Below are 116,553 nucleotides of genomic sequence, written 5' to 3'. Positions count from 1 at the left end.
CCACTTTCTCTAGATCAGATATCTAATGTGAAATTGAAAGCAGTCATTGAAAACTAAATTAAAATAAAAACACCATAAAAAAATGTATACAAATAAAATATTAAATATGTATAATCTCTTCTCAAAATTATTTAAATACTACAGGTAAATTGATATAACTGATTGATATAAGGGAAAATATATTATACGTATAGTTTTTTTTTGGCATCAGGTTTTTGAGTTAATTAAATGTATATGTTATTGCACGTAGCATTCCTACAATATTATGTAAATTAAGATGCCATCTTAAGTTGTCATCAAAAATAATCCCTAAGTACCTTATTCTTGAGACTTCTTTAATACGTTTGCAAGTGTGTAGTATTTCGTTCACATTTGTAAAAGTTTTATTTATGGAAAAAATCATAAACATTGTTCTATCATCATTTAATATTAAATGTTTCTCCTTAAGGCATTTATGAACTTCATTCATACCAATTTTATTGTGGCTTTAGAATGAGCTCCTTCCCACAATTTGTCCGTGAAAAGTAGACACGTATCATTAGCGTATGAAACTACCCGTCTATCCAAATTTAGATAACATAACGAGTTTATGTATAAAATAAATAAAATCGGAACCAGAACACTGCCTTGAGGAACAACATATTCAATAAAATGATCTTGGCTTATAACATTATATATTTTGATTCTTTGTTTTCTATTTGTTAGATAACTACGAAACCAATTTAGACCAATGGTCATTTATTCCAAAACTAGGTAATATTTGTAGTAGAGTTTCATGATTTACTGTACCAAAGGCTTTAGCTAGATCCAAAAAAATAGCTATTACTTTGCTTCCATTATCTAGTTCATTATATATAAACTGTGACGTACTATAAAGGGCGTCATCAGTACCTAGGCCAGCCGACAGGTCTAAAGCAAAATTGATTTTTGGATAACAGTTGATTTTCCTCCAAAAAAGTAATTAACCTAGCTTTAATTATTTTCTCTAAAATTTTGGAAAAATTTATCAGCAAGGATATAGGCCTATAATTGTTTATATTTTACAATCCCCACCCTTTAAAAGAGTCTTAACTACCGCAACTTTGTTGTGTACTTAAGTTATAAATGTAAGCTAGTGGATTAACTAGCAAATAAATGATATGTTTTAATATTTTAGTTGTTACTCTGTCAAAGCCAGCCGCAGTGACATCTTTAAAGTAATCGACAATTTTTAGAATATCTGAGTTCTCAATCTTTTTAATAAATAAATTGTCGAAAGAAAATGTATTATTAACATTTGAAAATTCTTAGTTCCACACATTAGCAGAGTTCTCAGCTAGTTATTTCCTATGTTAATAAAAATTTATTACAACACCAACTTAGTTTGGCATTTTAAGTAACGCATTTTTTTACGAGTTTTTTTTATTCAATATGGAGAATTGGAGAATCATATAACACCCCCAAAACGTAATTAATTAGCTGTGTTTTTATGAATTGCCGTATTCACATTGCCGAGTTGTGGGAATGGCACTATGGTGGGAGAAAATTCGGTACGTCAGTATCGATGCGCGGTTTACGTATAGACTCCGTGGGCTGGAGTATAGATATAAATTAGTGATGGGAACAATCGAGAGATTCACTCGAAAAAATCTCTCGGTCAATTTAGTATTTCATTAGACTCACTACTCAGTACTCAGTAATCAGTTACTCGACACTCAATACAACTCACGTTATTTAATACTTACTAGTTAGTTGTTACTACTCGTTAGACTATTAGCTATTACAATTAATTACTAATAAATACTAGTAATACTATTACCTATTTTACATTTTATTAAATAAATATAGAAACGTGTACAACAACATGGGTATAATTAGTTTTTAAATATTATAAATTTATAGATCTTAATTATATAATTGTAAAAATGTATAATGTTATTTTTAATTCATAAAGTAATAAAAAAAAAACACGATTTTTAATAAAATTGTATTTATTATTTTTATTTAAAATATCTGTACAGGTACTAAAGTATTTCAATGGAATAAAAAAAAAAAATTGTACGACTTGTAAAACTATTTAATTTGTACCAGAATTTAAAACAAATTTAAATTGCTATTTAAAAAGATTATATTATAATCTAAATTTTTTGTCGAGAGTCTGTTTCGACGGTCATTTGTTATCTGACCAGTTTTAGAAAAGACTCGTTCAGATGGAACCGACGTTGCGGGAACACATAAATATTTCATGCTTATTTTATATAACTCGGGAAATGTTAATTTATATTTTTTCCAAAACTAATGGATTTTTGGTCCTTTCCAAATGGGGCATTTCCAAATATTGGCACATCATCAATGTAACCATTACACTTGGCGTAGCTGTAGTTTTCACTTGTGCTAATTTTGTATCAAAATGTTGCCACAATGAGCTACTTTGATCTTGAATACTAGTATCATCACATGGTATAGTTACATTATTGATTAGATCGTTAGTATTTTCTGAGATCATCGCACACAACTCTTCTTCTATCCATTTTTGCACTCGATCAGCATTTTCTATTAAACCAAAAGCAGTTTTTTTTTAATCTTGGGTCGATAAATGTTGATTTTGAACTTGTTTTATCACCTTCAAATGATCCAAAACGTCTAGATATTGAATTTGATAATGCAGTTTTTAATAATTGTCCAGAATTGGTTTTTGGTTTGATATTTCCAAGTATAAAAAGTAGGCCCCGTATTAGTGGTATAACCATTGATAATGTCGGATATTTTTCGCCAGATCTGTTGTCATGCTTTCGAAGGGTTTTAAAAGTGGTATACAGTCTTCTATAAGTTCCCATTCTACGGCAGTCAAACCGTTTGGTGCACGCGGATGTGACGTTATAGCAGCGGACAAAGGAGCCTTAATTTGAAGAAGTCTTTCCATTAAGATTAATTTGGAGTTCCACCTCGTAGACACATCTTGTTTTACTTTTAACTAAGGTAGACCCATTTGGTTTTGGTACATTTTTAATTTCTCAGTTGCAAAAGTACTATGTTTGAAATGTCCTACAATTATTTTGCATGTTTGTAATACTTGACTAAGTTCACTATTGTTGTTTATGGCTTCATTTACACTTAAATTTAGCGTATGTGCCACACAAGGATGATGGTGTTTATAAAGGTGTTGGTTAATAGCGTTTTTAATATTTGCTCCGTTATCGGACACAATAGTGACAATTTTATTATTTATTTCCCATTCATCGAAAATTAGTCTAAGTGAAGCAGCAATATTCTCCCCAGTATGTGAATCATGTAGGTACTTCCCTTGTTGCAAGAACTGGCGAGTATAAAATATCATCGAATATGAAATGACATGTAACTGTAATATAGGCCTTATTAGAGTCGGATGTCCACATATCTGTAGTAACTGATACATTGAGAACAGTTCTTAACATACCCTTTAATTTTGAAACTATAACGTCATATTCAGTAGGTAATAATTTTGTCGATAACAACTTTCTACTCGGAGGAGTATATAGAGGCTGTAAAATTTTTGTGTATTCTTTAAAACCGATATTGTCTACGATAGATAGAGGCTGATAATCAGAAACAATCATAAAAACTAACGCCTTATCTATTGCTTTATTGTCAGCGTCACTAAGTTCATTTTTTTTTGCCGAACCATATAACCTAAGTTGGCGTTGACGTTTTACCGAAGGCTCTAAAAATTGTTTTGATGTTGTTAAAGTGTTAGGTAAAGAAGAAAAAATTGATGAAGATGACGAGGCCGTTAAATTGTTGACAGTTTGTAATTCGGAATCTGGATCTTCCTCATTTACAATTGCTGTATTTAAAGTCAATGGGTGTTTTCGTTTCAAATGATCTATATAATATAGATAAATAAAAAACATATTGTTATGACAAGTATTATATATTTTTAATGACGAGATTAAAATTAAAGTTTTAATACGTTTTAATATGTTTTAATAAGTTTTAAAATTAATGAATTTTAGATTTTTAGTAAAGCAATTATTGGTTTACAATAATTTATATGTATTTTTAATTGTTCTTAATTTTATTTGTACCACTTAAAATTCTTAAATCTGTTCTCTTTCTAAATTTATGGTAGAAAAATTTAGTCTGGTAGTATTTCAAATTAAGAAATATTCAAACATTTTTAATATTAAATTGTATTTGCCAAAACACTGATAACTTACCAGTGTTTTGGACAATAAGCACGATAAGTATGAAAATTGAAAACTATTACGACAAGTCCATATTTTTATAAAATTAATTTTAATTTAATTTTATTGTGTATTTGCATGTTGAAATAATAATTAAATTACAAACAACCGAAAAATGCACACATACATTTTATAAGTGGTATACATATGAGGTATACATTTCAAATCATTTCTACAAAATGTTAACGAAGTATTAAATTTTTAGAACAACGCATTTTACCTAAATATATTTTTTACGTATATTTTATTTGATAGAATTTTAATATTTGTCCGATACACAATAGTGATTACTAACCTTCATACTTTGTATTCAAATATTGTAGAAATGTTTTGACTCTGATCATTATACTATATTAGTTTACAATTTATAATTATTAAAATATTCAATTTGAAAATGTACAAATTTAATTAGGAATAAATCTCCAAGAATTCTTGAGAATTTATAAAAGAAAATGTTTTTATAAGTTAATTTGACATTTTTATATTAAATAATATTATAAATATTCATTATTACCTACGTATAATATGACCTAATTTAGTTTAATTTAGATCTAGAATTAAATTAAAACTATTTAATTCAAATGACGGATAATAATATATCTTAAAACGTATATACATATACGATACCTTTTAAGTTCGTTGTATTTCCATAGTACTTAAAATCATTTTGCATTTTTGGCAAACAACATTTTTATTATCTGCATTTTTCTTAAAATGATCCCAGACTACAGAACTCTGCCAATTACCAGGTCGCATTTTTTAAAAAAATAAGTAGAAACTGGTGATCTATATTCTATATGAAAATGCGAAAACCTGCAGAGAACAAAATATAGGGAACTTACTACTTAGACAAATAAATATAATATTTTAAATAAAAAAACCAATAAATCGTATTTATCCAATTAATTATATTAGATACTTACCTACTAAGAATGTGATATTCAATGCAATACAATACAAATATAAGAATATTGTATATACTAATATATACTATATTATACAATATATTATTACATTAGTTTAAAAAAATGTAAATTATACGATGCAGAATGTAGAAACTAGCAACTGGCAGTTGGCACGTGCATATCAGACCAAATGAAGGAAAGAAATGTAAGAAAATAAAAATAAACAATTAATATCCACAATCTAGATAATAGATATTATGTATGTATATAGACATATAGTATATTATTTATATTTTATAGTATCTACATAATATTTTTATTTCGTTATTCAATGCGTATAATATTCTATTATTATAAACGCGTGTACCCATGCCCCATGTATATTGTATGGAATATCTTTATTCATAGACTAATAAATAGTATAGTATGTAATATTTGTATAAAATATAAATATTATAAGTTATAATGTAATATGTTAGTTCTCCTTCTCCGTATTATTTACTGCTAATACTTAATAGTTAATACATGGTGTGTTGTGTTTCATATCGAGATATTAAAAATCATTAAATACCATAAAAAACTGAATAGGAAAAATTATAAATTGATGTACTTAATGAATGATAATGATTTTCAATTATTCTATAATAAATAATTAATAGGTGAGCAAAATTTAATCGAATAGAATAGGTATTAGTAAATATAAATCTTATACTTTATTATAATAAATAATAAATTAATATCCTAGTGATTACTAATTTTAATTCAAGTAATTTATGTTTTAGACATAGTCGATTTAATTTCGAATGAATCACTCGCCGAGTAATTTTTATAATTCGATTATTTCAACTGATTTCGATACCGAGAGAATCACTCGAGAGTTTTCAAAACAATCAAAACAATCTATTAAATCTAACAATCGAGTATTTCGAGTAATTTCTCTCGATTGTTCCCATCACTACAGTACGCATCACGAAAACGTGCGGATGACCGCCGCGCGCCCAGTGGCAATTTCTCGTTGGTGGTGGCCAAACTGTTTCGCGCCAAATATAAAATTTAAAACTCGTATTTTTATATTAATAAATTATGTGTATGTATTTAATGATATTAAAGTCAACAAAAGACAGGGACATTTTTAAAGGTGCAGGTTAGTTGTTTTTTTCAAAACGTATAGTACCCGTCGCGCCAGTGGCGCGCACCTGTGATGGATCAAATATTGAGGCCCACTGGTTTACTGAAAAACCGACACACAGCGCGCTGCGGTCATCCGCACGTTTTCGTGATGCGTACTGTAGTATAAATATAAGGAATATACAGGTGGACGATAGTTAACTCACTGGCTAAGTGATACAATTAAACGCAAAGAGAAAATAGAGTAACTAATTGTCAAAACACGTCCGCACTGAACCAACGTTAGAAGCATGCTACTAATAAATACTCAATGTTAGTAGATACTAATGTCACATTTACGTTTTGTGTTCTGGATAAAGCAGATGGCAGTCGTGGTCAAAAGTTGGATGGTGTGTTCACGTCGGACAGACGGTGGCTGGCGTGTAGTGCGCTTATGACACTGTTGTTCTATTGGACAGTGCGTCGGTGCGCATCGCTGGTAGGCGATTGGACTTGCAGCGACGCCACCTCATGTTCATCGGACGTGGAGTGGATAGTATCCACCGCTAGCGCAGCGCAAGCGATGGTGTCAGTGGCTACAGCCGCCGTGTACCGGCGTTCGAGCACGGCACATCTGCTGAACTATGCGTACAACGTGCTGAGCCGTAACACGAATGAACGTGTGATTGGCGGACGATGGCGGCTGCGGCAGCGTGCGTTCTCCGTGGCTGGCGCGTTTGCCACTGTAGCCGGGGCAGTCGTGTTGGCCAGATCGGTGGCCGTGGTAGTGGCCCGACCAAACAGATTCTCGATCCTCGACGTATTACTGCTGTGCCTACCTGCTGCTACCGTGCCCATTGTTGTCGAGTGCGGGATCGTTTGTGTGTGCACAGCCGCAGAGGACATATGCCATGACGTCGTCCGCCGGTTGCAAAAGATAGCTACAGACGCGGCGCGACCACCAGGTGCCACTCGTCGATGTGGCCGACGGCCACTGCATTGGCAGCTGGAGGCTGCGTGGCGTGATCATTGGCGTGGTTGTCAGCTGGTTGACGGCCTGTCTACGTGTTACGGGCTCGATCTGGCCATAAACTTGACCGCCAGCATGCTGTTCTTCGTCGTTTACGCGTACGTCACGCTCATTTCAATGTACGCGTCATATGCCGCAAATGACCAAGACGGAACTACAGTCCGTGACAACCAAATCGGTGTTATATGCTGGAACATAGCGTTAGCGTGTCAGTTGTCATGCGTCTCGTTCCGAATCGTGTTTATATCGTATCGGGCCGAGAGGATCAAGCAAGTGGTAAGTTATGGATACCGGAGTCAAGGCTCCGCGCCCTCATCACAGTTGGATAGGCTTCGCTTTTATAGAGACAATAAAAAACTCAAGTTTATGGGCAAAAAAAAAATGTATCATTTATATTTTATACATTAAATTGTTGTAATTTTTATTACCTACATATTATATAAAGTGACGTCAAATTAATCAACCGAATTTTAAACGAATTAATTATTTTATTTTAAAAGCTGTCCCAAGAAATAGTCTCCATCTATAGGTATCTATAGTACTTATAGAAAGAGAAATTGATGACTTTAATATTATGGTACCAGCAGCATTTATCATGCACAAATCATAGTTACATTTAGGCCCCGTTCCCCAAAGGTCATACAACCAACTTGTTTAGTCCCCTTAGTGGCAATGACTTTTGAGGGTACATGTAGTGTAGAATTCCCTTTCTCGTCCAAATTGAAATTACTTTGACTCAAACAATAGGTGAGATTTTTTAAAAAAAGGCTGAAACGTTAAACTTATTTAAACTAGTAGCTCTAGACATACTAGTTGCCTCAGGCTTTCTGATGTTTTGTTTCTGTTAAAAAAACCCTCTCCAGCTACTTACTACTCTTACCAGCTACTTCAGTCTTTTCCCATTCTTTCACAATTTTACCATTTTTAATTGCAAACTGATATGCCAATCAGGCGCGGATCCAGTCAGGGTCGGTTGAGGCGACTTCCCCCTCCCCCCACTGGTTGGCTGTTTTATTTAAATTTAATTATTTGTGTTATCCTATGTAAATGTATTGTAATATTATTCTGTCACAAATCGTCGTATTTTATTTTAATAACAGACATTTATAAATTTTTGATAACAATATTATGACCACACTCGTTGAAGGACAACGACCGCCGACTGCCAGCTGACGCGTGTCGGCTGAGCGGCTCATAGGGTTTTATCCTATATTTTCCATATTCGACTGTCAGAAATATATTATCTATATAAATTATTGGTTATCTGTTCTTTGCTATCCGCAGAATAGAAAAATTGTTGTGTTGACTGACGACTGATAGAATTAGAATATAAAGATTAAAGATAATTCTGTCAACAGTGCATACGCATAAACCATTCGCAATTACAAGTGACGCGATATATTATTTTAATTTAGTTGGTGACTTTTGAGTTTTACTGTTATTATTAATTAATTTTAGTTATTTATTGTACAAAAATATAATATCGAATAGAAAAAATGTCGATATTACACAATTTTTTTAAAAGAAACGTATATTGTGGAAAATAATGATCTAAGAACATCTGTGAAAATTAATGATCCAATTGCTGTTGATCCAAGTTCTTTATCTTTAAACTGTGAGTCATCTTTACCAATATCTAAAGAAAAAAATGAATTGAATATGTTTTAAACTCAAAATCTCATATCAATGATTTGATTAAAAAAACAAATTATTGAAAATCACTGGAGACCCACTTAAGAGAAACGACCGTCGATAACGAAAAGCATATGAGTAACATAGGTATTAGTACTATACATAAATAATATTTGTGAGTCGTTAATAAAAATACCAATTGGTTAGGTTAGCGATAGCGTGAATTTCTGAAAAACAGATAAATGAATAAAATAACGTTTCAACGTTTCAATACAACGCGACAGTCTACCGCGTGTCTCATGACCTGTGCGTTATATTCGAGTTCATTGTGTTATAATTTTATTTTTGTCTCAAAGTTGGTTTTGTTTTTTTGTTTGAAATATGGAATATTTTGCGGTTATGATGCGGTACATCAAAATCAAAAATAGTGCCAATTCTTGCAAATTTGCAGGAATGCTCGACAGCATCCTGAGAGACAAATTCATTTCTGGTATGTTAAATGGGCCAGTTTTGGATAGGTTATATGAAGAGGAACACACTAAAATTAGTAATGAAATCTTAGACGTTGCTTTAAAAAGGAAGCCAGCATGAAACAGATAGCAGTCATGGCAGATGTCAAAAAGTTCAAGGTGACCAACGGACATCCAGTGCATAAGAAAGAGTCAAACAGTCAAGGCGGTCATCAACACCGAAACAAGAACAAGCCAAGCAGTTGCTTCACATGTGGTAAAAGTAACCATAGTTATAATATTTGTAGATATAAATCATATAAATGTAAGATTTGCAACACAATAGGGCTGTAGTATGTAAGAAAACAATGGTGAATAACCGTTCTAAACTGACTAAAGTAATGTTTATTTAGAAGCAACAGAAGGTAATAGTGCTTATAGCTCAATAGAAATGTTTAATATCCATGTTAAAAATACAGTAGAACCTATTCTATTTGACGCTAAGATCAATGGTACTATAGTCAATATGGAACTGGACTCTGGTGCTGGAGTATCTATTTTGCTATAGAAAGTGTATATCGATGTAGTTAATACTTGTCCAATCAAATCAACTATAGTAAGATTGAAAATGTACAACAATTTAATAATACAACCAATCGGTGAAATCAATTACAAAATTGAAATCAATAATATTGAGCATGAGGCCAAGTTAGTTATTGTTAAAAGTGAAAATAAACCATTATTGGGCAGAGATTTAATGAAGTTATTTAATATGGAAATAACGAATATCAAAAAGTTTGAGAAACTGAGTGAAAAATATGAAGTTGATAACATAAGACTAAATGAGTTAATAAAAAAAAAACAAACAAATGTTTTTGAACAAAAGTGGGTTATATAAATATGAAAAAATTGGAATCAAAGTAAAGGATAACGTAAGGCCAATATTTTGCTAACCTAGGGTAATGCCTTACTCTTTAAAAATAAAAGTTGATAACGAGTTAGAGAGACTCATTCATGAAGGAGTTATTAAAAAAGTTGAAAATAGTCAATGGGGAACGCCATTAGTTCCAGTACTCCCGATTACAAAGTTACAGTAAATAAACATATTGAAGAGTATAAGCACTGACTACCCAGAATAGAGGAATTATTTAATGCAATAAGGGGAGGTAAACATTTCACAAAATTGGACTTTTTGAATGCATATAATCTAATACTGCACAATGAAGAAACTCAATACCTATTAGTATGGAGTACAAATAATGCTTTTTATACTAACGAAATTTCCATTTGGAACAAAACCTGCCAGCAGCATTTTCCAACACATTGTTAAAAAAGTATTACAAGGATTAAAAGGGGTTATTAACTTCCAAGATGATATAGTAGTTACAGGCGAAACAGATGAAGAACACTTAAGTAATTTAGAAGAAGTTTTCACACCTTTTCAAGCTGGACTAAGATTAAAATTGAGTAAGTGTAACTTTTTTCAGAAACAAATAAAATATTTATTCCGAAGAGTTCAATAACTTCTGTAAGTCAAACAAGATAAAGCATTTAACATCTCCTCCAACGTGGACGTTTCAGAAGCTGATGAGTATTGTGTTCAAAGATTTGAAAAGCGACTGAGTCGTAAGTACGTATTTAAACGATATTATACTACCTTCGAAAAGTTGGGACCTCATGATGCTTAATTTACGCTGGGTGCTAAGCGCGCTTTGCGCCGTCAACCTCACACTGAAACCATCTAAATGCACGTGAATTAGACTATTTGGGTTTCCGCATTTTTGAAGGATCAGTGAAGCCAGGTCGCAAAGTGCATGCGATCGCGAGGTTTCCGCGTCCGCGCGACGTGCACGAGATTCGACGCTTTTTTGGACTATAGTCGGGGACACGAAAAGTGGCGTGTGACCGACGCGATCCAAGCGGTTAAATCGTCTAATGGGTTCTTAACCGGCCAATACTAATTGCCACGCTTTTTTAAAAATATTTTCATATTATTTATAATAATAAAAACCAAAACAACAAAATCGTACTATTAATATAAAAAATTTAATTTAAAAACATCTTATCATTTTATATGCTTATGTTATATATTTACAAATTATTAATTTACAAAATACTATAAACAACATTATATATACAATTTTAATTTACCTAATTAAAGTCGAAATTAGTTACCATATATGTCTTCATCATTATCTGTGTCTTCATCATCACTTGAATCACTATCACCTGTTAATATGGTCAATATAATAGGTTCTAATATGGCATCCCTGTGAACTTCTTTTTCATAGTCTTGCGATTGAATAGTTTCTGCATGTCGTACACATTTCTCCCAGTCTTGTACAGTCACTGAATCTAACGCTTCGTGAGTCAAACGTTCAATGTCTACCATCTTGAAAGCGTTATTTTTTTTGGCAACTTCATTTTTAACTTGAGCCCAAATCAACTCAATAGCGTTATACTGGCAGTGATAGGGAGGAAGTCGTATCACCTCATGACCTCTTTCTAATGCCAACTGATCAAGGAGATACGATTTTTCAAGTGGCATTATATTTTCACCTTCATTTTGAGTTCGGCTAATGTTTCTAGATTACTGTAGGGAATATTTTTATCTTTAAGCCATTTTTGTACATCCGATTTTCTAGAATTACTCTTAGGATAATTTTCAGCCAAGGTCGAATGATATAAAGCGTTATCCATAACAATAATAGAGGGCTCTTCAAGATGATTGAGTAATTCAAGAAACCACTCTTTATACACCTCAGCATTCATTTGACTATGAATATCTTTATCATTAAAAGACATTTTAAAAAATTACAAAATAACAGCACAGTAAATAAATTACTAAAACGCACAGGCAATACAACACTAAATAGTTAACACACGAATGTACCTACTCGTCAACCACTTGCGAGCTACTAAAGGTAGGTACATGCTATGGTATTTCATTGTACATTTAGTATAAAAACAACCCCTCTTTCCCTACACAATGCAAGGGAAAATATCAGCTGGAACAAACCATAGACCTATATAATAGGTCTATGCAACAAACAACCTGAAAGCCATAGAATAAAAACAGTAACCTTATTTTTTTTATGATGTGTACAATGCACAAAATGTTACGCTGCGCGCGCGAAATACGCCACATGCGCCGCATGTTGAGAACCACCGTCCGCATGCCGGGTGTTGGTTGGGGTACAGTCGAGGTCACACGCCACTTTTCGTGTCCCCGACTATAGCTGGCTATTTTAGGCGTTTTACAACCAGATACGAGCAGATCGCCGCTCCCTAACGCGTCTGACCGAGAAGGACGTGCCGTTCGAGTGGTCAGAGTCACAGGAGAACGCATTCGTCACGTTACGCGAAGTTCTATGCAACGAGCTGGTTGTGCGCATGTACGACCCAGGAGCCGCTGTTACACAAGTCCACGTGGACGCTAGAAACCTTGCACTATCAGGTATTTTACTAAAAGGTGAAACACCGACCTCCCTGCACGCGGTATACGCCGTAAGCAAGAAAACGACGGCCGCAGAATCAAAGTACCATTCATCATGACTCGAATTACTCGCTATCATTTGGACACTGAACTATTTACATCCGTTCCTGTTGGGTATTAAATTCACTGTACTTACAGACTGTCAAGCCCTTGTATACTTAAATATACATAAAATCACGAAACCCCATATATCGCGATGGTACGAAATATTGCAAGAGTTCGACTTTGAGATTAAATATCGACCGGGGACACGTATTGCGCACGTCGACGCCCTCAGCCACGTGACTTACGACAGTGTGGAACCAGATGTTTCGGTCGACGTTGAGATTTCGAACAGAATCGAAGTTTTTGTGACCACGACGAAACATGAAGCTACGGACTAGGGCACGCGACACTTGATCGATCTATTGAACGGGATTCGACACATTCCCGCGTAACGAATTGCAAGGTTGACGGTTGTCAAGTGAATGAAGGAGTTTATATAAGGAGTTATATTATAAGGTACATCACGGTCGGCCGCTTCTTGTTGTGCCGAAATCCATGCGCAAGGGCGTGGTTATCGCGGCGCACGACTACGGTGGGCACTTTGCTGTGGATCGCACCGTTGCGCGCATAACCAACGACTATTGGTTCGCCGGTATGAAACGCTATGTCAAGCTATGTAACACATAGTGCGTTGACTGCCTTACAAACAAAAAACCTGCAGGACCAAAACATGGATTTCTTCATCCAATACCACCGGGAAGAAGACCCTTCCAGATCATACATCTGGATCACCTCGGCCCATTCAAAACAAAAACGGCGAAGAACAAGTATCTCCTTGTGTTGGTGGACAATTTGACGAAATACACGCTGTTATATTCGTGCAAAATGACGAACGCCGCTGCAGTACTACGTGTCCTGGATAAGTTCTGTTCAGAACCAGGTATACCGGACCACATAATCACGGATCAAGGAACGTGTTTTACGGCCTACGCGTTCGAAAAGTTCTGTAGCGATTGAGGGATTCACCATACGTTAAACTCTACGCGCCACCCGCAAGCTAACGGGCAAGTGAAGAGGGCGAATCACACAATAGTTTCATTACTTAGTGTCACCGTCAGCGACCACTGTAATTGGGACACGCAATTGCGTTATGTCGAGAACATGCCGAACAAATCAACGAAAAAAACACCGTTCGAAACATTACATGGATACCTGCCACGTTTCCAAAGGGATCCATCATCTACGTTGAGTCTCCTTAAGAACGACTGGCGGGATCCACAAGATATTCAAACTGAGGTACGACAAAACATTATCGACGCCCAACTCGCAATGAAGTTATCCCATGACCGGAAGAGGTACGAGGGCGTGAAATATGAAGTTGGTGAAGTGGTGGTTATGGCGAGACAACCGGTGCCACATTTAACGGCTAAGCTTCAACCAAAATACCGCGTTACACCATTTCAAGTTATGGAAGTGCTGCCGGGCAACACATACCACGTAGCCGACCTCGTGACAGACGGCCGCGAAGTGTACGCGACGACGGCGCATGTCTTGCAACTTAAGTCATGGAAGGTCCTGAAAGACGAGGACGACGACGTCAACCATAGCAGTGTTGAAGATGAGGCCAACGACGGGTAAGGAAGGGCTGAGCCAGCTGCGGTAAACTCGCCAAGTCAAGATGACGTTAGCCAATTGCGCAGTACCCTGGACGTCGACCGCCTAAGTATCTTGACGACTATTTGACATAAAAATAGGAAAAGGAGAGTGAGAGGGAGTATTATTTAATTTCATTTCGTTTGTTTACTAATTATTATATTTGTCTGCTAATTATTATATTTTATACTTGTAAACGAGGTATCTTGCCCGAGGACGGCGGCCCAGCGGTCAGGACGGTCAAATGTTTGCTCCACCAGTGGCAACACTGGCGCGTGCCGGCCGCTCCGGGCTGCTCGACCGTGCGTGGATGAGTACTCGTCCTGTTTTGCGCGAACCGCGGTGTGCGACGTTCGGCACACTAACGATCGGTCCGACGACTGCCGTATTGTTATAATTTATTATTTATCCATGTCGTAAATCAATGTTAATAAAGGTAATCGAATCTCAATTTATATATTTGTTTATAAGTTTATTAAATCTTGACATTATAAATTTAACCTTTCTATCAGTACATAATTGATAACTTTCCAGATGCATGATTGTAATCCAGTCTCATCGCAATTATCAATCTTTCAATATATCTAAACTATCTTGTTCTGTTAAATATAATAAAACATCAGCAAACCAATATCTAATAGACGTTTCGGTAACTGCAACCCTAGATTTGGAAATTAAATCAGTTTTTCGTTTTGCAATGTTTTGATGTCTTTAATTAAACTATACCACTTTTTACTAGGACGTTCATCTGTCATTAGGTTTAATTGACCCCTTTAAGATTTTTTGAATTGAGTCTTTTAATGTTTCTGGATATATTGAAAATCCTACTCTTGCCTTAGCTAATATCCATTTTACAATCCTATTTTCCTCGCTATCTGATTGGAGTACCCAATTTCCGATTCATAGGTACTTTCTTATTTATTTTAGTGCTTAATGTAGACATGGGAATACCCGTTTCTCTGGGTACTTAATTTAATGTTTTTTTTAAATTTTATATAGAAGAAACAGCACTAATCAATTCAGATTGAGTATATTGGAATCGGGAATATGATTTCTTAGGAATCTTCTCAGCAGCATTACAATCACCCATAGTTCTGTTTTAATTAAAATTCTATTAGGTCACTTTATAGGTTATAACAATTTCCAACAATTATTGTATTATATTCAGATGATAAACGAAATTAAGGAAAAATATTTATATAATTTCACTATGTTCATTTAATGGATAAGACAAAATAATATGAATACAATTTAATATAATATAATATAATATATAATGTGTACGCCAAGACAGCTGACGCAGCACATTCCCGAAGGACCACTCGACGAACAGTCGAGACCAAAAAAAAAATTGATTTGGATTGCTTATGTCGCCTTTTATAAATAGGGTAGGCAACTTAATATGCACGACGACAACGATGACCTCAGATTAGGAAAGGGACGTGAGGTGTTGAGGAGAACAAGATTCTAGAGTTTAGTTATTGGGGGGGGGGGGGTCTCCGTAGTCGGTTAGGACAGGTGCAATGACCACGGAGCTCACATGAGTTGGCTAAACCTTAATGACTAAGCTTAAACTATTGAAGTCTTGACGTGGACCCGGACAGCCTGCCCACATTGGAGACACCCGTTGAATGCGGATTCCGAAGACCTGGGCGGCCTCTCACACACTATGGCGAGTGCTGGCGGACTTACGCGGGAGGAGCTGGCACTTGGTGACGGTGAGGCGCACAGTGGGCGTACAAGCCGTCGGATCAGGTGACCCACGGATGGCAATAATATAGTTAAAATATATAAATTTATAACTCACGGTTTGAATGGTAATAATTTGGCCGTTTATTTTAAACAATAATAATGAGCAGGTGCAGTGACGGATTTCAGTAGCGTCGCAAGTAACACCGCAGTAATAATAACAATTTGGTTGATCACAATGATCAGACAGTCCGATTGTACAGATCGAAATTAACAATATATATATAAATGATGCTTGGTGTGTACCAATAAATACGTACACCCGACAAGATTGTAAAGAACACGACGATCACATTAACAAAAAGAACGCTGCAAAAGCGGGACAATAAAAATTTGACGAGAGAACGAAAAACAACAAAACAAAAGTTTATGACAACAAGGGCGTTGGCCGCAATAAAAGATAATAAGAAAAACACAATAACGATTAAGATAATACAACTAAAACAAAGACAATAAATATGGTGATTCTAATAATCAATAATAATAATAATACACAAGGAATATATAATAGGGTGAAGAGATGAGTGGAAGGTGGGACTGACCGATAAGACACTCGTGCCGTCGTGCTCATTAGCATATCGCTGATGGTCATTGTCAGCGCCAACATATAATTTAATATTTAACCCGACTGTACACTATGTAACCACACCTATTCTGTAATTTCAATGTTAATACCTAACTTAGAATACCTTAAAACTGTAAATAACTATTGTATACTTCATATTTGTAGCTAATGACCATAGTTGTCGGGCATTATATTAGATCAATAAAAAAAAAAAAAAATAATAATATGAAATCCAATAATTATCCAATAAAACTTAATATGTAAATATCTTCTTCTTTTGAAATAAAGTAAAAAGAACTAATTTTTTTAAAATGTTATATAATTTATCATATTAATATTATTTAAACTTATTACTTATATCACCATAAAAAGTAAAAAAAAAAATAAGGGTTGGATTAGTTTTGTTGTATAGTTTTAAGTACTCATATATTGCATACATGTTTGTTATTTAAATATTAAATGATATGTAATATGAATTTAAGTATATTACTTAATATACACGTAGACTTGGATAAACATAATTTAAGCAGGTATGGAAAATTATTTTGTCAATTTGAATCAAATAAATGTATATGTTACCGTAAATGCCCGATCACTAGGTAAACCTAGGTTTTACTGTTTGTGCTCAGTAAAAGCTGAAATTCTTAATTTTATTCGGGCTTTTACTAAACACGTGTACAAATTGACTTGGTAAAAGCTGATCAATACACGACACATAACATTTAAGCGATAAGCTGCGTAAAAATTATAATTATACATTATTAAAACAAACTACTGACATTTATTTAAATTCTTTATACAAAATAAAAATCATTTAAAAACAGAATTATTATTTATTTGTTCATAAAAATTAGTAAAATTGGTGGATAGTTAGAAATAATTATTTAAATTTTTAAATTTTTATTTATTTGCACATGTACTATTATGGCACCTGCTATTACATAATACATTTAAATGGCGGAATTTGCATTTTTTAGTTGTACATTTTGAGATCTACAAAAATAAAGAGGTAGATATAGAAACAAAAATAGACAACGATGAAAAAACAATTTTATCAAAGAAAGATAAAAACGAAAAAGTTAATGAAAACATATTACTTGAACGTGCTACTAAAATTAAACAACAACGAGAAGAGTCACTTCAAACTCTGGAAAACTTGCTGCATTAATTAGTCAAACATTGCGAGTGAAAATTCCAGATTTCGACCGATGTAAAATTGATTCTCGCACATTATTAGCTGTAGTTGTTGGAATTATTTACGAAGTATTTTATCGATTAGGATCTTAAGCTGAGGAGATTGAATCAATTATTCACTAGAAATCAATTTACTTTATGCGAAGAAAAATGTATTCCGATATCCGATGTTCCAAATACAATAACAGTCATACGCCAAGCTGTTGCTCAACTTTCACTATCAGGCGGGCAAGGATTTTTGAGGTGTGATTGCCAGGAAAAATGAAAAGTGCAAATGCCGCCAGTTAAATGTATTATGTAATAGCAGGTGCCATAATAGTACATGTGCAAATAAATAAAAATTTAAAAATTTAAATAATTATTTCTAACTATCCACCAATTTTACTAATTTTTATGAACAAATAAATAATAATTCTGTTTTTAAATGATTTTTATTTTGTATAAAGAATTTAAATAAATGTCAGTAATTTGTTTTAATAATGTATAATTAAAATTTTTACGCAGCTTATGGCTTAAATGTTATATGTCGTGTATTGATCAGCTTTTACTAAGTCAATTTTTATATCTTAGGATGTACACAACGTGTTTAGTAAAAGCCCGAATAAAATTAAGAACTTCAGCATTTACTGAGTACAAACAGTAAAACCTAGCACTGGCCCACTGTGCGCCGCCGCAGCGAACGAATAGTTAAAAACGAATTTTAGTTGCATCATTATATGATTTGGATAGTCCTTTAATATTTTTTTATACTTAAATTTTCAATTAAATAAAACTAATGTCCAAGTATCGAAATTAAGGATTATAAGAATGGTCAGATAGTTAATAATTAACATTGTCAATTATTTTTTTTAATGAGCTCCACGATCGTTATTTTCCACAAATATGAATTATTATAAGTAGTTATTTCTAACTCACACATTTCTTTTTTTCTTACAACAAAAGTAAAGATATGTTAATTATATTAGGTAGGTATCTCTGCTTGTTTATGAAGGTATAACTTCATAACAAAATATCATTAATCTTTTTATTCAACAGGCCATCAATTCAGTTCTAATATCATTGAGAACTATACTGAAAAACAACAATTTAGATATGTCGACCATTATGTTGGTAAGTACCTATCTATTATCAGGCTATAAACACTTTATTTTGCATTTGTTTGTATAGAGTAAGTGGAGGCTAACATCTCTAAAGTTGAATGAAAGATAATGGAAATAAATTATAAGTTAATAGGTGCATTAATAGGTACCTAGGTACTAGTTGAAGTACCTAGGAATATAATGAGTGAAATTTTGAAATCAAAATTATAATGTATAAACAAGTTATAACAGATTATGAAAATACAAATATATAGAACTGCATTTGTCATTACAGAAAACTATAGACTTATTGTCAATTTTTTTTTTTAGACTAACAGGTCTGGGCCATTTTCTTTTTAGTCTACGTGACGTGTCAGGGAGGAGGAAAGGTTTGATATGAGGATTTAAGCAGTGTTGTAATTTTATGTGGAATCTATTATATAATTTTTAGGTCATTATATAGGGATTGGTTATTTACGTACAATGGGGAATTGGTTATTATACGGAGAGACATTTATTGGAATGCCCGTATGATTTTCATGTTTGAGTTTTTGGCAACGCCCCAGAAGTGAATTCCATAAGAAGCCAAGGGAAAGAGAGTCAGTTTATAAATAGGTATTTTTTTTTCAAGAGGTAGGTTTGATTTTAATAAGGATTGTAGTTGGTGTATTATCTGGTTAACTAATTTTCTTTTTGTTTTGATACGATGTTTGTTTGGTTTTAGAATTGGAATTATAGTAGATTTCCTCCGGACTGTAGGGTATGCGAAAGTCTCAGAGAAGCATTGTAGGCATAAGTTAGGAATATTATTGGAATTTTTGATAAGTTTTTAAGATTGATTGATTATCATATCGTGTCCTGGAGCTTTATTCTTGGGTAATTTATTGATAATGAATATTATTTCAGAAGGTGAACTGGGAAAGACATCGGAAGCGGTTGATTTTTAATATATTCTATATTAAGGGAATGTTCAATATAATTTATACACATTATCATTGATTATAAATCATGGATTGCTCAGCAGGTGGCTTATTGGTGGCGGCGACTGCTATGACACATGTAGACATGGTATAGAACTGGCGATGTCGGTCGCTGTAAACAGCGCTACAGTATGCATCACGAAAACGTGCGGATGACCGCCGCGCGCCCAGTGGCAATTTCTCGTTGGTGGTGGCCAAACTGTTTCGCGCCAAATATAAAATTTAAAACTCGTATTTTTATATTAATAAATTATGTGTATGTATTTAATGATATTAAAGTCAACAAAAGACAGGGACATTTTTAAAGGTGCAGGTTAGTTGTTTTTTTCAAAACGTATAGTACCCGTCGCGCCAGTGGCGCGCACCTGTGATGGATCAAATATTGAGGCCCACTGGTTTACTGAAAAACCGACACACGCGCTGCGGTCATCCGCACGTTTTCGTGATGCGTACTGTAGTAGTCTCCCCTCTTGTTGTTAGTATTGTAGTTGATCTTTATCGTTATATAGTGAGTTTTTTATAGTGATGGGAATAATCGAATGATAAGTAATCGAAAAAAAAAAAATCGAATAATCGAATGATTAGTAGTCGAAAAAAAAATAATCGAATAATCTAATGATTAATAGTCGAAAAAAATCAAATAATCAAATGAGTAATAAACTAATAACCTAACGATTTCATTCGAATGAATTATTATAAACATTTACAATTTACATTGTTAAAAACCGGTTATAACGCTTGTCGCTTATATAAATAATCGAATGATAATCTATAAGTGAAAATACTGAAATATCAAATATGCAACATTCAAAACTATTTATAGCTTCCGAGTATTGACTAATGTTAGTTATAATTAATATTTTTTGATGTCTTACATGATAGTAACACACGGTAATTCCTAATTTAGTACACATCGACTGGAATCTAAATGTAAAACAAATTAAAATAAACAAACAAATATATTCTTAGTATGGTATGTTATTATTTAATATTTATTATTCAATCGTAAATTTGATAAGCATTGAGTTACACGTTTTTAGTATTGAATTTATGACAACATTCTGCACATTTTGATCCTTTTTTTTAACTTTTTATCGTTTTTCATTTAATGATTATAACTTACGTATAAGCTTATACCTAATGGCACCTAGTAAAAGGTCTATAGTGTGGGAACATTTTAAGAAAACTTGTAAATAGGTAAAAATGTAAAAGAGAATTTAAATACCACGAAAATACTACTAATTTGAAAGGTACTATTATAGAGTTATTAATTTTATTATTTATTAGTTTTTTTTTTTATTATACACATAGTCCAGCTTTAGATATTAAGGTAGTTTTGGGAGGTCATAATTGAAATAACAAATTTTAAATTTTTACAAAATTCGTCAAAAATCACATTTGCCAACTATTATATAGTAAAAAATGTACAAAATGTGCAACTTTTATAGCTGAAGCTTCGTGAATATTTTTTATAATTTTATTAATTTCCTTACATTTTTTTGTTTTACCCAAACAACATTTAAAAAGAATTCATCCAGCACACATTGCACCCGTTTTAAATAATGAAGAAGAATTAGATTTGAATCTATCAGCCGGATCTACTTCATTTTTTAATAATTCCAACAATATACAACAAACTGAACCCTGCTTTCTTTCTGCACCTAAACGTTGTCGCCAATTAAAATTATATGGTTCGACTGAAGGTAACAATTTAACAGATGAAGTAAAAAATTCTATAGACGAAAGTTTAATTAAGATGATTGTTACTGACTACCAACCTCTATCGTTAGTTGAGAACAGTGGGTTTTTAGAATATTCTAAAAAAATGCAACCTTTATATAAGGTTCCTAGTAGGAAAACATTAACTACAAAATTATTGCCAAATGAATACAATAAAATTGTTACAATATTAAAAAAAATGTTGGAGAATGTAGCTAGTTTGTCAATTACAACTGATATATGGACTTCTGACAATAATATAGCTTATTTAACAGTTACTTGTCATTTTATTTTTGATGATGGTCTATATTCACCTGTCTTGGCAACTAGACAAATGTGTGAATCTCATACTGGCGCCAACATAGCTAATTTGCTTTCAGACATTTTAAATGAATGGGGTATTAAAGATAAAATAGTGACTATAATCTCGGACAACGGATCTAATATAAAAAAACGCTATAAATGTACATCTTTGTAAACACCACCACCCATGTGTCGCACACACACTCAATTTAAGTATAAACGAAGCAATTATGTCGAATAAAGATTTCCTGGATGTTTTAAAAAAATGTCGCACATTGGAAGGACATTTTAAACATAGTGTCTTTGCGTCTGAAAAACTAAAAGAACTGCAAACACAAATGGGACTTCATGTACTAAAAGTAATACAAGATATGAGTACGAGATGGAATTCGAGCGTTCACATGTTAGATAGACTTGTACAAATTAAAGCACCTTTGTCGACAGCTATGATATTTATTCCCCGTGCACCAGACCTTTTAACTGCACTAGATTGGGAATTAATAACTGATTGTCTACCTATATTAAAACCATTTGACGTCATGACAGTTGAGTTATCTGGTGAAACATATCCAACACTTTCTTCAGTCATTCCATTAGTAAGGGGCCTTCAACAACTGCTGGAAATGCACTTCAAAAAATTGATAAATCAACCTTTTTAGACCATAGGTTTAAAAAAGCAGGCTTTGGATTAACTGAAAATGCAAATAATACCGAAAAACTGCTTCTAGAAGAACTTTCTTATATATTAAATAATAAACACCAGGAAGATGTAGTGTAACTATCAACGTCGAATCCAACGTATTATAGAAACAATTTGACACGAAAGTGTCTCAGATCAGAAGCACTTTATCTACTGGAATTACAGCTTCACTTATAATACGTCAGTATTTAGAAATGCCATATTTAAATCGTAAGCAAAGTCCACTGGATTTTTGGAAAAAAAACAAAAATACTTTTCCAGAATTGTACATATTGCAAATTAAATATTTGAGTGTTCTCGCAACATCCGTTCCATCAGAACGCGTGTTTTCTAAAGCAGGGCAGATTACCAACGACCGTAGGAATAGACTTCACCCAAACAACTTGGATTTTATCATTTTTTTAAACAGGAACATAAATATTGAATTTTAATTATAAAGTAAATTTGTTATCAGAACTTTCATTCAATTGTAAAGCTAAATCTTTTAAATTGTATTACACAGTACAACATAATAAATTATACAAAATATAATATTGATGTAAATAATTAGTTTTAACTTATTAGTGATTTATATTCTATTGTTAATCTATATTAATAAATAATCAATAAAGTATTCAATTTTAAAAGTATAAGATACTATGTACTATGTAATATCTAATCTACCTGTAAATATTAAATACCTAATAGAGAATAGAGATCATTTTTAATAATACATTTATGTTCATTTGATTATTTCATCATTCGAATAATCAAATGATTAGTTGTTGAAAAAAAATAATCAAATAATCGAATGAACTAATCATCGAATGCATTTTGATTAACATTGCTTTGAACTGGTTTATTATAATGTTTACATTATAAATAATCGAATGATGAATATAACATAATACATAATAAATAATAATAATGTAAATCATTAGTTTTTACTTATTTATATTTTATTGTCAATAAGTATTAAATAATAAAGAATCAATACAGATGATTTTTAAATAACTAATTTATGATTATTCTATCATTCGAATGTTTATGATAAATTAAATCGAATTGATTCGAATGATTTTAAAATTATCGAATTAAATCGATTTTTCTAATAATTGAATGATTCGATTATTTCATTCGATTATTCCCATCACTAGTTTTTTATGCCAATGAAAAGTCACTCAGTGAGAAATCTATGATTTATTTAATCAAAGATATTGTGGTAGGAATGACGGATGGTCGATTTGTCAGGTTATCAATATTGAGTCAAACAAAACGAATCACAATATAATAATCGATTAATAATCCAAACATTTTTCCAAAAGGGCGTTTAGATGCGAGTACAATAAAACATGTTTCTAAGACGCTTCCGTAATATTCGGGAGTTACTTAAATCGGAGCGCGATGCTTTGGCGTTGGCGACGACGTACGTCCGAAAAAAAGGTGAGCTATACTCCGTACCACGAGAGAACGCATACGGCGGCCGACGAAAACTCGTTTTTTTCGCGCATGCCGAATGCATTCTCTTGTGATACGGTGGGGGAAATGTGGCCTCAAAACGATAGAGCGCAATCATTCGGATGCGCGAGCCGTATGCGTTCTTCGTGGTACGGAGTATAGTTCGTCGGTCGACGGTCGCGTTTTGGAGGTAGTGCGCGGAGTATACAATATTAAAAGGGAATACGATTGCACGCGTACCCTTTTGGTTTACGATTGCGCGTGTTAAATACGATTACACGATTGTGCAATGTTGCCAAATTTAATAACACGTTACAAATTCTAAGATAACTAATTGAAAGAAAACATTAATTGGTTGTCGTTTCCATTACGGTCAATACCTATGTAAATATAACCTATGTTTATGGCGTAAAGTAAGTTCATAATAAATCTAAATCTAAATTAATCTACAATAAAAATAATAAACGTGTGGATTCCCAAGCCTGTCAGAGATAATTGCAGTTATATGTACCCATAATTGATTTTTTTTTTTTTTTTATAATTGAATCGATACGGCTGATATTGGTTAGGTTATATGAACTATGATAAAGCTATTGATAAATGCTTTAGATTAAACGCTATTTGATATTTGCGAGATATTAGGATTTTTAACTTGTGATATTTCACATTAATGTTCTTACCTAAAAGTTTGATAATTTAGATAAGTGGACATTCGCAATTAAGATTACTATACTTGAAAAATGATGATTTTGGGAAATGGATCAAAATGTTCTCTGGATTAATTTTTTTACCACCAAATGAAGTTGAGGACGCCTTCGTGGAATTAATTAGTATTTGTCCTGTTCAGGAATATGGAACAATATTTTCTGATTACGTTTTACAAACATTTGTTTCACCCGACAATATATTTCCTCCAGACGTGTAGGCTGGTGAACCATCAATAAATCCTAGGTAAGATAATAATATACTATCTGAATGAAGACATTTTTTTTTCTAACTGAAATTTACATTTTCACTTTTAATTTAAGAACTACAAATGGTCCGGAAAGTTTTCACCGTACTTTTAACGGACAGTTGTATGCGTGTCATCCTGCACTTCCAGTAGTCATTTCTGTTTTAATTCAACCGCAAGCCGAAACGTCCACAAAATTGTATTCGATCGTCCAAAAAGGTTCTATCAATAAAATGGCAAAAAAGATAAGCTACTCAATAATAAAACTATTGGTTTATATAACAATTATAAAAATAATAAGACCCCTAACGAATTAATTATTTATTTAAGTGAACTTAGCCAGCTTTATAAACCTAAGAAATTGTAAAAATAATAGTTTTATTTTTTGACTGTTGATGGTATACATTAATTAACATATTAGGGTATTTTTCATATGACGTATTTAAGATTTGTTCGTGTATTTTATTATTATATTTATTAAATTATTATTAAAAATTCAATTTTTAATACAACCACTAAATTAAATTATGCTTAATTTGGCAACGTCGCATGAAGTTTTACGAGCAATCGTATACATATATCTTACCCAAAATGTATGTTCTATTGTCCCATTAAAACGTGCGCAATCGTATTATGAAAAAGGTAAAATGCGCGCAATCGTATTTTACCGATTAAAAGAGAGGGGCGCACAGCTGGCGGCGGCTAATGCGCTGGTACCGCGGTTTCAATGGTCATTGTTGTGGGTCGCCACAATATTATAGTATATTACCGTCTTATAATATTGAAAATCATTTATATTTTTCAGATCAATTCATTTACATACCAAATTATGAACAAAGAACTTAAAGTTTCAGCATGTGGTTTCTTTTCTGTAAACTTATCATTTTTTCATGCGGTATATACCTATTTATTATATAACATATTTACTGTTCAAGAATATAACCTATTGAGTAATATAGAGAGGTCGTTCCATCAGTAATTACAGGGTACATAATATAAGGGAAAAAAATATATTATGGTACGAAGTACCTACCTGCATAGTCCTTATAGTGTAATTTGGAGTGTTATAGTAATAATTATGAACTAAGATAATATGGACTGGTGGCGACATGATGGGCGGGTGGCAGTGCGCCGTGCGGTCATGTTTTAAAACGTAGTTTCCGTAGAGGGAAATCTTGCAACCGAAGCGATCGTAGTGTTATTTTCATGAACTACCAAGTATCAACTATTCAACTGTGTTCCGTTCGTTCACTGGTCGGCGGGCGCGCGCCGCGCAATGTGCTTGCAGTGGGTTGTATTCTTTTCTGTTATCTATTATTTTTATTTATATTCTCTCGTAAATTCGTAAATAATAATATAAATATTAAATCGTGTTTATTATTTATTATTAGTATTAGTTCATGCTAAATGCTAATACCTATACGGCTATAATACAATATACTTATACAGTTTTACACATATATAAATGATTGTAACCTTATTTATCAAAACATTTTATTTTAACTGTTATATGCCCAGACAGTTTTTCAGTCAGGCCATTTTGGCCGGTGCACACTGGGCTTCTGGGCGTCTTGCGCTTGAAAGTGGCCGTGGGTACTTGATTCTTGTACAAGCATGTACAATTTTAACTTATTGTAAGATGTAACACTTTAAGAGAACAGTTAGTGAATCGTGAATGTTTTGACTGTGTATATAACTAAAATTTAACTATTTAATTAAAAAATATTTTTAATTTTTATAGTCTGATCAGCAATGTTTCAATAAGAAATCGAGAATCTGTGGCTTACAATTTCAAACCATTTAAATATGTTGTATTTATTCATATAATTTGAAAGAGTGTCAATACTTTCAAATAGATAGCGTGTTTCAGTCACTAAATTTCTCCCACTACAGAAATACCGTTGAATAACTTGACCGCAAATATTAACACCGTCGCCAGTCCATACTATCTTAGTTCATGGTAATAATGTAGAGTATTATTCTATGGCATTTGCATAATGAATTATGAATTTTTGAATATTACAGTACAGGACGTAACACATCGCACTTCTACAATATTTTCCAATAAAAGTAATCGCACTGTAAAACTGAAACCATTTGCGCATCTAACGATATTGGAAACAACCTCTAAATATTACTCAATGATACAAATTGACATAATATAATTTAGCTTAAGGCAGTTACGTAATTATGTTTTACCTTTTTGATAACATGATATTGCGAACGATTTTGGCAGATTAAAGAAATATTCTGAAGAAAGAAATTAGATTTATGTCTAAAATTTAAACGATTTTTTGAGCTACATTGTCAATTTATATTTTTAGTTATGACGAAATCCAGAAATTGATTGAAAACATTATAACTAATACCACGGACTAAGATATAACGGGCTTGAAAAAAGCAGCTTATGCCAAGAGGCAAATGCCAGGGGTCGCAATGGTTATCGATGGTTTTATCTTTATAAAACCCAGGCTCAGGTACAAAATTAAAAAAAAAACTCCCGGTAGCGCTAAAAACATTTAACGAACAGTGTTGATGATAAAACCGGAACCATTTTCGAGGCTTCCCCCATCACCCGCCGGCCATTTAATTTCCAGTCAATTATATCTTGGTCCATGGTTTGAACAAATTGAGGATATTACCAGAACCTGGACACTGATAATAAATAACGCGATAAAGATACCCAACATTCAAATAGATGGCGGCCATCTTACCGTTGGTTAATCAGTATTACCATACCAGAAATATTAAATACAATTTTTTCCAATAATGAATAGATAAAACTTGCTTAAAATATTTAGTTTTTAAAATAAGCAATCATATATAATCAGTATACATCAAATACCTACATAATTAAGTAGGTATTCACATTAAATACACGGCGAAAAAAATACACATTTTTATTATATAAAAAATATATTTTATTCAGTTAAAGCTAAAATGCAGATGATGTAGTTTCGAAAGCTAATAGAACACTTGTGTTTGAAGGCAAGCTTGAATAGTGGAGAAAGGTACTGTAGGAATATGGATTAAATATAAGAGAATAGATTGAGACAGCATACTAAAATAAAAATAAATGATAAGAAAGGCAAGAGAGTTAAATCTAATTTGGAGGAAAAAGATAAAGTGGCTAGGTCATTACATGTAATATGATGGATATTGAGCCAAAATAAGAGTATTTAACCTCACTTGCATGGAATAAAGGCAAAAGCTAGTAAAGCACAAGTAAACTTGGCAATTTTTCTGGAAAATAAAACATTAATTAATTTACATTAAAATATTAGCCATGTTAAAATAATTTAATGATACTAATGAGATCACATCACTGCCGTTGGGCTATCTTGTATCCTCCTTTGACCGTGGCTAAATATATAGGTATGATCGCAACTCTGTGATACGCAGGTGTCATGGCCACCACTGGCAGTGAATATTATCACTTCGATTTATTTGCTAACAAAACCATACAAATTATTAATTTCTTGGCCAAACAAATCCAAAAATCACTGCCAGCTGAGATTCCTTTCCATGCTAAAACATGCAATAATTGTAAGTGCGCAAGCCCATAACGAAAATGCGTCTCAATGCGATCATACCTATATATTTAGCCATGGTCTCAATCAAAGCGTCTTTTCCAATCAAACAGTCTGAAAATATAAACATACTGTTGATAATTTGTAAATTATATAAAACAAACAATTATGATTAAATAATTCATGTATTTAATGATCATTATAAAATAATATTTAATTTAAACTATATTTTGTTGCTTCTGTAAGTACATTTTTCTGAGACATTGGCCTCTTTATATTACTCGATACGTTGTATAAAAGTTGGCAGGTAAAAATATTTGCAATAGTGTTATTCAAAAAGGTGTAAACGATAAGGACCATTCGAAATTGTGTTCTACCAATATCATTTTATAATCACATTTTTGTTTCTATTTTTTTAGCTTATACGTTTGGCCACAACATACCTGATTGTTATAATCCAATACAACTCGGAACCTCCGAAACCAGTTTAATGGACGGTACTTGTAAACTAAAACATAACATTTTCTTCAGTCAGCATACCAATACTTATATGAATTTAGATATTCAATAAAGGTATACTAAAACATACACATTTAATATTGATAGTTTAATTAAAATAATGTATTACTCATTAGTCTTGTGAAGTTATTAAAATTAAAAATAACAATAAGTTAAACATTGAAATGTAAAACATTAAAATATAAAAAGTATTTGCACCGCTTAAACTCTTCAAATATATTTCATTTACAACGTCTGAGTATCAATAAATATGTTAAGTCATTGAATATTCAAGCTAATTGGTATACTGGGGTCTAATGTACCTATGTGTGGATAATTAGTAAGAAATCGATGGGTTTATGCGATCCCAGACAACCCATGTTATATGAAAAATCAAGAGAAAGTTGTTTTTAACTAAATGAGTAGACTAGTGTGACAAAGATTTATATAAAGGATATGATTTGGCTAAAGAAAATAAGAAATAATATATTATTATTAAACATGAAGACGAAATAAGTAAAGATAATTTTGACATTGATCTTAAAGGTACAATAAATAAACCAGGTGTCTGATAATTTTAAAAGCCAACCTATCAAAATATTGAAGACTTTTTCGAATTTCATCCTTGTCAACCAAAATACAATATACCCATCAATTTTCAAAAAGCTTATTATTCAGAAAATAATAAACGTATATGGTTATCTTATTCTACTGTGATAAAAAAATTATTTTCACAATTTATATTGCTTATAGGAAAAAAGGAGAGTAAAATACTTTTGTGGAAGGTTCTTCTGATTGGCAACATATTTATTTAAGAATAGGAGAGCATGACAAATCTATGGAGGAATCTCTATATGAGGAATGTATTCTTTACAAATAGACATGATGTCGTCAGACCAGTGCTCTATAATCATAAGATACGTAAATGATAAAGTCTATGAAGGATACATAATAGGATTTAAAAAAAGTACAACGACTTGTCAAGCGTTTGCTGATTTAGTGGTTCAAACATTGCAATCAAAACGTATTTCACTAAATAACAGTATTGGAAATTCAACCGATTGGGCCAGCAATATACAGGAACAATATTCGGGATTTGCTCCATGATTATTAATCACATGACAAAATAAAATATTAAATCATTTTATGTCTTATATACCAGCTATAATGCTATATTGATACGGTACGCAACGGTGACCAGTACAAAGTAGAGGCACCGAAGCGACCTATCTGCACCCTACCAACCGCCACCACGGGCTACGACGGCTAGACACTGTCGATTCTCCCACCTTGCCAAATGGCAAAAAAGGCGGGGCGGGAAGACAAGTTCGCGCTGGACGAGTACCGGCCGCCTGCGGAATTCCTCTCGTTCACCAACCGTCTGACATATAACACGCTGATACAAGTATTTTCATAGTTGTCGTCCGCTGTGAAGCAGACTGCGTTCTTTTTTTTATTTTTGTTATAACCACGGCCGTAGGCACGCCGTTATAAAGTTTCTTTGTTCTTTTGTTTTGTTATTTACATTCTATACAAATAATCACGGTCCTAGCCACGCTGTCTCAATTTGTTTGAAAATAAACGTCCTTCGTGGATATCAGTACACATAACCAATATGTGTTGTTAATTATTTTGTGAACGTGTCACCCACATCCACACCACCACAACTCATTGGTGTATGGTATAAATGTCTTAAGTCAAAAACAACTAGTTTTCAGGAAGATTACACAAAACATTGAAAAATCATTCAAAATCATTGACAATAATGTCTGGGCTGATAATTAATTTAATTAAGTATTCAATGTACCAACTTTTGTATTAACTATTAAGTAGAACTTTAAAATCAATTTTTCATTGTTTTTAAGTGACTTAAGATATTTGGATTTTTATTTTATATGACTTACGCTATATGTATCATTAAGTTTCAACAAGGTATGCTCGAAAATGATTTTGAAGGCATTGAAAATTTGGTTTGTACAAAAGATGAAGACGTGTCAACGAACATAATAAAAACTATAAGTAAGAAACGCACAATTTCATTTTCTGAGGATGACTCTATTGATGATGATTTATTGAAAGATAAATCATACTGTCCCAACTCAGAGACTGAAAGTGTAACCAATTCAGAGCCTATAAATGATAATTTACAACAATTTTATATTCAACCGACACATGATGAGACAGATAAGTCCAATAAAAAAAAGTGGTCTCGGGCTGTTCGAAAAGAAAGAACACTCAAATTACACAGAGGGCTACCTTATGTGAATTCAAGTGGTAATGAAGTGACTGGAAGACAAATGCAGCCTTTAAAATTTTGCAGAAAAAAGTGCAATAAAACATAACCTAACCTAACCTAACCTAACATAATATAATATAAGTTATTACTTATTACCTTTTTAAGTTGATACAATATAATAATAGTTTATACATTTTTACCAATATTGTTTTTTCGTGTGGTAAATTTCAAAACAATTGTCAATGCAAAGCGGCACGTCACAAATTGGACAATAGTATGACGTTTCTTTTTTACAACGATCTAATTTTCCCGTTTTAATTTTTTTTGAGCACACTTTGCACGTTCTACGAGGGTTAGCTTTCTTTGGTGTAGGTGGAATTTTTAGTTTAACAATAAATTGTGGAAAATATAATTGAAAACACTCTAGCTCAGTGGAGTTCTCGCTTACTTCATTTGTAACGTGCTGATTGCCAGTAAATGAATGTGGTTTTGGTTTTGAATTTTTTTGTCGCCATTTCGGAGGAGTCCCTTGTCTTCTGTGACTTACAGAACTATGACCGTGTGCCGTGTCTACGTCATCAACGTAACAATGCCTTAAAAAATTGTCGTCTCCAATGTGTTAATTACAATAATTTAACAAACAAGGACAACGATTTGATATATTTTCAATAACTTTTTTATGTTTTTATTTTTAGATAATTATAATTTACAACGGCACAACGTCAACCAACACAAATGCAGTGTTCATATACGTATTATATACGAATTATTGAACAAAAATACATTTAGAAACATTTACAATGAATTATGATGTTGGACCTGAGCTGTTAGATATTGTTTAATAAGCCATTTGACGTTTTTATTCGTCATTTGAAATTTGAAATATATCTTAAATGTCTGTTGTTTGTAAAAATGTACATGCTTAGATTATATTATTATAATCGTTTACGCACTCCGTCGTTAATAAAAACTGGCCAAAATTATGAAAACAAATAAAATTAAAATAATTCATAAAATGCGTTTAAAAAGATTTCAATGACAGAAATTATTAAAATCAAAAAACTTAACTAAAAAGACATAATAAATCAAATCAAACGATTACGCTTTAGGTTGGGTTAGGTCAACTTTTTATTAGAAAATGTTATATACCAACAATAATTAATTAATTTTATTTAAAATTAGAAACTACCACGCTGGCAATCAAATACACAAACAGCACGGATCTAAGGGTAAAACGTTAAATATGTAAATAGGTATGACGAAAAAAGTTCAAAATAATTATTACTCAAAATGTTATACGGACTTATTATACCATAAGGAAATATATTGATGCACGAATAATCACATAATGCGTTTTTAACTTTTTTCTACCCCGGTTATGGGCGAAATAATGTTCGTACGCACTTTGACCATACATCCTTTTCGAATCGGCGTACGCCAAAATATCAGGATCTCGACTTTAAAAATTCAAAAACCACATAACTATGTAATTTTTTAAGTACAAAAAACACGAAAAATAATAACTCCCGTTTGGTGAAGTTGCCCTAAGTTGAAACATGGCCGAGAAATACTTACTAAAAATTTTCCCTCCCCTTTTTTTTGAATTAAGTATTTATTTATGTTAAATGCACGTGTTCGTCCCTGTCCGTAAGCTGTTTACGAAATCGCGATTGAAAAAACAATTTGCGGCTGCGAAATGGCGGAAAACGCTTTAAGTAATAGGTACGGCACGGGTTTAAACCTAGGATACTAGGATAGACGACGAACCTACGGCAATTTCATTTTATCCATCTATTATAGAAGGTATATTTTCCATTTTTTTTTTCGAATAACAATTTATTTTCTTTTGGTGACGTTGCCTAGCCTATCGTTGCATATTCACTATTGTATATTTGCCTTTTGTTAATTATATCATTGAATTCAAAATTTCACACCATTCATTACAGTAACACACTTGTAACCTTATGTACAGCACAGTGATATACACTTACCAACCTTTTTAAGGAATACAATTTATTGAAGAAAATATTATAGTATTATGGTGTAATCTATTAAGAAACCATGGGACGCCATCTGCCGATTATTCAATTATTATTATAGACCATTACGTATTAAAAACCAAAAATATACTGCTAATTAAAAACACAAGATGGCTCACATTAGGAAACTCTCATTAGATGAACATTCTGAGTTATTATACTATAATATTAAAACGAACTTTTTCAATGTAGTGTGAAAAATAAAAATAATATAATAGCAAAATACATATAAAATTTTTAAAATCATTAAAACAATACTATTAACATTAAAAAGTCATGTAAATAATAAAAAAAAAACTGCTCTCGAACGAGAAGTGAATCATTCAAAGATATAACAGACCACGTTTTATACAACTCACGATAGTATGAGAGTAAGTATCAATTTCTTAATTGAACTTACTCCTATTTTAATTCGCCTATAATCAATTTTTGAAAGCCACCGATTTATGGTGGCTCATAATAATAAAGATAAGTAAATGAACGTCTTATAGGAAATTTTCCAAAAATACGAAAAACGGTCCCCTTCCGGAACACGGTCCCCTGGGCTGGTCCGACGCATATTACTATGTCCCCGAAAGCCGTGTACACTTTTGAACTATGAACGTCTTATAGAGAATTTTCCTGGCTTTCCGAATATATAGGTTTAATGCGTCGCCAGCTTCCGGAACACGGTCGGAAAAATTATAAACGGCACGCCCGCCTGTACCGCGGCTCTACAAAAAAACGGTCCCCTGGGCTGGTCCGACGCATATTACTATGTCCCCGAAAGCCGTGTACACTTTTGAACTATGAACGTCTTATAGAGAATTTTCCTTGTCTTTCCGAATATATAGGTTTAATGCGTCGCCACCTTCCGGAACACGGTCGGAAAAATTATAAACGGCACGCCCGCCTGTACCGCGGCTCTACAAAAAAACGGTCCCCTGGGCTGGTCCGACGCATATTACTATGTCCCCGAAAGCCGTGTACACTTTTGAACTATGAACGTCTTATAGAGAATTTTCCTTGTCTTTCCGAATATATAGGTTTAATGCGTCGCCACCTTCCGGAACACGGTCGGAAAAATTATAAACGGCACGCCCGCCTGTACCGCGGCTCTACAAAAAAACGGTCCCCTGGGCTGGTCCGACGCATATTACTATGTCCCCGAAAGCCGTGTACACTTTTGAACTAACACGGTGCCAGTTATAGAGAATTATGAATTTTATGGCGCCATCTTGTAGTTGACGGTAATACAAATGTTGGGTGCCTTGAATATAATAAAACGCAACTGCGCATACAATGACTGTTATCAATAACTGTCCGAGAATTAGTCCCCTATCTTTGGTCCCCCAACTTCACACTCGTGGTGTTAGCACAGTTGAGAAAAGGTTAGCACAGGGATCGGCAACTGGCGGACCGCGGTCCGGATCCGGACCGCGGAAGGCAAGACTATGGACCCTGTCAAAACATTGTACTTCATCTTCATTATGTTATTTTCTGTAATAGTATTATTATTAATACAGACATTTATTTAATTTAATTTATATTTGTTTGGTTCGACATACATTTGTGAGGCATCGTTTTCAAAAATTAATTTTTTGAAAAACAAATATCGGACAAAATTAACAGACTCTCACCTTGAGGACACATTGCGCATAAGCTGTTCTCCACGAGTTCCCGATTTCAAAAAGCTGGCTAAGGAAAATAAATGCAATTTTTCGCATTAAATAATTTACTATAATAAATATATTTTTTTTCATACTTTTAATTTTGTAATTATTAATATAAATTAATTGTAATAACTGAATAATTATTTTTATTTTTATACTGCTATTTTTATTATATAAAGATTTGAAAAAGATTTTTTTCACTGGACCTCATTGATTTATTATTTTAATCTTTAGGACTCCAATAGAAATTACTTGCCGACCCCTGGGTTAGCAGTTACATTACGGTTTCTTGCTACAGGAGACTTACACTTACTCTTCAATATACGTTTTTGATATCAAAACAACTTATAACGTAGTCAACGTAGTCAACGTATTCGATAACTATTGGTTAACGATGTATTAAACTGTTAAAATTGTTTGAGTTTTAAATAGTATATTTAAAGAAAATTAATTTTAATTTAATATGTATTTTACTTATAGGCCAATATGCTGTGTAGGTACCAGTATAATATGTTTCACTGTTTATTTATTAATTACCTATTTAAAATCTTAAAAGTATTTTAAATTTAGTTGAATTTCTGAATGGATGTTTTATGTGGACATTATATTATGTATATATTAACTATTAAGGATAAACATTTTAAATTTGGTAATTTATTCAATAAAATTAAAAAAAAATTAAATTGAAGGATGGGAAATTGTTTTATTTAATAAATAATTGTTGGATATGGATGATAAGCAAAAAGCATGTTTAGCAATTATATTAGCTTTTTCCGTTCCAAATAAACGAGTTTCAAGAAAACGAAAACGATGGGTGAAACAATGAATTTCCAAACGAAGACAGTACACTCATTTAAAGGCTTGGTTTCCTACAATCACGCATCCGTGATTGCGTGGTGCGCGATTCACGTTGCGTGATCGCGCAAAATATGAAGTATGAAAAACAATAATAGTGTTTTTTAACAATTCACGCACGTGAATTTTGACGCACGGGATTGATGATTCACGCGCGTGAATCACATCCCGGTTGCCTGCAAATCAACATTTGCGTGTCACGCACAGGATGAAAAATCAAATTTAAAAAAAAAATTAGGTGTTTAAAAAATAAAGTGATTTGATTCCTCCAGAATCCAGGGTCCACGGTTGCTACTTGCTAATAATCAGTGGCGTATTTAGGAATTTGTCATGGGGAGGGTCCAGATAATTTTGAGAACACAGAGTCGTGGGAGGGCAAAGCTCCCCTCCAATTACACTTTATTGAATAGATATACAGTAGAACTTCCATATAACGGTCACCGAAGGGACTGAAAATAATGACCGCTATTTAGAGGTGCCCGTCCTACAGAGGTAGGATAACACTAGGATAATACTCGACGGGACCAAAAATTTGACCGTTACATAGAGGTGATCGTTAACGGAAGTTTTACTGTACCATATTTATGAGTACATGTACAATTTTTTAGTTTTTCATTATTTTATATAATATATACCTATTGGCTATTTAGATAAACCTATTTATAAAGATAATATAACAGTTTATAAATGCAGAAACGTGTACAACCATCCAACTATTTTCGTTTAACATAATTGGAAAATATCATCAGCTAGCTCGGTAACTATTGATAGAATATTTTAATATTATCTACCTATAAGGGTATTATAAATCAATGACCACTGGAAACAAATACAAAAGTGGTTAGGTTAGTAGGTTTAGTATCGGAAAAAGTGGTAAAAAAAACAAAACAATTAGTAGTTAGAAAAAAAATAAAATAGAATACTGAATATTAAGTTTATATTATTAGTTACTTTTTTAAATTATTACATTTTTTTACAAATTGTATGTGAAATATTCTTAACTTGTCCTTGTCACTTGTTTTGTCTGCCAACTAACTGATCCAGCTCCACTATTAAAATAATTTTTGAATGATTCACGTACACGAAAAGCTTCATTTGAAGAATTTCCTCCTACGGCATTAAAAGGCATCATGTTTTTCGGAAGTTCCATATTTATATCATTTTCATTAGAATAATTAGTCGAATAATTTGTACGTTCATCTCGTAATAAGTTATGAATAATACAAGCCGCCATCACCAAATCATCAATTGTTTCTGGTAGAATATTGATTGGAGTGAAAAATACTCTGAACGACTGACACAGAATTCCAAAAGTATTTTCAGTAGTTCTTCTAGCTCGACTTAGTCGGTAGTTAAAAATTGCTTTTGTGACATCTGCCTTTGACTGTTCTCGAGGATATGGTCTCATCATATTAGTTGTTAATTTAAATGCTTCGTCCCCCACGAAAACATGAGGTAAAACTATATCTGTAAATGGTAAACACTTAGGCTCTGGAAATGGAAATTCCCCAGATGAAATTAATTTTCCCAGATTTGATTTAGGAAAAATACCAGCGTCGCCTTCTTTCCCGTAGGACCCTATGTCCACAAATAAAAACTTATAATTTGCATCAACTAACGCCAATAGTACAATGGAATTATTTTATAAAGATTGATGTATTTACATTTTTTTCAATAAACATTTAAAAACCACAAAACAATTAAATAGTGAACACAATATAATATACCAACTAATTTTAACTTACCTCAAAGTGACACATAGCTTCTCTTCTGGAGTTATTGGTTTTTTTATACGATTACTTGGTGGCCTTCTAATATCTTCTTTAATATAATTTAGTATATTATTGAATAACTCAAAGGACACTCTTAAATAAGTTTTGAACTTTGATTCATTATCAATTAAACGTCTTTGAATTAAGTTATTGAAGCATCCTTCTCTCTTCCTTTCATTATAAATATCGTCAGTTTCTTCTCTAAAATATAAAGAAAGGAGTAAAAGTTCTTCATCTGCATCATCTTCGATCAAATTGTAGAGTGCCAAGTCCATTTCGTCCATTTCGTCTGACGGTCTGACACCAACTGATCAACTTTTCAATCACGCATAGATGTAGCAAAACACCTGTATCACGCGTCACGAAAGTGTGACCGAGCGATCACGTATCGCGCACCACGCAATCACGGATGCGTGATTGTAGGAAACCAAGCCTTAAATGTCATAAACGAGGTGCAACTTTCAGATCCAAAGGACTTCAATAATTATTTCCGAATGAACATTGACATTTTTTATAATCAACTTTTATGTATGGTAGCACCATTCATTACCAAAATAAATAACAACATGATAGAGAGTATTTCGGCAAATGAAAGACTGGCTGTTACGTTGAGATACCTGGCAACTGGACGAACTTTTGAGGACCTGAAATTTTCCTCAATCATCTCACCAACAACCATAAGTCTAATTGTAATCGAAACATGTCAAGCAATAATAACTGTGCTCAAGAATTATATACAGGTACTTACTTAAATAAAAATAATCTTTTATTATTTTCATAGCACAACATTTTTAAGTTATTACAAATTATATTAAATTAATTATTAAATCCTTTAATATATAAAAAATATTCCAAACATTAACTTGATAAACTTATATTAATAGTCAATAACAAAATAAAAACGAGTACACTTGACATTTATGGCTTTTGTTAAGGTAACTTACTTTTAATTTATGGTGTTATGTGTTTGTTTATAGAATATAGACATTAGATTTCATTGTTGAAAGCAGAAATATAATATGACTGTATTGTGTTTGGTTGTACATTCTGGTCAGATATTGACATAGGTGGTTCAATCCAACTGTGTGAAATAAAAGTTGTTGAAGAACGACTAACATGTTGATGGTTGAGTGCTCAAAGAACTTTCATTTATTTGAATGGAGTTCCTATGCAATATCCCTAGTTGTGCTTCAAATAATATGTCATTAATTTCCTTCTCAGCATATAATCTTTGGTTTGGATCCAAACATTTCAATTTGTTGGTCCAAACTTTGGCCAGATGTAAATCACTGTCTTCTTTTGTATCCTGTTTGGACAAATATCCACAAGCCAAGGAAAGTAATTCATTTTGTTGAGTAACACTTTTAATTGAGGACTTAGGTTTTTTTGATTGAGGTTGAACAAAAGATGCATTTGACTCAACTGACACACTTAAGGGGGCTGGAGCAGGTACAAATTATCACGTAAAACAGGCCAAAAGCTAGACAAAACTGTGGGACTTGGGTTTGACGGATTTTAATTTTGAAAACCAATTGAAAATCTTCAACAACTCTTCTAAAGCATGGCCGTGGAAATTTATCATTATTACAAAAAATAATGGCGTACTTAAATATATAAAATACAAAAATTCTTATTTTTTTAAATTGTCAATATTTTATCGAAGAATTTTTATTAAGAAAATCCCCTCGACCATTCCCTTACTGACATAATGACTAATTAATATCCATTTTCAAAATAAAAATCCGTCTAATCCAACTCCCACAATTTTGTGTAGCTTTTTGGCATTTTTGTCATTTAAATAGTGTGGTGTTTATTTGACAAAATCTATAGCATTGACATGTGCCTGCGAGTGCGGAAATGTATCGGCTCGGCGAATTTGGCGATAGGTACTAATTGAAAATAAGCTGCCATCATATTCCTGGAATATAATGTAAGATAAGAAAACGTGCGCCGGCGGCGGCGGCGGTGGGCACAATATAATAATAATTAATATCGTCTGGCTCAACTGTTTCGATCCGCCACCGGTCGTTGGTACTTATTATTCTACGGGGAGTAAAAGTAATATTCTAATTTTGATTTTCGAATTTCGAATTTCGATTAGTCAGACGTCTGCTCTTGTTTGAAACTAATGTGCAGTCCTTAGTGAGAGATTTTTTTTGTGAAATAAATATTCGACATCTTCGATACTATGGACAGTAAAAATGACTGGCGTTATGGAAAAAAAAATAAAACTCTTTTATCCAAAAGAAAGAAGAACAAAGGAAATATTAACTCCCTAAATAGATTTTAAAAAGTAAGTATAAAATATATTACAAATCTATTGTATTAATTAACTATTGGATGATATTATAATCATACTGAAAATTCTAAATATTAATTCAAAATATATGGTGATATTTGTATTTGGATTTTATATTTGAGTAATTAAATATTGATATAACTCCTGAGATGATGAACATGCTCTAATAATATTAGTTAAAGGACCATCCAACTCAAAAAATTTTCTCAGGCTTAAATTAAAGTACAAACTTTGACGAAAAAAATGATACCACTAAAATTAGTTTGTGACTGTCCGTTCGCTAGTTAAGCGATTGCGCGTGCATTGCGCGTGACGTCACGGATTCGTTCGTCGCGGCGGCGGCCATATACAATACACAGCAATGTTTATCCGTTTTTGGTTTAACGTAAAGTAACTGCTAATAAACTTATATTTTTTCGAATAACCTAACCAAATGTATTTAAGAGTACCTCATAATCTTTCTATTCGTATAATTATATTGAATTTTGGTTTAATATTAATGAAATAATAGCAATTATATTATAATACACCACTGTCATATTATAGTGTCAATTGTCACTAATTACTCATATGAGTACTGCTATGATTTTATTTATAATTATATAAGATTTTATCGATGTTTATTTTTTATAACAATATAGTCTTATTGTCGTATTAAAGTTATAAATATCTTTATGGTTATGATAATAATTAATAATAATGTTATCTTTTATTTCGTATTAGTGTTTAGCTAGTTACTACTAACAACTAGTAAGTACAGTGTCAGTGTGAAATGTGAATGCGGTCCTTTCTAGTTACACGATATAATATTCTAATATATGTAAATTATATAATATTTTTTAATGGCCCTTCAACCATATAATTTCGAACCAACAGTGGATGATCTGGGAACAGATATCCAACCACAAAATGTAAATAATTCATTTTTGGAAATCGACGTTAGTGGACGATCAAAAGTGGCCAACATAAATAATTGGTGTACGTGCGAAAAATGTTGCATTTTTAGTAACGATATTGAGTGTGTTTGTTGTGCCGAATTTGAAAAAGTTACATCTTTACGATCGGGACATAAGTGTATAACAGAGAGTGATTTGTTTAAAAAAATAATTTTAGACGAAGACATACTAAACATTACCCGTCATCAAATTATTCTAAAAACAAAAAACAAATCTAAAAAGAAATTACTCACTATGTCAATTTTATCAAATAGTTCATGGAGGTTCATTTGTTACACACAATATACGCATTGGATTAATTCGTGGTCTTCATTGGGAAAAGGTAATATTATCATACATTTATTATATATATTAAACTGTTTATAAGTAGGTAGTTGATACCTAATAACTAATAAGTAATAACTATATTATAATACCATTGCATAATATAAACTATTTATTTATAAGACTTACTCTTATCAGGTGTACGAGTTGTTATTCCAGCCTGTGTTGTAAAAACTATTAGAGAGAAATACCCAGAAGTGAATGGAGTTTATGTTGGATTCAAAAATGGAAGTAAATTACCCAATTAGATAAACACAATTTATTTGTTATCATTTTAAATAAAGAATGTATTCTAAATTGTAATTGTGTATAAAACATAACAATAAAACAAATGATTGTAAATATACATAATAATTTATACATAGACATGTATAATATTATAAAGTATATGTATACATAATTATAAACATATGATCCTTTAAATATTATTAGATACAATTTTAAAATACATTTAGATGCCAGTATTACATAAATCTCTTTTGTATGGGTATTAAAATAATATTAAAACTAAAAAACATTTTTAGTAATATTTTTTTTTAAAACATTTAAAATCATTTTTGATTATTATCGTTGAAAAATCTGGAATATTTTTTTGATCGCAACTCATTTATATCTGGTTTTGGAGTAGAAATAATATTCTTTGGTACAGGTATTAATTGTTCTTGACTTTGGAAAATTATGTTTTCCTTAGCTTTTTCTTTTATATTTTGCATTATTTCCGCACGCCAATCATTGGTTGTAGATGAATAACGATTTTTAATTGTATAACGCCCCAAGGGTTTAGAGTACACCATTTTGTCCCCAATCATAGTTTTGCCTACGTTACTATTATGATCTAAAATAGCTATAATTGAACGCATATGCATACCACTGTACTTTAAATGAATCCTTTTAGGCATGTATTTTAATCTGACGTTATGATATGATTCTAAACGTCCTGTGTGTACAAAATGTTTGGCATGTTGGAGATCTTTTAGAAAATCTTTTGCCAATAAAATTTTTTTTAGAGCATTGTAGGACTCGCTATCTGGACGTATCCATAATGTATTATTTGTATACTCTTCGCTCAATGTATCATGTTCACATTTTTTTATAATTCCATCTTCTTCCCACTCATGTATATTACTTATGTGTTGAAGAACTGATGAAAATTTTTGTGTAAGTAATGAACCATCCTCTTTACATGTTTTAGATGACCACCATAAATGATTATTTATGCTTGTTTTCCACAGATAAGCATCGGGGTATTTTTTATCCAATATTTTCATTCTTTTCATCAAACTCTTTGATAAATGCCAGATATCAAACTCGTGTTGAATTTCCGGAAATTTAGTGCGAATATCATATCGAATTCCTTTGTGCCTATCAGTTAGGAATAAATCAATTTTACAGCCTTGTTCTACCATTTCTTCGAGTAACATTTCGCAAGCTTTACGTTCTAAATCTCCTTTTACCATTCCTTTTTGGACAAGCTTGAAATCAATAATTTTACTACTATTCAAGTCCATTAATGTATAAATACAATATTTCGCACAAAACCCTGGAGAATCAAATTGTCCATCACCTGCTACCCAAATTTTATCTGAACTCTTTAACTCGTGCAAATTTAATTTTTTATGTTCACTCCATATTGCGTTTATCACAGGTTCTGTATAATTTCGAATTATTTTATCATATGAAGTACGAGAAAAAAATGCAAGTTTTAATGTTTCACAAAAAACTGTCATTTGCGCAAATAAAATACCAGATAGCGTCAAAGATGCACCTATTAAAATATTTCCCTCGGGACGTGTTCCATTTTTATTTTGTGAGCTCCATTGGTATAAATGACCTTCTTCACAAATCGTATTGACCGATAAAAATGCACCTTGGACGAAGTGTTTAAGTTTTATTATTTTACCAGAACATATATTACAAGATTTGAATAAAATTAAAAGACTTTCCCAAAATACTATAAAACATGCATTTGTACTTATATCTATCATACTTTCATTATTTTTAAATTTTACATCTGTATCATCTTCAGAGGAGCTATTTTCATCCGACAAATAGTTGAACGACTTATCATAATCACCTGCACTATCTTGACAACGGTAAATTTCATTACCTATTTCACATTGGATGCCCTTATCATTAACAGTGTCATCATAACTTTGTCTTGAACATACAGAAATCAAACTAGAATTTATATTTATGAAATCGTCATCAACATTTTCGTCATCAAAAACTTCATCATGTACATTTTTTTTTTTTTTTGGTGTGCTAGTTTTTAATAATTCTACGACCATCTCTTTTTCCCTCTTTCTCGAAATTCTTTCCTCTCTATTTGAATTACTAGTAGTTGAAGCGATAGAAATATTTTTTTGAGTACTAAAAATGGTAGGGAAAACTCTGGGTTTTAATCTTACAACTACTTTAGTGTCGGGCATAAGTTTTTCACGTAATAAGTCGGATTCATTAAAATCTTCGTTAGAAAAATGTTTAGAACAAATCATTGATGACTTACCAGGAACAAATTGTTTTCTCTTACAAAAATTAGTCCACTTTAAAAATCGATCTGGCGAGGTTTCTCTACGAGGAAATCTAAAAAAATGAATTTTTCCCGGACCATTATTTTTTGAACTATTGCAATTGCAACCAAATACCGAACACAACATTTTTGTGGCTGCAATAGTAACAATATAATAAAATAAACAATCACAGGACACACCACTATGTCGACAACGTGAGTACAGTATACGAAATGAGAGGTATATTTGTATATTATAATAACAAAATATTATGCCACGATAGATAAAAAAATTATCAGACAATTAATAATAATTATAGCCATTGCCCTACTAGATGTCTAGATATTCATTTATGTCGCCGTCGCTGCAACGTGCTGCGATAAGATTTTATGTTAAAATAGTTAGATAATAATAAGAAAGCCTCACCCATCTCTAATATTAGCTACGAGTTAAAACTATATAGACAGTTTAGGCGTCAGAAATCCGTACACGATGTCACGATCGTCAAAACAATATTACACACGTTTACTGCAGCAGCAGTATGGTAAATTCATAATATAATTTATTTAAATGTTATTTTTGTCTACACTATTAAACCAAAATGTGATATAATTATACGAATGGAAAGATTATGAGGTACTCTTGAATACATTTGATTAGTTCATTCGAAAAAATATAAGTTTATTAGCAGTTACTTTACGTTAAACCAAAAACGGATAAACATTGCCGTGTATTATATATGGCCGCCGCCTCGGCAGACGAATCCGTGACGTCACGCGCAATGTCATAAGTCACAGTAACTAGCGAACGAATAGTCACAAACGAATTTTAGTTGTATCATTATCTTAGTTAGACTCTATTCTATTTATTAGAATAAAAAAATAATTATTGATTTTTTGAGTTGGATGGTCCTTTAATTCAGTTTTAGTATGTATTGATTTTACTATGTTGTGTGTTTTTTTTTTATAAATGAAAATAAAATTTTATTCGATGGGTAAAAAAGCTTCAAAATTTGATACAAGACTTCTAATATATTGTCACAATGGTAGTTAAAAAATATTAAAAATACATAGTCATAATTTTTTTAATAAGTATTGAAAGGTCGAATTTTGACAAAATACGTAAAAATCACGAACATTTTCAATTTATTTTGAGTTAGAAATTCATAAAAATTTTTCTTTTTAAATCTAAGGTTTGAAAATTCTATACGAAATTCTTCATGAGTTTGTCTACTTAGAGTATAGAAAATGTCAATATAAACAGTCAGTGAAAATTGCATGTAACTACGATAATTTTTTAGTCTTACACCGACACCCAAAATCGATTTTTCGTAAAAATTACCGTTTTTCCTTATTTTATTTTTTATTTTTTCTGGCGCTTTTGAAAACTACTGGAAAATTGAGATATTGACCTCTCAAATGCACCAATTATTACTTTAGGACATGTTTTACCTATTTCTCGTATCATGACTAAACAATTGACCTCATTGAATATAAGTACTACCTACATAGTACTATAGTAGTATAAAGTAGGTAGGTACTACGTACGTAATATAAATTTTCATTACAGTGCAATGCAAATGTAATTTAATTTGTAACTTATTTTTTTATTTAAACATTTTTTTGCACAGTATATAACAAATATAACTTCGTTTTTAATAATAATTTAAATTTATTTAATAATGCTTTTTTTTATACTTTTCGCGCATTTTTTAGAGTTTTTAGGTCATAAACGCATTTTTTTAAAAGAGATTTTTTTTATATTTTTAGAGCATTTAAATCTGAGCCCTATTTATTTCTTATACAGACATAGCCTAATAGTAAAATAAATAGGTAAAAATTGGTAATACAAATTGGCCGACAAACCGTCTTCGCTCAGAATTGTTTTAATATACAATGATATTATATCATTGAATTAAAATTGAATACCTTTCACTAAAATAACTAACTTATAACCTACTGTACAGCAGAACTATAGCCACGTATCGACATTTTTTATTCAATCAATATTTTATAAAGTTATAAATTGTTGTAGGTAAATTATATTGGTCAAACGCCATCAACTTCTTCGAATACAACAAATTCACAAATTATACCGGAAGATAATTCCCAAAATAATGTGACATCAGTACTCTTAACTCCTCAAAAACAGCATGAAAATGACGAGTTGTGTAATGATGACCAATGGGCAAAATTAGAGGGCAGACGTATTGTAGATCTCAAACATATTTTTCAATCTTTACAGTCTATACAACACTTGGGATTTGATTGTTCATTTAGAGATTTAGAGTTTGTGAGAGAAAATAGAAAGGGATACTACAGTACATTTCAGTTTAATTGTAAAGTGTGTGGTTTAAAAGAACAAATAGATAGTGAAAATGTTAAAGGCGAAAATGTTAACATTAACATGGCAATAGTAAGTGCTACTGTAAATGCTGGTCAAGGGTACAGCCAACTCGACGAATTTTCTGCAACATTAAATATGCCAAATATGTCCAACCGATTATATCAAGAACTTCATTCGAAAATTTTTATGTATGTTCATGACATAGCTTGGAAAGAAATGGAATTAGCAGGGCAAGAAGAAAAAAGATTAGCGATCGAAAAAAAATGCCCTGCAAGTGCCAAAGATATGACTCCAGAAGAAGGAATAAATAGTAAAAAAATAAAGAGTTGTAAAATATTAGATGACAAATTGCATTTGAAAAGAACAGATAATTACTATTATCAAGTGCAGGGTCAACTTCACATTACTCGCAGAATGTATTCTTATTTTTGTATTTGGACACCGAAAGGTATATAAGATATTTATTTACTAATTTATATAAATTACTTTGTACTACTTAATTATATTTATTATTTTATAGGATTTTTATTCGAGATAATTAAAAGAGACGATAGTTTTTGGAATGAAAAAATGGCAACTCAGCTTACCACATTTTATATGGACTTTCTGTTAAAACAGTTAATAAAAGATGAATATTAAAGTAAAATACTATTATAGTTTTAGTTTTAGAGGTAGGTACATTTATTTAAAAATGTCTTACCAATGATAAAATTACAATAATACCTATATTTAATCTATTGTCTTACAAAAATATAAGTGTAACGAGTTATGAAAGTTTATACCTAATAGATGTATAGAAATTAAATTTTTATAATTATTTTATAGTAATACATAAAATAATTTTATATTTTTTATAACGATAAATATTTTGTAAACCCGTTACTACTACATTGTATTTTATCAGTTTTGTAAACATTAACTAAAAACAATCATATTGTATCCCTACTATAATATGCAAAATCAGTGAATCACTAATTGTAATCACAGATACCTGAAAAGTATCAGAATATAGAATATAGATTCTATATTCTATACTATTATCAGAGTAGGCCGTTAGTTCCGGGAATACGTAATGTGGTCGATATGCGGGCGGTGAGCCGCCCGGTGAAACGAGAACGCGGTTATGAATTTTACGAATTACACACACTAATTATAAGAGGGTGTTCCTTAATTTTTGATTTTAAAATATGTTTGGTCTCACCCCCTAATTTTGTGCCTATATGTATAAAAACGAACTACAAAAAGTTTTGGTTCGATCAGATAAGGTTAACCCGTGCCGACTTGTGATTTAAGTTTGAACTTACTACATTTTTCAATATTTACGAACATTTTCGACATTTTTGTAAATATTTCATTAACCTTTAGAAATATTGATATTTTTAATACTACATATTTTAAAGTAAATTAAATTTGCTATAACTTTTATTTTATTACATTTTTTCATATCTCTAATGGTTCGTGAATTATATTGATTTGACTCTAAAAAAACACGATATCTTTGGAAATACGAGCAACATAGTAACGATTAATTATAATAAACAATGTTATAGAATAATTAATAATTATGTTAATGTTTTATAATATATATTAAAAAAATGAAATATTTTTATCATAAAAAAAAATTCTATAGAATAATGAAAATTAATATTGTTGTTGTAAGGTGCTTTTTTTACAATCTGGATAAATTTTCCGATGTTCTTGTACACATTTTAGTATAAATTGTTTTTGTTCTTCATCTAATGTGAGGGTAGAATTGTATTCTTCCATCAACTTCACGGCTCTCTCTGCAGTATCGTTAACTATTTTTAATGAATTAATAATTTTTTTACCATTTATGTAACTTTCACTAGATTCCCAAAAAGTCGGATCATGTTTTAAGAATCCGTCATAAATGCGTCAATATTTTTTTCTGTAAAAATTATAATATTAAATATAATTAATTGCTTATTTTTTATTTTATGAATTATTGAACGTATTCAATATATTTTTTAAACTTAATGTTTATTTACTTACCAATAAATTTATCATCTATTTGGTTTGGTTTAATTATCAATCGTTTGGCCGGATATTTTGTCGCTTTTTTTTTTAAGGCTTTTACCATCTGACGCTTTACCTCTAGTGGTATAGAATCATCAAAAAAAGATAATGCAGCAGCCTCTTCAGTTAAATACCACAAATGGTTGCATCATTTTTGAATTGATACTCTAGATATTTCTCTATCAAATACTTCATATAATTTCATATCTTTTATAAATTGTAAGTCTTGATTTGGGGACTTATTTGGCAATGGACAAGTAAACCAAGCTTTGACGTAAAATTTAATAATAAAAACACAAATTTCACCGATTGCTTTTTTTGTTAAGTCGGAAATATTGTATTGGCTTCTAAACAAAAATATTTTTAAGCAATAAATTGCTCGTGCCATCCATCGGGCTTGATGCATGGCTCCGGGAGGATGCATTTTAATTTTATTTTCCAAATTACCGTCAATAAAAATAAATATTAACTCCAAAAATTCACGATAATCTCCACGAGGCTGTTTAGTTTCTAATTTACTTTTAACAAAATTCAGAATATCTTCTTTAACATTTTCTAAAGCCACGCCACATGCCTGATCTTCAATTCCGATGTTATATTTGTTAATATCTAATTTATACCATTCTTTTTGAAAATTTTTAAATAATGGAATGGCTGGGCTTGATGTAACTTCTGGTATTTTAATTTCAAAAACAGATCTCAAAATTAGCTCATAAATATGATGCCTACAAGGAAGATATAATAGGTCTTTACCGAGTTTTTGTTCAATTAAAATACATGCTCCATTTAAGCGTCCTGTATTGGAAGCAGTTGTATCAAAACACAATGCCTGAACAATATCACATAATCCCCATTCTTGTAATGCATTACACACAGCTGCAGCCTGTTCTTTGCCTGTCGACCGCTCAAGTTGCGGAACATTTATAACTTGCTCGATATTCGTACTTGTTATCACAATTGGTAGTCGTTCTACAGTTGTATTTCTCATTTTAGTGTCTGGTAATAATTTCCCATCCCAATGTACAACCACGTAATTAGGTGCAGATTCTTTAAATCGTAATTTAATTAGTTCACTGCGCTCGCGACGATATATTTCTCGACACCTATGTATAGAAGTTTGATTTATAACATATTCCTCAACATTAAAATTTAAGGCTTCTAAAGTAGCTTGAAGAACATATACTGCATCCCGTATGCTTAACTGGCACCTATCTAAAGCTCCGGCTAGTTTTGGTGTAATAAAATTAATTTTTCCTCGGCATTTTTTTTTTTCTGGAGGGGGCTCTATTTCTAGTGAAATATTCATCTCTAATTCTGACGAATCACTACTTTCTGGACTCTCATTTTCTGAAGTACTATCAAATTGAATAAAATTTAATGACGAAGTTGAGGGACGATCTTTATTATAATTATCTTTTCTATTTGATTCATTCAACTTTCGTTGAACGTTCTTATTTTCTTTTACTGTTCCTGTAATATCTTTACCTAAGAGACATCCTGGACGCCCGGGCAAACGTTGGTTCAATAAAAATTGTCTATCAACGTCAATTTTTATTAATTTTATAGCATCGGAATGAGCAATATCGAATAATAAATTTAATTTATTTTTAAAATCGTATTCTTTTAATCTATATGACTCACCTACTTTTGTAGAATTTTTTTGGAGACTGCGCCATTCATTATATAATTTAATTAATTTGTCAATGCAATGTTGAATCGCTCGAATAGGAATTCTTGCTTTTTCCCAAAAAATACAACATTCACGCACAGCCAACGCTGCACTTTCCCTAACAACAAGGTTAACAGTTCGCATATTGTAAAAGAATACTGAAAGCATTTGACCGTTTGATGGAAGCTTGGAACCGTGAATTTGTGTCTCTTCAGACCCGATTAAAAATATTTGATAATCACTTCTCAGTTTTTTTGACATTTTTTTATTTATAATAATACAAAAACGGGATCAATTTGAAAGCATACAACGACAAACGACGGTAAATGTTAGATCTTCACTAAACAGCTATTACGATCAAACTAACATTAATAATAAGGTACAATTGTACCAAAATAAGAACCAGACTTATCTTGCTATTAAAACGTAATATCAAAATAATTTACCATACGAATAGGTACTATCTAATCTATTGATATTTAATTTTTATGTACGGAAATATAGAGAAATAATTAGGTGAAAGAGATTAGATTAATACATTATTATTGTGAACATTATACTTGTATTGTGATTGTTATATTACCAGCGATAATATGAAGGCAAAAATACATAAAATAACTTTATAGAAAATTTCATATGGGAGTTTTGTAACAATTATTTTAGCCCGCACAATAATTCATAATTATGAAAAACTACCTAAATTGTGTTTTTTTGGAGTCAAGTCGAAATACTTCACGAACCATTGGAGATATGAAAAAATGTAATAAAATAAAAGTTATAGCAAATTTAATTTACTTTAAAATATGTAATATTAAAAATATCGATATTTCTAAAGGTTAACGAAATATTTATGAAAATGTTAAAAATTTTCGTAAATATTGAAAAATGTAGTAAGTTCAAACTTAAATCACAAGTCGGCACGGGTTAACCTTATCTGATCGAACCAAAACTTTTTGTAGTTCATTTTTATACATATAGGCACAATATTAGGGGGTGAGACCAAACATTTTATGATATTTTTTTCCCATCATCTATAGCTAAGGAACACCCTAAGCTATATATTATTTATATGATATTGCGTTTAGTATGTTATTTTATATTTACGTAAGTTTATTGAGAGTAATAAACCTACCTCAGTAAACACTAATCAGTACAAATACGTCTGTCAATTTGTAAGTGCGTCGTGCGTGTTTCGTGTTTCGTGTGCGATTATTATATTTTATTTAACATTATTCAATATGTCTGTACCAAAAAAAAGAAAAATTTGTGAATTAAATGTTAGTACCTAGTTGTAGTAGCAGAGAACTTCAAAATTCATGGACTGAAGATTATGGTATGGTTAAAAAAGGCGATAAAGCAGTATGTATTTTATGTTCAACCACAATAGTATGTAGAACATCATCTGTTAAACGACATTATGAAACTAATCATAATTTTCTTTTGAAAAAAAACAAAAGAAGAACAAAAATAGTACATTCTACAAGCAATTAAGAACAACAATTTGCAGACAAATACATTAATGAAGTTTGTGGGTAGCAATTCAAATATTGTTGCCGCAAGTTTTGCTGTATCAAATGTTATTGCAAAACGCGGAAAGCCCTTTTGCGATGGAGAATATATTAAAGATTTCAGGTAAAATTAAAAATATTTAACCGTGACATAATAAACAAAAATTTCAAATATTTTCCTAACCTTAAAAAGTATACTTCGGAATTGGAAATTTTCAATAAACCTGATATTACTCATCTTATCCAAGAATATTCAAATATTATTGGGACAGCTATGAATGTGTTCTCTACACGCTTTACTCAGTTTAAAGAATTTGAAGAAACCATGAAAATTATTGTTTATCCAGACACATTGCCACTAGAAAAACTCAACTTAAAAGTGTTAGAATGGTTGAATTTAGATGATTTTGAAATGCAGCTTGTAGATTTTCAGTCGAGTACCATATGGAAAGAAAAATTCGTTATACTGAGAAATGAATTAGAAGAAATTCAGCGTGATGGGGCGGTAGGCGAATCAATCGGTCGTAAACATAGGGGACAAGATTTTGAAAGTGTGGAATGAAATTCCAAAAGATTATTCCACTTTAAAAATAGTAGCATTAGCTGTTTTGTCTATTTTTTCTTCAACTTATTCATGCGAGTCACTATTTTCAGAAATGAATTTTATAAAATCTGATTTAAGAAACCGACTAACTGATGAATGCAGTGCCGCATGTACTTTATTAAAAGTTACTAATTATAAACCAAGTATCAATAAATTGGCATCAAGTGTTCAACAACAAAAATCACATCAAAATAAATAATTAACAAAGCAATATTATTATAATTATTATTATTATTTATTATTATTATGTACCTAAACTAACCTTTTTTTCATTAATTATACAATCGAATTATAATATAACAAAATATAATTTTTTCATGGCACGCTCTAAAAAAAAAAAAGGTAATTTTGGGCACGCAGTGTTTAAAAGGTTTGCCATCCCTGACCTATAGTAATAAAATTACGGTTAATTGAGTTAGGAAAGAAAAGAAATATCGTTTATAAATAATCTAATATATAAAATGCTCGTGTCACAATGTTAGTTTCCATACTCCTCTGAAACGGCTTGGTGATTTTTATGAAATTTTATATGCATATTCAGTAGGTCTGAGAATCAGCCACTATCTATAATCTATTTTTCATACCCCTGTTGACCAGAAAAAATAAAAATAGAAATAATAATAGTGTATTATATATTGATTGCTATTAGTTAATCGGCATGTTTGTAAGTTTGTATTATTATTTTTTGTCAATATATATATATATATAAATGAATGTTTGTGTGTAGATTAGACCTCTGGGAAGAAGATAGGCTAATTTAAAAAGGATTAAATTTGGTTTTTTTTTATTCATCAGATTTTAATACGGTTAGGTTAGGTTAGGATTTTATATTAATTGATTATATTAATCCACCGTAGGTGGAATTAAGTAAAAACGACAAACGTGGTATAACTTTGATACTTTAGAGTTAAATCTTACACTTATGTACAAACAGCACGCGGTCCGCGATCTACCGCAGGTAGATTGCCTACATGATAATATACTGCTGCGAATCAGAATTTTTATTCCGGGCAACAGAAAAGTTAAGATAAATCTAGAACATCATACACCGAATATCAAATAACGCATTGAAGGGTAGGTATTTATAAATATATTTTAAACGATTATGATTTTTTAATAAATATTTTTTACTTAATATATACTAAATAAATATAGAACCATTAAATAAAAAAAATGTAAAAATAAATAATTTTATATGTTATAAATTATTAAATATGTAATTGTATTAAAAGATTGAATTATGAAAAAAATGTTGTAAATGTTTTATAGAATCAACCGGTTAATAGAATCAAAATGACCTGCACCAAAGTGATGACATGAAGTGGAACCCACTGTACATATTTATGATTCATACATTTCGCCTATGCACAAGAATAATGACACAACTCAAAAAACATGAATTTTTAGTTAGCATCAAAAATCAATTCTTTGGAATGTATACTTTCATATAGAATAATGATACAAGACAAAATATTTTAAATGTCCACTAGATCACAGTAGTGCCACTTTTCCATTATCACATATTTGGTATACCGTTTTGTTCAAAAGTGACATCTTATCAGTTATGATCCGGTACTCGTCGATAACACAAACCGTTTATGATGAAAAGTGGCGTTTTTTGAGTTAATACAAAATTATAAATATTTATTTTAAATAATAGTGTCAATAGTGACATATTTTGTGTTGTGACGTTTTTCATTATAAAAGTAAGTTTATTTTTATACTGTTTATGCATTATTTTTAGTTGTAATGATTTTCTTCATATTTTTTTTTATAAATTTCTAAGCTACCTAAGTATAAGATAATTTATAATTGTATAGTATGTGTAGTAAGCAAGTTACTACTTAACAATAAAACAAATTACACAGGTACATAATTCTACTGTACTATAATTTAGATACTGTAATTCGGCATAAATCGGATAATAGAAACGAAGTTAAGGGTTCTTTCTGTATATTACATTTTAATGTCTTGGGTAAGAGACGGTAGATATTAGGAACTCACTGAACCATAATTTGCTCTGTATACGACAGATGTTCAAATATAAAAATATATACTATGTGATTATTTTGATTACAACGCTGTACGCTATACGCGACGATAGTCATTATAAAAATATTAAAATTATATTAAAAAGATTATTTCAAATTTAATACACAGAATTATACTGGAAGTCATAATATGCGTGGGCTGGAACGATGTTCACACCAATCACATCCGTGAGCCGAGATACAGTATCTATAGGCAAGGGGTACGGGGAACTTCATATATAAGGGAGCCCGAATCGGCCTGTTTTCAGACGTGTACTACCACCCATTAGTGCAAGCACCTTCACGCCACTCTGTACGAGCATATTTTGGACTTAGAAAAATTATCAACAATATAATAAAATTCCCAATAAAACAACAACTGTCTTTTATTTATTATCAACCACGACTTCAACATCAAACAAATTGTCTGCGACCTGCATCTATAATATCTTGGCAGCCACTTATCTACTATCAGTACTACGATAGTAGGTACCAAGCTACCGAGAATATTACACTGGCGCAGTCGAAAAAGGAGGTTCAAGGAGTTTCAAGACGAGGCGAGCAGTCGAAGCGGCGGATTTAAATTCCAAAGGCGAGTCTAGCAGTCAAGGCTGCTACATTCAACTTCGGAGATCCAGTACCGACGCAGCGGCTACACCACGTCAGCAGCTCCACGGAGGTAACAGTTGAGGTCTGATCAACCAAGGCGACTCCGGAATCAACGAACAATTCAAGACGGGCCAGCAGACAATCAAGGAAAATGAACACAGCAGTGGCAACAACGTTGTTGTGAGTATATTAATTAAGTGAAGATAGATAATTAAAATTAAAATTGTATAGCTTGAAGTGCACGTCTCACGTTGATACATATATATCAGCGTTTATTTTATACTTGGTGGTGGTGTAAAATATTAGGGAAAAATATTCGAATAAAAATAAATAAAAAAAAAAAAAAATAGGAAACAAGCTTGGGAAGAATTATATACGTATTTTATGATAGACAGCTGTAGACTGATCTAGGATTTTTATGGTAAATAGACGGCAAGGACCGATCTAAGATTTTTTTGTGATAGGCAGCAGGGACTGACCTAAGTATTTTATGGTATTTTGTGATAGGCAGCAGGGACTGACCTGTTTCTTTGTTTGTTTTTTCACTATATCTGCCTCGGCCTGAGCTAGACCTATCGTACTTGCCGCGCAGAGTTTATAATATAACTCTTCACAGGTCAGTCCCTGCTGCCTATCACAAAATACCATAAAATACTTAGGTCAGTCCCTGCTGCCTATCACAAAAAAATCTTAGATCGGTCCTTGCCGTCTATTTACCATAAAAATCCTAGATCAGTCTACAGCTGTCTATCATAAAATACGTATATAATTCTTCCCAAGCTTGTTTCCTATTTTTTTTTTTTTTTTATTTATTTTTATTCGAATATTTTTCCCTAATATTTTACACCACCACCAAGTATAAAATAAACGCTGATATATATGTATCAACGTGAGACGTGCACTTCAAGCTATACAATTTTAATTTTAATTATCTATCTTCACTTAATTAATATACTCACAACAACGTTGTTGCCACTGCTGTGTTCATTTTCCTTGATTGTCTGCTGGCCCGTCTTGAATTGTTCGTTGATTCCGGAGTCGCCTTGGTTGATCAGACCTCAACTGTTACCTCCGTGGAGCTGCTGACGTGGTGTAGCCGCTGCGTCGGTACTGGATCTCCGAAGTTGAATGTAGCAGCCTTGACTGCTAGACTCGCCTTTGGAATTTAAATCCGCCGCTTCGACTGCTCGCCTCGTCTTGAAACTCCTTGAACCTCCTTTTTCGACTGCGCCAGTGTAATATTCTCGGTAGCTTGGTACCTACTATCGTAGTACTGATAGTAGATAAGTGGCTGCCAAGATATTATAGATGCAGGTCGCAGACAATTTGTTTGATGTTGAAGTCGTGGTTGATAATAAATAAAAGACAGTTGTTGTTTTATTGGGAATTTTATTATATTGTTGATAATTTTTCTAAGTCCAAAATATGCTCGTACAGAGTGGCGTGAAGGTGCTTGCACTAATGGGTGGTAGTACACGTCTGAAAACAGGCCGATTCGGGCTCCCTTATATATGAAGTTCCCCGTACCCCTTGCCTATAGATACTGTATCTCGGCTCACGGATGTGATTGGTGTGAACATCGTTCCAGCCCACGCATATTATGACTTCCAGTATAATTCTGTGTATTAAATTTGAAATAATCTTTTTAATATAATTTTAATATTTTTATAATGACTATCGTCGCGTACAGCGTACAGCGTTGTAATCAAAATAATCACATAGTATATATTTTTATATTTGAACATCTGTCGTATACAGAGCAAATTATGGTTCAGTGAGTTCCTAATATCTACCGTCTCTTACCCAAGACATTAAAATGTAATATACAGAAAGAACCCTTAACTTCGTTTCTATTATCCGATTTATGCCGAATTACAGTTTTGTCAAATTGTCTGCGACCTGCATCTATAATATCTTGGCAGCCACTTATCTACTATCAGTACTACGATAGTAGGTACCAAGCTACCGAGAATATTACATATGTAACATTGTTCTTTACTTATTTATAATATTTATACGATGATAAATACAAAGGCTAGTCGAAATAAACTTATACTAAAATTAGCTAGAAAAAAATCTACAATTATTAATCCAAGCTGTTCAACACGGGGACAAAGTACTTGGGAATTGATACATGCTGAAAATGGTAAACAACTTATTAATCTATTATGATTCAAAAATTATTTTTAATGTTTTTTAATTTATTATAGAGTTGTCATATTATTCTGAGACACAAATTGATCTAACGAGCAAAAAAAAAGTCTTAAACTGGCTAGAAAATCAAAGTCAAATTTTAGATAAACAGCCTACTTTAGTCAATAACATAGTTGATAGTTCACAATGTGCACTAAAGTCTGCAGAATATGATTATGAACAAGGTAATAATAGTTAATTATAATATTTTTTTGAAATTTGAAAGTAGGGTTGCTATTATAATCTTATTTTTATTTTAGATAAAGACCCAACTCTTGTCAATATAGTTGATAGTTCACAATGTGCACCAGAGTATATAGATGATTCTGAAGAAGGTAATAATAGTTTATTATAATAATTTTATGAAATTTGAAAGTAGGGTTGCTATTATAATCTTATTTTTATATTAGATAAAGACCCAACTCTTGTCAATATAGTTGATAGTTCACAATGTGCACTAAAGTCTGCAGAATATGATTATGAACAAGGTAATAATAGTTAATTATAATAATTTTTTGAAATTTGAAAGTAGGGTTGCTATTATAATCTTATTTTTATTTTAGATAAAGACCCAACTCTTGTCAATAATATAGTTGATAGTTCACAATGTGCACCAGAGTATATAGATGATTCTGAACAAAGTAAATAATAGTTTTCAACATATTATATTATTAATTTACTGTAATAATTGTTTTGTTTTAATTTTAATTAAAGAGTCATCTTCAGTTAATAAAGATAATAGTTCACAAAGTTCATCATACTTGTTTGATGATTCTGATAAGGATCCGGATTTTAATAGTTCATTGACAAGCAAAAATTCAAGTGATAATTATTCAAGTCAATCAACACACCAAAACATTGAGGATAATGTTCAAAATGCACCAGTTACAACTAAAGGTAAGAAGAGATTAGCTGATCCAACCATATGGAAAAAAGCAATTGCCAAACGTCTCAGAAACACTGTTCAATAATACAATTCATGCTCTAGTAGTAATATTGTGATACCTGCGAAAAAAATAGGACCACCATGTAATAATAAAATATGTAAGCTACAGTGTTCAACAAAAATTAGTGAAGATCAAAGGTTAAAATTGTTTACTGATTATTGGGCATTAGGTGACTTACATAGACAGCGTGAATTTCTATTAAGATCAATGGATACTATTGTTCCTAAATACAGATATGTGAGAGAGGGGAGCAAACGAGGAAATAATCACGCATTTTATTTTACTCTTATAAATAATAAAATTAGAGTATGTAAACAATTTTTTTAATCGACATTAAACATATCAGACCGTCCAATCAGAACAGTGAGCAGTAAAACTGCTGGAGGAATACTTTCAGTTGACTTTCGTGGTAAGCATGGACATCATTTCCACTTAGATGAAAACATTAAAAAATCAGTAAAGGAACACATAGAAACCATACCTCGAATTGAAAGTCACTATTGTCGCCAAGTTTCTACTAGGGAATTTATTGATGGTGCAAAAACTGTGGCCCAACTACACAGAGACTATGTATGTGATTGTAAAAAAAATAATATGCCTTTCGCTAATTATCTGATGTATAATAAAATTTTTAATACTGAGTATAATATTTCATTTTTTTGTCCAAAAAAAGGTCAATGTGAAGATTGTGTTGCTTTTACCAACAGTGATGAAAATGAGAGAGAAATTTTAAAAGAAAAATATGAAAGTCACATTATGGAGAAAGATCTTTCAAGGCAAGAAAAAAAAAAAGATAAAAATAATTTAGAAAACAGTTTATTTGTAGCAGTGTATGACTTACAAGCTGTACTTTCATGTCCTAGAGGAGAAGCTTCTGGATTTTATTACTTGTCTAAATTATCTGTTTATAATTTTACCATTTGTAATTTAAAAGATACCAAAGATGTAAAATGTTATGTTTGGTATGAAGGAGAGGGACAAAGAGGAGTCAATGAAATTGGTACCTGTGTCTTCAAGTATCTACAAGAATTGGAACCAAAAGCTACTGCTGTGGGTAAATCTATTGATGTAGTATTTTATTCAGACAATTGCTGTGGCCAACAGAAAAATCAATTCATGATAGCAATGTATCGTTATGCAATTAAAAAATTAGGATTTATTAATAGCATTACTCATACATTTTTAATCAAAGGACATACCCAGAATGAAGGAGATTCCGTTCATTCAGTAATTGAAAAAAATGTCAGTCGTACTTTGAAAGGAGGTCCAATATATACCCCAGATCAATACTTCACTCTAATTCGAACATCAAAAAAAACTGGACAGCCTTATCAGGTCATTGAGCTAACTCACGAAGACTTCTTTGACATAAAAAGTTTGGAAGCAAACCTAGCTTTTGGAAATCAAAATGTGAAAATTGGAGAATTACGCATAGTTAAATTAGAAAAGCTGTATCCTAACAAAATGTTTTACAAAACTTCCTTTAGTGAAGATGATTTTTCAGAAATTGAAACTAAAAGAATAACAAGAAGAAGTAATGAAAATAATGAAGTTGGCCAGTTATTTTCATTGTATGATTCCAAGTTACCAATAAATGAAAAAAAAGAAAAAAGGATTACTTACTCTATTTGAAAAAAATATAATTCCTAGATACTATTCTACTTTTTATTATAATCTATAGTTAAAACATTGTGATATTATTATTACTAAATTATATTTACCAAGATACAAATCATGTTAATATTAAGTAATAAGTAGGTAATCAAAAGGCTGATAATTAATATTACATTTTATTTCATTTTTATACTTTTAACTATAATCAAAAGGCTGATAATTAATATTTTATTTTGTTTTTATATTATTAACTATAACAGATATTTACTACATTTTTTATTTTTTTGTTATTCATCATTACCTAAGTATAAATAAATAAAAATAAAGTTTCATATTATAAAATAGGTACTTTTGAAATTTATTTTTCTATTTTCCTTACCAAATAATGTTGTATATATTTTCACGAAAAGTGGTACAAGTAAAAATATTTTTTTTATTTTTATGATTTTTAAATATGATAACTATAAATAAAACAGAAAAAAACAAAAGTTTAATTGTTCATCTGCTCAGAATCGTTTTTTATCAAATGCAATTATTGCATTTAATTCGAGTAGGTTCTGTAATAATACACTATCCTGTCCGAGGATCGAAAGGACGATGGGCCAATTTACCAAAATTTTTTATAAAGAAAATTAGGTACCTAACATAAAAATAATAATAATTCAAGAAAGTACCTATAGTAATAACCACAATTTATTAATAAAATGCAAACAATAAAATATTATATACCAAATAATATAAATAAGCAACCACAAACGTATATTATACACTTTTTTTATGAGTCATAATAGTAATAATCACCAAAATATAAAATTAGTTTTTTTTTCGCAGTGAAATGCATGTTTTGATCACCAGTTTCTAAATGACGAAAAGGGACATTGATAATATTATAAGACAACAGTATTGTTAGTTAATAAGCAAATTCAAATATTCTTGGCAAACATCCGAACAGTATCTCGCCATTTTACATTTATTGCAAATTATTTCTACAAAGTTGAAACAATTGTCCCTGTGGCACTAAAAAAAAATAACATCAAAAATATTTTTAATATTAAAATTGCCTTTTAACTTTAAAGTGATCATAAAGTAATACTAATTACTATAATTTTCATATCTTTATATATTTTATAATCTAATATTTGGCCAACTAAACAACATTTCCAGATCTTCATTTTTTCTTCTCTCATATTCACCATTTTGAAGTCAAGTCGGTCCGTGAATTTACCGTAGGATTTTCCTTTCAAAAGTGAGTAGTTTTTATTCGTATCCCTATGTTGTTGAGCACGTTCACATGCATACATTACTATCGTACCTTTGGGTAATAGTCTTGAGCTGAGCATTGTGGTATCACCCGTATTAGACAATACGCGGTAAACCAACTATCGCCTTACCCTCGTATTCTCTAGTTAATGACACTCTCTAAAGTTAATTAGAATGGCACTGTTAACTCGTTGAGGTACGATGGTAGGCGCTTGTCAATTCTTAGTTCGTTCCTATCTAGTTGAAATGACTCAAAGATTACATATACCTTGGCACTATTCACTTTGTATGAGTAAATCTTTAATGTCGATTTTATCTTTTATTGAATTTTCTTGAACTTCGTGTTTTTGTAATTCGCTTAAGGTTTCTTCAATGTCGTCTAATTCTGTGATCCCTTTATAATATTTTGATAATCTAGCCCTTAGATTATCTACGGTTCCTACGCTTTTTAATTGTTTAGATTTGCATAGTTCAATAAGTTCTGATTTTTTATGTGAATAAATATCTGTTAATTTAGTAATTTTCGAACCTAAGGCTATAAGCTCTTCGTCATTCATATCATATTAAGATTTAATTGAATTAAAGAAAAATTTTGTAATAAAAGAAGTTGATTTTTATTAATATATTTATACTTAACAATAATTACTTAATTTTTGGATAATTTAAGAATTAAAATTAAAATATATTTTTTTTTTGAAATAAACTAAATACAATTTTAAAGGGCGAACGAAAATTAAACTAATAAAAATTATTTAAATTATTAAAAAACTAATCTACAATCCTAATATTAATATTTAAGTATATTACAAAACGTTGCTCACCTTGGCGTATATGTGTAGACGCACGGTTAGCAAAATTGTACTCACGGGGCACAAACGTTGTCTTGTCGGTAAGACAAAAATCGAACGCGTATTTGTTAGTTAATCGGTATACACGCACACAATTGCGTTCTGGGTTTCTACTGTACCCAAAACTCTTATAACTGTTATTTTAACTTGTAAAGCACTAAAAATTTGCTCCCGGTTACACTACCAGAAATGTACAATTAGTCGCACTTCACTTGTACAAAAAAAAAAAACGAAAAATTATATATTGGTGTACTCACGAGGTACAAGCGTTGCTTTTTCCGTAGGAAAAATTTATCGAACGCGTATGTGTTACTCACTCGGTATACACACGCATAAAATTGCGTTCTGGGTTACTACTGCACCCCAAAACACACACAAAAAGTATATTTTACTTTAACAGGTAAAAACACTAAACTTGCTCCGGGTTTTACTACCCAAAACGTACACAATTGTCGTACTTCACTTGTACAAAAAAATTGGTGTGCCAAGGGAATTTTTCCCAGACCACATGTAAAAACTGTTGTACTTCTCGTACATAAACACTTCGAAAAAGTAAACGTGCCAAGGTTGAGGTACCAGGGCACACGCACAAAAAAAAAAAAATGTCTCCGCCCGTGAATAAGAACCCCGTTGGGCGCCACTCTGTGGTATCACCCGTATTAGACAATACGCGGTAAACCAACTATCGCCTTACCCTCGTATTCTCTAGTTAATGACACTCTCTAAAGTTAATTAGAATGGCACTGTTAACTCGTTGAGGTACGATGGTAGGCGCTTGTCAATTCTTAGTTCGTTCCTATCTAGTTGAAATGACTCAAAGATTACATATACCTTGGCACTATTCAGTTTAATAAAACTTCATTGACACATAGTACGTATATCCCGGCGCTGTGCCTATAAAAGGTAAGAACGTAAGAATGACTAAAATATTGTTTAACTAGGGTTTTCAGGTCGGAAACACTTTTATTGTATTTAAAACAAACATAAATAAAACACTTAGCAAATTCAGATCGCCTAGCCCGTACTACGATCGGCGTTTCACACGCACGTCGTAGCTACGTCCTCGCCGAATCACTCAGCGACAACGGGGGGCCGTGCCTGCGCGTACGGCGGTGTTATATAGAAAATATTATTGTCGCCTCAGCACATTATTGCTTCGCTGGCCTGACCTATGTCAATAATTTACAATTTGAAATATTCCCACCTATATTACATATATATTAAATAATATTATTTTGACGACTGTCTATAATATACGACAGCATCTTATTCATGGCAAAATATGCCTTATTTGCCCTATTTATTCTCAGTTGGATCTCATTATGTATATTATTTTTTGTGTTTATGACTTATGTTGACCCCAATGTATTTAAATTCATCCACTTATACAAAGGAGTAAGGTCCCACTTCTTGTGCCGTTTTATTAACTGAGCGTCGAGATGAATATTTTATTGTTTCAAAATATGGTATCTCCAGGTACAATATTTAATGAGTAATACAATGTTTTACCAATATACTATCTTCATGGATCACGTATAATTATTGTAGAAAAACATGATTTATTTATTGAGTAATCAACTTTGTGATGGAGTTTTTTCGTGACTAAATATGATAATTTAAATCTAGTTTATCAGTTATTATTTATTGGCATCAATTCATATAACATATTTTGCCACTTTTTTTTCCATTCTAACAATTATAAAATGATTGTACAAATTCATTAGTATTAATATTATACCTACTTCTTTATTATAATAATAAATACAATTACTATAATATGTTATATGGTTTTTGCATGAAAATGTTTACGGCAAAAGTTGATATCTGCATTTTGTTTTTTTATTTAATTATAAATTTATTAATCAACTATTGTATTATATTTTATAAGGATAATTACGACTAAAAATAATGTTAAATTTGCAATGAAAAAAAAAAACATATTTTCTCCAATACTGCAAACCGAAACTCACATTTAGTTACTTTTGATTTTTTAAAAAGTTAAAACCACTAGTCTTGAAAAATAAAAATTTTGCAGATAATCAGCTTCTGTCTCTTTACCACAGAACTATGACTTTTATTAAAGATAAGACTAGATAAAAAGAGCTCTCGCTTAAGCAAGATGGCGTTGTTAATCATAGAATATGACTACGTTATCGAACATAAGCTCACAGCTCACGGATAACCGGACCCTGTATATGTGGACATTCACAGAGAATTCTGGGCACGATTGGGAGTTGCCCAACAAGGGGATCCTCGCATACAAAAGAAAACTATATGAAACTATATGGCTGATATGAAATTCGCAATGGGCTACATTTACTGTTGATTCCCTACAGGATGCAAAATGCAGTGAAAGAGATGCAAACAATATTGGTAATTTTGAAAAATTAAAGACAAAGGCGCTGGTTTAACGTGACTATTCTATTAGCGACGTGAAGAGTAAAATTGTCAAGATAGTAATAATTTTACTAGTTTTACTTGTATACTTCATAATCGAAAGCGGTGCAAGAAAGAGGGATTTCTACATAGTATTACCACATGTTAAGGGCAGCCAGCTCGAGAAATGTTCCAGCTGGCCTGCTCCGCATGCGGAAGCATATTTGTCCGAAAGGAAAATCGAGTTACCTGTGGCAGACGACGAAGGAAGTTTCAGCAGAGTGATGAGCTGCGGCATTCCGCAAGGATCAGTTTTGGGGCTCGACCTGTGGAACCTCCTCTACGACGACCTTGTTATGTTAACTATGCTGACTGTTGGGTACGTCGTTATCAGCAGCGATGACAAGACGTTGTGGGAACTAATGACTGTTCCCCACGTGGCCATTAGTTACCCTGATCGGTTATGCTTGCGTTTGCTCCACGCGTAACCGTCACCGCTGTACTACGTCACCTGTTTACGCGAAGTCGATAGCGCGTATCAGAATATACGAACAACGCCTCCGTCTCTTACCTTCCGGCCGTTAAGGTGTTAACCAAAACCATGATAAAATAACAAGGTATGTCAGCAACTTTGTGTGGCGCACAAGATGGCGGCCGGTGTGCGCCTGTTATCAGTTGTCAATGTTGTCATATTATAAAATATCTAATACTATAAAATCACAAGAAAAACAGCTGATCTATAGGGAATTCATGGAGGATCTCATGGTGGAAAAAATTAAACACCGCTTCGTTTCCCCAGTCCGCCGGACCTATCCCGTCGATTCCCTATAGCGCGACCAATCGCGTACCTTCGCCGCGGCGGCCGCGGTCGGTTTTTAAACGTTTTCGAAAAAATTTTCGTTTTTACGCTGTTTTTCGCCTTTTCTCACCTTTTATCTTTTCTCATCCGTAGTTCGTAGTTCGTAGCGTAATTGGCAGAATTTTTATAGCGTTCGTAGTCCGTTGCTTTTTTGTAATGGGGGTTTGTACGAATATTGAATATCGACATATCCCGCTTGATATTGTTATAACGCATTATATTGCTTAAGAGGACGCCACACGGGCAAACGAAACCATGCAATGACCAAGAGAATGCGCTGTTAGGTGTTTTCGTGATCCGCAAGCACGCGACGTTTAAGCCGCGCCCACTACACACAGCCGTGTAACGACCGACGAATTGCTCGTTCGGGAGCGTTGTTTATTATCTTATGAACGTTCGTCCGTGATGTGTCGAATCGAAATAAAATGCATACACCTAAATTCATTGCCACCATAATATTTTAAATATTCGCTCTTATGCACTAACCATCTTTTAATTAAAGCCACTGTCTGCCCAATTGTATACCTATTTGTATATAACAATATTATGTTGCCAAGAAAATCTAGTTTCTACCGTACCTTTAATTGTAGTACTATTAGTACTAACATTTTAGGTATTCGAGTTGACAATATTTTACACGTACAATAACTTACGATTTACATTTTTTTTGTAAAAATATCAATATAGACATAACTATTATGTATTTAATTTTTATACTTACCCATATTTTCGAATGTATTACCATAAAACCATTGATTATAATACATATTATTATTTATATTATTCTATATTACACTGAGGACGCTAAACCAGCGAAAATACCGTACAAAAACATGCCAATTTTGTTCCAATAATACGGCCAACTGAATGGTTTTAGAGCAAAATACCTTAATTAAAAGTTGTAGAAGAGAGTTATATCGGATGACGTATAAGACTCGATTTTTGATATTTTAATTTTTTATACCAATTATTCGCAAGTAAAAAACTGAAAACGCAAAACGATTTTATCGATTTTGAGAATGAAATATCGAAAATCAAGTCTTATACGTCACTCGGTATAACTCTTCTTACATTTTAATCAGCCATAAATAAACTACTTGAATTGGATTTACAACTTACTGAGTTGCAATCTAAGAAATTAAAAAATAAAAAAAACATTCAACTAGTTTAAATTATATTTAAATAGTTTATTAATTTTTTTTTATAATCATTTTTTTTTTTATGTGGTCTGGTTCTCGAATATCTGATTTCAGCATTCTTTTAGGGAATTGTGGATCAATAATTTCGGGTAATAAAGACTTCATATAAAACCTTAAAGTACAAAATATAATAAAGTATAAAATATAATATATTAATAAAATAGGTAAAATAGATAAATCATTTTATTGACTGCATTCGTGTGAAAGATTATCTAATTACTCAGAGTGTACAAATTATTAAAAAAAAGGACTCACTTTTGTAGCGGTTCAGACATTTTGGAATCCCAAAATGATTGATCAAAGTATATTTCTTCTATACTGGTCCATTTGGCCGTGTATATCACAAAAAAGCATTTTTCTCTTTTAGTAGCGTGTAATTGTCCCATTATTTGGTAGTAATATACGTGATCTTTTTTCAATTTAATTTTTTGCCCTTCAACTTTGCAATATTGTAGCTAAAAATAAAATCAAAATGAAAATGAAAATAACGTTCACACTTCACACAACATAATGTTACGAAGGCTAAAACTCTTACAATCTAACGATATTTAACCGTATACCTTATAAAACTAAATACAAATTTAAGGTACTAAGTAATTATCGACAACATATTGCAAATAAAAATATTATCGCAAAACCAATATATTGCACGTCGCATGAAAAAAATATCATCGGTATAAAATATAGCAGCAATTTAATTATTCTAACATAATATTTTGGTCACGATATTTTACCAGCAATATTTTGTTGGCATACACCCCTAAAATTATAATTAAGCATAATTTGATACTTACAAGTTTACTGTTCACTGCTTCAATGGCATCGTTTGAATCACGAGCAGAATATGGACATTTTATTTCCAATAAATAATGTTCACCAATAAGACCGTCTATAAAATATGTTGAATATTACAAAAAATGTATTAGCAGCCTCCCTATGTTGGGGGTAATTATTCAGATTTATATATTTATTATATTTTAGACTTTTAATTTTTACATTTGTACATTTTTAACTTGTGATTTAATTTTTATTATTTTTAAAATATAAATTATAATTTATTTAACTAATATTTTGGTAGTAAAATAATAATATTGTTCTGTTACCTGGGCTGGCAGCTAGAAATGGAAATTCTGGATCTATAATCAAACCATTCTCATAAACTTTTTCTTTTGACAATTGTTCAAATTTTTGACGACCTAAAGTCTCCATTTCTCTACCATATTGTATCGATTTTGTTTGTAGATTATCAGAAGCATATAAAATATTATGAACTACATTTTTGCAGCTAGTGTTTGGCCGCATTTTACAAATTTGACCAAATCTTGAAGCTGTTAGTCGTATTTTACGTTCGTTGTACCACATTTCACTGCTGCTTTGGTCTCGAGTTTCAAATTCGATTTTTTTTACATCAGCTCGACTTAATTTTTCTAAAAATTTAATTTTTTTGTTTTCCATTTCTTCTGATGAAAAAAATTCTATTAAAGGTTCAGCCAGTCCATAATCTTCGTCTTCTCCTTCCATTTTAGATTTTTTAGCTTTTCTTTTTTCCGGAAATAATTGTCTTCTTTTACTGGTATTAAGTCGTATTCTTTCACTGTTCTTCAAAAACTTTTTTCCAAATATTCCTGTAATAAAATAATTATGTAGCTAACTTATATTAAAGTTATTATTTTATTAAACGTAAATATGCATTTTACCTGGACTACATTTAGTAAATGTTTTATGAATTTGTCTTAAATATTGTTTGGAATTAAATGACACAATGGCAGCTTCTACTCTTGTATTATAATTACCTCTACTACTAAAATTTAATCGTTTTCCGGCAACGTGTTTATTAATAACAGAATTAAACTGTTCACAGATATTAGAAGTCTTATTTTCTAATAAACTTTCCGCATTAGTTACAAGCCTTGAAGCAATGTTCACTATTTCCCTCATCATTCCACTAGTTTCAGCTTCTGGGACTAAATTTAATTGAATTTGTTTTGATCGATCACAAAAATATGACCTACAATTTGAATGATGACCAAGTCTGTGATATGGTGCATTGATTAAATCACTCCTCAGACCTACAATTATATATATTTTAGTCTTTTTATGCAATAAAGAAATTTTGGTAAATTGGTCAACAATAGTACAAAATATTATACACTATATGATATAACAACATACACATTTTAAAATAAATTATTATCCTACTCCAACCAAATTCCAAAATTATTATAAATAGGACATAGGTAGATACCTTTAATTTTTTGTGTTTTGGTAATATTGATTTCTTTTCTCCAATGAAGTGCTGCCATCTGAACATCACTTCTAAATCTCTTAATGTTTGATAATATAAATTTGCGAACACGAAGAGGGTAACTCGAATTTCTAGCTAGTGTTGTTAGTTTTGAAGCATAATTTCTCATAAGATGGTTTTTACACTCAATTTTTCTTATTGTAAAGTTAAAGCCATATGGTCGACTTTCGGCTAACCGCTTAGTGACGCTGCTATCTCCATCACCTTATAATATTAAAACATTATTTATTATTGTAATTATTATCATTATTATTATTAATATAATAAACACGTGAATATTTTTATGGACAGTAATTTCGTTCAAATTCTACGAAATTTGGACGGACCGTCTCCGCTCAAAATTCAAATGTAGCTGATAATTTACCAATTAAACAGTTGTATTTAAGACCATGCATTTCAACGCTGTTGGAAAATCCTTGTAGCACACCATCTGCTTCCATGCAAGTTGAAGCCTTTTTCCAGTTGAGGAAACATGTATGTACAGGTTTTTCTTTATCCTTCATACTTGAAGACTTTTGACAAATTATGCAATATTTATTTCGAATCCCGACAAATAAAACTTTTTGGGTTCTATAACCAATTATTGATGCCTGTAAACAAATACATATATAATAAATAAATCGATTAAATAAATTAATAAAATAAATATATACTATAATATAAATAATAAATACTAAATAGGTTCATTGGATGAACTCAAAATATTTTTCATATATAGGTACTTAGATAATAAGTACGTACCGCGCCTGATAGTGCATCGTACTTGGTTTTATAGCTTCGCTTGGACCATTGCCCGTCCGCGACCACTGTAATAATTGGTATGCCATCCACATCCAAGTTACCAGATTCTATTGCCAATCTCCTTTCTTCTTCACCGGCTTTCTTCATTTCGTCCCAAGCTGTAGCGTGAACTATTTCAGCTACCTCGGTTTGAACACGCAAAAAACCAGTACTCGACAATGCAGGCAAATCAAGAAATCCTGATAGTTCTGCTAACTGTGTATGTCCAATACCTATAGCTTGGCAAGCATTTACCGCAGCATTATTAATATTCATTTCTGAATTATGAATATATTCCGAATGTAGTCTAGTTTTAATATTACACATTTTACACTTAAAAGTAAAAACTGATAGAAATCCATAATTCACTTCTGATTCATATTCCGTGTCAATAAACGAACAACCATAAGGACCACTATGCCGTTTTTTAATTTGTTCTATTATATCAGACATGTTGACAATTCTCCGACCAGTTAACATTCTAAAACAATGAACATTTTTAATGCATTCATTGTATTCAAATTATGATAATAAAAGTTAAATTAATTTTTTACGAGCGTTCGAAGTTGGACATTGGATATTTACACGTCAATGAACAAATTGGCATACGAATTTTTTATTTTTTGCTAATCAAAAACTAATAACCGTAAGTACTAAAAATTAAAAATATTTAGACTAATTTTGAGCAATTTATGGGTATATGGATTTTTCTTATTATATTATATTATATTTCTTTTAAATATGTACCTAAATTGTTTTATTCTTTTTTTTTAATCAATGTCGTTTATATTATTTGTGGATTATTGAAACTTTTAAAATATATTATTATATTCTATATACACAATAACATTTTCAAATACAATTTTTGATTTAACCTTACAGACATACTTACTGAGTATTTGATTTATTTGTGTTAATTGATGATAAGCTATCATCTATTGTGTGAATACTCAAACTATGTTCAGACGCATTGGAATCACTATAAAGTGTAATATATTATAAATAATAATAATAATAAGAGTTAAAAATTAAAATATATATTGTCAACTAAGTAATGAACAAAAATATACAAAAACTTACTTAACTTCATTTGACCATTCAGTTACTTTCGACGATAACGTTATAGGCGTAATCACGTGTTCAATCATAATATCTGCACTATAATTTAGGAAAATAAAAATGTATTGTCTAGCCTAAAAAAAATAATAAGTAGTACCTAAACACTTACTCTTTCTTAGGAATAAAATCTTTGTTCGGTGATTGTATGTATTTAGAGTCAATAATTGGTGAAATATTTAAATCCCTAAAAAAAGTAACGTAATGTACCATGTCGAACCACGGCGTTAAAAAACTTTAAATTCGACCGTTATAAGTAAATGTACGATGGCACAGTGTTGATATTAAAAGTGCGTAAAATCAGAAGGACGTACTTACTTAAATTGTGATAAAATCGGAGCACTCGGAGCAGATTCTACTATATGGACTGTAGACTGCACAAAGGTAGAACCTCCTGGAAGGGAACCATCATATCCTAAATATGGTCCAAAATTGTTGCTTGAAAAAAATAATATCAATTTAGGCACAATACAATTATAAGAAGAACAATTCATAATGTTTGTTGTACCTACCTGACATGTTTTTCTGCAGGTTCGTGTCCAATTAGTTCATCAGAAACAATAGAAACAGAGTTACTATATTTTTTTATTAGTCTGATACGGCTTTTCATAATATTTTTGATAGATTTTTTTTTAGAAATACGGGTTCTTTTTAATTTCTCAAATGTAGGGTTCACATCTGAATAGTTAACCAAGGCAGCGTCATATTCGTTTTTTTTCGTCAATCTAAATACACTTTTATTCACTTTTTCGGATGAAAAGTATTCGACTAGTACGGTGGGATTTTTTTCATTAGGCAATGAACGAGTGCCTGTTGATTGCCATTCAATGCTGTCAGCAGAACTTTGATTGTACCCACACATATACCACAAACCTGATTTTGGCTCCAAGTTATAACACTGTACTACGTCATCATTATTTAAATTTGGTTTTTTAAGTAATTTAATGGCTTCTTTTAAGTTTAAAGCTGAGCGATTTGATAGCAAAAAAATATTTTGCAAAGCCATTTTCATACAATAAAGAAAAAACGAATTTTTTTAAACGGAATAAAACACACGCACGACGCACTTTAACTACTTCTAAACTAAATGAGTAAAATCAATATATTTAGATATATTGTATACAGAACATAAGTAGTCAAATAAAAAATTAACTATAGTTTGATAAAATGCGTTACTCATAATATATTATGTGAATGTTTTTGATTCCTTAATTGGACGATAATTATATATTATAATTATCTACGATATCTTTACGATGAAGATGAAATATCATGCTATAATCATTTTTTAATTATATGTCCAAATATAAGTAATTATATTAATTGATATTTTATTAGATAAAAGTATCTGACAGCCAGAATTGCGTTTGTCATTAGACATTTGGTTATTATCAAACGCATTAAAAAGTTAATAATTTAGAATGCTTAATAAGTATATTATGAAAATAATATACTAATTATAATACAATACAATATTAGTCTATATAATATCAATTATAATATAATAATAATATCATTGTAACAAACAATATTCAATATCCCGCGCGTTATCGAATACATTTTACTGATCAGTACTTCATAGTACACCATCGAATGCAAGCCTTCAAGATAGAATAAACAATTTTTTTGTACGTTATAATACACAGTGTTTCGACAATCCTTTATTTTCCGTGTTTATTTGAATAGTTTCTTATAAACATATAACGCCATTCTACTACTTTAAGTTAAAAGATCAACGGACTTTGGTATTCGACAGCATTCGTCAAGCAAAATTCAAACATTGAAACAGGTAAGAAAATTGATTTTATTTACCAATTTTTTTTTAAAATTCAATTCTTAATTAATTTTGGTACTTCAATCAGAGTTGAGCAAAATATTATCTAGATAATTATTCGAATGAAAAATTAGTCGAATCATTTGTTATTCGAATAATATTGTTTTCAAATTATTCGAATAATTGTAAAATTATAATTATCAAAATAATTTTTTATTCGAATAAAATATTATCAAAATAATCATCTAAATAAAATTGTATTCGAACGATGATGCCAAACTCTGATTTCAATATTAATTGTTATACATGTCGATCCCACAATTGGGGCCTGATTTATAGAAATTGGTGACTCTTTATGTACTTATACCTAGATTTCCTAGGTTTTTCTTTAGAGGTGTTTTTCATAAATAAATTTAATTTTTTACAAGTAAAACAAACAAAGCCAAATATACTGAAAAATATAAAAAGAAAAATGCAACAAATTTTCATATTATTAAATTAAATTTTATGTTTAAAAAAATGTAATCATGACCTTAGTGTTATTGATATTATTGTATTATCATTATTTGTTCATACTTATTACACATGATCTAAATTTACTTTATCTTATTGTTGTAGATATACGATCATAGTACGTCAAATATAATTATTGGACACAGAAGAAAAAAAGTAAAAAAAAAATGGACTTTCAGAAGGTCGTTTATCAAATACTGCTGTTGTTATTTACCATAGAAATTTCTACGACGTTTGGTAACCATGAAGAAGACTTGTTCGAATTAACATCAACCAGCGATAGCCCGGGTTTGCAGTACGAACTCATAGGTAATGGTAGAGCTTGCGGAAGTAGTTGGACAGTAAACACATATATGGATTTAAAATTTTTAAATAACAGTCTTAGAAATATTAGACAAATGTTAAACTCAATTGAACTAATTGCGTTCAAAGACATTTCTATAACTTTGTATCAGTTAAAAAAACACGCGAACAGATTGGAAAACGAGATAGGTTTAATTGTACAAATGGGTAGACATAACAAAAAAGTTAAGCGATCTATTGAGTTTGGGGGTACGGCATTAAAATGGATGTTTGGAGTAGCCGATGCTGACGATGTACGAAGATATGATAGTACGATCGATAAATTAGAAAACAATGAGAAAGATGTTATGCGTATTGTTCATGATCAGATATCTATACTAAAAAGCACAATAATTAATTTTAATGATTCCGTTACATCATTTAATGAAAATAAGAAAATATTTGATGCAAATATGAAAGAAGGCGAGAAAAAAGTGAACGAATTGATTATTGAGATAGCTAAGGAAGACAGAAAAATCATTATTCTGAGTTCGATAACTCTTTTAGAAAACACAATATTTGAATTGGACATGTTTATTAGTAGGTTGCAAAGAGTAATTTCTAACGTACAGAATAATGTAGTAGATGCGTTTATAATAACACCTGACCAATTGCTTTCGGAAATAAAAAATATTCAGAGTATACTCCCGGATGATTTGAAAATCCCTGTTAAATTTGATGAGGATAATATTCAAGAAATATTCAAAATATTAAGTATTGAAATGCACACAATAAATGACAGATTTATTTTTTCTTTAAAATTTCCTCTGTGCCTTATAGAAAATTTCAACGTTTATTACATATTACCTATTTACATTCCAATTAATGAACATGGTCAATTTCTGCATATGACTAAAAATTCTATGTATTTGTTAATGGACAAAATAATGACCAAATATTTTATATGGCCAGATTTAAATAACTGTAAAGTAGTGGATAAAATATTTGTTTGTGGATTTAATGAAATTATACATAATTGTGACACGGACCCCACATGTGTAACAGAATTACTAAAAAATTCTTTAACTAAACCACCTCAATGTGATACTTATATCTCTGAATTCAAAACAGAAATGTGGTATCCCTCATTTTTCAAAAATCATTGGTTTTTCGTATGTGAAAAACCCACTACAATTACTATAATTTGTAATAAACAGTCTTTCACTCAAAAAATTAAAGTTAAAAGTTCTGGAAAGTTATACTTGAAGTCTGGGTGTATTGCTTACACCTCGAAAGGTGTACTAAAAACTGAACAAGTATTAAATCAAACATATTTCTCAATTCCAGTAGACTTATCTCTTACAAATGATTCATGCTGTAATGTATTCAATTTTTCTAATCAGGCCTATCCCAAACCTATCCACTTCGATGAAATAAAAAATATTAAATTTAATAAAGATGCGTTCAATACAATAAATAAACAATTAGACCAACAAGATATGTTAATAAATTCGCTTATTGTAGATAAAACGTATGAATTTATATACACAAACAAATATTTAGTTGTCATAATAATAGTTTTTTTAATATATTTTATAGCAAAATTTTATTTAAATAGGAAAGCAAAACAATTAGCTATAGAAAACATTAATTTAAGTTACAATCCTCCAAGTTCTAAAAATTAATTTAGTAAAGGTTCTTAGTACGTATACCTGATATTATATATTATTATATAATTGTCAAATACCATTCACAACATTTATATTATTTTTTCGGAAGTTAATAATTAGTATGTAGGTATATGTTTATCTTACTTTTTTCTACACTTATATATTGTATAAATGTTCTTGTATAAATATATTTTATTTTATAACATACTTTAATGAAATTGTTCAAATAATCGAATGTATAATCGGATTGAAATGCATCACCTTTATAAATTCAATTTTATTTGTTACTTTTAAAGTAATTACTAATTTGTATAGTTGTGTTGTAAAGATATCTAATACACTAATTATTTTATGATTTGCCTTGGCAATGAGCACCCTCACTTGTTTATTAGATATTAAAAACAAAATTGTATTATTACTATTATGTACCTAAAAATTTTAATATATGTGTCTCATTATATACTATATCGTGTGTTTTTTATTATTACTATTATCTCTATAAAATTGCTACTTGTAAAGTTGGGTAACTGAAACACCCACTTAGGTTGAATTTATATATTTTTGTACATTATATTGGGCTCACTGCCCGTAATAAATAAATAATAATAAAATAATGAGTTTTAGTTTTTATAAATTCTTATATTTTTAACACAATAAATATTATATGTTCTATAGAAATTAGTTTTAAATGTTTTTGAAGAGTTTGTTATGAATATTTTATATAAAATTAGAGGACTCGATTTTCGATATTTCATTTTCAAAATATATAAAATCGTTTTGCATTTTTTGTTTTTTGTTTTCACTTTTTTGATTTGTGAATAATTGGTATAATAAGCTAAAATATCAAAAATCTAGTGCTATACGTTAACAGATTCAACTCTCCTCTTCAACTTTTATAAGAGGTTTTTTGATCTAAACCCAGTCAGTCAGCCGTGTTTTTGGAACTAAAAAATAAGTTTTTACTCACAGCCGCGGATGTCACGGCAATACGGAAATGCAAGGACGGTCACGGGCATCGTAATAAATCGAGCATAATTATACTATGTTTTATTTCACGTAAATAATAATATGAACGTAATAGGTATATATAAAAATAATGCAACGACGTGCGAAGCGCGGACCGCCGATAACAGACCGGTTTTGACCTGCCGGCGGCCGGCGAGTCTGGATGTCGGAGCTAGGAGGGGACAAACGCTGCCGCTAGAAACAAAAGCAGCACATGACGGCCGTAATTAAATTTTTTTTACTGTAAAACATGCCAATTTTGTTCCAATAATACGGCTTACAGAATGGTTTTAGAGCAAAATACCTTAATTAAAAGTTGTAGAGAAGAGTTATATCGGGTGACGTATAAGACTCGATTTTCGATATTTCCTTCTCAAAATCGATAAAATCGTTTTGCGTTTTGACTTTTTTTCACTTTTTTACTTGCGAATAATTGGTATAAACAATTAAAATATCAAAAATCGAGTCTTATACGTCACCCGATATAACTCTCCTCTACAACTTTTAATAAAGGTATTTTGCTCTAAAACCATTCAGTAAGCCGTATTATTGGAACAAAATTGGCATGTTTTTGTACGGTATTTTTGCCCGTGTGGCGTCCTCTTAACGTCAAGTTATAACTAAGGTCATCATTTTATAGTATGGGATATATAAATGTTTTTGATTAAATAAACGTAGGTATATATTGTATACATTTATTATTCAAACATAATAGACACACAGCTTAATTGTTGAAGTTTTGACAGTAATTTGCAACTCAAACTGTGGCTCGATAGGTTAGGCGTAGGTTCCCCAAACGTAGGTGTCTAGGTAGGTCCGAATTCGAATCCGTCATACGCACTTTGGGCGGCGACTATCTATACGAAGTGTATGTTTTTTTTGCATTTTTTTTCACGTTTTTTTTTCTTATAACAAATAATTATTATATATACACTACAGGTACATGTTTATATATATATATGTATGTATTGATTAATATAATATTACGTATCTATATGTTATTTATTTTATTAGGAAGTATAATTGCACATTTTGTATCTTTTATTACCGTCTGTCCGTAACATTAAATGCCCTTTGGACCTTAATTAGTTAAAACTTATCGCTCGGCAGTGGAATGGAGAGGATAACTAAGCTTTGCGGAACCATACCGTGTTATCCAACATCAGGCTACGGCCAACGTTCGAACGAGAAGGTTGTATAATGTATATGCACAGAAAGCTTGGTGATTCTTTTGCACATTTTAATACAGTAAAACCTCGATAAGACGGAATCGCATGGGACCATGATATTTTTCCGTCTTGACGGGGTTCAAAAAATTTAATTGAATAAAATTAAAGATTACATATATATTTATTTTAAACCAGTTGATACATAATACATACAATTTATATTTTTTATTTAATTTTATATTTATACTTATTCATCTATATATTTTATTTATTACGTATTTATTTTCAGCCAGTATACATTAATAAATACATAATTATATTTTTTGAAAAAAATCGGTTATTGATTTTTGCTTTTTATTTTGTAAGGCGTCGCGTTCCACACACTCCTTGGCTCTCGAAATAAAATCCAAAAGCTCACTATTAGATACTGTGAGGGAAAATTTTTGTAGTTCCTCGAGGTAGCAGATAGCAGTTTTGTAATCTTTTACCATATTTTCTGGTTCTTCATATTGGTTTTCGTCGTTGTCTTCGTCTTTTTCACTTTCATTCTCAACCATGGATAAAGCCGAATCATGGGTTTGCTGCGTCTCAAGTTGGTCATCAATGTGCAGAAATGGTTCTTGGTCAAAATCAAGTGCAGCAAAGATATCTTGAATTTCAGTCAGGGCATTCTCATTGGGATTCACGTCCGATCCATCAATCAAGAATCCAGCTTTACGGAAACAATTTTGTACACATTCATTTTTTAAACTATTGCACGATAAAGAAATCCAATTTACAGCATCTAACACAGTTATCGAAGTAGCAAGCTGGTGAACCGAAGTAGAACTATCAATTTTGCACACAAGCGACTGTAACATAAATTTACGATAGTACGACTTAAAGGTGTAAATAACTCCTTGGTCTATCGGTTGAGAAACCGAAGTGGTGTTTGGGGGTAGCATATGAATTTTCACGTTAGACAGTTCAATGTAAGGATGACATGTCGCATTGTCCAAAAATAATAAAATATTTCTGTTCTGTGATCGCATATCTGCATTGAAATATTGCAACCACTGTTCCATTATTTCGGCCGTCATCCAAGCCTTCTTGTTAGATTTCCAAGTCACAGGTAACAAAGCAATATTCATATTCTTAAAACAACGAGGTTTCATGGATTTGCCTATAACAAGAGGTTTCCTTATTTCACCTGCCATGCTCCCACACATTAATACAGTTAACCTATCCTTAGATTTTTTACCACCAACACACGCATCGCCCTTTATTACTAAAGACTTGGTAGGGATCCCTCTAAAAAAAAGACCAGTTTCGTCGGCATTATAAATGTCTTTAGCTTCATACCCTTTAATGAGAACTAAGAGTTTGCGTTTCCAATTTTCAACTGTATCTTGATTTACATCATTTGCTTCTCCATTGATTTGTTTGCAGACGATATTGTGCCGTCGTTTGAACCGGTCAAGCCAACCGTTTGAAGCTTTAAAATCACTGATTCCGAGTTTTTCTGCCAATTTAGTGGCCTCTGTTTGTATAATAGGTTAGGTTAGGTTAGGTGATGGGCAGAGATGGGCAAACTTTTCGACCGACAATTGATGAACCACCTGTATAAATCTCGTTCAACTTGTTCATATCCCACCGACACCACTCTTTTACTTTTACCAGAATTTTTACAACTCACCCACTGCTCCATTAGTTTGTCTTTATTTTTTTTGCCTCATAAACTTGCGTTTTTCCACACTTAAATTTCACCATAAGTTCCTTCACTGAAAGATTCTCATGTTGCTTTAACTCGATTAATTTTATTTTATCCGATAGCGTAAGAGTTGTTTTTTTCGACATTTTAAACGATAGACGGAAAACTCAACGACGTAAACGACACGAACGTAACGATATACGATTTGATACTGAACCAAGCAACTCAGATAATAATATTGTATAGGTAGTGTATACATATCAATTTTATTAGTTTTTAATGTCATCGTACGCGCTCGTATATCGATTATCTATGGGTATCGACAGTACGAAAATAAATTTATTACACGAAAATCGTGTTATATTTCCGTCTTAGCGAGGGTTTTCATCAACTTTCATTACAAAAACGTGTCCGTTTCCGGCTTGGCGAGGTTTCCGTCTTAGCGGGATAAAATTATATGTAATTTGAAACGGGACCAAACAAATATTCCGTAATACCGGGGTTTCCGTCTTACCGAAGTTCCGTTTTACCGAGGTTTTACTGTATTTCTAGACTCCTAACAAGTGCTTTCCTTATTCCGGGTTTTTGTTTTTGGATCAGGCGATTTTTGATACCGGTAAGTACAATTTTGATAGACATAATAATATAAGCATTATTACCTATCCGCGCGTTTGGCAGCGCGTATCGTTAATGGCTGCTTCTGTACACACTGCAAACATTGTACATATAATTTTTACCATGGCGCGTTTCGTTTTTAAAGTTTTTTATATCCACATTCGTACTGGGACTCACTGGTGACTGACACTGTGGTCCACGTTGGCCCGTTAGCCGTTCCGATGAAGCCGTTTGTGTCTTAGGTAAACGCAAATTAACATTGCGTACCTACCCATTCATTCTACATTGTTTCGTGGCTTTAACATTATACGAGCTCGGTATATCGTTTTTTCATTTTTTTAATACTATTAACAATATTAATTTTATAGTATTCTAAAAATAACACTAAACTACCCAAGGTGCATATATCACCACTGATAACATACTGATATCATCATAATAATATTCGAATATTCGATTACAACGACCGAGATGATTTGTTTTTCGTATTTGTGATTTAGTATTCAAGTATTTCATTAGTAATATTATTATATTTTTCTATAACAATGTTTTTATTATATTATTCCATATCATCCAGGCTATTCACGATGGTGAAACTATGTGTCATATGTGGAAACATGGATGGTGACAACGACGTTTCAATGCACAGGTATTTACAATGTCAACCAACATATAACAATAATATAACATAACATGTTATACATCACATTCATCCTTAGAATTCCAACTGATGTGCGTCGTCTTCAGTGGGTGGAATTCGTGGTGAACCAAGGTTTTCCTGTAAACCTAAGCTCAAAGTTGTGTTCGAGGCATTTTATCCCTGGTCATGACTACATAGAAGGAGAGGCACAACGCCGCCGTCTGAGGCACACAGCAATCCCATCTTTGGTGAGTGCATATCATATATCATACATAAATCTCCAAGTATCACAACTCATTCATTTCAAACCCAACATATTAACACTGCATTACAACAAATGTGACATACCTATCCACCTGGCTGTACAGCAATAAATACACTTTGTGATAGATAAACAATAAAAAATAGGCTTACACTACAGCAGGATGATCTATTGACCTCTACAATATTTTATTTCATCCTACTATATTGTTTTTTACCCACATGTTTCTGATGTAACTTATGTAACTCATTTATAAATAAAATGTACGCCTATATACTTACTACCAAAATATGTAATTTTTTGATTAAAAGAGTATACCTACATAACAATATAACAAAATACATTACATTATTATAAATTTCAATTTCTGAATATTGTATTAATGTTATTCAGATGACTTTTTTCACTTAAAAATACCATGTGACGTCATACATTGTAATTTCTATAACCATACTTAACTACTACAATAGTCAATCCACTGTGCTCAGTGGCGGCGTGAACTATTTTATTTTATGAGGCAAGTATAAATGCTCGACCACCACCACCTAAATTTTTTCACACAGACCTGTGGGGGCTTTGCCCCCACACCCCCAATTCACAATTCTACAACAGTAATATACTTTGTCATGTTAATATCAGAAATATAATAAAATTACTTATAATATATTAATAACAATAAATCTTTATTTAAACAATAAATTGTCCCTCAATAAATCTGATGTTGCTGCAAAAGTATCAATGGCCAAATTATGATCTATGTTTATATCTCTTTCACAGTGTAAAATCATCAAACTTTCTAATCGGTCTTCGCTTGCAGTTGATCTCAAATTTACAAATAACAATACTTAATAAAACTTTAAAGTTAAAAGTAACAAAACCGTCAATTCGTCATTACTTCAATACTACGTGCATCCACGATCCACCAGTGTTGCCTACAGCCCAACCAACGAAGGGGAAATATTGTTAATAGATAAATAAAATAATGATGATAAAAATAATGATACAATATTATCTATGATAGTGTTACGTGTTACCATAATATCACCAATATACCGCGTTATTGTACACTATACAACATGTACTATAGGTAATAGTGTATTTCTAGTAAACGTAAGGTTAGTATAATAAAGTAATACTACTAATACTAATTAGTTGACCATATTCCATATGTGGTTTTTAATATCCGTTCCCGGGGGTACCAAGGGGGTACCACCACCTAATTGGTCGTGAGGCAATTGCCTCATGAAACACCCTATCACGCCGCCACTGACTGTGCTCATAATTTAATATAATTTGTTTACTTAGTTGACTTAACTTACACATCATTTTAAATATATTACATAAAACTAAACTCAACAATTATTATATTAAAACATATTAAACATATTAAACAATATACTTATAACACAGTTTTATATGACACAACAACAATTATTTGTCACCATAAACCTTATGTTATTCAACAATTCTCTTTTTTTGTTGTTACGCCTAATGCTTAGAATTATGTATGGTTTGGTACATTCTACAGACTACAAAATGAATAACTATTATGATATTGTGCATTGGAAACAAATATGTAATATAAAATATTGTTGCCATGTTATTGTTTCACAATAAACACAGTATTGTATATTTGGACGGTTTTGGTGAGAAAGGGCATAAGTCATTTTTTGGATAATTTGGGGTTATTAATCAATTTTATAGGATTTTTAACGCCGCGTCGTTTGGTGGCACTGTAATTTTCCTATGTGTTATTGTTATTTTGCTATTTATACGTGCGGTTGGGCACAAGTCAAAACAAAAATAATTTATTTGGTGAGAAAGGGGATAAGTCACTCAAAGCAAAAACTTGTTGTTATATTAATAATATTGTTATTAATGTGATCGACGATCGTTTTCACAGGTAACATAACCAGGTGCAATAAGATGTAAATTCATATTTTTTCGAATTGATATGACATAATTATTATTAGTGTAGTTGTGTAATCATTTTAATTAAATTAATACATATTGATATTTGAGAGAGATGACTTCTAAAAGATCTAAACAACTTCTAACATTGGCAAAAAGTAAGTACTTGTCTATTTTAATAATACAACTAATATTAAAACAAACATATTACTTGTTACTTATTTAAAGTAAATAATGTAATTAATAATAACATTTTGTAGTAAGTAAATCAATTAGCCATCATAGATTGTGGTCAACAGAAAATGTTGGCTAGTTTACATACTTAGCAAGAAATCAAACAGAATTATTAAAGATGTTTATATTACAATTTTTACTATATTATTTAAAGTTATTTAATTTTATTATTACATACTCTGTAGACATTGATTAACTATGAATTTTTATATTCAAATATCTAGATTTTAATGATGCCAAGCAACAGTCAACATCAACCATCACCAAATTAACATTGCGACGCAATTTGATGCATTCATTTAATGTTGCTTTAAATTCTGATATAAATGTAAGATTTTATTTTCTATGAATACTTCTAATTATTATACTTTATGTATAACTAAGTACTTAATCATAATTCAATTTTTTTTTTACTAGGACCAAAATAACCAGCATAACGATTCAAACGACAATATGGAAGTTGAAAATCATACTGATGTCAATGAAATTAGTTGTGTAAATTCAAAAATGAATGTTCAAGTCAGTAAATATTTACAACTATTTAAACTTATAGTAAAACAATTATTTTATTTAATTGTTAAAATATATTAATTAAATTAATAATACATTTTAGAAATGGGTAAATCAGTGTAACTTTTTTGATGCCAACGAACACAAAAATAATAGTGTAAATATGATAACATTAAATGGTGAAGATTTTGAAATAATAGTACAAGAGACACCTGACTATGACAATGATGTTAGTGTAGTATTAGGAACACCAGAGCATGTTTTTGAACCAGGTATTAATTATTTATACTTAGTAGTTGTAATTTATGTACAAATAATTATGAAACTTAATGAATTTAAATTTATAGAAATGTGTCTTCTTTGAAAATCCAAATTTTTCTTCTCTATTAATAATATAAAACTACTTAAGTTTTAAGTACCATTACCAATCTACTTTATTATTAGTTTTATTTATCTTAAAATGTGTTTGAAGATTTATCTAAACTGTTAAATTACTTTTGATTTGTATGTTACCATAATGTTAAGTTAAAATTTATTTTTTGTCCAAAACAGTTAATTTATTTTTCTCCATCTCCCTTACAATACCCTGCCCCCTCCATGCAAAAATAAAAAAACAAAAATTATAAGCTTTAAGACAATTTATTTTTATTAATGAATTTTATAATAATTCTAGTTTTGTGTAACTATATGTAGGTATAATTTACTTAATAATATAATTAATACCTAATAATAATCATTATACACTATAATATATTAATACACACACCTATTAATAAATAATATAATTTACTTAATTATTACTAATTCAATTTACTCTTGACCCTGATAAATATAGTGATTTACATAGGTATATCAAATATTTTATTCTGATTTTATGTCTTAGATTTTGCTATGAATATAGAAAGTGTTGAAAATGTTGAAAGTCTTGGAATAATTGACAATATTGAAAATTATGGTAATGTTGAAAATGTTGAAAGTCTTGGAATAATTGAAAATATTGAAAGTGATGGGAATGTTGAAAATGTTGAAAGTCTTGGAATAATTGAAAATATTGAAAGTGATGGGAATGTTGAAAATGTTAGTCATAGCAGAAAAAATAAAATCAGCAAAAAGGGAGATACCAGACTTTATAGACAAAACAGGAAAGAAAAAAGAAATTGTGGGGAGCAATATGTTACTAATAAAGAAAAGCTAGTTAATGGTCGTGTATCTAGACCTTTAACTGACTGTAGACTAAGATTTAAGACTAAAACTAATTGGGATTTACAACAAACATTGTTCAATATTTACTGGTCGATTATTTATTTATTTATTCGTATGGCTTAACAAATCATTTACAGCAGAATTAACAATAAAATAATAAAATAAAATATAAACGTAAAGCATAATTTAACTAAATTTAGATTAGAAAGGTCTTATAAATATATAATATAATATGACATAACAATGCGTTACAGTTTACAGGTTACAAGTGTACGTCCAGTTCCCTTATCCACTTTACTGCTTCCGGTGTTATCGCGTGGATTCCTTCGATGCCCTGGTTGAATTTCCTTATCTGGCATTCCTTTATTATGTGATTTATGGTTTGTCTATCGTTGCCGCAATCGCATGCTGGGCTGTCTTGGAGTCGCCATTTAAACATCATATCAGCGCAACGGCCATGACCTGTTCGAAGACGATTTAGTACAGACCATTCATGTCTAGGCAGTTCCATACCCATAATTCCTTGATTGGGGTCCATCACCAGATTTTTGTTTTTGATTGGTAAAGTAGAGTTAGTCCATTCATCGCACCAGCACTTTTTGGTTTCAAATCCTGATCTTATTAGGTCTTTAGCTGTCTTCCAAGGCGGTTTCCTTGACTTTAGTCTGAGTGCTGGTATATCTTCTAATCTTTCGGCTAGCAGTGAGTTCCTCCTATCTTCGGCTTTTCTGATAGTATTAATAAGTTTCTGCTTTCTTCGTAGGTCTGGTGGAGCTATATTGGTTAGAACTGGTAGCCATTGTAACTGAGTGGACTTAACCGTGCCGCTAATCACTCTCATTACGCTATGCAATTGTGTGTCAACTTATTTCACGTGTGCACTATTACACCACACTTGGGCACCGTATTCAGCTGCACTGTATGTTAGCGCCAGTGCTGCTGTCCGTAATGTTTTAGCGCTAGCACCCCATCCTGTGCCGGCGAGTTTTTGAATTAAATTGACTCTGGATCGTACTTTCTTTCCAGTTTTGACAAGATGTTCCTTAAATGTGAGCGTACGATCCAGTGTTATTCCCAAGTATTTCGGCGTGAAGTTGTGCTTTAATTGTACTCCTTGGAATGTCACTTTCAACTCTTCTCAAGCCTTTTTGTTGTTTAGGTGAAAAGCACATACTTCAGTCTTGGTAGGGTTTGGTTTTAAACGCCATTTAGAGAAGTATTTGTTCATCGTACTGAGGTCTTCAGTAAGTGCTTTCCCGCCGTCCTCTAAATCAGTGCTTTGATAAGCAATAGCAATATCGTCCGCGTATTGGAACTTAAGCTCTTTCGTAACAGGTAGGTCATGTATATATAAGTTAAATAGAGTCGGGGCAAGTACCGAACCCTGGGGAAGACCATTGAGTACTGTGCGCCAATTGCTTTCCTTATTACCCAAAAATACTTTGAAGCGGCGGTTCGTGAGCATTCTATCTAGGAGTGTGAATAATTTCTTGCATGGGGTGACCTTGGCGAACTTATTCAAAAGACCGTCTCTCCATACTGTGTCATACGCCGCTGACAAATCAATAAACGCTACACTAGTTTTAAATTTCCTTTGGAATCCAGATTCTATTAGAGTTGTTAGCGCTAGAACTTGCTCCTCACATCCTCGGTATTCCCTAAATCCAGCCTGTTCTATTGGTATCACGTCTTCGATATATGGTTGTATACGTTCTAAAATCATTCTTTCTAAGATCTTATACGTAACGCTCAGTAATGATATAGGTCGGTAATCTGCGGCTTCGTGACTTTCTTTCCCGGGTTTTAATAACGCAATCACTTTCGCTCTTTTAAATTGTTTTGGTAGTTTTGCAGTATCTATAATATCATTATAAAACATAGTTAACCAGGTATGAGTTCTCGGACCTGCGAATTTAAAAAACTCAGAATATATCCCATCGAAGCCTGCAGCTTTGTTTATTTTGGTTTTCTTTATTGCGTTGTATACGTCATTTTGTGTAAAAGCAGCGTCCAGTGTTGGATGCGGCATTAGTATTTTCCTGTGATTTCTTAGTTCTGTTTTTATTAATCGTTTATGCTCTTTGTCTACTGAAAGTTTTCCAACGCTTTTTAATCTGGTTGCTACACTATTTGGTCTTAAGGTATGCTGACCTTTCGTGATATTATTTGAGGTGCCTAATTTTTTCATTAGGCTCCATGCTTTATGGCTGGAGTGGGTAAAGTCTAGATTTTCTGTCTTTTCATGCCATCTTTGTTTCCTTATTGAGTTTAAGTTGTTGATTAATTCATCCGCTATGTTATTATCTTTTGACCTTTGAAACTCCGCATACAGTTCATTACACGTTTCGTCCCAGCCTGGGATGAACTGCTTCCTGAAGCCCCTAGGAATGTGCTTTTTCGCTATCATTTTTATCGCTCCCACGAATCGATCGTAACACTCTGCCTTTGCTGGGATCCATTGTATTAGGTGATCTAGTTCCTTGGCGAATTCAGTCCAGTTGGCTTTCCTGAAATTCCATCTTGGTTTTGGGATTGATCTAATTATTGGAATTTTTAGGCCATATTCTAAGACCACCGGTCGATGCTGGCTGTGAGGAAAATCACAGAGAATACGGCGCGATGCCAGTTGTTTACTATCATTTGGAGGTTTCGATATTATGCTTAGATCTGGCGTGTACTCCTTCAGCCACCTTGCTGATCGGAAAGTTCCCTTGTTCTTTATGCTGAAGACAAGTTCCATATTCATTGTGTCTAGCCATTCATATAATATATCTCCGTTTTCAGTTGTCTCCGTTTTTGTTGTTTGGAGGTTTATATACATTCGTTACAGTAATACTGCCTATTTTCGTGGATAGTACTTGGGTGTTTCCTGAGTTGACTTTGTGGACTACCATCGTATCATCGATGTTTTCTTTAACATACGTAGCTATACCATACTGCTTGTGGTGTATCGCTCCAATTACTGTGTATCCTGCGATGTAGCCTCTTTTTTGAAGGTCATTGTCATCTTTCGTGTGCGTTTCTTGCAAGGCAATTACATCTATTCTTTCCTTGTTCATAATTTTAGTCAGAACTTCACACTTCGCTTTAGAAATTCCTTCAATGTTGAAGTGACAGATCCTAAGATCTTCACCAACATTAAGCGTCAAGTGGTCCTTAAAAGGACCGTTTACAGTTGGCATTACTGCCGTTTGCTGATGATGATTTGAAATGCTGGGCATCAGCGCCTGGTGGTGGTATTGATACGTTAATTATTTGCTTAATCTCGTGGATTTTAGCGAATTAACGTATGCAGGGAGGGCTACGAGCAAGCTACCACCTTCCTCCCCTACTGGTCGATGAAATCTTATGATAGGCGGATAACATATATATCTAATCTCATAAGACCAACTAAAAAAGCAGTTACTAGAAAGAGAAGAGACACTCCAGAAAAGCAAAAAAATAGACAAATGACTTATCAATATCATGTTTCAAAGGACAATGAAATGGTTATTATTTGCAAGTTATGTTTCTTAAACATATTTGGTGAAACTCCAAAATTCATTCAAAAAATTTGTACACAAAAACTTTTATCTCCTGCTCAAAAAATGTCTCCAGATAAGAGAGGAAAAAGTACACCAAAAAATAAGAAAAGTCCACAAACTGTTAAATCTATTTTAAATCATATTAATCTGCTTCCATCTTATGAAAGCCATTACTGCAGGAAAGAGACTGTCAAAAAATATTTGCCTCCTTATTTCACTATGCAATTGGCATATGATGATTATAAAAAAACTACAAATGAGTCAGCCAGTCGTTGGTTGTATGAAAAACATTTTAAAAAATCTGGTTTGAAAATAAAAAATCCAAAAAAGGACACTTGTTCCCAATGTGACAGCTTAAATATACAAATTGTCAACAATAGGTGCACAAATGAACAAAAGGCTGAATTGATTATTAAAAGAAGTAAGCACCACGAAGAAGCAGAAGATGCATATGAATCAAAAAGGAAAGACTCTAGTTTAGTAACTGATGATATATGTGTGATAGCATTTGATCTTCAACAATGCCTTCCAACTCCCAACTTGGAATCATCTGTGGCCTTCTACAAAAGACAGTTATGGACATTTAATCTTACAGTACATAATGTTTTAACATCACATGCATATTGTTATATTTGGAATGAAACTATTGCTAAAAGAGGTGCCAACGATATTGGGTCTTGTGTTTTCCATTACTTATCAAATCTACCACCAAATATTTCTCATGTTATAATGTATAGTGACTGCTGTCCAGGCCAAAATAAAAATACTATATTTATGGCTATGTGCTTGGCTTTTTTGGAACAGCAAGACAAAATACAAATTATAGACCACAAATTCATGGTACTAGGGCACACGCGAATGGAGTGCGACTCTGACCATGCACGTATAGAAAAAGCTAAGAAACGTTTCTCTGCTCCTATCAACCATCCTCATGATTGGGCACAATTGATTCGTTATGCTGGGAAAGATAAATTTAGTGTCATTGAAACAGATCAAACTCATTTTCTAGATTTCAATAGCTTATTAAAATCAAAATATCAATTTAAAAAAAAAAATGTTGTTGAGCAGTTGTTTTTGTTCAGAGATGCCAAGTGGTTTAGATATAAAAAGTGTAATAAAGATTTGGTATACTACAAAACTTCATTGAAAGAAGATGCAGTATTTGAATGTTTAAGTTTATCTCGAAGAAATGCTATTTCTAACCCATTACCAACCATACCTAAAGCTTATAATAATGATTTACCTGTAACACTTGAAAAAAAAAGGGATTTACTATCATTATTACAATTCATTCCTGAATTGTATCAAGATTTTTATAAACAATTAAAAACCAAGGAGAATTTAAATGATCCTATTGTGTCGGATGAAGACGACGAGTAAGATATTAATTAGGTACCTAATGTGTTTATCATTTTTTATTAATTGTTTTTATTTCAATTTTCTATAAACTATTATTATTATGTTATGATTATGTTCCTAAAGTAAGGATATCAATAAATCATTAAAGTTTTATTTTTTAATACTCTTAAAATATTAGATAGTTATAAATACCTATTATATGATTATAATGTTACATATTTCACTATAATAAATATTATGTTTTTACTTTTTATCAATTGTTTTACTTTTTATTTAATGTTATTCCTGAAGTAAGGATCTCACTAAGATGTATAAGCTTTATTTTGTAATGTTTTAAGAAATGTTTAAAATAATAATATGTTTTTACTTCTATCTTAATATTATTAACATTTAATATTTTTTTTGTTGGCTATATTTTATTAATGAACTCAACATTTATTTTCCTGAGAAAAGAATTTCTATTGGTTTGTATTCAATTATTTTGAAATATGAGTTAGTAATATTTTAAAATAACTATATATTATTAATTTTCATTTTTTTGTTACTTATGCCCTTTCTCACAAATAGTATTGAAATTTATTTGTGATAAAAGTATTAAGTCAAATGTGATAAAAGACATAAGTCAATATATTTTAAAATATCTAGTGCAACTGGACATAAGTCGTCTATAAACACCTGTTTAATAATTTATACTCATATTTATCATTTTATGTGTGAAAAAGTGCATATAAAAATTATAAAAATAGTTATTGTAAATATAATTACTTCACAGTATAAGTTATTACATTTTTTTTGTCTCCTGGAAAATCGTATAATTTGACTTGTACCCTTTCTCATCAAAACCGTCCATTTGGTTTACTCTAGAATAAACCGTTATTATGATTTTATTATTTTGTTTTTAAAAACATTTAAATTGACCGCCTATGGTTCTATAGGTAATCGGACCATACAGAGAACGAGAAGATCATGTGGAAAACGTCGATGCCGGTATACAAGTTCAGATGGATGAAGTTTTGTTGGAAGAGAACATTGAGGTAGTTGAAGTCATGATGGTCAATGACAACATTGAGGTAGTGGAAGTCGCGATGGACGACAACAACGTTGACATCGTTGAAGTTCTCATTAACGGAGACGAACAAGTACCAGCTCAAGTCGAAGTGGTATCAGATGATGATAACTTTGTTGGTGTTTTCGACCTTTCACCACTATACGACATTGAAGAGGTCAGTAAATATTTTGTATAATATTATTAAATTATTAATTTAATGTTCATTAAGGAAAAAACTAAATACAACTATGTCCCTTAAATTTCAGGTTGAACAAATCGCCCCAGTTGTCGCTAGACTGTTGCTAGACCGTCCGGCTGGCGTTCAGCACCCACTACCGGAACCACACAACATAGGCACGTTGAATTACGTATGCCAGTATTGTAGGGCTCGCCACTTTAAGTGCGAGGAAACAAGCCCGAATCTGATGGCCGTTTCAGGACCGCGTGTGTTGACACCTGCACCGCATTTACTACAGAGGTTGTTGGTTGAAGATTCGGTAGAAGGTAGACACTACCGAAATAACATCCGCCGGTATAACAACACTTTGGCATTTGCTGCTTTCTCCACCGACCTCAACACACGGTGCTTGCCAGGTCGGGGACCGAATGTGTTCACTGTTCATGGGCAGGGATATTGGACAATAAGTAATGACTTGATCGGGAACGATCCTATCCAACGCAGATTCTGCAGGCTGTATTTCGACGAAGCCGGCGAGGCAAACCGGATTCGTAGGGAACAGCAGCAATTACTGCCTGCCGCACACCGTCAATTGCCGAGTGTATTCGAAGACTTAGACGGGCTGTTACAGAACATCAATCCATTCGCACAGGCTTTTGAGTAATATATTTAATTAATTTTACTGAACAATTCACATTTGCATTACATTACACTATAGACAAATCATGTTCACATTGACATTTAGTTTCTCAAAATCAGATTGAACACAAACACGCGTGCCTAGAGTTAGAGTTAATGAATTCTACGGATTACTTTTGCTTGTGTTTCTTATGTACACTTCAACTCAATGTATTAAAACAAAACACTTTGTATTCTACATTGTAATACATTTTGCATTATGCTACTCTTTTTCATTTTTTCACACCACCACATCACTCTTTGTTGACATTATGTGTGAGCATCAATTAAATAGGACTCTGTTGTTGACACTTCTGAGAACATAAACAATACACCAGTGTATGCGCTATAAACATGTACCTACACAAGGATTAATCAATTTCAATTTTGTAAAATAAATCATAAAACCGTGTTACTTTGTTACAGAACAATGCGAGAAGTGTGGGCTGGAGAAAACGCTCCCGGCAGAGATCCTCAGTTGCTTCCAAGGAGAGTGAGAATGCATTTTGTCGCCGACGGAAATGTGGACAGGAGACGATACAACCCACCGCCAAAACCGCAAAAACCGAAACGGTTAACGAAGTCGCAGTAGTGTTTGTCGGTGATGACGGCCAAGGTCAACCGCCAACAAACGTCGATCTGGTCATTCACGACCGGAATCTGATTGACCCGCAACATCGTCGGCTACAGACCATACCAGCCAGATCTTCAAACGCGGATCCAATGCTGTATCCCCTACTCTTTCCACGAGGAGAGCTCGGTTGGCATCAACGCTTGCTACAAGATGGCCCTCGCCGTACCCCATTCGCAATCGGAACAGTATCAGGGAGTATACTTGCTATCGTCTTGCTATTCGTTACAATGGCAACAACGACACAATCAACGATACTATGAGTTTATTACATAATGGTTGATTTCTGCTGCAACAGTTTGTGGGTGATCATTACGTTCGAATGGAAGCGAACAACTTACAGTACATTAGATGGCATCAAGCTGAGCTTTTCGCCGAATCGTCAATCGTATCAGGGACTTGTGGATCACATCAACCAACAGCTCCAAATCGACGCACCCATGGCGGGTGTCGGTCGTAGGATGATTTTGCCATCGTCGTTCACAGGCGGTCCCCGTTTCATGAAACAGTGTTATCATGACGCGATGGGCATTGTGTGTAAGTGTGGAAAGCCTAATCTTTTTATTACGTTTACGTGTAATCCTACCTGGACGGAGATCACACAGAACCTACCGAGATGGGCCACGGAAAGCGACAGACCGGACCTGGTGTCCAGAGTGTTCAACTCGAAACTCAAGCAGCTGATGCGTGACATAACGGTGAACAATATATTTGGTAATGTCGATGCATATGTTTATACTGTCGAGCTTAAGAAACGAGGACTACCGCACGCCCACATACTGATCATTCTGAGTGAGGGTAGCAAGTTGCTAACCGCTGACGATGTTGACAATGTAGTGTGCGCCTTTTTACCAGACCCGGTGATTGATCCGCGTCTATTCGATTGTGTGACGAGACACATGATCCACGGGCCGTGTGGCACGCTAAACCCAAACAGCCCATGTATGGTGGACAACAGTTGTTCAAAAAAGTTTTCAAAATAATTCAGCGAAGAGACTGTATACATTTCTGACGGCGGTTACCCGAAGTACCGCCGGCCAAACAACGGACCTGTGGCCAGGGTAAGAAATCAAGAGGTCAGCAACGAGTTTGTCGTGCCTTACAATCCGTACCTGTTAGCAAAATATGATGCACACATTAACGTAGAGGTATGCTCTACTGTGAAGAGTGTTCAGTATTTGCATAAATACGTATATAAAGGGCACGATGCTGCGACCATGGAAGTATGGAACGGAAATGAAATAGACAGGTATGTTATAAAAATTAATTTTTCTATAAGTTAACACATTTTATTCTTTCAACTATTGCATTTGTAAAGTTTTTTGGTGTCCTGGCCTCACTGTGACTTCCTAACCTAACGTACATTGTACTTGTAACTTACGTAAACTTCAATTATTGTACACAAACACAGCATAGAACAGGAGAGTATAAACTACTGGTGTTCATTAATTTAGAGTTGTTGAATATAACTTAAAAAAAATTGTTTAGAGTATTAGCTTAAAACAACTGCCCACATAGTGCATGATATATATTATTTGATAGTCACTACAGTAGTATCAGCATGGCCAGTTGACAACTGTATATCACAATCATCATTCATATAATAATATTTACTCTTCAATCAATAACTTTATTAATTTTAAATTATTTTTCATTATTTCAATGCGCAAAACTACATATAATACTCAATCATCTCCATCTCATTTCAATAGTAAAGACATTTTAGGAAAGCCGTTCAGCATAATATAAATTATTAAAACCGGTATTTTGTAAATTAGAAATTTCATATATATGTTATTCATTTGTTTCATTTGACAAGCATTTCTCTGTTCACACTACAATAACTTAACACTAACAATATATTATTAAGAAATTAATTACATCATATTATTAACATTTGTAATAAATTAGAATTTTTAAAGCCATTTAACACTTATTAGACTAAGTCTTAATGTCTTAAGTTATGTACATAGAATATAATTAAATTGCAAAAAAAAATATTTAAAAAAATTTTAATATGTACAACTATAACCTCTTTTGTAAACCTTAACTACACTTGTGTTAAACTATAGGTGGTGTGTAACCACAATCCTTTTATTTCAATTTCTTTTTTTTTATGTTCTAAATTCAAATTGAAGAAATATTAATATATTGTTATATTCAACCAGATCAACAAAACCAACATTTATCGTATTCTTCTTTATTAGCATTGCAATTGCAATAGTGTTACACTATACTCAGACATAATTACATTTATTATACATACATCACAAACAATAGTATTACAACATTTTACTCATGACAATATTTTGTATACATATGTAATAATGAAATTTTAAATAACTATTGATTTTTTTTTTAACAACTGTTCTAAATATTTACATACATACATAAATGTTGTTTTCAGTTTCATAAATTCGAGGTACGTTAGCCCACCAGAAGCCATCTGGAGGTTGTTTGCGTATAAACTACACGACATCAGTCACACGGTAGTTAGACTTCCGGTGCACCTATAAAACTACCACAACGTGTACTTTGCGCGTGGACAAGAACTACAGGGGGGTACAAAACCACGCCCTACCTCAAACAAAACTCAGGGCGTTCTTCGCGCTCAACGAGAGAAACGTTGATGCCCGACAGTATCTGTACCACGAGATACCGATACATTACACTTGGCAAGCATCGTCAAAAGAGTGGAGACTGCGGCGTAGACAGGCACCTCGCGAGACGTTAGCTCGGATGTACGTCGTCAACCCACTAGATAGAGACCGTTTTCATCTACGACTGCTACTCTTAAACAGAAGAGGCCCGCGGTCTTACCGAGACTTGAAGACAGTAAACGGGGTCGTACATGCCACATACGCGGCCGCAGCTGTTCGTTGGGATTGTAGGAAGACGATGAAGCGTGGCGGACGTGCTTGACAGAATCATCGTCGTTGGACACAGCCACTCAACTGCGTTATCTATACGTCACGATACTATTGTTTTGCCATCCCGCGGACCCCGCGGACCTGTACCGGCGGTTCGAAGTTAACATGATGGAAGACTTCAATCAGCGCTTCCAAAACGTCGGCCGCGCCAGGGCGGCATGTCTCAAAGCAATTGGAGACCTACTTCGTGCACGCGGAAAATCACTCAACGACTACGGTCTACCCAATCCAGACGACGATATACTGGAACCGGATCAAGACGACCAAATGTTCGGTGCAATAGACGCGGTTGTTGCTTGGCAACAACGATTTCGCGACTTGAACGACGAACAGCGAACGGTGTACGTTGACGGGCCATGAGGCACGGGAAAAACGACTCTATACGGATGCCTAATATCGTCGCTGCGTAATAGACAACAAACGGTGTTGAGCGTGGCATACACTGGGATCGCCGCATCCCTCATGGAGGGCGGCATGACGGTACACTCGACTTTCGGATTGCCATTGGGAACGCTGACCGAACAATCTACTTCGAGCATCACCATGCAGTCTTTGCGGGCGCAAAGGATACGTGAAGCTTCGCTGATTGTCTGGGACGAAGCGCCCATGTCCTCGGGCCTACAGTTCACGGTGGTCGATCGTTTGCTCAAGGACATTATGGGATCGGCACTACCGTTTGGTGGTAAACCAATACTGTTAGCTGGCGACTTCAGGCAGATATTGCCCGTCGTTCGCCGGGGGAACAGGAGCTCCATCGTCATGTAATCTATCAAACGCCACTCATTGTGGAGAGAGTTTGAACAGTTTCGGCTGACGCGGAACATGCGCGCCGACAACGACGCTGACTTATTTGCTTGGCTACTTCAGCTCGGTAACGGTCAACTGCCGTCGGTCGACGGTATTCCGGACACTATCAACATCCTACCGCAACTGGTTCGCGACGTTGTGGATTTGACCGATTTCGTCTATCCGCAGCAAATGTCGTTGGCCAACGTCGACGAGTTCGCTCGGAGAATCATACTGTGTCCCCGCAACGAGGAATGCCACCAAATTAATTCCACAGTGCTACGACGCGTAACGGGCGCCGTAAGAACGTACTACGCCATAGATACAGTGCTGATCGACGACGCCGACGAAGCGGCAAACTACCAGACAGAGTTCCTCAACGCTCTGCAACCGAACGGGCTTCCGCCGCACGAGTTAACGCTCAAGGTCGGTTCGATCGTCATGTTGCTGAGAAACATTGATCTGAAGCGACAACTGTGCAACGGGACGAGGTTGGTGGTCACCGAACTGCGGAGACACAACTTCAAGGCGAGGAGGTTGTCCGGCGCTGACGACGCGCAGGAAGACATCATCTTACCCGCTGTTTCGATGACTTCCGGTGAGGAAGACGATTTGCCTTTTCGAATGAAGCGGATTCAATTCCCGGTACGGTTGTCGTTTGCCATGACAATCAACAAGTCTCAGGGTCAAACGTTCGACCGAGTCGGTTTGCTCCTGCCGTCACCCGCCTTCAGCCATGGACAGTTGTACGTTGCGTTTTCAAGAGTGAGGGACGCGCAATCAGTTAAATTCGGCATGTACTGCGATGGAAATGGTCGATTCGTCACCAAGAATATCGTGTATGCAGAAGTTCTCTGATGCGATTACAGGTAGCTATATAATTAATGTAATTATACAATATTCACCCAGGGGAAAATGTTATCCCCAAGGGGTGTATGTGACCTCCTCCGGGTCTTTGTGACCCCCCCGGGGTCTTTGTGACCCCCTTGGGGTCTATGTGACTCTGTGCGGAGAGAAAGTTTGACAACCTCCACGTGGTCTCTCTCGATGCGAATACACTCAACAGTGTATTCGTAACTAATGTCAAACGTTTGGTTAAAATTTTGATAAAATAAAAAAACTAGGATACTTAGGGCCTAGATTTTTGTATGAATTATTCTATACAACACACGTAGTGTTGTTTGTATTCCACCAGTTATTGTTATATACCATGTTATAAAATTGCCATTACTACTAATATATCAATTTTATATATATCTTTGTACAATTTAGATCCTATGCTATGCTAAGTAACATTTATTTGTATTCAGTTTGTATTTATTTTATTCTATACATTATACACTATATACACATGTAATGTGTTGTTTGTATTTAACTACCGACTATTGTTACATACATATATCATAAAATTAACATTGGATTTGTAATAAGTAACATTTTGTATATCTGTAATAATGTTATATAAATACGCATCAAATAACAAATACCTGGTAATTTATGTATTTATTTATTATTTATTATTATTATTCATATATTTATTTATTTATATGAGTATTTTAAACACAGTTTTTAATGCCAGAACAATCTAAATAGTTTTTACTTTATCTACACTACTACTATACTACATCAGTAATATATGTAATAATTCTATTACTCAGCTTTAGGTTTTTTTTTTTTTTTTTTTAAAGAGAACAATAATGTTCACATAGCTTTCTACCACTTATTTTTACATTCAACTGTTGTGTGACTTAATAACTTCTTGACCACTTTATTGCAATGTTCTAAAGCTCAATATCACCAATACCGAATCAGATATTACCGTCAAACGGGCCAACTTGGGACGTGTGTTTAAAGGTGGGAACAGACTATTGTCACGTCACGTGAGCTCACGTGCTGTCACGTTGACACATTTAATCCGTGATATCACGCTTAGAAATAAACTATCGTCACATTATAATGTCACAATTTAGTACCAAGTCAGTAATCACTGTGTTGGTGTGAACTTACGCAAGTTTTTTTTTCTTAAGAAAAATTATAATGGAAATATTAACTTCAAGTAGTTCAGAGTGGGAAGAGGAATTAGAAACTGCAGCTGTTTTTGCAGTTTTAGACGAAGAAAATAAAAAATCCACCCGATCGTGCTGGGTACACGATATTAATAAAAAAAGGTCAAAATTGGGAGAATTCCATCGTCTAGTTCAAGAACTACGAAACGATCCAAGACGATTTCATATGTATTTCCGTATGACGAAAGAAGATTTTGATTATGTACACGGCCTTATTAAAAAAGACATACAAAAACAAAGCACACAATTTCAAAAACCTATTAGTACCGAAGAAAGGTTAGCTGTTTGTTTGAGGTAAGTAATAAAAAATAAAATATTACTCGATATATAAATTATTTTATTATTTTTAAATTAATTTTAAATTATTACAAAATTTTAATAAAGAATATTAACATATTAATTACCACCAAGTATTGAGATTATGAATTATTAGTATACAATTTTAGATTATTAATTAAGCTAATATTAATTCACTCGTATTGAGTATGAGGAATGGACATCATTTGAAGTAATGTTGGTCTGGTAGGAGTCTGGTCTTGTGCTGGAAATTGTTGCTCCACTGATCTTTGATAATTTTGTTCAGTATAATTGTTGGGTGAGTCTATAGGCGATGGCATTGCATGTAAACTACTCGTACTAAGTGCTGAGGATTGACTTGAAACTGATGGCATTGTCTGCAAGCTACTCATACTAGGTGCCGGAGAATGAGTTGAAACATATAGTTGTTGTGTAGGATAACTGGGATAAATAACTGAAGAACTCTGTTCTCGATTACACTTTATTTCAGCAGATAATACTGAGTTACTTAATGCAAGTTTAATTTGAGCCTGTTCAAATTTTGGTAATTGTTTTGTCATTCTTGACATACTCAGGAAAAACATGTCCATATCATCCAGATTTCCAAATTGGTTAGTTATTTTATGTCCTTGGCTGATACACTTTTCTTCATACTGACGTTTTCTACGAATAGAATTTTCTTTTAGAATTTCAACTAGCTGTTGTGATGGATTGTTAATTTTTTGTTTTTTTTTTTTGTTACGTTTTATGTCTTCGTAATATGTTTCATCTGCAGCAGCATTGCTGAATGTTGCCTCATCTTGATTATCTTCAATATTTCGTTCATTTTGCGTTTCTCTGTGTTTCTGTGCTTGTTCGGAGTGTATATTTTCTTCTTCAGACCCCTCTGACAAATTATCTGGCTCACTGAACAAATTTGCAGATGTCTGAGATTCGTTTAAGTTACTATGTGTCCTTTAATTGAATAAAAAAACATTAGGAATATAATAAGATATAAAATAATAATTTAATAATTTAATTTTTACTTTCTGCTTTCTAAATATGGTATAATAAATGACATTTGTGGTTCGTATTTCCACACAGACTTCTTTTTGGAAGCCATGCCACTTTTTGTTTCTTCTCTACGTCTGTTTCGAGCATTGCAGAAACATCTCCTTAAATTTTCCCATTTTTGTTTAGCAATATTCCCTAAAAAGGAAATTAACATTAAATTTTTTTTTTTTAGATTTTTAGCGTCAGGAAACTCCTTTAGAAGTATTGGTTTCAATTACAGAATGGGTTTCAGTACAGTTAGAGAAATAGTTAAAGAAGTTTGTGAGGCAATATGGGATAATTTAGGGCCACTTGTTATGCCAGAACCCACAGAGGAAATGTGGAAAAAAGTTGTAGAAAGATATAAAACCATGTGGCATTTTCCAAACTGTATAAGGGCTATAGACGGTAAGCACATCAATATACAATGCCCTATTAATGCCGGATCTACGTATTACAATTACAAGGGAAGTTACTCTATTGTTCTATTAGCGATAGTAGATGCAGACTACAAGTTCATTACAATTGATGTCGGATCGTACGGAAGGAACAGTGACGGAGGAATTTTTTCTAACTCAATTATTGGTAAAAAGTTGCACAACAATACACTCAATATACCGAAACCTAATCCTTTATTAGAAAATGGAGATCCGTTACCATATGTCTTTGTCGGAGGTGAGGCCTGTGAGTTTTGCTGGGCGCCGCGGGGCTGACAGACCGCGGCGCTTGCCGAAGGCCGGGGCGTCCACGTCGCCGGCGGATGGATACTGACTTATAAAGTTTGCTATTACTGAGCCACCGTCCCATTTACGGTTGATTACGTGAATCAACCGGTGACACGAGATCCAATCACGGCGTCTCTGACGAACGTCTCGCTTGAAGTGCGCGAGATGAGAATCACAGAAGGTCGACGCTAGTTCCTATACGCTTAAGGCGTCGCGTCGGCTGATTACTTCTCCGAACATCTCTCATGAGTACTTTGACCGATAGAAGGTTCGCATTAGCTATGAGCAAAGATGCGTTCCTGGCAGGAGAGATCAAACCGAGTGGATGGGAAGGCGTACTAGCGACCTGGTTGGCGGAGAGGCGGTGATTTGGATTCAGTCAAAGGTTTGCAAATGACCCTGCTTTGGAGGGAGGACTCCGATGTTGTGCGCCGGAACCAACCTCGATAGCAGGGCGCCATCAGTGGCAAAACCTTGAACGCACCAGCCCGCTGGGGCCGGCAAACACAGTTTGTCGTAAAAAAGAGCACAATTTGCTACCGTAAGACTGAAACCACCGAAGAGTGGGTGGAGTCAGGAACCACATACCTGATCCACGGGCAGGTAACATCTTAGTAACGTTAGGTGGAAGCGAGGGAACGGGTGCTAAGGCCCATCGTAGCCGTAAGAACGGCTAAAGAAACTGCAGTGACGACGGCGACGGCGGGCTCGGATCCCCCGTTGCTGCGTGGAAACCGACCGTTACAAACAACACGAGGCCACCAGAACTCTGAAGGCGGCAGAGCGAGGGCAGGTCTGGGGGACTGCTGGTTACACCGGGCCGGTGTTCCCGCGCCCTTACGGGTGAAGCGCCCGCCGGTCGGGGAGGGGCTGGCGGGCCCCTGGAGCGGTCTGACCTAGGTTGCTGAAAGGGCATCGAGGTAACCCCGTGGAGATTTACTGGCACGCCCACCCGCCTGGCAAGGACGGCCCAACCGGGTCACGACGAGTCAGGCGGGTAGACTGACCAGTACAAGTACACACCTGCTACCGACCGCGCCAAGACGAGTCACGTTGAGAGACTGGCTGACTAATCTGGTCCGGGAAAGGGGCAGGCGGGGTACGGTCTTAACGAAGCTAGAGCTTCGAGTTAACTGAACTGTAATCACAAGGGTTCGGGGCAGGTCAAGCTTGGTGCTAGCGAAATGACCAAGGACCTCCGAGATCCCTGGGCCACCTGTACCTTCCAGGGTGGCAACCCGGTGGTTTAGAGCACGCTAAGTCATAAAAAGGTCTGAAATGGGTAGGAAGGCGGTGGGGCGCCCGAACAAGGCTACACCCTCGAGCGCCCTCACGAAAAGCTTACTCATGATTGTGCAGAATCGTGCGGAGTCAAAAAGAGCCGCGGGATTGAGACCGCGGCTGACGATGTCCTGCCTGGGTACAGGACTGGGCGGATGACGAACGGCCGGAAGGCGTCTTCGCACCCCCGGGTCACCTGAGGACCCCGTTCCGATCTCAACGCCAGTGGAGGGCGCATCTCCAAACCGAGCTTCCCGGGCAATAGGAAGCACCTGGAGGTGGTCTCAGAGACTTACCGGTGGTGACGGGGAAGGGTAATCAATGAAGGAAAAGGCTAGGCAGTTTTCAGCAGACCAGCTACTCCAACAGTATACCCCAGAGATGGGCAGCTTGCCAAACACAGGTCCTCATGGATCGCAGAGCATCTGCTTACACATATGACTGCCCGACCGTCAGCTACGGAAAAGCTCCGCGCTCAAGGTGCAAGCGATCGGAGCGGACCGAATCGTAGAGCGCGGACTCACGGGAAAAACCAATAACCGAGTTCCAGGCGTATCAACGCACTGAGGAAGGGTAGACCTGATAGGCCTCGACGTGGGTCCCCGAATAAGGACGACCGAGGTAATGGAGGGCACCTTCCTTTTCCGCACGGGAACCATCTACCCAAGTGGGGGAACCATACCACCTACGACAAACCAGTGGGCTTGGGCGAGAGGCGTCAGGGCACGACGAGCGAAGCAGACGCGGACCTCTGTGAGCGCGCTGGCGCTTTTAGCACGAACCTGACTGAGAGCACACGGGCCCGACCAACTCGTGCGCGAATAAGTGCAAGGTGGAAGTCCGGCTGGGGGACACCCACCGACAAGCACTCAAACCCGAGCATTCGGTACGGACACGGCACCCGGCAAAAGAAAACCGTACCACTCAAAAAGCTCGCGTCAAGTCAGCGTAAGAACTGCCCCGGTGTCGATGCTAGTGGGAAAAGAGTCGTTGTGAGTACTCTGGATAACGGATCCTTCAATCTCATCCTGCGGGCGACGAGGACAGCCCCACTGAAAACCCGACTTAGCTAACGCCCGAACGGTATCAGTGCCCGTCGAGCTATGTGGCGTGCGTCCGGCCGACGCGCGCGTGTACCTCGCGTGCTCGCACTCGCCGGCCGCGCGTTCGCGACATATGCGGATGGCTTCGCGGGGGCTGTCGGGAGTAGTGCCTTAGTAGAAGGGGAGCTATTTGACTGGGTCGAATCCAGCGCTTGCCGACGCGGTTATACGAAACCCACCGATCTATCTCGAACGAGAGCAGCCGGCGGGGGACCGTCAGCCTGGCGCCAGGGCGCCCTGAAGTAACCCGTCGGAGGGATGTGACCGCGTCATCCAAAGGCGTGAAGGAGCCGCCCTCGCGACAGATGGCTAAGGGTGTAAAAACCCCCGAGGGAATGGTCTTATACTCCCCGTCACACAGTGGTTAGTAATGTTAATTCTAGTAACTATCGATAATCATCTCTTGGCTGCTTTTCTAATAGCCGATCTTTAGAAAATTTAATAATTTCGTCACATACGTCATTTACAGAATCCATTACATTACTATTTTGTACGCCAGAATTAAAATTGTTAGGGTTAATTGTTCCCCAGGCTTGTTGGAACCTTTTAAAAATTGCCACGTCTGGGCCCGATGTTGCCCTAAATTTTAAATCGAACACACTTTTCAATATAATTTCATATATATGATGGCGGCATGGTAAATATACTATTTCGCGTTCTAACAGTTGTTCAAGCAAAACACAAGCTCCATTTAAGCGACCTGTATTTGATGCTGTAGTATCGGAACAAAGTGCTTGTACATTTTTATCTAAACACCAATCTACAAGCGTTTGGTATACTGCATTGGCTTGTTCACGTCCAGTTCCACTATTTAGCGGCGGGACACCTAGAAGTTCACGGCCATTTACAGACGCGATTATAGGCAGCCTATCGACTAAGCCTTTCCCAGTTAAATTTGGAAGAAGTTTTCCGTCCCAGTGTATAACAACTGCGTCTTCCTTAGCTAAATTAGAGTCACGACGTATTTTTTCAGCACGTTGCTTACGGTATTTTATGCGAGATAATCGTATCGATGATCGGTTTACAATAAGTTCATTAACATTATTACCTAAAGATTCTGCAGTAGCAATGAAAAGATGTACAGCATTCCGGTCACTGATTTTACATTTTGCAACACGATTGCAAGTTTTTCGGAGACAAAGTCATCGCCCTCTGGTTGGCTTGAAATATTTACTTGATGGACCGGGAATATCTTCATGTACAAATGCATCATTGTCCGCATCGTCACATTCGTCATAACTACTGGACGACAGAAGTTCTACAGTTTTACCTGAAATTTATTTATTATTATTATACACACAACACTTTTAATATAGTACTATAGTAGTTATAAATTATTATTTTAGACTAAAAACTTACTTGAAGCTTCAAATTCATTACGAGCACCATCTTTTCTTTTATTTGTCGCTTGTTTCCGATCCTCTATGGTTTTTTCTTTTTTATTTGTTTTTTGATCAATACCAAGCAATGATCCAGTTCGACCTTTCTGTCTCTGGGCAATTAAAAAAGCTCTATCTTCTTCATTAGACATTAAATCTAAAGCGTTTGCGTTTGATATATCGAATAAATCGTCTAGCTTTGATACAAACTGCGAATTTTTTTCCATTTGAAGTTGTACTTTTTCTATATTCTAACTTTTGCAAATTTCTCCACTCTTGGTATAAATCCTCCAACTTGGTCACACATTTTTGTTCTGTTTTTGTTGGTATACGTGCCTTCCGCCAAAAAATTATCGCTTCTTGTATCACTAATGTAGCACATTATAACCACATTATACGATATAAAAACATTTTATTTATTGCAACGCAACAAATAGTTAAACATTTTTATTTTTAACATTTAAACTCAAATTTTTTTAATAATAATATATTTAAAAAAAATGTATAAGTATAAAACTGTTGTAACAATAGTGACGTACAATTAAAGTCTCTATAATTTTTTTGTAAAAATATTCTTTTAAGAGTAATGATTAATTATATTCAAAAACTGACGATTTCTAATATTTTTTTGTTATTAAAACTTTAGAGCTTTTGCGGCACGGGTTAAAGTTGAACATTTGTCTAAAAAATTTTTCTCATGCTTTTTTTAAGTAACTGAACCGATTTGAGGGCGGTAACCCGAACATTTTGCAATTTTTTTTTACTTCATCTATACCGGAGGACCACCCTAATGTATATAGATGACTTTGAAATCAATAACTCATTAGGTTCACACGCATCTGTACATTCTGTTTCAGCAATTTATTATAGTTTCCCTTTATCTGATCAATCAAAACTTATAAAAATACATTTAGTTGCTCTTATAAAGGCTGTAGACATGAAGGAATTTGGAAATGATTTATGTTTAAATAAATTAATAAGCCAAATAAATGATCTTGAGGTAAATGGAATCAATATAGTTACTCAAAATGGTACACAAGAAGTACATTTTATTTTAGGACTATTTCTTGGTGATAATTTAGGATTAAACACTATTACCGAATTTAGTAAATCATTTTCGGCAAATTTTTTTTGTAGGTTTTGCAAGGTTCATAAAACAGTAACTAAACATTTATGTAAAGAAAATCCTTCATTACTCCGTAATTCTTTAAATTATGTAGATGATATTGCGATTAATGACTTCAAGCAAATTGGTATTTATAAAGATTCAGTTTTAAATAAGATAAATTCTTTTCATGTAACTACTAATTATAGTATTGATATTATGCATGATATCTTCGAAGGTATTTGTCATTATAATTTGTGTCATATAATTAATTATTATACTGAGGAGGTCAAGATCTTTTCTCTAGAAACATTAAATTATAGAAAAAAGCATTTTAACTATGGCCCTATAGAAATAGGAAATATATCACCTCCTATAAAACCTATTCATATAACAAACTTTCACTTAAAAATGTAAGCGAGAGAAATGATGACATTTTTTTATTATTTTTATTTAATGATAGGAGATTTAATTCCCGAGGATGATAATGTGTGGTTATTTTTTTTAAATTTTTTGGAAATCATTGAAATTTTACTCACATGTCAAATTTCTTATGCAACAATTTTCCATCTACAACAACTAATAGAAAAGCATAATTATGACTATATCACATTGTTCAAGGATACGTTAAAACCTAAACACCATCTATTAGTTCATTATCCAAATATTATCAAATACTCTGGTCCTCCTAAACATTTTAGGTGTTTTAGGTATGAGGCCAAACACAAAGAGATGAAACTATATGCACATGCTATTACATAAAGGAAAAATATTTGTTTGTCCTTAGCCAAAAAATATCAATACAATTTTGCATACAATATTCTAAATTCTTCTCTTAATGTTAAAATAAATTTAAATAGTAAATATGTGAATGATAGTAATTACAATCAACTTATTTTAAGAGTTCTACATTTAACAAGTGACCAATATATATGTTACTCACAGATAGAATTTAAAGGTACATTATATAAAATAGGTTATTTCTTAATCTTTAATAATGAAATTTGTGTATATGAAATTTTAGAAATTATATTTGTTAAGCAAAATTCCAGAGTTCAGTTTATTGTACAACAAATAGAATTTGATTTTTATAACTCCCATCTTAGAGCATATCAAGTAAATAAAACAAAAACAATCATTTTAAAAACTATTTTGAGTCCAGAGGACTGTAGTGGGCTGCAGTGAATATTAATGAATTATCTAATGGTAATTCAATGCTAAAACTAAAAGAATATTTTTAAGATAATATCATATAAGTGTATAGGTAGTGAACACTGTACAATGTGACGCGGCTACGACGGTGGTGGTAGGTGGTCCGCGGAGAGCCGGTCGTTGATGGAGTAGAACGGGTGGTGTTCGCACTCGAACGTTTGAAATGAATAACGCAAAGTTCGGGTAAACGAGGTCGTATTTATTTCACCCCGTACCGGGTACACATATGTATAGTATAGGTATACACAAAAAAAAATATTAAAAGAAAAAAAAAAGAAAACAACGGACGGCGGGTTATATAGTTCAGGTATCGATCTGGTTGTAATCGTGGTGTGTGTTCACGACGCACAGTGGGAGGATTTGACGTTTTACCGCGACAAAAATAAAAAAAAAATATATCAAAATATAGATAAAAACTACTTACATAACATTTGTGATTATCTACTGGTTTTAAAATAGATCCTTATCTAAAGTTATATAAGTTTATATCAATACTATTAGTAACCAGAGCGACGCCGCGACGGAATAATCATCATTACCTAGCTATTTTCTACATAGTACACACGGTTAATGTTAATGCTTGTTTTCAGTTTTACGAAATCTTAAATTATTAAGTTTATTGAGTTTATTTATTTTATACCATGGAAGCTACTGGACAAGGTATGTAATAGTTAATAATAATTTATTTAACCCTTCAATTAAAAATTAAATATTAAAACTTCAATTACGAAATATCAAAATAAATAATTTATTTTATAATTAAATTGATCTTAAAAAAAAATAGCGTAAATTAGCTCTCTAATTTTTATCATATAGTATAAGTAAACTTACTAATAAGTCAATTTTAAAATATGATCTGCCCAAAGTTGCCCATTTGATGTGTAGTTATTTTTATAGGTATTACATACCGCGATTTATTCAATGCGCTGAGATGTCCACAACGTCCGCGACAGTTAAATCCGTGTTCCGTCGACAGTCGTTCGTTCTTATTCGATTACATTAAAAACAATATTAAATATTCTATTGATGAACAATATGAAGCCGCATTGAATGCAAAAATTTTGGCATATACTACTACATTAAATCGTAAATGGTCAGCGGTCAATCGTACTGCAAGTACATTTATTTCAAAATACGAGGGATGGTTAGATACTAAATTTGATTTGCCAAAAAAAGAAAAAAAAGCTGTTGATCTTCGTGGTCGTCCATCAAAGCCATTTTCAGACTTATCTGAAAGAGCTAAAATTCGTAAAGTTAAACCATTAGTGGAGACAATATCACCAGATAGATTACTTCGTGCAACAAGAGTATCACTTTTTAAAAAAGGTAAACATGCAGCAGCCGATTTATTGAAACAGTCAACTGAATACTCTCCAAGTCGTCCTGCAAAAATTAGGAAAACTTTTCGTGAATCCTTAGGAAAAAATAATATTATAGTACCATATACCGTAGATGAAGCGCTGGCTCATATGGTTAACTGTCGTATGACAAAAAATGTGTATCACCAGACTCGATTAGGTTTAAAAGAACATGGGGTAAATGTGTATCCTTCATATGATCGATACGTGAAGCAAAAAAATTGTGTTATCCTGAGGGTATAGAAATATATGCATTTGGTGTGTCTATACCTCTCCAAAGTTTATTGGACCATACGGTTAGACGAGTCTTCCAAACTTTCGATTTACCTGAGGATTTTAATTTTTTTGAAAAATATGTAAAAGCTGAGTTTATTTTTAAATGGGGGTGTGATGGAAGTTCTGGTCAAACCGAATATCACCAAGCATTTACCCAGAATAAAAATTTAACCCTAAATGATCCACATTCAAATAGTGATGGAGATAACGACACTGATGACAGTGAACAAAATTATGAACAAGATGTAGAATATACCGATGCAAATATGTTTTTATTTTCGCTTGTTCCTTTGCGATTAACTTTTGGTATGACTGATGACACAAATGATATTTTATGGAAAAATTTAACACCATCTTCCACACGTTACTGTAGACCCATCAAATTTTTGTATAAAAAAGAAACAAAATATAATACTTGCAAAGAAGTTGAGGCAATTGAAAATGAAATAAAAGCATTAGTCCCAATTGAAATTGTTTTAAATAATATTTCTGTTCCTGTTCACTGTAAATTAGTTATGACAATGGTAGATGGAAAAGTTATAAATAATTTAACTGATACGTCAAGTCAAAGATGTTTTATTTGTAACTGTGGACCCAAAAATATGAACGATTTAAAAAATATACAACAATTTAAAATTAATGAAGATAATTTGAAATACGGGCTTTCTACATTGCATGCGTGGATCAATTTTTTGAAATGCATTTTAAATATTTCATATAAATTAAATATCCACGAATCAACCAGTCGCATGTCTAAAGAAGAGAAAGGGAAAGTTTTACAACAAAAAAAAAATATTCAACAAACATTTTGGAATGATATGGGGATAAAAGTTGATAAAATAGTACAAGGTCAAGGTACATCTAATACTGGGAATGTGGCAAGGAGATTTTTTAAAAATGCAGAAATGTCGGCAAAAATAACAGGTGTTGATTTAAATTTGATTAAAAAATTAGGTGATATATTAATTGCAATATCTAGTGGATATGAAATTCATTTTGAGTCATTCGATGAATATTGTAAAGAAACAGCCGAATTATACATTGAGTTGTATAATTGGTATCGCATGCCTCCCAGTATGCATAAAATTTTGTTACATGGTTCTATTGTTATAAAAAATGCACTTGTACCAATAGGATTATTATCTGAAGAAGCGCAAGAAGCATGTAATAAAAATTATAAAAATTTTAGGGAAAATCATACGCGCAAAACATCAAGAATGAGTACCAATACTGATTTAATGCATGCTCTATTAATAAGTTCAGACCCAGTGATATCTTCTAAGCGAACAATTTTGAAAACACCATTTACAGAATTACCATCCTCAGTAAAACAATTAATAATTATAGATAATGATGAAGAAACAGAAGATTCGGACATATGTTCTGATTCAGAATAACATTTTTTATAAAATAAATATTGTACCTATTTACCTATTGTGTTTTCACACAACTAATAGAACTTAGCTATTTTATTAATTTTCTTTTGTAAATATAAACCTATAAATTATAACATATTTAAAACATATTTAAAACTATAATTAAATAAATATAATTTGATTTTATTATGAAATATATTTTTGTCGTGGTAAAACCTCAATTCCTCCCACTGTGCGACGTGTGTTATTTTGCTAGTAGTAGGTCTACGACGGCCGGTACTCGTTCTACGCGACTCGCCTTCCCGTCCCACCTTGTGCCTTTGTGGCGTGGTGGGGGAGTTGGCGTTGTCGCGCTGTAGCCCGTAGTGGCGGTTGACGAAAAGTGTAGACTGGTCGCTGCGGTACCTGTACTTTGTACTGGTGGCCGCTGCGTACCGTGTCATACTCCCCCGCCAAACCGTCACACGGGGTACACTTGTACCGGTGTCCGTGTGTCATATCAGGACGGGGTGGCTTGTACTACCTCTGGCTTTCGCTTGAGGTAGACTTGCCCGCGCCCGTGAGTGTTATTGGGGGTGTTTTAGGGACCCTACCGGAGTGTAGTACGAGTGGTGCTCGTCCAACTCTGGCATCCCCTCGAACGCCACCAGCCAATCTGTCTCGGTAATTTCTACCGTGGACTCCGATTGGTCTGGCGACTCCTGGCTGGTGGGTTGTCCCGGCTCCTCGGACTTGCCGTCCTTGGAGGCCGGTTTGTCAACCTCCATCGGTGTAGGGTTGGTCGGAGGCGTGCCGGCTGCTTCCGGTTCTGAGGTTGGCGCGGGTTGCTTGGCAAGCCGACGTTGTTGGCTTGCCTCGCTTTCCCTGGCCTTCCTCTTCTCCTTCAGCTGTTGGAATTTCCGGCGGTTCCTTGCCTGCTGCGCCTCCGTCCTCACCCTTCCCGTTGGGCCGGGGAGTACCCCCGTTGGCCTGGGTACCGGTGCCGGCTCCGCAGGTGTTACGGGGGCAGGTGTCGTTGCGGGGGGTGGTGGCCTTGTCAGGGACGGTGTGCGGCTGCCGGGTGTTGATGTTGATAGTGGTCGGTGTGGCCGCAACCTCCGCTGAATGTCCGTCGTACGGTCCGCCCAGCCACGGTTGTAGATGGCCGCCCGCACTGGGTCCTGCAGGAGTTGGCGGGTAGTCATCCTCGCGACCTGGGCGGCTGTTCGCGGCTCATCCTGGCCACCGGATACCAGCCCCAGCCGTTGGATTAGCTCGGCAACCTGCTGCCACTTCTGCTGTTGGCCGGTCATGTTGTCTGTAAATGATTATTATTACAGACAATTGTTTATTTAATGTTGGCCTATCGGTGCCCGTTTTAAGCATGACACATGTATTTTCCGCGGTGGTTGTTGGTCGGTTTGGAAGACTCCTTTCCCGACCTGTTTCGCCAGTCTTACCGGTCCCCACCACTTTGGTGCGAAACCGGCGTGAAAATCTTTGTGTGCCTTAGATAAGTGGTGTGCTTTGTAGTAGACTACGTCGCCCTTGCCGAACTTCACCGGTGTGCCGGTGTTCGTGCTTGGTTTTACCACTACCTTTTTGCCTAAAATACGTTTCTCCCGCTCTACCCTCTCTTCCTGTGTTTTTTCGATGTGTACCGGCGCCGCTTTAGACAGCGCCCAATCTCCGGGTCTCTTGCACTCTCTGCCGAGGACAAGGACCGCGGGTGGGTAGCATGTCTGTTCGTTGCACCTGTTCCGTATCGAAAATAGGATTGAGGGTAGTTTCGTGTCCCAAGATTTATGTTTGCCCGTTACTAGTTGTGCGCGTAACCCTTTTTTTAAATCTTGATTACGGCGTTCGACTGGGTTGGCCCTCGGGTGGTAGATTGGGGTTGTCCAACCCTGTGCCCCCCAGCGTTCTAGCGCGTTCATCATTTCGTTTGACACAAACTGTGGGCCGTTATCACTGAGACACACGCGGGGGTAACCGAAACGCGAAAAGAACTCGCGTTCTAACGTTTCGATTATTGTTTTAGAGGTTGCTGTTCCTAAGGGGTAAGCCTCGGTCCACCTACTAAAACAGTCGGTTGCTACCAGTATGTACGATTTTCCCTTACCAGAACGTGGGTATGGGCCCATGAGATCGACACTGATAACTTCCCATGGTTCACGGGGGGTTCTTGGTTGCATTGGGTCGTTTGGACGTGAGTTTAGTGGTTTCGTGCACGCACATACGTGGCACGCACCGACATATAACCTGACGTCGTTTTTTTGACCTTTCCAATTATCGAACCGCCCGGTACGTCTCTTTCCAACCCGGGTGGTTGGATAAGACGTGATCGTGACACCTCCAAATTGCATGTTGTGCTTTGGTTTTTGGTATCACGACGGGTGTGTGGGTGCCTACGTTTACGCGTAAGAGACCTTCGGAAAAAACGTATGTGTTCGTTCCCGATTTTGTGCTCCTAGTGTTCCGCGCTGGCCCGTCCCACCTGTGACCGGCGACTACTTCGCGGATTGTGGCGTCTTCGGACTGCCACTTTTCGAGAGTCGTTGCGGTGAGTGGTGTGTCGTCACTAACGTGGTTATCGAACATGGAGAATATTCGGTCAGATTCGAGGTCAACACTGGTTGTCGACGCTGTGGGCGCCCCTACCAATTTTTCCTCAAGTCGATCTTCGTCCACAGGTGTGCCCGGTGCCGGGTCACGAGATAACAAATCTGGTGCTTCGTTTTGTATTCCCGGGACGTGTACCGTACTAAAATCTAAATTAGCTAGTTGTAGTGACCAACGTATTAATTTTGAATTTTTGTCTTTAGCCCTGTGTAACCATGTTAGTGCCGAGTTGTCGGTTAGGAGTTCGAAACGTCGGGTTTCTAGGTATGGACGGAATTTGTCTGTCGCCCAGATTATCGCTAGGCACTCGCGTTCGACCGCGGCGTACCTTGTTTGCGTTTCGCTAAACTTTTTGCTTGCGTAGGACACTATGCGTCTTTCCTCCGGTCTGTCACCCCGTTGGAAAAGTACCGCACCGGCTCCTATTTCGCTTGCATCTGTTTGCAGACAAAACGGTTTGCTGTAATCGGGTGGCGACAATTTTGGTGATGTGACTAGCGCGTTTTTTATTGTTTCGAACGCGCGTTGTTCTACCTCTGTCCATTTCCACCGTACTCCCTGTTTTAATAATTTAGTGAGAGGTGCTATGGTATCCGCGTAATTATCTACGAACTGGTTGTACCAGTTGCACACTCCCAAAAATTTACGTACGTCCCTAACCTTTTTGGGAACCGGAAAATTGTCAATGCATACCAATTTTTCCGGTTGTTTTTGTATGCCCTCCGAGTCTACGATGTGCCCTAAAAATGAAATTTCGCGTAGGCCGATTTTACATTTTTTTGTGTTGCACGTTAGTCCAAACCTCTTGAGCCGCTCGAGAACCTTGTCTAAGTGGGCCTGGTGTTCGTACTCGTCCCTTGAAAATACTACAATATCATCCAGGTAAACTTGTACGAAATCATCCTGGTACCCCCTCATGACCTCGTTCATGAGTCTCACGAAAGTCATTGGACTATTCTTTAGACCGAAGGGGAGGACTCTGAACTGATATAGACCTCTACGTGTTCGGAATGCCGTATATTTTCGTGCATTTTCGTGTAGCGGCACTTGCCAGTACCCCGACTTAAGGTCAAAAATGCTGAATATTTTCGCGCCCCGCATTTGCCTAATCATTTTGTTGAGATCTGGCATAGGGTACGCGTCGGATTCCGTAACGTCGTTAAGCCTCCTGTAGTGGACACAGAGACGAAAAGTTCCGTCTTTTTTCTTTGCCATTACTACTGGTGCGGCCCATGATGAGGTGCTTGGTTCTACGAGCCCCTGGAGTTCCATATCGCGTACCATATCGTCGATAGCAGTTTGTTTCTGCTGCGGATATGGGTATGGTTTGAGCGCGATTAGGGACGGGTCTTTTAGCAGAATTTCGTGTTCAATCAATTTGGTACGTCCTACTTTTTCGCTGAATACTACCACGTATTTATTTAAAATCTTGGTTAGTTTCGCGCGTGTTTCGGGGTCGTTTCCAAATTCTAATTGTGACAGGTCGGGACGAGTGGCGGGTGGTTGAGATTTCCCTTTCCAACATGTCGACGTACGAATTTGCTTACCCATGTGAATTGTGCACGCGGCGTAATCCCAAGAGACTTCGTTGTTAACAAGAAAGTCGTGTCCTAGTAACGCGTCGCAATACAAATTGTCTAGGATGGTAGCTTCGAATTTTATATCGAGTGCACCTATCCTAGCTTCGAATGTGGAGGTGCCACTGGTTGTTGCAGTGCGACCGTCCGCCATCCGGACTGTGTTTGTTGGTCCGTGGGTGGGTGTTTTGCCGTATTTACGGGCTACTGTCGGGTTTACGTATGATTTTTGTGCCTGCGAATCTAATAGGGCTGTTACGAAGCCTGACGGAAATTCGAGTTCGACCGCGGGGGTCGGAATTTTGTCTTGGCATGTTCGCGTACCGTTATTAGTCGTATTGCAATTGGTCGAGCGGGACAACTGGTTCTGAACCGCGATGGAGACTGTCTGGTCGGTGGTGTTAACCGCCATGACCATACTGTCAGCATCGGTTGCCTCATTGCTCGCCTGTTGCCTTACGTGCGCAGACTGACCTAATGCGGGGATAAGCGCGGTGTGTGTGCTTGTGTCCCCGTCACCCGTGCGGGTGAACACCCGTGTCTCTGTTGCCTTTGTCCCTACACCTGTGGCTGCCCCATGAGCCGGTTGTTGTTGAACACATGTGTCACCGGTGAGGTGAGTGTGTTCAATGGTGGGGTGGTGTAGGTTGGGGGTCTGTGAACGGGTGCCGATTGGTGATTGGACGGAAAAAATGTTCGTAGTTGGTTGTTCTGTGTGTTGAATTACCGAACTACGCGCTTTTCGATTACGCTTATTTTTTCCGTGTGTACTACCGAGAGTGGGTGGTGATGAGTGGGGGGGGGGGTGGTGATGAGTCGATGAGGGGGACTAGTCCTCGTCGACTCCCCCGCCGTTTCCCGACGTGGTCGGTCTGTTTGGACACTTACTGTTCCAATGGAGTTCCCCACAATATCTGCACGGCCCCGGTGGTGTATTATCAGTTGCTTTCGCAAAAAATTTTTTTTTGACCGGGGGGCTGTTTGTGGGGTTTCAACCCCTTTTTTATACTCTGTCTCAAAGTAGAATACACCGGTTTCGCGCATCGCGACTGACGGCCGCGGAAGCTCGTTGCCCGATTTTCCCCCACTATGAGACGAAATCGACAGCCGACGTAAACCGAATAGTCGACAACTTCCGACGGCAATACGAAAGCGGTAGCATACACCGAGTACAAATAATAAATAGAAAAATAATAAAACTATCGACGTCGGCCTGCATACGCCATACGTTGACAATGTGTGTACATAGAAGTACAAATATGAAGTTTCATAATTTATTTTTTCATTAAAAGGTATTTATAAAAATTGTTGTATAATGTTTAAAAATGCATAACTGTGTAATTTTTATATTTTTTCTGTAAAGTAACCTATAATATTTGAATTATTTCGAGAAAATATTTTTTCTTCAAATTCTACCATGTTCTGAACCATGTTGAAATACATTTTGTCGTCAAAAAATAACACTACAAGTATCAATAAATAAAAAAAAACAAAAAATTTGTGGTTTAAAAATGAATAAGAAACTTTATTATAGTTTTTTACCATAATTTTTATATTTAAACACCAGGTATAAAAAAAACATTTTTAGTGCAATTCATTTTAAATATACGTCTATATAAAATTATGCAACAAAAAATTGGTATTTTATTTACATTTATATTCACATGATTAATCAGAAAACAGTCTTTAAAAATTATACGTTATGCAAAAAAATAAATCTGAATAACATCTTCGTCAAATATAAATAAAAAAAAATTTACAGTTACTATATACACAATTAATCCAAATCAGAAAATGAATCATCGTCGTCGTCATCGCTCTGGCCGATCGTCATAACTAAATCTTGTCGTTCAGCCATTAACTCGTCCACAATCATATCGATGTTCCAAAATTTGTCCTCTTCATTTTCAGTGTGGCTTATAAAATTTCTCCACATTTCTTCAGTGACTTTATTTACGCCTTCAATCAAGAGCTTTTGGACATCTTTAAGCTTGAAAGTCTTGTTATTCGATTTTACGTGGTTTTTGATTACCGACCAAGCCATTTCAATCGGATTGAGTTCGCAGTGGTATGGAGGTAATCGTAGCACTGTTTTATTGTGTTGTGAAACTAGTTCATCGATTTCGTATTTGTCGTACAATGGTTTTAGTTGTTTCACAATATCCAATAATTCTGGTATAATCATAGTGCTATCAATTACCTCCCCTTTGCTTTGAAGCCATTCAATAATGTTCGCTTTCTTCCAATTTGTTGTTGGACATTTCTCTAATTTTACCGAATGGTAAGGAGCGTTATCCATAACGATTACCGCGTTATCTTTTAATTTCGGCAAAACACATAGTAACCAATCACGGAAACTTTGCCCATTCATTTCGTCATGATAGTCACTAGTGTTCTTTTTCGACTCGAACGACAATAATCCTCCAGGAACGAATCCATCTTCAGAGCCAATATGAACGACTATTAATCGTTTCCCCTTACCACTCGGATTTACGGGACCAGTTGAAAGGCCCTGGGAAAACGCATGTTGACTAGATTGGACAGTTTTGTCGACCCACACTTTGGTATTGACGTCTCCAGCATTAACCCACGTTTCGTCCAGATAGTAAATTGGACGACCTTCCTCACGATATTTTTTGATATTTCGCAAATATCTCCTCCGCCAAAGAATAAGTTCATTGGAGTCTAAAAGCGCACTGTTTCGTCCTCTTTTGGTGTAAACGAAATCCATCGATTTTAAAAGTCGATGTAATGTCGCTCGGGAAATAGATGGTAGACTTTCATCTTCGTTGACGACCGAAAGTATTTTGTCAAGCGTGGGTAACTCACGATTTATCCATAAATTGTGAATTTTTCTTCTTATGGCATATTTATCAAAATCATCCGTCTTCGAAATCACATTTTTATGGATCCGTTCTTTATTTGGTGAACTGACGGTTTTAGTTTCACGGTATTCTTTTAATGTATTGGATATGGTTTTTTCTCCAATCCCCAATTCTTTTGAAATGATTGTCCGGGCTTCACGTATTGTGATTTTTGGGTTCGCTTGGACTTTGCTTTTGTAATGGTTGACAATCATTTCCTTCTGCTGTGAAGAAACCCACTAAAAAGAAAAAAGAAAAAAAATGTGTTTAAGCATAGAATACTATTAGTTGAAAAATAAAAATGAGTAAAATCCTCGTAAGAAATTAATGCTTGTATTAATATAACGTATAAATGATGTTAAGCAATCAACTTTTAACATTAAATTATATAAATTACCATTAAAAGATAAAAAAAAAATTAAAAAAAAATGAAAATCAGAAAAAATATTTTGTTTTTGTAAATAATATTACGAGTGTAACGAAATATTATTTTACTTGCAAAATTGTACAGGATATTTTTTTAGTATCGAATTATTAATATATATATAAAGACTTTTTTTATATTATAATATTTCATAACAATTTTCTTACCTTTCCTCTCTTATTTTTCTTCGCTGGTGATGTAAAATCTGAAACTTCGTTGTCCATGGCGTAATTATACTTAAAAAAACTATACACGGCAAAAATACAAAAAATACAAATCAAAATACGATTAGGTTATAGTGATAGTGCAAACGACGTGCAGAGCGAGACGTAGTCAATCGCAGACAGCAATAAAATATTTTGTGTACGGTGTATACTGTATAACGGTTGTTTAATTGGTATGTGGACGACCGCGTAGATCACCTGGCGCGCAAACTGGAGGGGAGCAGATGCGCATACCGAACGAAAACCGGTCGGCCGCCCGGTGTCTTCTACTTTGAGACAGACTATAGTTTTAAGGGCCCATTGTTGTGGGGGCGGGTTGGTGTTGTCCGTTACCGGGTCCAAAACGCCTGCGATGCGTCGCAGCTCGCTGAACGTCAATGGCCGGTGTAGACGTATGTGTATACGGAAAGTGTCACGCGTTAGTCCGGCGATAATACCTACCAACTCCGATTCGGATAGGCCAGTATTTACGCGGCGCGCCAGCTGGTTTTTAATCAGCACAAATTCCGTTAACGACTGTCTGGGCGTTTGACGTGTTGACACGATGTCGGCGCGCAATCGAGACTGAATTTCGGCGTTATTGAAATTTTCATAAAATTCCTCCCTAAATTCTGTCCAGGATAGGTCGAGTGCCCTGATAGAATTGTACCATGTACTCACCGTTCCTTTTAATTGCGGCTCGACCGCCCTGCACCAACCCGATGGGTGTATACGCGCTTGCGTCAAAATCGACTCGGTATTGTCTATAAACCGTACGGGGTCCTCGGCCCTAGTTCCTGTGAACTCGGGTAACGAGGCTCTTGCTGTACGCAAGTCCTCGTACGGTATTAGTACCGAACGTTCCTGTACGCGTGCTTCATATGACGCGTGTTGTGACGCGTGTGTGGTGTGACCCGTATAGTCGTGTTGACCGTCGCGCGTGAAGAACGGTCG

At 33.7% G+C, this 116,553-nt stretch overlaps 9 protein-coding genes across 9 annotated transcripts; 6 read left to right on the top strand and 3 right to left on the bottom strand.

The window, feature by feature from the left end:
• The first annotated feature begins 58,285 nt into the window (after positions 1-58,285).
• LOC132936816 (uncharacterized) lies at positions 58,286-59,423 on the top strand. The gene is made up of 2 exons (XM_061003594.1): positions 58,286-58,321; positions 58,425-59,423. The coding sequence occupies exon 2, from the start codon at positions 58,508-58,510 to the stop codon at positions 59,381-59,383; it is 876 nt and encodes a 291-aa protein (XP_060859577.1). The 5' UTR covers positions 58,286-58,321; positions 58,425-58,507; the 3' UTR covers positions 59,384-59,423.
• A 5,973-nt stretch (positions 59,424-65,396) lies between these two features.
• LOC132936814 (uncharacterized) lies at positions 65,397-71,114 on the bottom strand. The gene is made up of 13 exons (XM_061003592.1): positions 70,621-71,114; positions 70,427-70,546; positions 70,221-70,295; positions 70,073-70,150; positions 69,885-69,971; positions 68,954-69,473; positions 68,577-68,802; positions 68,153-68,416; positions 67,605-67,976; positions 67,011-67,532; positions 66,702-66,796; positions 66,163-66,362; positions 65,397-66,019 (listed from the first exon to the last, which is right to left on the bottom strand). Exons 1-13 carry the CDS (start codon positions 71,112-71,114, stop codon positions 65,899-65,901), a joined length of 3,174 nt encoding a protein of 1,057 aa, XP_060859575.1. The 3' UTR covers positions 65,397-65,898.
• Positions 71,115-71,493: 379 nt separating this feature from the next.
• LOC132936815 (uncharacterized) lies at positions 71,494-74,816 on the top strand. Its single transcript, XM_061003593.1, has 2 exons — positions 71,494-71,897; positions 72,501-74,816. The coding sequence occupies exon 2, from the start codon at positions 72,563-72,565 to the stop codon at positions 74,360-74,362; it is 1,800 nt and encodes a 599-aa protein (XP_060859576.1). The 5' UTR covers positions 71,494-71,897; positions 72,501-72,562; the 3' UTR covers positions 74,363-74,816.
• Positions 74,817-76,835: 2,019 nt separating this feature from the next.
• LOC132952147 (tigger transposable element-derived protein 6-like) lies at positions 76,836-78,208 on the bottom strand. The gene is made up of 2 exons (XM_061024327.1): positions 78,094-78,208; positions 76,836-78,040 (listed from the first exon to the last, which is right to left on the bottom strand). The coding sequence occupies exons 1-2, from the start codon at positions 78,206-78,208 to the stop codon at positions 76,836-76,838; spliced, it is 1,320 nt and encodes a 439-aa protein (XP_060880310.1).
• A 3,494-nt stretch (positions 78,209-81,702) lies between these two features.
• Positions 81,703-83,578, top strand: LOC132952138 (uncharacterized). The gene is made up of 6 exons (XM_061024315.1): positions 81,703-81,797; positions 82,098-82,201; positions 82,291-82,392; positions 82,487-82,655; positions 83,267-83,338; positions 83,442-83,578. Exons 1-6 carry the CDS (start codon positions 81,755-81,757, stop codon positions 83,576-83,578), a joined length of 627 nt encoding a protein of 208 aa, XP_060880298.1. The 5' UTR covers positions 81,703-81,754.
• Positions 83,579-91,279: 7,701 nt separating this feature from the next.
• LOC132952126 (uncharacterized) lies at positions 91,280-91,987 on the top strand. Its single transcript, XM_061024292.1, has one exon. The coding sequence runs from the start codon at positions 91,280-91,282 to the stop codon at positions 91,985-91,987; it is 708 nt and encodes a 235-aa protein (XP_060880275.1).
• A 2,769-nt stretch (positions 91,988-94,756) lies between these two features.
• Positions 94,757-95,578, top strand: LOC132952115 (ATP-dependent DNA helicase PIF1-like). Its single transcript, XM_061024279.1, has one exon. It carries the CDS (start codon positions 94,757-94,759, stop codon positions 95,576-95,578), a length of 822 nt encoding a protein of 273 aa, XP_060880262.1.
• Positions 95,579-98,357: 2,779 nt separating this feature from the next.
• On the top strand, positions 98,358-98,828 carry LOC132952109 (uncharacterized). Its single transcript, XM_061024268.1, has one exon. It carries the CDS (start codon positions 98,358-98,360, stop codon positions 98,826-98,828), a length of 471 nt encoding a protein of 156 aa, XP_060880251.1.
• Positions 98,829-113,614: 14,786 nt separating this feature from the next.
• On the bottom strand, positions 113,615-115,643 carry LOC132935689 (uncharacterized). The gene is made up of 2 exons (XM_061002305.1): positions 115,564-115,643; positions 113,615-115,211 (listed from the first exon to the last, which is right to left on the bottom strand). The coding sequence occupies exons 1-2, from the start codon at positions 115,618-115,620 to the stop codon at positions 113,886-113,888; spliced, it is 1,383 nt and encodes a 460-aa protein (XP_060858288.1). The 5' UTR covers positions 115,621-115,643; the 3' UTR covers positions 113,615-113,885.
• Positions 115,644-116,553: the final 910 nt, after the last annotated feature.

The sequence above is a fragment of the Metopolophium dirhodum genome, chromosome 1 (assembly GCF_019925205.1).
Source record: "Metopolophium dirhodum isolate CAU chromosome 1, ASM1992520v1, whole genome shotgun sequence".
Taxonomy (NCBI): Eukaryota; Metazoa; Arthropoda; class Insecta; order Hemiptera; family Aphididae; genus Metopolophium; species Metopolophium dirhodum.
Note: the sequence above shows the minus strand (reverse complement) of the source record. Positions and strands in the feature narration are given on the sequence as shown.

Coding starts and splice junctions, on each gene's coding strand:
- LOC132936816 (XM_061003594.1), top strand. CDS start 58,508: ATGGAGAAAGATCTTTCAAGGCAAGAAAAAAAAAAAGATAAAAATAAT.
- LOC132936814 (XM_061003592.1), bottom strand. CDS start 71,114: ATGGCTTTGCAAAATATTTTTTTGCTATCAAATCGCTCAGCTTTAAAC. Junction 69,972..70,072: donor GAATGGTCAAATGAAGTTAA/GTAAGTTTTTGT, acceptor TACACTTTATAG/TGATTCCAATGCGTCTGAAC. Junction 67,533..67,604: donor ATTTACTAAATGTAGTCCAG/GTAAAATGCATA, acceptor ATTTTATTACAG/GAATATTTGGAAAAAAGTTT.
- LOC132936815 (XM_061003593.1), top strand. CDS start 72,563: ATGGACTTTCAGAAGGTCGTTTATCAAATACTGCTGTTGTTATTTACC.
- LOC132952147 (XM_061024327.1), bottom strand. CDS start 78,208: ATGGAGCAGTGGGTGAGTTGTAAAAATTCTGGTAAAAGTAAAAGAGTG. Junction 78,041..78,093: donor CATCAATTGTCGGTCGAAAA/GTTTGCCCATCT, acceptor TTATACAAACAG/AGGCCACTAAATTGGCAGAA.
- LOC132952138 (XM_061024315.1), top strand. CDS start 81,755: ATGACTTCTAAAAGATCTAAACAACTTCTAACATTGGCAAAAA. Junction 82,202..82,290: donor CTTTAAATTCTGATATAAAT/GTAAGATTTTAT, acceptor TTTTTTTACTAG/GACCAAAATAACCAGCATAA. Junction 82,393..82,486: donor ATTCAAAAATGAATGTTCAA/GTCAGTAAATAT, acceptor AATACATTTTAG/AAATGGGTAAATCAGTGTAA.
- LOC132952126 (XM_061024292.1), top strand. CDS start 91,280: ATGGTTGATTTCTGCTGCAACAGTTTGTGGGTGATCATTACGTTCGAA.
- LOC132952115 (XM_061024279.1), top strand. CDS start 94,757: ATGCGCGCCGACAACGACGCTGACTTATTTGCTTGGCTACTTCAGCTC.
- LOC132952109 (XM_061024268.1), top strand. CDS start 98,358: ATGGGTTTCAGTACAGTTAGAGAAATAGTTAAAGAAGTTTGTGAGGCA.
- LOC132935689 (XM_061002305.1), bottom strand. CDS start 115,620: ATGGACAACGAAGTTTCAGATTTTACATCACCAGCGAAGAAAAATAAG. Junction 115,212..115,563: donor AGAAAAATAAGAGAGGAAAG/GTAAGAAAATTG, acceptor TTTTCTTTTTAG/TGGGTTTCTTCACAGCAGAA.